At 37.7% G+C, this 144,179-nt stretch overlaps 2 long non-coding RNA genes and 1 pseudogene across 3 annotated transcripts; 2 read left to right on the forward strand and 1 right to left on the reverse strand.

The window, feature by feature from the left end:
* Positions 9,061–15,225, forward strand: Gm8744 (predicted gene 8744; annotated as a pseudogene).
* Gm35822 lies at positions 22,119–96,748 on the forward strand. Of its 2 annotated transcripts, none has more exons than XR_377341.2 (4): positions 22,119–22,236; positions 24,684–24,797; positions 81,725–81,885; positions 96,473–96,748. It is a non-coding gene; the product is annotated as a predicted gene, 35822 (long non-coding RNA). The 2 variants fall into 2 exon arrangements; XR_377342.2 differs by lacking the exon at positions 22,119–22,236 and adding an exon at positions 22,901–22,947.
* A 1,342-nt stretch (positions 96,749–98,090) lies between these two features.
* AA545190 (EST AA545190) lies at positions 98,091–101,001 on the reverse strand. Its single transcript, NR_033776.1, has 3 exons — positions 100,885–101,001; positions 100,120–100,256; positions 98,091–98,871 (listed from the first exon to the last, which is right to left on the reverse strand). It is a non-coding gene; the product is annotated as an EST AA545190 (long non-coding RNA).
* Positions 101,002–144,179: the final 43,178 nt, after the last annotated feature.

Genomic DNA, 144,179 nt, shown 5'->3' on the forward strand with positions numbered 1-144,179 from the left:
GGTCTTGATGGATGATTGTTTTGTGTGTTCTTGGATTTGGTTTGTGAGGATTTTACTGAGTATTTTTGCATCTATATTCATCAGGGAAATTGGTCTCAAGTTCTCCTTCTTTGTTGGATCTTTGTGTGGTTTAGGTATCATAGTAATTGTGGCTTCATAGAATGGATTAGGTAGAGTACCTTCTGTTTCTATTTTGTGGAATAGTTTGAAGAGAATTGTAATTAGGTCTTCTTTGAAGATCTGATAGAACTCTCCACTGAACTCATCTGGTCCTGGGCTTTTTTTGGTTGGGAGTCTATTGATGACTGCTTCTATTTCTTTAGGGAAAATGGGACTGTTTAGATTGTTAATCTGATCCTGATTTAAATTTGCTACCTGTTATCTGTCTAGGAAGTTGCCCATTTCATTCAGGTTTTCTACTTTTGTTGAGTATAGCCGTTTTTAGTAGAATCTGATGATATTTTGGATTTCCTTAGATTCTGTTGTTATGTCTCTGTTTTCACTTTTGATTTTGTTAATTAGGGTACTATCCCTGTGCCCTCTAGATTGTCTGGCTAATGGTTTATTTATCTTGTTGATTTTCTCAAAGGACCAGCTCCTGGTTTGGTTGATTCTTTGAATAGTTCTTTTTCTTTTCCACATGGTTGATTTCAGCCCTGAGTTTGATTATTTTCTGCTGTCTACTCCTCTTGAATGAATTTGCTTCCTTTAGTTCTAGAGCTTCTAGGTGTGCTGCTAATGTATGCTCTCTTTAGTTTCTTTTTGGAGGCACTCAGGGCTATAAGTTTTCCTCTTAGGACTGCCTTCATTGTGTTCCATAAGTTTGGGTATGTTGTGGCTTCGTTTTCACTAAACTCTAAAAATACTTTAATTTCTTTTTTTATTTCACCATTAACCAAGGAATCATTTAGTAGAGTGTTGTTCAGTTTCCATGTGAATGTTGGCTTTCTATTATTTATGTTGCTATTGAAGATCAGCCTTAGTCCATGGTGATCAGATAGGATGCATGGGATAATTTCAATATTTTTGTATCTGTCAACTTTGGAGGAGGTAACATGTGGCACTGAGAAGAAATATATATCCTTTTGTTTTAGGATGAAATGTGCTCTTGATATCTATTAAATCAATTTGTTTCATAACTTCTGGTAGTGTCTATGTGTCTCTGATTAGTTTCTGTTTCCAGGATCTGTTCATTGGTGAGACTGGGGTGTTGAAGTCTCCCACTATAATTGTGTGAGGTGCAATGTGTTCTCTGAACTTTACTAAAGTTTCTTTAATGAAAGTTGCTGCCCTTGTATTTGATATTCAGAATTCAGCATTCATCTTCGTAGATTTTACCTTTGATGAGTATGAAATGCCCCCCCACCCCCTTGTCTTTTTTGATAACTTTGGGTTAAAAGTCATTTTTATTCGATATTAGAATGGCTACTCCAGCTTGCTCTTCAGACCATTTGCTTGGAAAATTGTTTTCCAACAACTCTTTTATCTATCTTTTTCCCTGAGGCGGGTTTCCTGTAAGCAGCAAAATGTTGGGTCCTGTTTGTGTAGCCAGTCTATTAGTATATGTCTTTTTATAGGAATTTGAGTCCATTGATGTTTGAAGAAATTAAAGAAAAGTAATTGTTGCTTCCTGTTATTTTTATTGTTAAAGTTGGGATTCTGTTCTTGTGGCTGTCTTCTTTTAGGTTTGTTGAAGGATTACTTTTTTACTTTTTCTAGGGTGTAGTTTCCATCCTTGTGTTGGTGTTTTCCAATCATTATCCTTTGAAGGTCTGGATTTGTGGAAAGATATTGTGTGAATTTGGTTTTGTCATGGATTACTTTGGTTTCTCAATTCATGGTAATTGAGAGTTTTGCTGAGTATAGTAGCCTGGGCTGGCATTTGTTTTCTCTGAGGGTCTGCATAACACCTGCCCAGTATCTTCTGGCTTTCATAGTCTCCGGTGAGAAATCTGGTGTAATTCTAATAAGCCTGCCTTTATATATTGCTTGATCTTTTTCCCTACTGCTTTTAATATTCTGTCTTTATTTAGTGCATTTTTTGTTCTCATTATTATGTGTTGGGAGGAATATCTTTTCTGATCCAGTCTGGAGTTCTGTAGGTTCTGTATGTTCATGGGCATCTCTTTCTTTAGGTTTGGGAAGTTTTCTTCTATAATTTTGTTGAAGATATTTGCTGGCCTTTTAAGTTGAAAATCTTCATTCTCATCTACTCCTATTATCTCTAGGTTTGGTCTTTTCATTGTGTCCTGGATTTCCTAGATGTTTTGAGTTAGGATCTTTTTGCATTTTGCATTTTCTTTGATTGTTGCGCCCATGTTCTCTATGGAATCTTCTGTACCTGAGATTCTCTCTTCCATCTCTTGTATTCTGTTGCTGATTCTCACATCTATGTTACCTGTTTTCTTTCCTAGATTTTCTATCTCCAGAGGTGTCTCACTTTGAGTTTTCTTTATTGTTTCTACTTCCCTTTTTAGTCTTGAATGATTTTGTTCAATTTCGTCACCTTTTTTGTTATGTTTTCCTGTAGCTCTTTAAGGGATTTTTGTGTTTCCTCTTTAAGGGCTTCTACCTTTTTAGCAGTGTACTCTGGTATTTCTTTAAGTGAGTTATGGCCTTCTTGATGCCCTCTACCAGCATCATGATATATGATTTTAAATCCGAGTCTTGCTTTTTGGATGTGTTGTGGTATCCAGGACTGGTTGAAGTGAGAGTGGTGGGTTCTGTTGGTGATGAGTGGTCTTGGTTTCTGTTTGTAAGATTCTTATGTTTGCCTTTTGCCATTTGGTAATCTCTGGAGTTAATTGTTATAGTTGTCTCTGGTTGGAGCTTATTCCTTCTGTGATTCTGTTAGCCTCTGTCAGCAGTCCTGAGTCTCAGTGGTCAGAGTTCTCTCTGCAGGCAACCTCTCCTCTTGCATCGAGGATGCACAGATATCTGGCATTCAGTCCTGCCTCCTGGCTGAAGATGAATACCCACAACAGGGCCTCTCTCAGAAAATGTGTTACCTGTGCAGTCTGCATTCTCACCTGCACAGACTGGTCTTCAAGGGACATGAGACACAAGATGTCTCTCTCACCTGCTCTGGAGGTCAAAGCCCTCCCAGGCTGACACCTCTCCTCTGGCAGGGAAGGTACCCAGATGTTTGGAGGCTGAAACAGATTCTCTCCCAGAAGCTGTGTCATTTCTGCCTGTCCTAGATGGCTCCCTCACCTGTTCAGGCAGTCAGATCCCTCCTGAGTGGGCACCTCTCCTCTAGCGGGGAAGGTGCCTGGATGTCTGGAGGCCAAAATGGGGTCTGTCCCAGAAGCTGTGTTGCTTCTGCAGTCTGCTTGCTCACCCTTTGTAGTCTGCAAGCTGAACTGCGCAGACTGGTCTCTGAGGGACCCAGGACCTATGATGGCTTCCTCACCTGCTCCGGCATTCAGAGCCCCTATTTATTTATTTTTAATTTAGTTTATTTTGTTATTAGTATCATTTATTATACTATTTTAAAGCATGTTTATATAGTTGAAAAGGAAAAATTTGTTGCATGTTATTTGATTACACTGTAAACCCCAAGATTGTGTTATTACTGAAAGAAACTTGTTTCTAGTTCTGTTGTTGTTTCAGCCTTTAGCACACCCCTTTAATCCAAACAATGGAGGTAAAATTAGTTTCTAGAAGAAAGCACCCATGTTTGAAAGTGAAGTCTAAGTGAGTGCCAAGATGATGAATCAGAGAAAAATCTGACAGAGTAAGGTACTCCTAACTCTTTTGAGAAAAAAAGAGGAGAGAGAACTACTCTAGAGAGAGCAGTGCAGAGAAAGGATGGAGGCAGTTTTATTGGGGAAGTTTTTCAGAGACAGGCAGAAAGAGAACAAGCTAGACACAAGTGAAAACAGAACAAACCAGAGAAAGAGAAGGAGCCAGGAGATTAGAACATATTCAGAAAGTTAGTTTCTGTGCAAGAAGAGCAAAATTTCACAGGCTAAGAGGGTGACTAGATTGAATCAGTTTGGAGAGAAGTTTGAGACAAAGTCTGAATTGAATCAGACAGAGTTCAGAAAGAACTAGAAAGGGTGAGCTTATTCAGCTGCAAGTCGGAGAGGCTAGAACCATTCTAGGTCTAGATACCTAGATTAGATTTTATTAAGGCTAGAGATTCCCGGTCTAGGCCTAGGTTAGCAGACTGAGGCAGTATGCCTCCACGATGACAATTACATCAGGCTAATAAAAGTTATTTTTACAAAAATACTTTAGAAGTGAAGCAGAGTTAGTCGTCATGGAACAGGGCATCCATGAAGGGAGAACACAAAGAATCAGGAAACAGTTTTGTTCTGATCTACTTGACCTGAATGTTTTATGCCTCACTGACCAATTAGATTTGTTCTCTGTCCTACTGGAGTTTAAAATAATGACTGAGAAAATTAGAATGACTCTTAAATTTACTGATAATTTTGGAAACCATTGAAACCTAGTGCATGAACAGCTTAGGCGAGAATGCTTCAGTGATTTTTTAATGTACAATGTACTTTAAAGATTTTTTTCAGATAGAAATTGTCTGCCTTTCTTTTATAGAAAATGTATTCACAATGAAAGATCAAACTCCATGTAATAAATGTCTTGCTTATAAATTTGGATTAAAAGAACACAGCTGAAAGAATTCTTAAAATGTGTTTTTAAATGTAGGTGTAAAATTTTTACCTATACCTCGAAAGAAGTATTGGAGTTTTAAATACATTCACTAAGCTAAGCAATGTGTTAGATAATTAACAAATACTGTTGATTTTTACAGCCTACTTTATTGGACTTCTTATCAGTATTGAACAGATGGTTCATAACTATGAAAAATTATTTTTAAATATGATTACTATGTGTGGGTTATATTTGAAAAATATTGTTCAGTGAAGCATTTACAAATGTGATTTGATGCACAGAGCAAGACCACACAGTTAAAGTATTTTTCTGGTATTAGATAAAATGGTATTTAACTGATATGAAAGAATATTGTACAGTTGTGAGAGAAGGAATATGAGAGTCATAAGAATCAGCTAAAATTAAAGAACTATTTGAGGGGTAAGAAGAAGATCTAATACAGTAGAAGCTTCTTAAATATGTACATATATGAAGGACATCTAAGTTAAATTGTTAAATAATGGAGAAGAGAGAACCACAGCTGGCTATATCTTGTCAGCAAATTAGGTTTCCAGCACTTGAAATGGTTTACATTCAATTTATTAATTGGCCAAAGGGTTCCCATTAGAATCCCCAAAACAACCCAGGCTGAGGTCAATGCTATTATATGTTCTCTCCCCAACTTGGCAGTAAGACACATCACTAAAGACAAAACCTATCCAATTTGTTGAATATGGATAAATCGAGGTGCTGCCTATATAAAACCTGCACCTCTAAATGACAGAAAAGTTTGTACGCTATGAAAAAAGAAACAAAAACACATAAAACTTCTGATATACATTGGTACCCTGACTGCAAGATATGCTAGTGCAATGATAGAAGGAAACTTACAGGGGTACACAACAAATATCTGATGTGACCTAAGGCTCACTCTTTGAGATAATACTTATACCAAACACTTTTTAAGTGACCAAGAACCTGAGAGTAAATAGTCAAAGGAGTTAAGGTAAAACCAAATAATTTTAGAAGCAAGTAAAAATTAAATGACTCTTAATGACTTTATGCTGTACTCACAGATTAAAACCTTGCTCAGTCATCATCAGAGAAGCTTCCTCCTACAGCAGATGGGATAAAAAAGATCCACAGAAAGAAATTATAGAGAAAATGAGAGACCATGAGACACCCATCTTTAAAAGGGATATCACTATCAATTTCCTCTCATTATGACTCAGGGAACTCTGCAGGAGAGAAAGTAGAAAGGATATAAGATTCAGAGAGGATAGAGAGCACCAAGAAAACAAGGCCCTTTATAGCATAAGAATTGATGTACATAAACTCATAGAGAGTAAGACAGCATGCCCAGGGCCTGCATATGTCTGGATGGGGTCCTAGAGCTGAAAGAAGTAAACACATGTTCCGTCCCTGTCCCTGACCAAGAAGCAATCTCCAATTGAAAATCACATGCAAATGGAAACGTTTCTCCTGGGGGAGTCTCACTTAAGAATCTCACTACTCTCGCTCTCTCTCTAAACACCCTATCCAATCCCCTCTCCCTCTACTTCTATGAGGGTGCTACCCCACTAACACTGCATTCCTACTTTACCACCCTGGTACATTGGGGTATCTATGTTCACAGGCCCAAGGGCCTCTCCTCCCATTGAAGCCAGATAAGGCCATTCTCTGCTACATATTCAGCTGGAGCCATGAGTCCCTCCATGTGTACACTTTGGTTGGTTGTTTAGTCCTTCAGAGCTCTGGGGGTAGGGATCTGATTAACTGATGTTCTTCCTATGGGGTTGCAAAGCCCTTCAGTTTCTTCAGTCCTTTCCCTAACTCCTCCATTGGTGTCCCCACATTCAGTCCAATGTTTGGCTGCAAACATCAGCATCTGTATTTTCCAGGGTGTGACTGAGCCTCTCAGGAGACAGCTATATCAGACTCCTGTCAGCAAGCACTTCTTGGCATCAACAATAGTGTCTGGATTTGGTGTCATATATGGATTGATCCCCAGGTGGGACAGTCTCTAGATGGTCTTTCCTTCAGTCTCTGCGCCACATTTTGTCACCATATTTCCTTTAGACAGGAGAAATTTTCATTTAAAAATTTGGAGGTGAATGGGTGGCCCCATCCCTCAACTGGTGACCTTGTCTCACATTTGAACATAGTCTCTACTGGTTCTCCTTCCCCTTAGTTGGTTATTACAGCTAATGTCATCTTGTTGGGTCCTGGGAGCCTCTTGCTTTCCTGGCATCTGGGAATTTCTGGTGGCTACACACATTTTCCCTTCCCCCACTGCTACAAACCTTTGTCCAATATTCTGACCCTTGGTCTATCATCCTCATCTCATACCATCCTTAATTCCCCCCCCCCTTCTTCCTAAGTCGCTCCCATTCTCTACCTCCTGTATTTTGTTCTACTTCTAAGAAGGACTGAAGAATTCATGCTTTGGACTTCCTTCATCTTGAGCTTCATATGGTCTGTGAGTTGTTGTGGGTATTCTGAGCTTTTTGCCTAATATCCACTTATCAGTGAGTACTACGCTCTCCAGTTGAGTCAGCTGGACAATCCGAAAGGCTTAAAAGTCACTCATGAGGCAAAAGAGTTTCAAGGAAGCTCTCCTCCTGGAGTCTAGAGTTCTCTACCCATACATTAATTTACATCCCCACGTTCCATTACCGCGTTAGTCTAGTGTATGGATCCACGTGCTCTCTTTCAGTATTTTCCTATTATAAGTGCTTTTTAAAATTGAATTCTGACATGGCTAAAGCCTTCCGCCAGTGTTCCAACAGTCCTAGACCATCCTTGACCAAGATCAAGGGCTTGGAATTCAGTAAGATTGTAAAAGCTAAGTCACTCCCTTACACAGGAATTTACCATCACTAAGGAAGAAGGACATTTCAGACCAAAGGAGAAACCAGAATAGATACTTAGAACTATAACAGAGTTACACCCATACACACGTATTTACAATGACCTAAGGGGAAGGTGGACTATACAAGAGACTAAAATAGGAACTATGGCAAGGGCACGAAGCCCTTGACCCTGGCTTCTAAGATTAGTGAATCTTAGGTGGAGCCCTTGTTGATCCCAGCTGTTATCAATGTATTCTATCCCAGGTTGTTCCTGTTAGACCTTTTGTGTTTGCATTCCTCGGTTTTATGTAAGATTCCGGTTACCTCAATTGTACCTTGCGAATATATCACCCAACTTCCTTATTGTCCTCTGCATAAAAAGTCTGATGCTCAATTCGAAAATTACACTCAGATTCCACACGACCTCTCCTGTGTGTGTCTGTTTGTCATTCATCCATGCTTTGCCCACCCGAGTTGAGAAACCCCTTCCATGCAGACACAGGGACCCAGAGGGTCTGCGGTAAGTGAGTATATACCATGTGTGTTTTTTTGTGGCTGGGTTATCTCACTCAGGATGGTATTTTTAAGTTCCATCCATTTGCCTAAGAATTTCATGAAGTCATTGTTTTTAATGACTGAGTAGTACTCCATTGTGTAAATGTACCACATTTTCTGCATTCATTCTTCTGTTGAGGGTCATCTGGGTTGTATCCAGCTTCTGGCTATTATAAATAAGACTGCTATAAACATAGTAGAGCACATGTCCTTGTTACATGTTGGACTATATATGCCCATGTGTGATATAGCTGAGTCCTCAGTTAGTACCACGTCCATCCTTCTGAGGAATTGAGAGATTGATATCCAAAGTGGTTGAACCAGCTTGCAGTCCCACCAGCAATGGAGGAGTTGAAATCTCACTGCTCTTAGGGATAGGCTTCTTGCTTAGCAGTAGTTGACCAACAGAAAATAAACTCAGCCATAGCTTTGAAAGTTTCATGTCTCATAATGTTATGTAAGATATTTTACTTTTTTCTTATATTTATATATATTTTATTTTAGTTATATAGTTTTTTATTCTCTCTTTATGTCTTCCAGATTCTTTGTGTATGTATTATTGCTTCCAATGTAATGTTTTAATGAGATTCTTCAGCGTTCAAACAATTGTGTCTCTGCAGCTATGTATGTTTCTTTTGCCTAATCTTGGGCTCTTATTCTTCTGATTGTTTTGTCCAATTATATTGTGTTTAATCTTATTTCATTATATTATAATCTACTAGAAGACTATTTATTTTCTAAAGAGACAGAGAGGTGTAGGTTTAGGATGGGGAAGTGGGAAGAGGGGAGAAACTGAGAGAAGAAGCGGGAGGGGATACTTTAATCGGGGGATATCTAATCTGACTAATAAAATAACCAATAACAATTTATTTTCAATAAAAGAAAAAAATTAGGAGAGCCATGTGCAAGAGGCAGTGGCCCAAGGCAGATCGAGCCAAGTGAGCACTAGAGCCAATTGGGAGACAGTGGCTCTGTGAGACACTGAACCAAGGGGCTAGGCCATGAGCACTGCTGATAAGCAATCAGGAAGACACAGGAAAAAAAAAAGACCAAAGGCAGTACAAAGGATGATACTGATTTGGGAGCCTTGGTTACAGAAATTGAAGGAGCTGGTACTGCCAAGGAACAGGAGCCTCAAAAGTCAAAGGGAAAGAAGAAAACGGAGAATAAGAAGCAAGAATTTGATGAGAATGACATTCTGAGAGCACTGGAGGAGTTGTCTCTAGAAGTCCAAGGCATCAGAGCTGACAGAGATGCAGCCACAGTCAAGCCTAGAGAAGAAATGAAAAAGAATCTGCCTCAAAACAAGATAAAAGGGAAGAACAAAAAGGCAAGAAAACAAGTTTTGATGAGCATGATAGTGAAGAGTTAGAAGATAAAATTTCAAAATCAACAAAGACTGCCAGACTTAACTCCGAGGTACTTCTCTCTGGTAGTGAGGATGCTGATGATTCTAGTAAGGTTTCTAAAACAGGAAAAAAAAAAGCCCAGAAATCAATTATCAAATGGGGTGAGTCAGAAGAGTTGAAGATGATAGCAAAAGAAGTAAAGATGTCCAAGAGTAAACTCCTCCAATGAAAGTGGTGATGAGTCCAATGAATATTTTGCAGTCCAGAAAAGGACAGAAAAAAAAATAAGAAGAAAATGTCAACTCCTACCATAGACAGTGGGAATGAGGACTATGGTTGTTCCTTCAAAATTAAGACAGTGGCCCAGAAGAATGCAGAAAAGAAAGAATGTGACAAGAATGATGAGAAAAAGAGATGAAGAAAACAATGTAGTTGTGGAAGATGAAAGAGAAAGAAGAGCTAGAAAAGAGAAGGAAGGAGCACAGTAAACAGAGAAGCCTCTGAAGAGACCATAGGAGGAGGTATTGATTCTCAGAGGGACACCTGACACAGGAGCTGCCTCAGAAGAGAAAGGAGACACTGCTGAAGCTCTGGAAGATGACAATGAAGGAGACAAAAGGGAAAAAGATGAGAAGAAAAACAAAGCAGAAAAAGAAAATGAGAACAAGAAAGACCCTAACAAATCCACTGTTAAAACTATCCAGGAAGCTTTGGCTAAGTTCAAAGAGAAGAAGAGACAGAAGAGAGGAGGAAGGATTGAGAGGCTCAAAGAACTATAAGCCAAATGAAAAGAAAAGGAACAATTAGAACAAGGAAAAAAAGACAGAGGGAGAAAGGAATAGGCAAAAAGGAAAAGAAAGAAAAGAACAGTTAAAAAAAAAAAGGAGGAAAACTGCTAAGTCCCAATGAGACGCCAGAGCCAAAGCTGAAGTAACCCTTAGACACCCCCGAGCTCAGGGTATTGAAGTGCCATCAAAAGACATGGTGCCAAAGGAAAGGAAATATTAAGATAAAACAAACAAACAAACAAACAAACAAAACACCACAGCAGCTAGAGAGTAAAGAAGTATCTGAAAATTTGGAAATGAGTGCTCCTATGGAAGCTGTGGACCAAAGAGTACTGGAAATATAAGAGACGTCACTTTTGTAGAGCCAGAGAAAGAAGAAGACTGTGAAGATGCTGGATTAGATGGGAAGCAATGGCCAGTGATGAGGAGAGAGATAAAAAGGTAATATGATTCACATAGAAGTAGAAGATAACCCTGAGGAAGAAGAGGAGGAGGAAGAAGAGAGTGAAAATGAGGAACAGGAAGGGGACCGTGAGGGCAACTACAAGCTGTCAGAGGAAAGCTGGAGACACAAAGACCAGCAAAGATGCTAGCTCAGACTCTGAGAACAACTCCAGTGAAAATGGAACAAAAGAAGAGCAGGTATATGACAAAGCAAAATGGAGAATTGAGAAAGGACAACTTGAACATGGTAAAATATAAATACAGAAAAGCTAAGAGCTCCTATCATGAGTGCTTGAACATGTAGACACAGGGAAGATAAGCTAGATTAGCTCTGTCACACATATGTGCAAGACGGCAAACTAGGTGGTATTACTCAGCAGATTGGTGCCAAAAATGTTCGTCTTGAAACTATTAATGAACAAAGTAAGATGATTAAAAATTTTGACAGAGAGAATGTCCACATTCCATGGATGCTAATTATTGATACCCCTGGTAAGAAATCTTTCAATAACCTGAGAAACAGAGGAAGCTCTCTTTGTGACATTGCCATTCTAGTTGTTGACATTTTGCATGGTTTTGAGCCCCAGACAACTGAAGCAATCAACATTCCCAAATCTAAGAAAATGCCCCTTCCTTGTTGCACTTAATAAGATTGATAGGTAACATGATTAGAAGAAGAGCCCTGATTCTAATGTGGCTGTTACTTTTAAAAAGCAGCAGAAGAATACAAAGGGGAAATTTGAGGAGCATGCAAAGACCATTATTGTAGAATTTTCACAGCAGGATTTGAATGTTACTTTGTTTTATGAGAATAAAGATCCCCACACTTTCATGTCCTTGGTACCTACCTCTGCACATACTGGTGATGGCACAAAAAGTCTCATCTACATTCTTGTGGAGTTAATCTATGTTGAAGGAGAGGCTTGCACACAGTGAAGAGCTGAGAGCACAAGTCATGGAGGTAAAAGCTCACCCTGGAATGAGCAACACAACAGATGTCATAGAAATCAAGGGGCATTTGAAAGAAGGGGATACAATCCTTGTCCCTGGAGTAGAAGGGCCCATTGTCACTCAGATTTAAAGCCTCTTTTTTTTAAAAAATTTGATATTTTCTTCATTTATATTTCAAATGCTATTCCCTTTCCTAGTTTCCTCTCCAAAAAATCACCTATACCCTCCCCCTACTTCCTGCTCCCCAACCCACAAACACCCACCTCCTGGCCCTCATATTCTCCTATACAGGGGCATATAATCTTCCACAAGAACAAGGGTCTCTCTTCTCAATGATGGCCAACTAGGCCATTCAATGCTACATATACAACAAGAGACATGAACTCTGGGGGTACTGGTTAGTTCATGTTGTAGTTCTTCCTATAGGGTTGCAGACTCCTTCAGCTACTTGGGTACTTTCTCTAGCTTCCTCACTGGGGACCATGTGCTCCATGCAATAGATGACTATGAGCATCCACTTCTGTATTTGCCAGGCACTGGCATAGCCTCACAGAAGACAGATATATCAGGGTTCTGTCAGCAAAATCTTGGCATATATAATGGTGTCTGTGTTTGGTGGCTGTTTATGGGATGGATCCCCAGGTGGGGCAGTCGCTAGATGGTCCTTCCTTCAGTCTCTGCCATGACCTTTTTCTCTGTAACTGCTTCCATGGGTATTTTGTTCCATATTCTAAAAAGGAATGAAGTATCCACACTTTGGTCTTCATTTTTCTTGAGTTTCATGTGTTTTGCAAATTGAATCTTGGGTATTCTAAGTTTCTGAGCTAATATCCACTAATCAGTGAGTGCATATCATGTGTGTTCTTTTGTGATTGGGTTACCTCACTCAGGATGACATCCTTCAGATCTATCAATTTGCCTAAAAGTTTCATAAAATCATTGTTTTTAATGGCTGAGTAGTACTCCACTGTGTAAATGTACCACATTTTCTGTATCCATTTCTCTGTTGAGGGACATCTGGGTTCCTTTTCAGCTTCTGGCTATTACAAATAAGTCAGCTATGATCATAGTAGAGCATGTGTCTGTATTACAAGTTGGAACATCTTCTGGGTATATGCCCTGGAGAGGTTTTGCTGGATATTCCAGTAGTACTATGTCCAATTTTCTGAGAAACCGCCAAACTGATTTCTAGAGTGTTTGTACCAGTCTGAAATCCTACCAGAAATGGAGGAGTGTTCCTCTTTCTCCACATCCTCGCCAGCATCTGCTGTCACCTGAATTTTTTATCTTAGCCATTCTTACTGGTGTGAGGAGGAATCTCAGAGTTGTTTTGGTTTGCATTTCCCTGGTAATTAAGCATATTGCACATTTTTTCAGGTGCTTCTCAACCATTCGGTGTTCCTCAGTTGAGAATTCTTTGTTTAGGTCTGTACTCCATTTTCTAATAGGGTTATTGGGTTTTCTGGAGTCCAACTTTTTGAGTTCTTTATATATATATTGGATAATAGTCCCCTATCAGATTTAGAATTGGTAAAATCTTTTCCCAATCTCTTGGTGACATTTTTGTCTTATTGACAGTGTCCTTTGCCTTACATAAGCTTTGCAATTTTATGAGGTCCCATTTGTGGATTCTTGACCTTACATCACACACCATTGCTGCTCTGTTCAGGAATTTTTACCTGTGTTCATATCTTTGAGGCTTTTCCCCACTTTCTTCTCTGTAAGTTTCACTGTCTCTGGTTGGTTTTATGTGGAGTTCCTTGATCTACTTAGACTTGAGTTTTGTACAAGGAAATAAGAATGGGTCAATTCGCATTCTTCTACATGATAACCAACAGTTGTGCCACCACCATTTGTTGAAAATGCTGTCTTTTTTCCACTGGATAATTTTAGCTCCCCTGTCAAAGATCAAGTGACCATAGGTATGTGGGTTCATTTCCGGGTCTTCAATTCTATTCCATTGATCTATCCATCTGTTGCTGTACCAGTACCATGCAATTTTTATCATAATTGCTTTGTAGTATAGCTTGAGGTCAGGGATGATGATTCTACCAGAGGTTCTTTTATTGTTGAGAATACTTTTTGCTATCCTAGGTTTTTTGTTATTCCAGATGAATTTGTAAATTGCCTTTTCTAACTCAGTAAAGAATCGAATTGCAATTTTGATGGGGATTTCATTGAATCTGTAGATCGCTTTAGGCAGTATAGCCATATTTACAATATTAATCCTGCAAATTCATGAGCATGAGAGATCTTTTCATCTTCTGAGGTTTTCTTCGATTTCTTTCTTCAGAGACCTGAAGTTCTTATTATACAGACCTTTAACTTCCTTGGGTAGAGGCACACCAAGATATTTTATATTATTTGTGACTATTGTGAAATAATCACAGGTGTATTTCCCTATTTCTTTTCCTCAGCCTGTTTATCCTTTAAGTAGAGAAAGGCCACTGATTTGCTTAAGTTAATTTTATAAACTGCACTGAAGTTGTTTATCAGGTTTAGGAGTTCTCTGGTTGAATTTTTAGGGCCACTTATATATACTATCATATCATCTGCAAATAGTGATATTTTGACTTCTTCCTTTCCAATTTGTATCCCCTTGATCTCCTTTTTTTGCTTAATTGCTCTGGCTAGAACTTCAGGTACTATAAATGAATAGGTAGGGAGAAAGTGAGCAGCTTTGTGTAGTCCCTGATTTTAGTGGGAATGTTGAATCCTCCATTTACCTCTTCCTGTGAAGGAATTATGTGTGAACAACCAATATAAAAAGCACAAAGTCGTGGGAGCATCCGGGGAGTAAAGATTGTAGGGAAAGACCTTGAGAAAACATTGGCTGGTTTATCTCATAATGGCCTAAAAGGGTGTTGAAATTTCAGTTCTCAAAGACGAATTGATCCACGAGTTAAAGCAGAAACTAAATGTTTTCAAACTAGAAGAAAAAGAAGTTTATGCCCAGGTTTCTACAGTGGGCTCTTTGGAAACTTTTCTTGAATTTCTGAAAATAGCAGAGGTGCTATATGCAGGATTTAAAATTGGTGCAGTCCATAAAAAAGCAAATAATGAAGGCTTCAGTGATGTTGGAACATGATCCCCAGTATGCAATAATTTGGGCCTTTTTTATGAAAATTTGGGCCTTTTGTATGAATTGAATGAACCCAAGAGATGATTGATAGTTTGTGAGTTAGAATGTTTAGTGCAGAAATATTTATTTATTTGATGCCTTTACAAAATACAGACAAGACTACAAGAAACAAAAACTAGAATTTAAGCACATAGCAGTATTTCCCTGCCAGATGAAAATCCTCCCTCAGTACATCTTCAATTCTCCAGATCCAATAGTAATAGGGGTCACTGTGGAAGCTGGTCAAGTGAAAAGGAGCTCCTATGTGCATTCTAAGCAAAAATGTTGTTGACTTTGGGATAGTAAAAAGCATTGAAATAAACTACAAGCAGATGGATGTTGCAGAAAAAGGACAAGAGGCCTATGTCAAAATAGAACCTGTCCCTGGGGCATCTCCCATAATGTTTGGGAGACAATTCAAAGCTACATGCATACTTGTCAGCAAGATCAGCAGGCAGTCCATCGATGCACTCAAAGACTGGTTCAGAAATGAAATGCAGAAGAGGGACTGGCAGCTTATTGTGGAGCTGAGGAAAGCATTTGAAATTTTCTAATTTTCTCACATGGGACAGCATTTGTAGTAAATGTAATATTATTATGTTGTGATATTACCAATGGAACAGACATTTGGACGCTGGTGAATTTAAGTATATAAAATGTTTTCCATGAGAAACCAAGCAACTTACACTGGTTTGCCAGTGGTCAGGTCCCAGCCCCACTGTTCAGCCTGCCTGTACTTACCAACCCTTCCTTCAAGACTTGGCTGCTGTTTTCAAGTTTGCCCTTCCTCAAATTTGGATTTTTGTTACAAATCTAAATCTTTCAATTTTATACTGAATAAATCAGTCCTGCAGTATTTGATTAAAAAAAAAGAAAAAAGAAAGAAAGAAAAGAAAAAAATAAATATGAAAACCCCTTGTGTAGAATGATTTAGTATTCAAATGTCATTTAGAAATAATTTGTTTAATTTGTTGCTGACATTTAGCATGTAAAAACCCACTGTCATTGTCTTTTAATAGAATTCTGAATCCTTTTCTAAATTGTACTTGAAATTTTTTAATACATTAGACATTTATATAATTGAAATAACATTTTCACAATGAGAGCTACTGTTTTATAGGTATTAGGCTGCAGTAAGAGTGTATACACGTGCACTGATTAAGCATTTAGAGACCTTAGAATCCAGATTGAAAATGTGAGGAAATCAGTAATTTTACATTTTTCATAAGTGAATATATTAATAAATCATATTTACATTTGACCACTTGTTTATGAGATAAATGTCTTTAAATTAATGATTTTTACTGTGAAAGTCATGTTTAGCAAGTGGTCTAAGACTAGGCTGTTGGGGAATAAATAAAATCACAGACCATTGGCGACACATACTGCCAACTTATCCCATCTTGAGAGATACATATCCTCTAAGAAACCAGTGAAAGTCACCATCCAATGCGTAATGTTTAGTGGAATGATTATCTACAAGCTATGTAAGCCAGGCCAGTGGAACAGAGGAACAGCCAGACACAGGAGTAAAAGTAAGTTTACTTTTACAGAACAGAAGTTGTGTTCCACTCACCAGTGGTCCTAAGAATGCATGGAGAGTCCTCTAGGGACCTTGGGGGTGTCTGCCAACTCCACGCCCAAGGTGACCCGGTGCTCCGAAATTTGCGTTATATATCACAGAAGAGAATATTAGTATAAAAACGATTGAAATATATGGATAGAAGTCAGCAAAACCTTGACGACCATTTTTCCATAGTCAAACATAAGAACAAATTTGAGCTACATGTAAGAGACGTAAATTAGAGTCTTCTTAAGGTTTTCCAAGATTGCTGATCCACATGAGGTGTGTAGATAAATATTTGCTTTTAAGATTGAGAAATTTTAAGTAATTTCCTAAATATAAAATAATAAATCTATCAAAGTATACATTTAGCCCTTAGATTGAAATATCTAATATGTCATATTATAAGTGTTAATAAAAAAATAGCCAGCATGCCAGATTGTTTTTATAATTCAGGCAAAAAATTAGATATATGCAAATAATATGAAGCAATCCATATATCATTAACTAATTGAATTAATGAAATGGTGTTAAAGCCCAAGAACAGGGCTATTTTTGACAGAACTCTTCCTAAAGTTTAAAAAAATATATACAAGTTATTTTCTGTGCTTGATAGACTGGTTAGAACAAATGAAGACTTTCAGTACCAGGATGAAACATTTACCAACATATGAGGTAGGAACTGACAGGGAAGAAAAATCTAATATGTCTAAATATGTAGGAGCTTATCTAGTAAACTAAAGAAATAAACCTATGGGACATACATAATAGATTAATATTAATATTCCCAATATAGGATAAATAATATAGCTTAAGGCATGATATTTTGCTCTAAATATTTGTATATGGTTTTACAAAATAGAAGTATTTTGTAATCATTATTTTCTAGCTTCAAATATAATATTCCTTCTGCTAAATCATTTTTTTCTTGATTGACTTAGATTTTACTTGACTAACAATCAGAAAAAAATGTTTTATACCCATAGTTAATCATGCTCATCATAATTTATTATGCTTGTACTATTTATTCATTTTAACATGTGGTTTGATGCACAAATTTCACAGAAAAAGAAGTCACAGAGCAATAAGATAAGCAGACATTTTTTAATATAAAAATGGTACATTTAAAATGCTGAGCAACGATATCAAGGAGGTAGGATATAATCAAACTCAGGGATGAAATCAACCAAAATAGAAACAAAAAAACTACACAAAGAATCAACAAAACCAGGAGTTGGTTTTTGAGATAATAAACAAGATAGATAACCCCATTCTCAAACTAACCAAAGAGCACAGAGACAATATCCAAATTAACAAAATCAGAAATGAAAAGGGAGACATAACAACAGACACTGAAGAAATTCAAAAAATTATCACATCCTACTACAAAAGTTTATACTCAACAAAACTGGGAGATCTAGATAAAATGGATGATTTTCTAGACAAATACCAGATACCAAAATTAAATCAAGTACAGATAGACTATCTAAACAATCCTTTATCCCCTAAGTAAAGAGAAGTCATTAAAAACCTCCCAACCAAAAAAAAAAAAAGTCTAGGGAAAGATGGATTTAATGCAGAATTCTTCCATACCTTCAAAGAACACCTAATACCAACACTCCTCAAATTATTCCATGAAATAGAAACAGAAGGAACACTATTTATTCCATTCTATTAAGCCATGATTACCCTGATACCTAAGCCACACAAAGACCCAACAAAGAAAGTGTCAGACAAGTTTTGCTTATGAATATCCTTGTAAAAATACGCAATAAAATTCTAGTAAACCAAATCCATGAATACATCAAAACCATCATTTACCAGGATCAAGTAGGATTCATGCCAGGGATGCAAGTTTGGTTCGATATGTAAAAATCCTTTAATGTAATTCACTATATAAACAAGATCAAAGAAAAAAAACACATTAGATGCTGAAAAAGCCTTTGACACAATACAACACCCCTTCATGTTAAAAGCATTGGTGAGATCATGGATTCAAGGCCCAAGCCTATACATAATAAAAGAAATACACAGCAAGTCAACAGCCAATATCAAGTGAAATGGGGAGATACTTGAATTCCACTAAAATCAGGTACAAGACCAGGCTGCCCACTCTCCCCATGTCTACTCAATATAGTAATGTAATTTCTAGCTAGAGCAATAAGACTACAAATGATGATCAAATTGGATACAAATTGGCAAAGAAAAAAGTCAAGTTATCACTATTTGCAGATGATATGATAGCATAAGTATTCTACCAGAGAACTTCTATAGCTGATAAACCACCTCAGCAATGTGGCTAGGTCTAAAATTAACTCAAATAAATCAGTAGCTTTCTTTATACAAATAACAAATGGGCCAAGAAGTGAATTAGGGAAACAACTCCCTTTACAATAGTTATAAATAATATAAAATCTCTAGGTGTAACTCTAACCAAACAAGTGGAAGTTCTGTATGACAAAATTTCAAGTCTCTCAGAAAGAAATCAAAAAAAGATCTCAGAAAACAGAGAAGTCTCCCAAGCTCATGGATTGGTAGGATTAACAGTAAAAATGGCCATCCTACCAAAAACAATCTACAGATTCATGCAATCCCCATCAAAATTACAAAATATATTCTCATAGACATGGAAAGAGCAATTGTCAATTTTATATGGAAAACCAAAAAACCCAGGATAGCAAGATCAGTTCTTAGCAGTAAAAGAACTATAGGAATCACTATCCTTGACCTCAAGATGTACCACAGAGCAATAGTGATAAAACCTGCATGGTACAGAGACAGAAAGGCCTATTAATGGAAAAGAACTGAAGACCCACAAGTAAACCCACATATTTATGGACACTTGATCTTTGACAAAGAAACCAAAAATTCACAATTGAAAAAAAGAAAACATCTTCAGCAAATAGTGCTGGTCTAACAGAAAGTCTGTATGTAGAAAAATGAAAATAAATCCATATTTATTTTTACAAAGCTCAAGTTCAAGTGGATCAGGACCTCAACATAAAACCAGATATACTAAATCTAAAAGAAGAGAAAGTGAGAATGAGCCTTGAAGTTATTGGCATGGTGGGTTGGTGGGGTTCCTAAACTAAACTCCAATGGCTCAGGCTGTAAAATCAAGAATTGATAAATTAGTCCTAATGAAGCTGTAAAGCTACTGTAATGCAAAGGACAATTGTCAATTGGACAAATAGGCAACATAGAGATTGGAAAAAAAATTACTTCACTAACCCCATATCAGTTAGAGGGATAATATTCAAAATATATAAAGAACTCAAGAAACTAATGTTCAAAAAAAAATCCAATCACCCAATTAAAAATGGAGTATAGGCCTAAACAGGGAGTTCACAACAGAGGTATCTCAAATGGCCGAGAAGCACTTAAAGAAATGTTCAAAGTCCGTTGTCATCAGGGAAATACAAATTGAACAGACATGAAATTCCACATTACACCAATCAGAATGGCTAAGATCAAAAACTTGGGTAACAGAACATATTGGTGAGAATGTGGAGAAAAATGAACACTGCTCCACTGTTGGTTGGATTGCAATATTGTACAACTATTTGGGAAGTTAATCTGGAATTTTCTCAGTAAATTGAGGATAGTTCTACCTGAAGTCCCAGCTATACTGCTCCTGGACAAATACCCAAATGATTGCCCACTATATCACAGGGATATAGCACTCTTACTTATAATAGCCAGAAACTGGAAACAACCCAGATGACCTTCAATGAAGAAATGGTACAGAAAACATGGTTCATTTACACAATGGAATATTATTCAGCAATTAAAAATGAGGATATCATGAATTTTGCATATAAGTAGATGGAAGGAGAAAACATCATTATGAGTGAGATAACTCAGACACAGTAGGACATGCATAGTATATACTCACTGGCAAGTGAATATGAGCCATAATATATAGAACACCTATGATATAACACATAGAAGCAAAGAAGTTAAACAAGAAGGAAGAAAGATCTGAGTGAGGATGGTTGAATCCCACTTATAAGCAGAGCAAAATAGTCATGGAAAGCAGAGGGACCAAAGGACTTGGGTGGGAAATGGAAGGCGAATGTGGGAGCGTGGGACATGATCAGGTGTGGAAAGAGACATAAGAGAGACCATGAAGGCCAGGTGAGTCTATCTTCAGTTATGGGGAGCAGGGAGGGACAGTTCTCTAGGAAGTCCCAGAGACCTGGGATGATGGAGACTTCAGGAGTCAGTGTGGGTAACCTTTGCCCAGACGCCCAACAGAGGGAACATGGAAACTAAATAGACTACTACTGTAGCCAGGCAGTACCCCCAGTGTTGTGATAAGAATACTAACACACCCACAAATTTTAGACCCAAAATATGTTCTGACTAAAAGAAATTCAGGGACATAAATGGAGTAGAGACTGAAGGAAAGGCTAACCAATAACCAACCCAACTTTAAACCCATCCCATGAGCAAGCACCAATCCCTGATATTATGAATAATATGCAGTTATGTCTAGCATAACTGTCCTCTTAAAGTCTCTTTCTAGCAACTGACTGAAACACATGTAGATACCCACAGCCTTACATTGGACAGAGGTATGGAAGAGTTGGGGGAAGCATTGAAGGCCCTGAAGAGAATAGGAAACCCACAAGTAGACCAACAGTGTTAACTAATCTGGACAACTGTGAGCTCTTAGAGACTTCTTCACCAACCAAAGAGCATATAGAGTCTGCAACAAGGCCCTGGCACATATGTAGCAGAGGGCTACCTTTGTCCTGCATCAGTGGGAGAGAATGTGTATAATTCTGAAGAGACTTGATGTGCCAGAGGATGGCCAAGGTGGCCTAATCCTCAGAGTAATGAGAAGGTGGGAGTGCGGGGAAACTCTGTTATGGGGGGATCCTGAGGGGGAGAGTTTAGGATAAAAATAAATAAATAAATTCTTTAAAGGTTAAACTGAAAACACTGTGATTTCACTGAAGGTATTGAATTCCAGTTGAATCAGAGGAATTAAGCTTTGTTTAGCTTTTCAATTTGGTAAATTGGTACCAACTTCCTAGAAGTCTAGTGAAGATGAACATAGTGCTATGTTTGGGTTTAGAGAGATACACTGTGTTGAATACTGGGTAATGTCTGTCATTGAAATAATGGTAGGAGGAAATATGGGTGGCAATTGAGCAGCTATTTGCTGTAGAAAAATGTCATATCAGAGATAAAGCATACATCAAAAATTAACCACCAGGAATACATTTGAATGTTTTAAGCATTTTAAATGTGAAGATTAAATACTATAAAATGTTCTAGAAGAATAAGATCTAATTGTACTGACATATTGAAAAAACATATTTAAATATTAGAACATTTATATCTCAAATGTTTTAATGTTGTATTATTCAAAATATGTTTCCATAAACTTTATTTTACTGTCTTATTTTGTGAGATTATTTTCAGGATGCAATCATAGATCATCTAATCAGTATGTGTTGCATTTTGTGTTTAATACTTCATTCTCAGTAATAACATACTTATAAATTATAAATTAAGTACAAATAGCTCCCAGATTATGGAATAATTTAATCAAGTACTATGATTGATCATTTTATAGAATTTTTTTCTTACAGTTACGTTTCCTACTGTTTAGCAAGTATTTTGACACATTCTATTCATGCAGAAAAAACCCGATTCTTATTTTAGAAACGGACCAGTTTCCAAAACCCAAAGTAATTTGACTTGAAATTATAATAAAATCTTTTATCACATGAGATCATTTATGGATATAATAATAATTACAATGTCTTTATGTAAAACAATGGTGTATTTATATACATCAGAAAAATAATAAGTAACATAGGAACATTTATAATGGAATAAAAATTATCAAATTCCTAGGAATGGATCTAACAATGCCATGGACTCTACACTGAAATATCTAACATGAGTAAAAGAAGCAAAGAAGGTGAATGGGGAATCAGCCCATAAGGATGAACTGAAAACGCAGCTGTTTTTCAAAAAAGTAAGTTGCTCTCCCCCCCCCTTTTTGTCTGTATGGAGGATGCGTGCATTTTGCTGCAAAATCTCAAATGCTTGTGTTGAAGTCCTCTTATGAGTGGCATCATAATGGGTCCAAAACAGCCTCATTGTCTTCTAAAATTTAAATGTTCAAGACTGTGAATCATATATCCGAAGAAGCAGAGAATTTAGCCATAGCAGACTTAGATTATGAGGAGTCATATATTCTATCAGGAACCTTTCCTTAAAGAAATCTGATTCTCTTTCTTTCAATTCCTCATTTAGTGGCAAGTCCTTTAAGATTTCCCCATCTGTTTTGCTATCTCAATATGCCGGTCTTGGTTGGCCATATTGTTGAGATTGTATGGGTGCAACTTCTCTGTCATATATTGAAGTCACTTTATCTTGCAGCAGTTATCCTGGTCCTTGACTTTTATAAGTAAGTGGAGGTACCATTCCCAAGGGAAGTAAGAAACCATCTTTTATTGGAGATGGGGAAACCACTTCCACTGAGGAGGAAATCTCCACTAGAAATGGGGTCAAAGCCAGTTAGACTCACTTACATAATTTAGAATGTGAGAGATTGTCATTATATAGTGAAAAATCAGCAATGTCCTTGTGGAAGATGAAAACTCCCTTGATCTTCTCCCTACAGCTTGAAGCAGGAACAAAGTAATGTATCACAGTGTAACATCAAACCTCAAGGATGAGTGAGGTCAGTTGTTTCTGTAAAGGGATAACTGATGACTGTTTCAACCCAGCCAATTGTAGAAGGGGTGTAGTCTTTCTCTGCTTGCTTACTCTGTTTATATACTTAGAACCTGAGCATATGTTTAATTGCTTTGGGGAGAAATGTGTGTTTTATTGAACTTGCCAATTTAAAAAGTCAGTTTACCTGGAAACACCCCCATAGATTTATCCATTATTTTTCAGATAAATACATGAGTATCCTGCAATTATGTAAAAAACAATTATCTTCACAGTCCCTTTTCTTAGGTAATAACAGTAACAGCATGGAAATAAGCTGGTAGGAATTTTCCAAAAGAAAAGAAGAACATATAATAAAGATAGAATAGATGATAAATAACAAAAAAATGTATGAAAACTAAAATTAAGTAAGGGATGCTATCTTTATCCAGGTAGAAATTCTTGCAAACAGTAAGAGAAACATGAATACTCAATACAAGAATAGGCAAAGATAACAAATTACTAATTAGTGAATACAGAGATGGAGATCATAAAATATATTCATATTTTATAATCATTCAAGAACTTAGAATGACAATATGCATTTTAAATTATAACATTTAAAGATAAAATTAAATACTTGCCTCAGACTTCTACATGATTTCTTGTTAGTATATCTAGATTAACAATATATAATACCATATCAATATATTTCAGATAACTCAGAAAAAATTTTATGAAGATTTATTCTTATGCTTGTTAAAAGAGATATGATAAGGAAATTTGAAAAACAAACAACTCATATACTCACCAAAAAGTACCTTGTTCAATAAATTACTGTCACTCAAAACAGTGTTTAGAAGATTGGTTACATAGGCAATAGTTTGAGAATTTACAATAAATGAATAAGAGGAGACTATACTAAAATTTAATGAAAGGAGTTTTAGACAAGCTTTTAATATCAAATATACATCCATGAGAAAGTGTGGATATTCCTTAATTGCAGGTAATGGTATCTTACCACATGGGTCATTTTGTCAAGACAATGTCTGGTTACACATGGGAATGTTTTATCTTGATAAGTAGTAAATTTTAGAGCATAAGGTACTTATTTTGAGATTGGTCCTTTGTTAAGTCATGCTGGACATGTAGGGGCCTAACATATGATAAACTTTACTACAGAATTTTAATTAGCTACTATAAACAATTGCATTGGTATCCTAGATAAGTTATCAGGGCCATAGTAAAACACCAATGATGGCAATATGACCCTATTTTTGTAATACTGAGTTAATGTCCCTAGATATTAAAATATGCTAACAGTTTATTTTTGAAATAGGTGACAATAGGTGCTTTCTTTACACAGACACACACACACACACACACACACACACACCTGTGTGTGATATGTGATATGGTTTATTAAATATATTTATTTCATACACTTGATATTTGAAAATGTTAATAGTATATAGGAATGTGAAGGTTCTTTTTAAACTTCCTCATTAAGGATAAACCATCTACATTACATGCAAAGTAGAACAAACTCTCTGAAGCAAGTTTGAAAGTTCTAAATTCATAGTGATAGAGCTCACTAGAAAACCTAGTTCTTAGAAGTTACTTCAGTTATTCCACTGACAAGAACAATATCAGCCACCTCCATCTCTGAAAAGAGAACCATTACTTTTTCTCAGAAACCAGTTTATCTCTTTTAAAAATCCAATCTCTCTTCATTACTGACACCTGAACATGTTGTCTATTTAGCCAATTTTCTAGGCCAAGAAAAACAGCGGTTCCACAGTGCACTCTAAATCTCCAGACCCCAGAAGATTATATCAACTCGATGAGGTCCAGAATTGAGGCTTTCCAGGGAGTACTGTAAGAGCCATTTCGCCTGGAAGGTGTCTCTGCTTTTAGAGCTAAGTGATGTGAATTTCCCTGAAATGCTTTGTTACTGAAGATTAGGGAGATCCATTCTCTCTTGAGGCTATGATTGCTTTTATTTGGGAAGAAGATCATAATTCAAGCTTGACAATTTATTACTATTATTACCTTCAATGACTACAGTGAAGCTTTAAAATTTGAACATTCCGTTTTTATTGCCTGAGTATAAGTAATGGCAGTAATTATAGAATGTCAAACTTTAGTCAACATTTTCACCAAAGAAGACCTAGATAGACAGCTGACAGGTAAATGTAGACTTTCAATGGTACTTTTGATCCTTGTCTTGAATGATGAACACTTTAGCTCTGCTTTTATTTTCTATAAGTTCTTTTAAGCACTTCAAGAGTTTAAAACAAGCCTGACTGTCCCTCAGAGATATTTTAACAATCAACTTTTAGGTAAAGGCTGCCTGTTCTAAATCTAAGATTTAAAATGTGTTTCATTGGTATAAACTTCCCTAGAAATTAAGTTGTATTTCTAATCTTGAAACATCTAAAGGATACACAATTTTACTAATATATATATATATATATATATATTTGCCTTAGTATCAAACAGGAGCTGTAATGTTTTATAACAAAAAACTTTAAAAAAAATGAAAGTTCATTTTAGTCATATGTATATATGTATGAAGTTAAAGTTATTGTTTTATTTCTAGTAATGATATTGTAAAAGAAGAAGAAAATAAACTGCCAATCTGTACAGTATTTTACCAATACTAGCTTTTTCATATTATTTCATATACAGGTCAATATTATTCATTATATATCCTACATACACCTAGATGCTACACTTTTCATAGTTAAAAAGATAAGCTTTATACAGATTCTACTAATGATTTCAGGACACAAAATATTGTGCAGTAAATCTAGTCTAAACTTATTCTTTTTGTACCTAAGCACTTTTGAAATTGTGTTCATTATATTTAGAAAATGATTATTTTAATTGGTAACACTCAAAGGCCCTTTTCTACACTTCCATGATGCTAATAATTAGAATAATTAATGCATAATATGTTCAAATTTATTTTATTTTAAGATGCTACTCAGATTTGTGTCACATATGCTACTTAATTCTGAAACTGTTTTCTATTCAGTGAGTTGACACATAAAAAGTAACAAAGTGTCAGAGCATAGGCTTTAAAATTAAATGTATTCTATTATAGTATATAGGAATATGAATTTTGCATATATTTACAATATACAGACTATATATTTATATAGCATACATATATTTATAAGTATACATTGCGTTTGCTGTAACATATATATTATATTTCTTGTGTCTTAAGAATCAGCTACTAGTTTTACTCACTGTCTCACATTATACCATTTGCTTCAATATTTGTCGGCTTTGGATTCTTTGCTGGCAACGTAGATATTCTGCTTATACAACATTTTGACATTTTCTAAGTTTTGTGTCATTTTCCATTTTTCTTTGTGGCACATGAATCGCCACTCAGCAGGTTCCTTGGAGGCCAAGGTACCCAGAAGCATTTCGTAAAGATAACTTCCTTTCTCTGCTTCCTTTTACAAAGAAAACAGTTGAGACAGAACTCTACTCCTCTCCTGCACCTAACAATAGCCTAAAGGGATCCTGTGTGCATGGACAAAACAGAGGCAGATGATAGGATATTCTACCTAAAAGCAGATATTCTACAAAAGCAGAAAGCAAGCTCACTGTCCATACTGATCACAGCAAAGCGGTTGGACAAGAATAGTAAGCACAAAACTGGGACGTAATCTTGTATCTAATTCCTACAACTTAAACTCAAAAATACTTTAAATTTCTGTGCATTTGTTCCAGTCTTGTGATTCCCTCTCTCTCTCTCTCTCTCTCTCTCTCTCTCTCTCTCTCTCTCTCTCTCTCTCTCTCTCATTTCACTCATTTATTTAAGAGTTTGTCATAGGTTCTAGTCCTATGGCTAAAAGTCAGTTAAGGAGGTAAGACACAACCTGCCTATTGGTGTTGGTACAGCAGACTCACTATAAGGTAATGGCTTTAACTAAACTGATTCCAATATGGAGCTTTCTGTTAATTTAAACATTTTCATATAAATGCTAACTTTGGACTAAAGATGAATTTTAATGCAAGAAGTCATTCATTCATGAACTGTTTAAGAAACCCAAGCAATGTATCTTCAACTCTAGTAAATTCAAGGCATTTTTTTAATAAAATTTTAACATTTTCTTTCTTTTGCTTTGCACCATAAATATTTATCTTAATACCCTGTGGACAGTTAATAAGAACTTTAAAATAATGCAAAGGATAAAAAAAACTGTAATTCAGTCCAGATGCAGCTTCAAATTTGTCTTTCCCTAACTGTAATACTTTTGACTGGGTGGACTAACTTGACATGTCCTCACCTACAAAATTTGGAAGATTTTGTTGGTATTTTCCATTTTCTACATATATTTCCTACTATATTTTTAAAGTCTCCGTAACACTTGTGAGTCTTAACAGTCACTGATACTTTTAATGGTAGTACAAATGCCCAGAAGTTTTTAACCAATACAAAATGAACTCAGGATTTTTTGTGGGCCCTTATCTCTTAATGTTAAGGCCAGCTTCTTATTATTTAAAACAAATTTTAAATTTAAATATATTTTGGTCATATTCCTCCCATATCCTAAGAGAAAGATGAAAGTGAATAAAATAAACAGGAATGGAATGTGAAGTTATTATTTGCCACACCCACTCCAGTAAAGACTTCGTGACAGGCCTGGAGGCTTGGACACAGCCCTGAGGCAGAGTTTCATGGAAACTCAGTCTCCTGGAACCTTGGCACGAATGCTTCAAACCTGTCCCTGCGTTAGTCAGTGTATGGATCTGTGTGCTTTCTTTCAGTATTGTTTTATTATAGATGCCTCCAAGAAATGATTTTACTAATATCTAAATCAAATTGAACTCTACTTCCTGGCCTTGACCGATGTCCTAGGCAGTCATTGAGCTGACCCTGGGCTTGGAGTTTTGTAAGAATGTTATTCATCCAGATGAAATGCCCCAGTGTTGGCAGTTAGTAATCAGGCATTTCAGTTTGCCAGATAGGAGCTAGCATTCTCAGGGATAGTTCAAAATAGTAAACTTAGAATTCTCATTACAGACATGGATTTCTACATTACATAATAGTAGAAAGAAGGTGGGTTGTGGTTTTAGGAGGAACAGAAGTGTTGTATTATTCATGAAAGGGTCAGTAGAACAGAATTCCCCCGGCCCAGAGGAATAGCATAATTAGGTATTTACTAAGGAACCCCTGGTTGTGGGTTTAACAATAGACTAGCATTGCATCAGACATTTCACCTAGCTCCTGTGAATAGCTGATTTTAGATAGGTCTGTACCTATCTCAGTTGTAAACACTGCCTGGCTCCTGCTAGCTTTTTATGTATGCATTTTCTTTGTTGTGTGTAACGAACCATTATGCATCTCGATGTATCTTGGCTGTTGTATCACCTAACTTTCTTGTTTTTATTCTGTATTATAAATCTGGTGCTCACTTTGAGAAATTACATTTAGGTACAACACTCCCTTGTGTCTGTGTCTGTTTGTCACTTTTTGCCGACTCCCTGCCCAATTGTACTGGGACCCTGATTCTCCCATGATTTGAGGGACCAACTGAGGCCAGTCCATGGAAATTATTATATATTTTGTAATCCAGATTTAATTTGAATACATGTGCTTTGCTTATTTAAATAGCAATACATTAAAATTGAAAAACAGGTAAAATACTTAAAGTAATTATGACAATTAACCATTTGGTACTCTTATCGATATACCCTGTTACTTAGATATGCAAATCTAATAAATTGCAAAATAGAGAAAAATAGGCAATTTATTAACTATTTTTTGGTAATGGTGTTGGTAATTTTTACTTCCCCTCTAGAGCTGGGATTTTAAGAGAGCAATGTAGTATATGAGCTCTGCAATATTCTTTGAAACCCCATCACATTGAACTTTATTTTATCTTTTAAATATGTGCACATCAGTAATGGGAATTCTGGTCTCTTTAAAAACACAGAAATATTATGTAAATATGGTTTTGCTTTAATCCCAGGTATGGGATATGGGGCTGCTTCAAAGTGTCCAGAGCAGCTATTATTTGTCTTATGCTCTGGCAAAGGCATGATTTTGCCAGCTGTTGATAGTTTACATTTGAAATCCTTAATTCTTGCCTTTAGGTAATATCCACTAACACTTTTTAAATGCATTTATAAAATGTATATTTACTTGTGAGGACATTTGATGCAAAGACATTCTCTAAATTATATCAGCATATTTTAATATTTAAATTGTGAGAAAGAAGGAAACCACAGAAGAATATTTTTATCAAAAGTCAAAACTTACAATCTATAGAATTCTATATGAGAAAAATATTTCTGTATTTGACAGCAACAGTCAATTTTTTAAAAAGGATGATGCATGTAAAAACTGAATTTAAAAAGACATAAAAGACAGAAAAACCAATAATAAATAAAGTAATTCTTGTGAATATACAATAAATAGAATATACAGGGAAATTCTTGAGTTTTAGGTATATGGAAATAAGTGATTATCTTGCGCTGAATCTAGGCATAAAAACAATAAGTAGTTGTGAACATAAAAGACTAAAGGTGGGATAAAATTGTATTGCGTATTTTGGTAAAGGATACAGAAAGATTTACCATATTTGTAATGAACATTTATGTATTTAACTACTAATATTGAAGCACTAAACGTAAGTAGTTTTGTATTTTTGTATTTTTACATATGGTTTTAAACATTTAGCTTAGATTTTAAATTATTTGCAATCTACTTATATAAAAATTCATATACATCCTACATGTGGCACGTGCATAATCTCTCTATTTTATGACAGTCCAGGGCCACATTCTTTTTGGCTTTATAAAATTGGTTAATAATATAAAGCATAATTCCAGGACAAGACATGAAACTAAAAAACTACATTATAGGCAAAAGGGGAACTTGAATAACAATTTTAAGAGTCACTCGCCAGAAAAGGAGAGTTCGCTATGTTCCAGGAGTGAAATGCAACAGCTCTACATCATATAACTATGCTTCTGATATTTGTAATGACAACGCTAATGAAATAAGTTAGTAGAGATCACACATACTTTGGAATTCTACATTCTAGTTTTAATTGCATCCAGGTTCTAACTTGTTTCCTCTGAACCTTCACATTGTGCATTAGAACATAAACTAAATAATAGTAATAATCACCATGAGATGCAGAGCTCAATGAATAAGCTTCGGAGACAGATAAATTGATTAAATATTGTGAACGATAGAGAGAAATTGTGAATATTCAGAAAACACATTTAGTTTCCTAATTTCAATTCTCCACTCATATAAGTTGTTGATGATAGAAATGTACGTATCATATGACACTTGTCATACAATCAATGCACTAGAGTTAATAGTAGTTCTCATTGTTTTGGAATTAGGATTTTTCTGAAAGAAAAAAAAAACCCTATCTTTTGGCACAAAATGGTCTAAAAAATAAATTTAAATTGTTAAGAATTAAGTTTTGTGTGTACTCTAGAGATGTGTTTTGGATATCTTAGCTAAGATTCCTGAATGAGCATTTGGTCCTCTCTTAGCAACGTTGTGGTGATAACGGTGGTGTAAACACTGGTCATAAGATGTTAGGTTATATTAACTACCATCTTTATATGTAGCAGTAAAAACAGCTCTTATTTTAGAATGTGGTTTCTTACACCCTGTCGTATTTAACTTTGGGGTGTCTGTTAAATATCAAAAATAAGAAAAAAATGAATTTCAACACATTAAATTTTGAAATTACAGATGATTTCTGTACATCTTGATATGTTGTTTTGATAAATAAATGAATAAAGGAAGGGTGGCTGAACCGAAGCCTGTTGACCTCCGTTGACCGGAATCTGATCCCCAGGAATCATTTGATGAAGCAACTTGACCTCTGACTGAGACCCATATGTCCACTATGTCCACACATTTATGCAAAGTATAATGAAAAAAACATAATTACTGTATTGAGTCATTTGCATTCATTTCATTTCAAAGCCACAGATAGGAAAAATAGATTAACTTACATGATATATGAATCAAATGGTCTCACAGATTCAGTTTTTACCTTTGGAAAGTGCACTCAAATGTTATGTTCAGTCTTGAGTGAAAATAGATGTAATGACTTGCCTGGTTAACTGACACATCATCACAATACTTCTATGCTAGTTATTATAATTCAATCTGATTGCCACTCTGTCAGTCTCTGCTCAAAACTAAGCCAAGATCCAAGTTAAAAGTTGTCAAGATACATCATAGATCTGAGTGCATATATCCTGCTGCAACTTTCATTTTCATCTGAAGATGTTTCGCTCATAGTTATACACTACATAGCTGCTGTTTAAAAGATTACCTAAAAGTGAGATGGGACTGCAATGATTCATGAAGAAATATCTATGCCTGGAATTGAAACCAATAATATTAACTTGACTGATAGATTGAATTGAAGCATAGATAATTCAAAGAAAAGAGTAAGGTATTTAGCCTCTCTGAGGTCTGTGGATTGTAACATGATTATCCTTTACTTTGTTAATACCCAGTTATAAGTGAGTACACACCAAGTTTGTCATTCTGGGTGAAGGTTACCTCAATCAGGATTACTTTTTTTCTAGTTCCAATCATTCCCCATGAATTTTATGATGTCATTGTTTTTAAAAGCTGAGTAATACTCCATTGTGAAGATGTGACAGGTTTTCTTGATTCATTCTGTAGTTGCAGGGCATCTAGGTTGAAATTTCTAGGACATCTAGTCATAAATTTCCAATTTCTGGCTATTCCATATGAGGCTGGTTGAACAAGTGTCTTTGTGGAAGAATGGAGCCTGTTATTGGAACTCTTGTCCTCCTACGGGGTTGTATACTCCAGCCTTAGCATGAGGAGTGGTGCTTAATCTTATTTCAACGTAATATGCCATATTTGCTTCATATCCATGGGAGGCCTTTTCTGAAGCAAAACAGAAGAGAGTGAATAGAGGAGAGGGTGATGGTGCATGGGGGTGGGGAGCTAAAAGAAGAGGAAGGAGGGAACATTTTAATTTTTATAACACCTGAGGTGTAATAGATGAAACAATAAATTAGTAAGAAGAAAAACTATGAAAAATACAGTCTCAGGAAAAATTATTTGAAGATAAAGCTTCATGTTCTGTTTGTACAACACCTATGAACTAGAGAGAATAAAAAATTACAGGCTTCAGGAAAGAACTGTTTAACAGAACTTGTATTTGATAAAATTCACAAGGGAATCATATGTACATTCCTTAAGTTTACTTTACTTGAGTAAGGATTACCCATGAAAACAATTTGGAATTATTCAACTTGAAGATTACATATATTCTCTTCCTAACTCTTTTTACACAGTTTTCTTTATGCAATATGGAGTCACAGCTTGTTCTGTAATAACACTAACAGCCATTCATAAAGTCATTTTGCTATAAAACTGGTTGCAGTTTTGGCCATCAGAAATTCTCAATTTCTGTCTTTCATGAATACCCATCATCATGGAGGTATTCATGTGTGGGATCTGTATCTTTCAATTAACTGCTCTGTCTCTGTGATCCACACCCATTAATGTAGCAGTTGATGTGGTGTACTTATGTTGTGTTGGGACTGTTTCAAAGAACTTTACTTTGGGGTAGAATAAAATGTTCTGGCTTCATGTTGTGAAGTGTTAAAATGAACTATTTCCCTAAAGATATCTGCTTTATCAAACAACCATATCAGAAAGCAAGTAGATGCTCTCTTTTGTCCTTATGCTATTGATGTTTTCAAAGTTTTGGAGTTTTTCAGTTGACAAGGAAGACAATGAATTTTTATTACCTAATTGTGCATATTTCACATATCTATAACATTATTTGTTTGCTTCATTCTCTAATACTTTTATTATATAACATAGTTTACACAATATTTTCTATTCATCATGGAATTTCAGGTGCTGTATAGGTATTTCATGATATGGTAAGCATCCATATTTAGATTTCAAATTATAAGATTTTAAAATTAGTGAAATCTTCACTATAAAGATTAGTCACAATAATGTGAGAAGTTCTAAAGCAACTAGGGAAGTAGAAGAATCTGAAGTTGTCAGAATAAAAATCATTGTCAATAACATATTGTCAATAGTTCTTGGCATTTTTTCAATCTAGTTATTGACATAATTGAAAAATTCATATATAAGCTGAATAAATTTATAATATATATATATATACATGTTAACATTTATATTAGTTTGATATGATGTTATAAATTAGAGTAAGTTCCATCTGCATCTGGAGCTGACCCTGTGCCACAGTACTCCAAACCAAATACACTGGAAGAGATCTGGTCACCCAGGAATGCAGACACACCTGTGAGCACAGATAAAACCACCACTTCTGCTCAAATGTCTGGCCCAAGATGGACCAATGGAGCAGCCCAGGACAGAATCCTAGCTTCCAACTTTGCCCAGAGCTATCCCTGTGCCACAGCTCTCTATACCCAAATTACTCCCAGAGGGAACTGGTCTCCCACCAGTACTGACACACAAGTTTGCAGAAGGGACACGCCATAGTCAGAGACAACAAGAGCACCTAACACCAAAGATAACCAGATGGCAAGAGGCAAATGGCAAGAACATAAGCAACAGAAACCAAGGCTTCTTGGCATCATCAGAACCCAGTTTACCCACCACAGCAAGCCCTAAATACCCCCAACACACCAGAAAAGTAAGGATCTGATTTAAAATCACATCTCATGATAATCGTAGAGGGCTTTAAAAAGGACATAAATAACTCCCTTAAAGAAATAGAGGAGAACACAGTTAAACAGTCAGAAACACTAAAAGAGGAAACACAAAAATTCCTTAAAGAATTACAGGAAAGCACAGCCAAACAGGTCAAGAAATTGAACAAAAACATCCAGGATCTAAAAATGGAAATACAAACAATAAAGAAACCACAAAGGGAGACAGAAAACCTAGGAAAGAGATCACGAGTCTTAGATGCATGCATCACTAACAGAATACAAGAGATAGAAGAGAGAATCTCAGGGGTAGAAGATACCTTAAAAAGTATTGACATAACAGTCAAAGAAAATGCAAGATGCAAAAAGTTCCTAACTCAAAATATCCCGGAAATCCAGGACACATGAGTGTGGAGAGCCGGTACGTGCTGCGAGCAATCGCCATTATAAGATGGCGCGGGCCTCCGCTGTGCCTAACTAGTAAACAAGCCTTGTACGCAGGTGCAAGATTGAATTCACTCCTAGTCACTCCCATTCTCGGTGTGTAATAGTGGGGTGATGGGCAAGCAACAAATCAGGAGCTGTCACGCCATATCAGGTGCTGAAACGTCACGCTGCGGGTTATAAAAGCAGCGCTCTTTTCCCGGTTCGGGATCTTCCTGAGAAGCAAGCAATAAAGCTCATGCTGCGGAAGATTCTGGTTTGTTGCATCTTTCTTGCCGGTCGAGCAGGACGCAATACATGAGAAGACCAATTTCAAGGATAACAGGTGTAGAAGAGAGTGAAGATTCCCAACTTAAAGGGCCAGTAAATATCTTCAACAAAATTATAGAAAACTTTCCTAACCTAAAGAAAAAGATGCCCATGAACATACAAGAACTCCAAATATAATGCACCAGCAAGGAAATTCCTCCTGTCACATAATATTCAAAACACCAAATGCACAAAACAAAACAAAAAAAAAGAATATTAAAAGCAGTAAGGGGAAAAGGTCAAGTAATATATAAATTCAGACCTATAAAAATTACACCATACTTCTCACCAGAGACTATGAAAGCTAGGAGATCCTGAGCAGATATCATATAGACCTTAAAAGAAAACAAATGCCAGCCTAGGCTACTATAAACACCAAAACTCTCAATTACCATAGAAGGAAAAACCAAGATATTCCATGACAAACCAAATTTACACAATATCCTTCCACAGATATAGACATACAAAGGATAATAGACAGAAAACTGCAACAAAAGTAGGAAAACTACACCCTAGGAAAAGCAAGAAAGTAACCTGTTTTCAACAAACCTAAAAGAAGATAGCCACACAAACAATTCCACCTTTAACAACAAAACTAATAGGAAGCAATATCCACTATTCCTTAAGTAGCTCATATCATCAAAAGACTCATTTCCCCAGGAAAAAGACATAGACTAACAACACACTGGATACATAAGCGGGACGGATGCAGCATTTGACAGCAAACAGGAAACATACCTCAGTGCCAAAGAGAGACTCTACCTCAGAGTAAAAGGCTGGAAAACATTTTTTTCAAGCCAATGGTCCCAAGAAACAAGCTGGAGTAGCCAAACTAATATCGAATAAAATCAACTTTTAACCAAAAGTTAACAAAAAATATAACGAAGAACACTTCATGCTCATCAAAGGAAAATCTGTCAAGATGAACTCTAAATTCTGAAAGTCTATGCTCCAAATGTAAGGGCACCCATATTCATAAAATAAACTTTATGAAAGCTCAAAGAACATACATTGTACCACATACAGTAGTAGTGGGAGACTTCAACACCCTACTCTTATCAATGGACAGATCATGGAAATGCAAGCTAAAGAGAGACACAGTAAAACAAACAGAAGTTTTGGGACAAATAGATTTAACAGATATCTGTGGAATATTTCGTCCTTAAACAAAAGAATATGCTTTCTTTTCCGCACTACATGGTACCTTCTAAAAAACTGACCATATAATTGGTCACAAAACAGGCCTCAACAAATACCAGAAGATTAAATAATAATCCCTTGCATCAGATCACCACAGAATATGGCTGGTCTTCAATATAAAACGAAAGCCCATGGAAGCTGAACAACGCCCTACTCAATGATAACTTGGTGAAGAAAGAAATAAAGACGTTAAAGACTTTTTTGAGTGTAATGAAAATGAAGACGCAACATACCCAAACTTATAGGACACAATTAAAGCAGTACTAAGAGGAAAACTCTCTGAGTGCCTCCAAAATGAAACTGGAGAGAGCATACACTAGCAGCTTAAGAGCACCCCTGAAAGCTCTAGAACAAAAAGAAGAAAAATACACTGAAGAGGAGTAGACAACATGAAATAATCAAACTCAGGACTGAAATTAACCAAGTAGAAACAAAAAGAACTATACAAAGAAACAACAAAACCAAGAGCTGGTTCTTTGAGAAAATCAACAAGATAGATAAAATCTTAGTCAGAGTAACCAGAGGGTATAGAGACAATATCCAAATTAACAAAATCAGAAATGAAAACGTAGATATAACAACAGAAACTGGGGAAATTCAAAATAATCATCAGATCGTACTACAAAGCCTGATAAAAAATAATGAAACTGGAAAATCTGGATGTAATGGACAATTTTCTAGACAGATACCAAACATCAATTTTAAATTAGTATAAGATAAGCCATCTAAACAGTCCTATAACCCTTAAAGATATCCAAGCAGGCATTAAATGTCTCCCATCAAAAAAAAAAAAAAAAATGCCCAGGGCCAGATGACCTTAGGGCAGCATTCTGTCAGACCTTCAAAGAAGACAATACAATTTAAACTATTCCACAAAAGAGAAACAGAAGGCAGGGATAGGAGGTTTTTTGGAGGGGAAACCCAGAAAGGAAGTAACATTTGAAATGTAAATAAAGAAAATATCTAATTAAAAAAAAAAAAAAAGAAAAACTGAAGGAACACTACAGAATTCCTTCTATGAAGTCACAGTTACACTGATACAAAAACCACACAAAGACCCAGCAAAGAAAGAGAACTTTAGACCAATTTCCCTGATGAATTTCAATGCAAAAATACTCAATAAAATTCTTGAAAACCAAACCAAGAGCACATAAAAATGATCATTTACCAGGACCAAGTAAGGGATGCAGGGATGGTTCAATATACAGAAATATATCAATATAATCCACTACATGAAAAACTAAGAGAAAAAAAACTACATGAATATTACCATAGATGGTGAAAAATCATCGGACAAAATTCAATATCCCTTCATGCTAAAGTTCTTGGAAAGTTCAGAAATTAAAGGCCCATACCTATACATAGTAAAAGCAATATACTGCAAACCAGTAGCCAACATCAAACTGAAAGGAGAGAAACTTGAAGCAATCACACTAAATCAGGTAATAGACAAGGCTGCCCACTATTTCCCTATTAATTCAGTAGAGTACTTGAAGTTCTAGTTAGAGCAATTAGACAACAAAAGGAGGTCAAAGGATACAAATTAGAAAGGAAGAAGTCAAAATATCACTATTTGCAGATGATATAGTATACTTAAGTGACCCCAAAAATTTCACCAGAAAAATCCTAATCCTTATAAACAACTTCAGCAATATGTCCGGATATAAAATTAATTCAAAGAACTCAGTAGACTTCATATACTCAAAAGATAAATGGGTTGAGAAAGAAATTAGGGAAATGACACCTTTCACAATAGTCACAAACAACATAAACTATCTTGGTGTGGCTCTAACCAAACAAGTGAAAGATCTGAATGACAAGAACTTCAAGTCTCTGAAGAAAGAAATAGAAGATCTCAGAAGATGGAGAGATCTCCCATGCTGGTGGATTGGCATGATTAATATAGTAAAAATGGAGATGTTGCAGAAAGCAATCTACAGATTTAATGCAATTTCCATCAATATTCCAACATAATTCTTCATAGAGTTCGACAGAGCAATTCTCAAATTCATTTAGAAAACTCAAGATAGTGAAAACTATTCTCAACAATAAAAGAACATTTTGGAGAATCGCTATCCCTGACATCAAACTGTACTACAAATCAATAGTGATTAAAAACTGTATAATATTGGTACAGAGACAGGCAGGAAGATCAATGGAACAGAATTGAAGATCCAGAAATGAATCCACACATCTATGGTCACTTGATCTTTGATAAAGGAGCTAAACTTTCCAGTGGGGGAAAAAAGACAGCATTGATGCTATTAGCAACAATAACAAATGTTGCTATTTCAACTGGTCATCAACATGTAGAAGAATGGAAATTGATCCATTCATATCTTCCTTTACAAAGCTCAAGTCCAAGTAGATCAATGACCTCTACTTAAAATCAGATATACTGAATCTAATAGAAGAGAAAGTGGGGGAAAGCCTGGAACACTTAGGAATAGGGGAAATTTTCTTGAACAGAACACCAAGGGCTTATGCTTTAAGATCAAGAATCAACAAATTGGACGTGATAAAATTTCAAAGCTTCTGTAAAGCAAAGGACACTGTCAATAGGACAAAACGGCAACCAGAAGATAGGGAAAAGATCTTTAGCAAACCTACATCTGATAGGGGGCCAGTATCCAATAAAACAAAGAACTCAAGAAGTTAGACTCCAGAGAAACAAATAACCATATGTTTTAAAAAATGAGGAATAGAGCTAATCAAAGAATTCTCAACTGAGGAAACTCAAATGGCTGAGAAGCACCTGTAGAAATATTCAACATCCTTAGTTATCAGGGAAATGCAAATCAAAATGGCCTTAATATTTCACTTCACACCAGTCAGAATGTCTAAGTTGTAAATCAAATCTAAAATGAAAGCAAATGCTAGTGAGAATGTGGAGAAAAAGGAATACTCTTCCATTTCTGGATGGTGCGATTTGCAAGCTGGTACAACCACTCTGGAAATCAGTCTGGTGGTTTCTCAGAAAATTGTACATAGTACTATCTGAGTACCCAGCTATACCACTTTTGGGCATATACACAGAAGATGCCCTATCTTGTAAGAATGATACATGCTCCACTATGTTCATAGCAGCTCTATTTATAATACCCAGAATCTAGAAACAACTCAGATGTATCTTAATGGATGAATGGATACAGAAAATGTGATACATTTACCCAGTGGAATCAGCTATTAAAAACAGTGCTTCGTGAAATTCACAGACAAATGGACAGAACTTGAAAATATCATCCTGAGTGAGATAACTCAGTCACAAAAGAACACACCCAGTATGTACTCACTGATAAGTAGGTAGTAGCCCCAAAATTCAGAATACCCCATATACAATTCAGAGACCAAAGGGTGGATGATTCTGTGCTTCTTAGAAGGGGAAGCAAAATACTCACAGGAGGAAATATGGAGACAAAATGTGGATAAGAGATTTAAGGAAAGGCCATCTAGAAACTGTCCCATCTGGGGATCTATCCAATATTCTGTCACCAACCCCAGATGTTATTGTGGATGCCTGGAAGTGCTTGCTGATTGGAGCCCGGTATGGCTGTCTCCTAAAAGGTTTTGCCAGAGCCTGACAAATACAGAGGCAGATGCTCATAGCTACCATTGGACTCAGTGCAGGGTCCCAGATGGAGGAGTTGGAAAAGTTACTGAAGGAGCTGAGGGGGTTTGCAACCCCATGGGGAGAACAGTAGTGTCAACCAGCCAGACCCCCCGGAGCTCCTGGGGAATGGGACACCAACCAAATAGTACACATGGAGGGACCCATGGCTCCTGTTACACATGTGACAGAGGATGGCCTTGTTGGACATCATTGGGAAGAATGGCCCTTGGGCCTGAGGGTGCCCAATGTCCCAGTGTAGGGGAATGGCAGGGCAAGAAGGCAAGAGTGGGTGGGTGGGTTGGGGAGCACCCTCATAGAGGGAGGGGGAAAGGAGATAGGATAGGAGTTTCTGAAGGGGAGACATGGAAAGGGGAAAACATTTGAAAGGTAAATAAAGAAAATATCCAGTTTAAAAAAAAAGAAATATAGAAACTCTGCACCAGAAAAAAATAAATTAGAGTAAAATATATTTAATTTATATACTTTATAATAAGTAGTACAGACAGGCATTAACTAGTAAAAACACCAATACATACTAGTGTCTATGTGTATGTGTCTCAAATTTCTTCTGCATATCTAATAAAAAGAAATCAGGTTCAGTGTTTAATTGAGATAAGACCTGAGTGTTTAAATGAGATAGGTGAACACCTGAGTCAATAAATATTGTGTTTTGTAAACAAAAATAAAAAAGATTATTTGTTCGCCAAAAATTATTTGATATTTTTACTGAGTTATTTCATACAAGAATACATTGCACTACATTATTAAGTTGAGTTGAGGTTTCTTGAGAAAAAATCAAACTCAGAAATCAAAATGTAGGGTTTTTTTTGTCGTTTTATGTTTTTTGTTTTTTTAATGTTCATAGATTAGCCTTGAGCACAGTAAATATAATACCAATGTAGAATGAGGGTTTTTTTTTTTTTTTGTATCTTTCTTCTTCCCTAATAGCCTGTTATAGAAACCTTGGGGAGCAAGTAATTTTTCATGATAGTTAGTGTAGTAGAGTTTAAAGTGGATGAAAGCCAAGGCCGTGCCAATTTTTTATGTCTAAGACATGGAAAGATAAGGAAGGTAGGAGACAGAGAAAGAGAAGAAAAAAGTAAACATGTGTTAGTTACAACATTCTAGACTTAAGATGTACATGAAGTACCTCAACTTGAAGACTGAAGGCATGACCTTTGCATTCCAGAAGTGTGTGTGTGTGTGTGTGTGTGTGTGTGAGAGAGAGAGAGAGAGAGAGAGAGAGAGAGAGAGAGAGAGAGAGAGAATGTCATAGAAACATATGTTATGTTACTTTAGGTCTGAAATTTGATCAAATATAATTGTTAGTTTCCTTTCTAACATTGCAATACAGTTTTACAGATACATAATGAGGGAACTCAGTAAACTTTAACCTGTATTGCCCCTTACCAATTGGATGCATTTGACAAAATTAATTTTGGTAGGCTTTCTAACATAGTTATGAAGAGATGATCTCTATGTCTCAAGTATTAAAAATTCACATTAATCCTTGTATCAAGAAGTTTGCCTAGCAGAGGGTACAGAATAGTAATAATTTAACATTCTTAGATATTTTATAAAGTCCAACACAAAAAATGAATTTTGACTTATCTCAATTCCTTTAGACAGAAATAAGGATCTAACTAAATTATTTGTCCAGTGTCACATCTTTTATTGATAAGGTCTCTAATGACTAAAAGGAAAAATCCTGCCATTGTATCACCAAAGAGTCTTAGAAGTATAAATGCACATCAAACTTTATTAGATCCTTGGTGGCCCAAGTGTTAAAGGCTTTAGGCCATTGTGATTAGAGCCTTAAATAGATTCAGTGATTCAAGCATGTTTCCCTTCTCTGCTTCATAGCTGCTGGTGCACCACCACATGCTCCTAACATATTATACTTAATCATCACTGCCCCCAAATAATTGGCCTCTTGGACATAATTGAAACTGCCAGAACCATAATCCAAATGTCACCTTTTCTCCTTATAGCTTAATTATTTTCAACATCTTATTAATGTCTCAGAAAGCTGACTAGTATACTACCAGTCTTATTAAATACCTCAGAGTAATGGCTTGTCTAGCCAGACCAACAGTTTATTAAAAAACCAAGCATGGCAAAGTTTACCATTGCTCACTGCCCTCTCTCCAAGTCATAGAAGGTGCCTTGCCTTTAGATTAAGCCGTAGCAAAGGCACCTGGTCCCCTGGACATTTTCAGAAGATCACAACTTTTCTTTTCTTTTCTTTTCTTTTCTTTTCTTTTCTTTTCTTTTCTTTTCTTTTCTTTTCTTTTCTTTTCTTTCCTTTCCTTTCCTTTCCTTTCCTTTCCTTTTCCTTTCCCCTAACCTTCCCTTCCCTTCCCTTCTCCCCTCCCCTCCCCTTCCCTTCTCCCCTCCCCTCCCCTCCCCTTCCCTCCCCTCCCCTCCCCTCCCCTCCCCTCTTCTTTTCTTTTCTTTTCTTTTCTTTTCTTTTCTTTTCTTTTCGTTTCTTTTCTTTTCTCTTTTCCTTTCCTTTCCCTTCCCTTCCCTTCCCTTCCCTTCCTTTCCCTTCCCTTCCCTTCCCTTCCCTTCTCCCCTCCCCTCCCCTCCCCTCCCCTCCTCTTTTCTTTTTTTTTCCATTTTTTATTAGGTATTTAGCTCATTTACATTTCCAATGCTATACCAAAACTCCCCCATACCCAACCACCCCCACTCCCCTACCCACCCACTCCCCCTTTTTGGCCCTGGCGTTACCCTGTACTAGGGCATATAAAGTTGGCATGTCCAATGGGCCTCTCTTTCCAGTGATGACCGACTAGGTCATCTTTTGATACATATGCAGCTAGAGTCAAGAGCTCCGGGATACTGGTTAGTTCATTATGTTGTTCCGCCTATAGGGTTGCAGATCCCTTTAGCTCCTTGGCTACTTTCTCTAGCTCCTCCATTGGGAGCCCTGTGATCCATCCATTAGCTGACTGTGAGCATCCACTTCTGTGTTTGCTAGGCCCCGGCATAGTCTCACAAGAGACAGCTACTTCTGGGTCCTTTCGATAAAATCTTGCTAGTGAATGCAATGGTGTCAGCGTTTGGATGCTGATTATGGGGTGGATCCCGGGATATGGCAGTCTCTACATGGACCATCCTTTCATCTCAGCTCCAAACTTTGTCTCTGTAACTCCTTCTGTGGGTGTTTTGTTCCCACTTCTAAGGAGGGGCATAGTGTCCACACTTAAGTCTTCATTTTTCTTGAGTTTCATGTGTTTAGGAAATTGTATCTTATATCTTGGGTATCCTAGGTTTTGGGCTAATATCCACTTATCAGTGAGTACATATTGTGTGAGTTCCTTTGTGAATGTGTTACCTTACTCAGGATGATGCCCTCCAGGTCCATCCATTTGCCTAGGAATTTCATAAATTCATTCTTTTTAATAGCTGAGTAGTACTCCATTGTGTAGATGTACCACATTTTCTGTATCCATTCCTCTGTTGAGGGGCATCTGGGTTCTTTCCAGCTTCTGGCTATTATAAATAAGGCTGCTATGAACATAGTGGAGCATGTATCCTTCTTACCAGTTGGGGCATCTTCTGGATATATGCCCAGGAGAGGTATTGCTGGATCCTCCTGTAGTACTATGTCCAATTTTCTGAGGAACCGCCAGACTGATTTCCAGAGTCATTGAACAAGCCTGCAATCCCACCAACAATGGAGGAGTGTTCCTCTTTCTCCACATCCTCGCCAGCATCTGCTGTCACCTGAATTTTTCATCTTAGCCATTCTGACTGGTGTGAGGTGGAATCTCAGGGTTGTTTTGATTTGCATTTCCCTGATGATTAAGGATGTTGAACATTTTTTCAGGTGCTTCTCTGCCATTCGGTATTCCTCAGGTGAGAATTCTTAGTTCAGTTCTGAGCCCCATTTTTTAATGGGGTTATTTGATTTTCTGAAGTCCACCTTCTTGAGTTCTTTATATATGTTGGATATTAGTCCCCTATCTGATTTAAGATAGGTAAAGATCCTTTCCCAATCTGTTGGTGGTCTTTTTGTCTTATTGACGGTGTCTTTTGCCTTGCAGAAACTTTGGAGTTTCATTAGGTCCCATTTGTCAATTCTCGATCTTACAGCACAAGCCATTGCTGTTCTGTTCAGGAATTTTTCCCCTGTGCCCATATCTTCAAGGCTTTTCCCCACTTTCTCCTCTATAAGTTTCAGTGTCTCTGGTTTTATGTGAAGTTCCTTGATCCACTTAGATTTGACCTTAGTACAAGGAGATAAGTATGGATCGATTCGCATTCTTCTACACGATAACAACCAGTTGTGCCAGCACCAATTGTTGAAAATGCTGTCTTTCTTCCACTGGATGGTTTTAGCTCCCTTGTCGAAGATCAAGTGACCATAGGTTTGTGGGTTCATTTCTGGATCTTCAATTCTATTCCATTGGTCTACTGGTCTGGCTCTATACCAGTAGCATGCAGTTTTTATCACAATTGCTCTGTAGTAAAGCTTTAGATCAGGCATGGTGATTCCACCAGAGGTTCTTTTATCCTTGAGAAGACGTTTTGCTATCCTAGGTTTTTTGTTATTCCAGATGAATTTGCAAATTGCTCCTTCTAATTCGTTGAAGAAATGAGTTGGAATTTTGATGGGGATTGCATTGAATCTGTAGATTGCTTTTGACAAGATAGCCATTTTTACAATGTTGATCCTACCAATCCATGAGCATGGGAGATCTTTCCATCTTCTGAGATCTTCTTTAATTTCTTTCTTCAGAGACTTGAAGTTTTTATCATACAGATCTTTCACCTCCTTAGTTAGAGTCACGCCGAGATGTTTTATATTATTTGTGACTATTGAGAAGGGTGTTGTTTCCCTAATTCCTTTCTCAGCCTGTTTATTCTTTGTATAGAGAAAGGCCATTGACTTGTTTGAGTTAATTTTATATCCAGCTACTTCACTGAAGCTGTTTATCAGGTTTAGGAGTTCTCTGGTAGAATTTTTAGGGTCACTTATATATACTATCATATCATCTGCAAAAAGTGATATTTTGACTTCCTCTTTTCAAATTTGTATCCCCTTGATCTCCTTTTGTTGTCGAATTGCTCTGGCTAATACTTCAAGTACTATGTTGAAAAGGTAGGGAGAAAGTGGGCAGCCTTGTCTAGTCCCTGATTTTAGTGGGATTGCTTCCAGCTTCTCTCCATTTACTTTGATGTTGGCTACTGGTTTGCTGTAGATTGCTTTTATCATGTTAAGGTATGGGCCTTGAATTCCTGATCTTTCCAACACTTTTATCATGAATGGGTGTTGGATCTTGTCAAATGCTTTTTCTGCATCTAACAATATGATCATGTGGTTTTTGTCTTTGAGTTTGTTTATATAAATGATTACATTTGATGGATTTTCGTATATTAAATCATCCCTGCATCCCTGGAATAAAACCTACTTGGTCAGGATGAATGATTGCTTTAATGTGTTCTTGGATTCGGTTAGCGAGAATTTTATTGAGGATTTTTGCATCGATATTCATAAGAGAAATTGGTCTGAAGTTCTCTATCTTTGTTGGATCTTTCTGTGGTTTAGGTATCAGAGTAATAGTGGCTTCATAAAATGAGTTGGGTAGAGTACCTTCTACTTCTATTTTGTGAAATAGTTTGTGTAGAACTGGAATTAGATCTTCTTTGAAGGTCTGATAGAACTCTGCACTAAACCTGTCTGGTCCTGGGCTTTTTTTGGCTGGGAGACTATTGATAACTGCTTCTATTTCTTTAGGTGATATGGGACTGTTTAGATGGTCAACTTGATCCTGATTCAACTTTGGTACCTGGTATCTGTCCAGAAATTTGTCCATTTCGTCCAGGTTTTCCAGTTTTGTTGAGTATAGCCTTTTGTAGAAGGATCGGATGGTGTTTTGGATTTCTTCAGGATCTGTTGTTATGTCTCCCTTTTCATTTCTGATTTTGTTAATTAGGATTTTGTCCCTGTGCTCTTTAGTGAGTCTAGCTAAGGGTTTATCTATCTTGTTGATTTTTTTCAAAGAACCAACTCCTCGTTTGGTTAATTCTTTGAATAGTTCTTCTTGTTTCCACTTGGTTGATTTCACCCCTGAGTTTGATTATTTCCTGCCGTCTACTCCTCTTGGGTGAATTTGCTTCCTTATTTTCTAGAGCTTTTAGATGTGTTGTCAAGCTGCTAGTATGGCTCTCTCCCGTTTCTTCTTGGAGGCACTCAGAGCTATGAATTTCCCTCTTAGAAAAGCTTTCATTGTGTCCCATAGGTTTGGGTATGTTGTGGCTTCATTTTCATTAAACTCTAAAAAGTCTTTAATTTCTTTCTTTATTCCTTCCTTAACCAAGGTATCATTGAGAAGAGAGTTGTTCAGTTTCCACGTGAATGTTGGCTTTCCGTTATTTATGTTGTTATTGAAGATCAGTCTTAGGCCATGGTGGTCTGATAGGATACATGGGACAATTTCAATATTTTTGTATCTGTTGAGGCCTGTTTTGTGACCAATTATATGGTCAATTTTGGAGAAGGTCCCGTGAGGTGCTGAGAAGAAGGTATATCCTTTTGTTTTAGGATAAAATGTTCTGTAGATATCTGTCAAGTCCATTTGTTTCATAACTTCTGTTAGTTTCACTGTGCCCCTTTTTAGTTTCTGTTTCCACGATCTGTCCATTGATGAAAGTGGTGTGTTGAAGTCTCCCACTATTATTGTGTGAGGTGCAACGTGTGCTTTGAGCTTTACTAAAGTGTCTTTAATGAATGTGGCTGCCCTTGCATTTGTAGCATAGATATTCAGAATTGAGAGTTCCTCTTGGAGGATTTTACCTTTGATGAGAACGAAGTGCCCCTCCTTGTCTTTTTTAATAACTTTGGGTTGGAAGTCGATTTTATCCGATATTAAAATGGCTACTCCAGCTTGTTTCTTCATACCATTTGCTTGGAAAATTGTTTTCCAGCCTTTTACTCTGAGGTAGTGTCTGTCTTTTTCCCTGAGATGGGTTTCCTGTAAGCAGCAGAATGTTGGGTCCTGTTTGTGTAGCCAGTCTGTTAGTCTATGTCTTTTTATTGGGGAGTTGAGACCATTGATATTAAGAGATATTAAGGAAAAGTAATTGTTGCTTCCTGTTGTTTTTGTTGTTAAAGTTGGCATTCTGTTCTTGTGGCTGTCTTCTTTTAGTTTTGTTGAGGGATTATCTTCTTGTTTTTTCTAGGGCGTGGTTCCCGTCCTTGTATTGGTTTTTTTCTGTTATTATCCTTTGAAGGGCTGGATTCGTGGAGAGATAATGGGTGAATTTAGTTTTGCTGTGGAATACTTTGGTTTCTCCATCTATCGTGATTGAGAGTTTGGGTGGGTATAGTAGCCTGGGCTGGAATTTGTGTTCTCTTAGTGTCTGTATAACATCTGTCCAGGCTCTTCTGGCTTTCATAGTCTCTGGTGTAAAATCTGGTGTAATTCTGATAGGCTTGCCTTTATATGTTACTTGACCCTTTTCCCTTACTGCTTTTAGTATTCTATTGAAGAATAAAGATAAAAAATTACTGAACTCTTCCTCACCCCAGAGCCCGACCCCTCCCATCTAGAGATTGTTCCCAGAACACTCCTGAACTCTTCACCCCAGAATGCATTCCTGAACTCCTCACCCTAGAGTTCGAACCCTCCCAACTAAAGACTGTCCCAAGAACATTTTTGAGATAAGGGCCTCCTGGAACAACCTCAGAATGAACCGGGTACATTGCCAAATAATAGGACATGACCCCTTAGTTACATAGAATTCCCTTGGCAGAACCCCTTGTCCCTTGGCAGAACCCCTTAGTTATGCAAACTTGTACTTTCCCTGCCCCGCTCTCCCCCCTTGAGTTTTTCCTATATAAGCCTGTGAAAAATTTGGCTTGAGGTCGATTCTCCTTTACACCATACTAGGTGTATGAGTTTCGACCCCAGAGCTCTGGTCTATGTGCTTTCTTGCTGTTACTTTATTAAATCTTGCCCACTACATTTTGAGTTCGGTCTCAGTGTCTTCCTGGGTCCGCGGCTGTCCCGAGGCTTGAGTGAGGGTCTCCCTTCGGGGGTCTATCATTTGGGAGCTTGTCCGGGATCAGCGCGACCACCCAGTGGTCCTAGACCCACTTTAAGGTAAGATTCTTTGACCTGTCTTGGTCTGGTGTCTGTGTTCTGTTTCTAAGTTTGGTGCTATCGCAGTTTCGGTTTTGCGGACGCTCAGTTAGACTGCGCTCCGAGAGGGAACGCGGGGTGGATAAGGATAGACCTGTCCAGGTGTCCACCGTCCGTTCGCCCTGGGAGACGTCCCAGGAGGAACAGGGGAGGACCATGGACGCCTAGTGGACCCCTTTGGAGGCCAAGAGATCATCTGGGGTTGCGAGATCATGGGTTCGAGTCCCACCTCGTGCCTTGTTGCGAGGTCGTGGGTTCGAGTCCCACCTCGTGTTTTGTTGCGAGATCGTGGGTTCGAGTCCCACCTCGCGCCTTGTTGCGAGACCGTGGGTTCGAGTCCTACCTCGTGTTTTGTTACGGGATCGTGGGTTCGAGTCCCACCTCGTGCAGAGTGTCTCAATCGGCCGGCCTTAGAAAGGCCATCTGATTCTTTGAGTTGCTTGTGGTCGACGCGAAGTCGCCGCCGTTTTTGGTTTCTTTTTTGTCTTAGTCTTGTGTTCGCTCTTGTTGTGTCTACTATTATTCTAGAAATGGGACAATCTGTGTCCACTCCCCTTTCTGTAACTCTGGAGCATTGGAAGGAGGTGCAGGTCAGAGCCCACAACCAGTCGGTGGAGGTCAGAAAGGGTCCGTGGCAGACCTTTTGCGCCTCCGAGTGGCCGACGTTTGGAGTGGGCTGGCCACCAGAAGGTGCTTTTGACTTGTCACTAATCGCCTCTGTCAGGCGAATTGTTTTTCAGGAGGAAGGGGGTCACCCTGATCAGATCCCCTACATTGTGACCTGGCAGAATCTCGTCCAATTCCCACCTCCGTGGGTCAAGCCTTGGACCCCAAATTCTTCGAAACTGACGGTCGCGGTTGCCCAGTCTGATGCAGCCGGAAAGTCCGGCCCGTCAGCACCCCCCAAGATTTATCCAGAGATTGACGACCTCCTCTGGATGGACTCCCAACCTCCCCCTTACCCCCTGCCCCAGCAGCCACCTGCAGCCGCCCCACCACAGGGACCAATAGCGAGAGGGGCTCAGGGACCGGCGGGGGTGGGGGGACTCGGACCCGCCGAGGCCGAAGCCCCGGGGAGGAAGTGGGGCCGGATTCAACAGTTTCCTTGCCACTTAGAGCACATGTGGGAGGGCCAGCGCCAGGACCTAATGATCTCATTCCTTTACAGTACTGGCCTTTTTCCTCTTCTGATTTATATAATTGGAAAACTAACCACCCTCCCTCCTCAGAGAACCCCTCTGGGCTTACTGGGCTCCTTGAGTTACTTATGTTCTCCCATCAACCCACTTGGGATGATTGTCAGCAGCTTTTGCAGGTTCTTTTCACCACAGAAGAAAGAGAAAGAATCCTGATGGAGGCGAGAAAAAATGTTCTAGGAGAGGACGGCACACCCACTGCCCTCCCTAACCTCGTGGACGAGGCTTTCCCCTTGAACCGCCCCAACTGGGATTACAACACCGCGGAAGGTAGGGGACGCCTCCTTGTCTATCGCCGGACTCTAGTGGCAGGTCTCAGAGGGGCTGCTAGACAGCCCACCAATTTGGCTAAGGTAAGAGAGGTCTTGCAGGGGCAGACTGAACCACCCTCAGTCTTCCTTGAGCGTCTCATGGAGGCATATAGGAGGTACACCCCTTTTGACCCCTCGTCAGAGGGGCAGAAAGCCGCTGTAGCCATGGCCTTCATTGGTCAGTCCACTCCCGACCTTAAGAAAAAGCTGCAAAGGCTGGAGGGGCTCCAAGATCATACGCTCCAAGATTTAGTAAAAGAAGCAGAGAAAGTCTATCATAAGAGGGAAACAGAAGAAGAGAGGCAGGAGAGAGAGAAGAAAGAAATGGAGGAGAGAGAAAATAGACGGGATCACCGTCAGGAGAGAAATTTGAGTAAAATTTTGGCCGCAGTTGTAAATGATAGACAGTCAGGAAAAGGTAAAACAGGGCTCCTGGGCAACAGGGCAGTGAAACCGCCAGGTGGCAGAAAGATACCACTGGAAAAAGACCAATGCGCCTATTGCAAAGAGAAAGGACACTGGGCTAGAGACTGCCCTAAAAACCGGGAGCGATCCAAGGTCCTCACCCTAGAAGATGATTAGGGAAGTCGGGGCTCAGACCCCCTCCCTGAGCCTAGGGTAACTTTGTCCGTGGAGGGGACCCCCGTCAACTTCCTGATAGACACCGGAGCAGAGCATTCAGTACTCACTAGCCCCCTAGGCAAGCTAGGCTCTAAAAAGACCATGGTGATTGGAGCCACTGGTAGTAAATTTTACCCCTGGACGACCGAACGAGCCCTACAGATAAACAAGAACATAGTGACCCACTCCTTCCTGGTGATACCTGAGTGTCCTGCTCCCCTCTTGGGGCGCGATCTGCTAACCAAACTAAAGGCTCAAGTCCAATTTACTTCAGAAGGCCCACAAGTAAGCTGGGGAAAAGCCCCCGTTGCCTGCCTAGTCCTCAACACAGAGGAAGAGTACCGGTTGCATGAAGAGCAACCCAAAAATGCAGTCTCTTCAGGCTGGCTAACTGCGTTCCCCAATGTCTGGGCAGAACAAGCAGGAATGGGGTTGGCTAAACAAGTGCCTCCGGTTGTGGTAGAACTTAAAGCTGATGCCACCCCCATCTCGGTAAGACAATACCCCATGAGCAAGGAAGCTAGGGAGGGCATCCGGCCTCATATCCAGAGGTTGCTAGACCAAGGAGTTTTAGTGGCCTGTCAGTCCCCCTGGAATACACCACTTCTGCCAGTTCAAAAACCAGGGACCAATGACTATCGCCCGGTGCAAGACCTCCGGGAAGTTAACAAAAGGGTCCTGGACATTCACCCCACAGTCCCGAACCCGTACAATTTATTAAGCTCTCTCCCACCCGAGAGAACATGGTATACAGTCCTGGACTTAAAAGATGCCTTATTTTGCCTGCGCTTGCACCCTAAGAGTCACCTCCTGTTTGCCTTTGAATGGAGGGACCCAGAGGGCAGACAGACTGGTCAACTAACCTGGACTAGGCTACCACAGGGGTTCAAAAATTCCCCCACCCTGTTTGACGAGGCCCTCCATCGGGATCTCATGCCTTTTCGTGCTCGAAACCCTCAGCTTACCCTACTACAGTATGTGGATGATCTCTTGGTCGCGGCGGCCTCGAAGGAGCTGTGTCACCAGGGAACTGAGAGGCTCCTCACAGAACTGAGTGACTTGGAGTATCGAGTTTCGGCTAAAAAGGCACAAATCTGTCAAACTGAGGTAACCTACCTGGGGTATACCCTCCGAGGGGGTAAAAGATGGCTCACAGAAGCCCGGAAGAAGACTGTTATGATGATCCCATCGCCAACCACCCCACGGCAAGTACGTGAGTTTCTGGGGACTGCTGGCTTTTGTAGACTCTGGATTCCAGGCTTTGCAACCCTAGCGGCACCTCTATATCCTTTGACTAAAGAAGGGGTTCCTTTTGAGTGGAAAGAAGAGCACCAAAGAGCTTTTGAGGCTATCAAGTCGTCTCTAATGACTGCCCCCGCGCTAGCATTACCAGACTTGACTAAGCCTTTCGTCCTATATGTGGACGAGAGAGCGGGGGTAACCAGGGGAGTGTTGACACAAGCACTGGGACCCTGGAAGAGACCTGTAGCCTATCTGTCAAAAAAATTAGATCCCGTTGCTAGTGGATGGCCCACATGTCTGAAAGCTATTGCAGCAGTAGCCCTGCTGATCAAAGATGCTGACAAATTGACAATGGGACAGCAGGTGACTGTTGTATCCCCTCATGCCCTGGAAAGTATCGTGCGGCAGCCACCTGACAGATGGATGACAAATGCCCGAATGACACACTATCAGAGCCTGCTGCTAAATGAGCGTGTAACCTTTGCGCCCCCTGCCATCCTCAACCCAGCTACCCTTCTCCCTCTAACAAATGATTCCGTCCCAGTACATCAATGTACAGACATCCTCGCTGAAGAAACTGGGACCAGAAGTGACCTGACTGACCAACCCTGGCCTGGAGCTCCCAGTTAGTATACGGACGGCAGCAGTTTCCTGATAGAGGGGAAGCGAAAGGCTGGAGCTGCGGTGGTGGATGGGAAAAAGGTAATTTGGGCAAGCGCTTTGCCTTAAGGAACATTGGCACAAAAGGCTGAATTTATAGCGCTTATACAAGCCCTCCGAGAGGCTAAAGGTAAGATCGTTAACATCTACACTGACAGCCGATATGCTTTTGCTACCGCACACATCCATGGGGCCATCTACAGGCAGCGAGGGCTATTGACTTTGGCTGGTAAAGACATTAAAAACAAAGAAGAAATTCTGGCCCTGTTGGAAGCCATACATGCACCTAAGAAGGTAGCCATCATCCACTGCCCCGGCCACCAAAGAGGAGAAGACTTGGTGGCCAAGGGCAACCAAATGGCAGACTCAGTGGCAAAACAAGTTGCTCAAGGGGACATGATCTTAACTGAAAAAGGTGATCCGCCCAAAAGCCCTGAGGATGAGAGGTATAACATAAAAGAGCTATTGTGGACCAGTGATTCCCTCCCATACTTTTTTGAAGGGAAAATTGAATTGACTCCCGAAGAAGAAATAAAATTTGTGAAAGGACTATACCAATTCACCCACCTGGGAGTTGAAAAAATGATGAGACTAATTAAAAATTCCCGATACCAAGTCCCCAACCTGAAGTCAGTGGCTCAAAAGATTATAGACTCCTGCAAACCATGTGCATTCACTAATGCGACTAGAGCCTACAAAGAACCTGGAAAGAGACAACGGGGAGACCGTCCTGGAGTGTATTGGGAGGTTAGATTTTACTGAAGTTAAACCTGGAATGTATGGTAACAAGTATCTGTTAGTATTTGTAGACACCTTTTCAGGATGGGTTGAGGCGTTTCCCACTAAAACTGAGACTGCCCTGATTGTGGCCAAGAAGATCCTTGAAGAAATCCTGCCAAGATTTGGAATCCCTAAGGTAATTGGGTCCAACAATGGACCAGCCTTTGTTGCCCAGGTAAGTCAGGGCTTGGCCACTCAGTTGGGCATCGATTGGAAATTACACTGTGCTTACCGCCCTCAAAGCTCAGGACAGGTAGAGAGGATGAATAGGACCTTAAAAGAGACCTTGACTAAATTAGCCATTGAGACCGGCAGGAAAGACTGGGTGGCTCTCCTCCCTGTTGTGCTCTTCCGAGCCCGAAACACCCCTGGACGTTTCGGGCTCACTCCTTTTGAAGTTCTGTATGGAGGACCTCCCCCCTTAATGGAAGCTGGTGGAACATTGGTTTCCGACTCTGACCCTGTCTTACCCTCCTCTTTGCTTATTCATTTAAAGGCCCTAGAAGTGATTAGGACCCAAATTTGGGACCAACTGAAGGCAGCCCATACCCCAGGGACAACCGCAGTACCCCATGGGTTCCAAGTTGGAGACAAAGTCTTGGTCAGACGGCATCGAACCGGCAGCCTCCAGCCACGGTGGAAGGGACCCTATTTGGTGTTACTGACAACCCCTACTGCGGTAAAAGTTGACGGGATTGCCTCCTGGATCCACGCCTCCCACATCAAGAGGGCCGCCAGTCAAGAAGAAGAAAACCACGACGACAATTGGACAGTGGCAGCCACTGACAATCCTCTTAAGCTTCGTTTGCGCCGCAGGCGCCACCCTGAGCCTAGGGAACCACAACCCTCATGCTCCAATTCAACAGTCCTGGGAAGTGCTTAATGAGGAGGGAAACATTGTATGGGCAACCACTGCAGTCCATCCCCTCTGGACTTGGTGGCCTGATCTCACACCTAACATCTGTAAGTTAGCGGCAGGATCCCCCAATTGGGACCTCCCCAATCATACTGATCTTAGCAACCCACCCTCTGAACAGCAGTGTGTCCCCGGCGGGATAGGGAACTCATATGGATGTTCGGGGCAGTTCTACCTAGCTAATCTTAGAGCTGCACAATTTTATGTTTGCCCTGGTCAGGGTCGGAGCAAAAGGCTTCAACAAGAATGCGGGGGGGCATCAGATTACTTTTGTGGTAAATGGACATGTGAAACGACAGGGGAAGCTTACTGGAAGCCCTCCTCTGACTGGGACCTAATCACGGTAAAACGAGGTAGTGGCTATGATAAGTCAAACCAAGGAGAAAGAAACCCCTATAAATATCCAGAGAATGGGTGCGCTTTTAAAAACAGCCCCCCAGGATCATGCAAAGGTAAATACTGCAACCCCCTACTTATAAAGTTCACCGAGAAAGGGAAACAACACCGTCTGAGTTGGCTTAAAGGAAATAGGTGGGGTTGGCGAGTATACATTCCACTAAGAGATCCTGGGTTCATTTTCAGGATCAGACTGACAGTGAGAGACCCGGCGGTGACACTCCTAGGGCCCAACAAGGTCCTTATAGAACAGAGGCCCCCAGTCGTACCAGCTCCCCCAAAGGTCCCGGCCGTACCAGCTCCACCAACTCCACAGCCCAACACGGTGGTACCCTTCCTAGGGACTAATACTCCCCTCATAAAGCCTACCTTGGCTTCCCCACCGCCCCTAGATGCAGAGAGCCATCTGGTCAGTCTAGTCCAGGGAGCTTTTTTAGCTTTAAATAGGACTAACCCTAATATGACTCAATCATGCTGGTTATGCTATGCCTCTAGCCCCCCTTATTATGAAGGAATAGCTCAGATCAGGACTTATAATATTACTTCAGATCATTCTCAATGCCTTTGGGGAGAAAACAGAAAGTTGACTCTAGCAGCAGTTTCAGGAAGAGGGCTTTGTCTGAGCCAGGTACCTCAGGATAAAGGGCACCTCTGTAATCAGACCCAGAACATCCAGTCTAGTCAAAGTGGTCAGTATCTAGTGCCCCCCCTAGACACAGTGTGGGCTTGCAATACCGGTCTCACTCCTTGTGTGTCTATGTCTGTTTTTAATAGTTCCAAAGATTTCTGCATTTTGGTTCAGCTTATTCCTAGACTCCTGTATCATGATGATAGCTCCTTTTTAGACAAATTTGAGCATTGGGTCCGCTGGAGAAGAGAACCCGTTACCTTAACTTTGGCAGTTCTTTTAGGATTGGGAGTAGCGGCTGGAGTAGGTACAGGAACCGCTGCCTTAATTAAGACCCCCCAATACTATGAAGAACTACATGCAGCTATGGATGTTGATCTTAGAACTATAGAACAGTCTATAACCAAATTAGAAGAATCTTTAACTTCCCTGTCCGAAGTGGTGCTACAGAATAGAAGGGGATTAGACTTATTATTCCTTAAAGAAGGAGGACTCTGTGCTGCCCTAAAAGAAGAATGTTGTTTTTATGTTGACCATTCAGGAGTAATCAAAGATTCTATGGCCAAACTTAGAGAACGCCTAGATATACGTAAAAGAGAAAGAGAAAGCCAACAAGGATGGTTCGAAAGCTGGTTTAATAAGTCCCCTTGGCTCACCAATCTCCTCTCCACCATAGCAGGACCTTTAATTACACTTATGCTTTTGCTTACTTTTGGCCCCTGCATCCTTAATAAGTTGGTAGCTTTTATTAGAGAAAGGATAAATGCAGTACAAGTTATGGTACTAAGGCAACAATATCGGGTCCTCCAAGAGGTTGAAAACTTGCTCTAAGATTAGAGCTATTTTCTAAAAGGAGTGGGGAATGAAGAATAAAGATAAAAAATTACTGAACTCTTCCTCACCCCAGACCCGACCCCTCCCATCTAGAGATTGTTCCCAGAACACTCCTGAACTCTTCACCCCAGAATGCATTCCTGAACTCCTCACCCTAGAGTTCGAACCCTCCCAACTAAAGACTGTTCCAAGAACATTTTTGAGATAAGGGCTTCCTGGAACAACCTCAGAATGAACCGGGTACATTGCCAAATAATAGGACATGACCCCTTAGTTACGTAGAATTCCCTTGGCAGAACCCCTTGTCCCTTGGCAGAACCCATTAGTTATGCAAACTTGTACTTTCCCTGCCCCGCTCTCCCCCCTTGAGTTTTTCCTATATAAGCCTGTGAAAAATTTGGCTCGAGGTCGATTCTCCTCTACACCATACTAGGTGTATGAGTTTCGACCCCAGAGCTCTGGTCTATGTGCTTTCTTGCTGTTACTTTATTAAATCTTGCCCACTACATTTTGAGTTCGGTCTCAGTGTCTTCTTGGGTCCGAGGCTGTCCCGAGGCTTGAGTGAGGGTCTCCCTTCGGGGGTCTTTCACTATCTTTATTTAGTGCATTTGTTGTTCTGATTATTATGTGTCGGGAGGAATTTCTTTTCTGGTCCAGTCTATTTGGAGTTCTGTAGGCTTCTTGTATGTTCATGGGTATCTCTTTCTTTAGATTTGGGAAGTTTTCTTCAATAATCTTGTTGAAGATGTTTGCTGGTCCTTTGAGTTGAAAATCTTCATTCTTATCCACTCCTATTATCCGTAGGTTCGGTCTTCTCATTGTGTCCTGGATTTCCTGGATGTTTTGAGTTAGGATCTTTTTGCATTTTCCATTTTCTTTGATTGTTGTGCCGATGTTCTCTATGGAATCTTCTGCACCTGAGATTCTCTCTTCCATTTCTTATATTCTGTTGCTGATGCTCGCATCTATGGTTCCAGATTTCTTTCCTAGTGTTTCTATCTCCACTGTTGCCTCACTTTGGGTTTTCTTTATTGTGTCTACTTCCCTTTTTAGGTCTTGGATGGTTTTATTCAATTCCATCACCTGTTTGGTTGTGTTTTCCTGCAATTCTTTAAGGGATTTTTGTGTTTCCACTTTAATGTCTTCTACCTGTTTGGTTATGTTTTCCTGTAATTCTTTAAGGGATTTTTGTGTTTCCTCTTTAATGTCTTCTACTTGTTTAGCAGTGTTCTCCTGTATTTCTTTAAGTGAGTTATTTAAGTCCTTCTTGATGTCCTCTACCATCATCATGAGATATGCTTTTAAATCCAGGTCTAGCTTCTCAGGTGTGTTAGGGTGCCCTGGACTGGGCGAAGTGGGAGTGCTGGCTTCTGATGATGGTGAGTAGTCCTGGTTTCTGTTAGTAAGATTCTTAAGTTTACCTTTCGCCATCTGGTAATCTCTGGAGTTAGTTGTTATTGTTGTCTCTGTTTAGAGATTGTTCCTCTGGTGATTTTGTTACACTATATCAGCAGACCAGGGAGACTAGCTCTCTTCCCTGAGTTTCAGTGGTCAGAGCAGTCTCTGCAGGCAAGCTCTCCTCTTTCAGGGAGGTGCACAGTTAGCTGGTGTTTGGACCTCCTCCTGGCTGAAGATGAAGGCCCAAAACAGGATCTTTCCCAGAAGCTGTGTTGCTTTGGCCTGCAGATTGCCCGCTGCGGAGTCCCAGAATCAAGGTGGCCCCCGCGGAACGTGAGGCAGAAGCCTCCCGGGCTGTGTGAACACCTGTGCTCTGACCAGGAAGGTGGCCAGTTGTCTGGAGCCGGAAATGGCGCCGCCTCAGAGGCTCTGTGGCTCTTGCCCGTTCCAGAAGCTGCTGGCCTCTGTGTTCCACACTCTCACCCGCAGACCTCCGGCCGCGGGGTCTTGGAACCAAGTTGGCCCCCACGGAACGTGAGGCAGAAGCCTCTCGGGCCGAGTGGACCCCTGTGCTCTCACCAGGAAGGTGGCCGGTTGTCTGGAGCCAGAAATGGCGCCGCCTCAGACTTCTTTTCTTTTCTTTTCTTTTCTTTTCTTTTCTTTTCTTTTCTTTTCTTTTCTTTTTTCTTTTCTCTTTCCTTTTCTTTCAAATGACCTTTATATAAAATGGTATAGGAAAAAAATTGTATTTAAAAAAATAATGTCAAGTCTAATATCATACCAATAGTATGATAAAAGCAAGATTTTATTTTGGCTGGTTAACAATGTCTTGGTAACCAATAAATCATAAAGTTCAACTGCTTGAAGAAATGATACTAAGTTTGTACAGATAGGAACTTTCTTCCTACATATATTTAGTAATTGTAAAAAAATTTACTTGAGCCAACATTCAAGTGTATTATCACAAAAGTTAGTGTTGACCATTATTAGTTTTAGGATAAATTATCTCATGAATTAAAATACCCCAGTCATTTGGACTATCAATGTAAAATGCAATAGTATAGTTTGATGATGTTAATATACTTAACTTACAGAACATAGGGTGAAGGACTAAATTTCTTTAGAATGTTTATACTCTATCCTTATACAACAATTATATAAGTATAAGAACCAGAGTTGTGAATGAATAACTGATTCTAAGACAAATGTTTGTTTACCTAGTAAATGTAAGCTTGCTCTAACAAAGATGGTGATATCTAACAAAGTGCTGTAGCTGTTGAATTGCATATTCACAATGCAGTAGAATAACTAGACTAAATTACATATCAGCAAGAAATATCAAATTAAGATCTATTGGATATGAAATATATAACTTGTATAACATGTTTGTATATCTTTGACATATTTATTACTTTATGGATATTAAATACATTTTCTTCTTTCTATACCTTATTAATATTAAACTTAATCAAACTTTTCAACTATATATAAGAGATTCCTTAAAACTTTTATATTTAATCCACCACATTTGTTTTATTTTTAAGGTTAATAATATTCTGAAAAGTGAAGAAATGCATATAGTAGTAGTCTTTGATTATCATCTTATATAAGCCTATTACCACAGCATGCGTACACAGAGTAATCTCCATTTTAATTCCTAAAGGTCCTTACCATAAGGGCACTAAATGAATGTCATTCAATAGAAGGGATTTTTCCACAGTCGACATAGTGATTATGATATATTTGAAGGGTGTATAACACATGGCTAGGACATGATTGATAAAGTGTATGAAAGAAAAGAAACACTAAGCCAAACTCCACAGGACTGTTTTAATTTCTAAACAAATTGTTTTCTTTTGCTCAAGGCAATTTTATCCATCTAACTGGAGTATAAAATAAATATTAATAACAACACAAACAGTAAAAACAAAGCTTTATTCAGAATACATTGAACTAAGTTGGAGAAATAGAATAATATTCACTTAAATTAGAAACACATGTGGGTTATATGACTCATCTTCTGGGGATTTCATACACGTGCATTTCTTATAAGCACATGCCAAAAATGTTTAAATTTTTATAGATCTGCATGTTATATATAGAATTAGTTTTCCCTTTTGCATATTGACAGGGTTTCCATATCAATGAGCTATTATCAAATCAAATTCTAATAATTAAATTTAAATTTAAAAAAGTCTCGAAAGAAAAAAAAAGCAAAAAAAAAAAAAAAAAAGTTCTTACCTTGCCAGGTTTTTGTTGTTGTTGTTGTTAAATAATATTGCTGATGGAAACATGTTTAAGTATCAGCTGTGGTATACTTGGGCATCCTTGCAGTCTTCAGTTGCAATAATCCATGGTGTCCATCTGAGCTGTTTCTCTAAGTTGCAGCATAAGCTTCCCACATCACTTCTACTAAATACAGAGGGGAGACCCATCTTAACAGGAGCCTTTCAAGCATAAACTTTAATCGCACTTTAAACAGCCTCAAAATGGAATGTTTCCTTAATTAAGATGTTGCTTTGTACATCATAATTGAAATACATCAAAAAGTTCCCTGTTAAAGCTCAAGATATATTATGAAGCCATTCCATAGTGAAGCTGCAGGGCCTTGCTAATTGGAAAACAACAGATCAAATTTGAGAGAAAGTTATGGCAGGCAAATTTCAGTGATGAACAGCTTATTTAAATGAGCCACAGAAGACAATTTGGAAAGGATGCTAAACCATGCTATTTTGTTAAACTGCAGTCCAAGGTCAGATTATGAATTATCAATGCATAATTGGCTTTTAAAAGTATACAAGTCTATTTTAGTGCACAAAGATAAATTTAATTCTTGAAATTTAATGTCCCCAAAATATATACTTTTCAAGAAACCTATAAGACTCCTCTTGGACAAAAAGAATAGACATTTAGATACACATCACAATTTATCATTTTGAATTTGAAACGAGACACTTACCTTGATGTAATGTGTGAGAGACACAGTATTTTTATTCCAGTTCCAAATTATCATTTGTTTTGCAATTTAGATTTTCAAGTAGGAACCCTTTTGTATTCTTTGATTAAAATGTGTATTCAGATGTCCAGTTATTCACACTTGTATGCACAACAAAGTGGTAGTGCACACTGCACATTTCTCTCCCCATTATGCTCTACCTGAACCTGATCTTTACAAATCTTCCTCTCTAAACCTAGACATTTTCAAACCTTAGAGAGAACATCCCTTATATCTGGTGCAAAACTTATCTTCCTCTATACTCCCTCTCTTTTTTTAAAATTTTGTTTTCTCATCACTCTTTGTGACAGAAGAGACTATGGTACCCTTGTCTTCAGAGGACTACTTCTTCCTTAGATTCCCTTCACCTTCTATAAATACTGACAGAAGAATCATTCTTTCTCTGCCAGTGCCTGACAAATAAAGAGGTGGAGGCTCATAGCCATTCACTTCGTCCATTGAATAAAGCACAGGGTCCCCAATGTAGGAGTTAGAGAAAGGACCCAAGGAGCTGAAGGGGTTTGTAGTCCCATAGGAGGAACAATATGAACCAACCAGTACCGCCAGAGCTACTAGGGACTAAACCACCAACCAAAGAGTATACAAGTAGGGACTCAAGGTTTCATCCATTATGTAGCAGAGGATGGCCTTGTGGGACATCAATGAGAGGAGAGGCCCTTGGCCTTGTGAAGGCTCAATGTACCCAGTGTAGGGGAATGCCAGGACAAGAAAGCAAGAGTGGGTGGGTTGGTGAGCAGGGGAAGTGGGATGGGATGGGGGGATTAGGAGGGGAAATGAGGAAAAGGGATAAAATTTGGAATGTAATAAAGAAAATATCTAATAAAAAATAAAAGAATCATCCCTTCTCATCCTCCATCATCTATTATCTTTGTATTCCACTCTTTTAATTAACTACTTATTCTCAATTACATCTGCCCATTACCATTTAAACATGTTTAATAGTCTGCCCCTTTTTAAGAGAATGGAAGAAAAATTGTTTTTGCCCTCTTCAGTTACTGCCAGATCCATAATTTCCATATCAATAGTAACGCTTCTAAGAGGAATTCCCTGTTCTCATGGTCCCTATCTGCTTTCCTCCTTCTCATTCTTCTTCTCCAATTGTCTTCTATTGTCACCAGCATCACTAATCCCATATACTACTATTTGTTTTCATTTAGCTACTTGCCTTCTCAAAGAAGAAACTTTCACTACATTTGTTCATCCGTCATCCATTCTTCCTTGAGGAATATAATATGTGCTAACCTATAGGTATAAGTACTACTGCAGTGAGTGCAAGTTATAAATACTGTAATACATGGAGCAAAGAAAACTGACAATGAACACAACAAATAAAGAAACAAAAAGCTAGAAGAGATTTTACTATAGAGTTAATGTCCTTGTCAACTGTAAGGATCTGAGTTTGATACTCAGGACCCAGAGAGTGGAAGAAAAGGAGCTCTCGATTCTTATGTACATGCACATACACTCAGGCAGGCATGTGCACTCATCAATTTATAGACATAAACACAATAAATAAATAAGTGCTTTCCAATAGATAAATAAGTATTTTTTTTACAAAAATGTAGAAAAGTTCTAATTAAAGATCTTCGATGAAAGCAAAGGACAAAGAAGAACTATAGTGATTTAACTTTTCATCTTTAATTTGGGGAGTTAATCCAAATTCAAACAAAATTAAGAGTTTTGTTGAAATTATGAGCATAGTTTTGCAGCAAGCATCTTGTAAACCATGGGGTGACATTTACGAAGGAGAGCTGTAATTTAAAATTCAGAGTCAGAGTTTGTGAAGAGCTCTCTCCCTCTGCATGACATAGAGTCTTGGTTAGCCTAACACATTTCTCTTTGTTTTCATGCTTAGTCTTATAAGACCATCATTAAATTGTCAAAATCTTTGTCACTTTTATATTTAAAAAAAATAAACAGGCTATTTTACAAAGATATGGAAATACACATCCAAGAATATGGATAACTCTAGTTCAAAATCTATGATTTGAATTTATAGTTTCCAAATTGCCACCTAACATTGCACCATGAGTGTGTCAAACATGCCTGAAATTCAATATGTCCAAACCTTACCTTGAATTAAGACAAAGGTCATCTCTCTCATTCTGTTCTTTATTTTGTAAGTGATACCACCTTTCTTTGGACTTCTGCACAATCTGCCAGATATCATCAGTAACTCATATCTTCACCATACTAGTCTAACAATCTTCATTTTTTTTTAATTTTATACCTTAAATATGTATTTATTCAATTTTTATTCTCTCATATTCCATTTTCTTCTCTCTAGTGAAAGGACCCATCTTCTCTCATCTATAACACTGAAACATTCCTTAAACATTCCTTTAAAAATCTTCATAGTGCAGCCATATTGATCATATATTCATTGATCTTTGAAGAGTTTTCCATATTCTTATTGCTTTTAGGATAAAATTGCAAATGCAGAACACCATGTCCAGAGCACCACAACATGCCCTCTAGCCCTATCTGACCAAATTGGCATCTATCTATCTATCTATCTATCTATCTATCTATCTATCTATCTGTTTATTTATTTAATTTATTTTCTGTGCTCCACACAAAGTGAAGCCCCATGGCTTCCTCTCTCATGAGCTTCTCCGTAAGGATTTTGAACATTCTTGCCTATTTTAATCTGGTCTTATTCTACTCAACTTTGACTATCTAATCTATAGTTATTCATCTTTCACAAGCTTTTTCTGAGGCTAATTTCTGTTGTTATTCACAGTGAAGAAAATGCCTTTGAATCTCCAGCATAAGTTTCCATACACCATGTTCCTTTTGCTTTTAAAAATATTACCTCAGATGACTATCCTCTACATGAACTATGGCATAGATGAGTTCTGCCTTCTACAGATTCATTGTCTATACACTTCATATACATCCATATGTACAATGACGAAATGGGGCAAAAAATGAACTGGCAAGTCTTAAACATGGTTTTGTTAGCTTGTGCTACAAATGTGAGTCTGCAGCTTATATTTTCCCGTGTACTAAATATATGCCATTTGGAAGTTGTACTGCATCTTTCACCAACAGTATTGTCATCAATAATTTAAAAATAAACGTGTTTTCTTACATCATGAAATAAAAAGGTAAGTACCTAAGTATTTATAAAGTATGCTTTTGTATAGTAAGCTTTCAACAAACAATAGCTTCTGTTGCTTACTTTAAATGTCTGATGCCAATAAGTCAGATTATAAATTCTTGCTCATATTCTTTTTTGGGTTTTTTGTTTGTTTGTTTGTTTGTTTGTTTGTTTTGGGTTTTTTTTTTTTTTTTTTGGTTTGGTTTTTGGTTTATGTTTTTCCGAGACAGGGTTTCTCTGTGTAGCCTCAGCTGTCCTGGAACTCACTCTGTAGACCAGGCTGGCCGTAAACTCAGAGATCTGCCTGTATCTGCCTCTCAAGTGCTGGGATTAAAGGTGTGCACTACCATGCCCTGTGCTTGCTCATATCCTTGATTAGCTTAGTAGTTAGTACTTCATAGAAAGTGTGATCCCAGGAGATTAGGATAATGTCTGAACTGCAATCATCATATTGAACTTCAGTATAGGTTTTTATTATAGAGTTTTAATTATTTCCTAAACATGAGGGGTGTGGAGGTTATTGATGTTCCTATAATTTATCCTTACCAGAAGATTTATTTTGCCCTAAGGGAAGAAATCAGTTAATTAACAACACCAGAGCAATGCAACCAGCTTTAGGTAGATCTTAGACTAACAAATGCTCATCTGATACAAAATAAAGACAAAATATATAAAACTATTAAATACAGCATTTTTTGTAACCAAATATCTCATTACTTCAATATGACTTTGTCATTGACAGCTCCTTCCTTTGTCTCTGTCATTTATTCCACACATTGCTTGAGGCATTGTGCAGGATGGGTGAGAGCAGATAGTCTAGTTCCCTAGCATGGCAATCACTATAGGCTTTCTATTTCACATAATGGTCCTCCTCACATTCTCTTTCTCTTCTTAGGAACATTTCACACAGACATTGACCTTCTTCTATGTACTTGAACATCCCCAGTCTTCCATGAGTATGACACAGCATATAGCCTCTTTTATTTTACAGATCTACAAAAATAAGACTAAGGTTACATTGATAAATTATGTCACCAATTTAAAAAACAGGCAAAACCCTTTGGCCATAGTTGTATTAGTCTCTTGTCTACTTAATGTGCTGAATCCAAAGAACCCTTACATGGAGGCTGAACTTTCAAGGCCTCTCTAGTCTAGGTAGGTGCCAATGCAATCTTTGTTCTGTAAAATGTCATGAGTCAAATCTCTTCTGCATATATTTATATCAGTATCCCTGTCTCATAAATCCCTATCAGTATTGCCTTTAAGCTCTGCTTACATTTCTATGAGTTATTTTTTCAATTTCTCTAAACTCTTTGAACCATGTACCTCAAACCAGTGTAAAACACTTCTGGATCACATTATGATGATCAAGTCATAGCATTGACCTCACTTTTTGGGGTAACATTCTTTATGCTAATTAGACTTATAATTATGCTAAATCTGTCTGACACAGACAACTTTAAAGAACAAAGGTTTATTTTAGATCACAGGTTCCCAGCATTTAGTCCATAGCAGAGGTAAATGTGTGGTGGCAATATGAAAGCGACAGTGGGTCAGGGAAAGAAAAGAAGAAAGCTTTTTATTCTTCAACATTTTTAGCCCATAAGTGATTCAAACATTCAAGGTAGCCCTTCCCTTTTCAGTTAACTCTTTCTCCAAATGTCCTTTTTATTGTATCAAGACATATGCTGAATATATAGACATATGTTAATTAACCCAATTAATTTAGCAATCAACATTGACCAGCACAAGTGTGCACAATCTTTGCTTATTTTTAGTTTGTTATTCTTATTGATAATATTTCAGCGTAGTCTTCTCTGTGTTCAGGAATTTGTGACATATGGGATTCTGGCATGCTTTGTTCCATTACGACTTTTTTTCATTTTTTAGCAGTGCTGTCAAAAATTAAATACACTTATAATATTTATTCAATAATTTATTAGGCAACAAAAATTAAGCTTTAAGAAATGTAAATATTCGGCCGGGCGTGGTGGCACACGCCTTTAATCCCAGCACTCGGGAGGCAGAGGCAGGCGGATTTCTGAGTTCGAGGCCAGCCTGGTCTACAAAGTGAGTTCCAGGACAGCCAGGGCTATAAAGAGAAACCCTGTCTCGAAAAACCAAAAAAAAAAAATATTTTAGAATAATTAAATCTAGTATTACATTTCAAATTATTATTTACTTGTTCTTCATAAGAATTTTATTTAAAGATTAATTTTTTACTTTATTTTATGTGTATGTGCATTTGATTATTTATGTCCTTGGAGGCCAGAGGCTTTAGGGTGCTGATTTTTCTGGAGCAGGACTACAGTCAGCTGTGAGATGCCCAACATGGGTATTTGGAACTGAATTAGGGCCCTCTGCAAGACCAGTATGCACTCTTAACCACTGAGCCATCACTTCAGCCCCAAGTATTTCTATTTTAAAGGATAAAAATACTAAAGTCTATTTGATTTAAATGATTTACATATATGTTTAATATACTATTTTGTTCAAGTTTATTCAAAGGCTTTTGTTTGTTTTCTTTTTTAAGATCAACTTAACAATGCAGAATATTTACTCACAAGATTCCCAAAACTTTGATAGTGCTGGAGAGATTAGGGTTTACTCAAGTGAGATATTCAGTCAGATTCAATTAAAAACAGTATCAGTGAGGGGCAAGATGGCCCAGTGGATAAAGGTACTTGCTGCCAAGAATAAAGTGAAGAATAAAAATTTTTACTGAACTCTTCACCCCAGAATGCATTCCTGAACTCCTCATCCTAGAGTTCGAACCCTCCCAACTAAAAACTGTTCCAAGAACATTTTTGAGATAAGGGCCTCCTGGAACAACCTCAAAATGAACCAGGTACATTGCCAAATGATAGGACATGACCCCTTAGTTACGTAGATTCCCTTGGCAGAACCCCTTGTCCCTTGGCAGAACCCCCTAGTGATGTAAACTTGTACTTTCCCTGCCCAGCTCTCCCCCCTTGAGTTTTACTATATAAGCCTGTGAAAAATTTGGCTGGTCTTCGATTCTCCTCTACACCACTAGGTGCATGAGTTTCGACCCCAGAGCTCTGGTCTATGTTCCATGTGCTTTCTTGCTGTTGTTCTATTAAATCTTGCCTTCTACATTTTGAGTTCGGTCTCAGTGTCTTCTTGGGTCCGCGGCTGTCCCGGGGCTTGAGTGCTTGAGTGAGGGTCTCCCTTCGGGGGTCTTTCAAAAGGCCTAAATTTCATTCTCAAAATGTACTTAGAATGAAAGTACCAGTCAGGAATAATATCCTCTGACCTCCACAATGCCCATGGTACAAATAACCTGAAATACGTGTAAAAAGCAAACAAGTGAAATTACATAAATATTTAAGAAATTTTTTTAATCTCATGACATACATATTTGCATTGCAATGTAATTCCTGGGGGAGACCTGTGGAAGGAAGCTACTTCATGAAGTCTGTGTTTTGACATGCACCTTATTTTATTGTAGACACTCACAGAACTGTTTAGAAGAAGATGGCCTATCCGGCCATCATGGGGAGGAGAGGCCCTTGGTCTTGAGAAGATCATATGCCCCACTACAGGGGAATGCCAGGGCCAAGAGGCAGGAGTGTGTGGGTTGGGGAGCAGGGCGGGGGGAGGGTATAGAGGCTTTTCATGATAGCATTTGACATGTAAATGAAGAAAATATTTAATAATAAAAATAAGAAGTTAATTTAAACAGGTTCTCTTGCTTCCCTGTGATAGAATAATAGTTGAAATAAAAGGAGTAAGATTCAAAGAGATGGCATAACAGCTGATATAAATGATTTAAAAGAGTGAAGATTTATGTCAGCTTACTGCTTCTCGCGTATCACTATACAATGGGGGAAGGATTTGCCAGAGTAAAGCAGCTTATATCACAGTGCCTGTAGGAGTGGCTTTTACCCTTTCTTTGTTGATATTCAGTATTTCTCTCAGCCTGTGGGGTGGTGATACACCTATTCATGGCTATTATTTTGCCCAATAATTCCTGGAAATTTCTTCATACGTATCAAAAGAGGTGGGCTTCATGAGTCTTTGAGGTATCTAATCAATTTGGCAATTATAATTAACCTATAGGCCTCCAAGGGCATGAGAACAGGAGAGCTGAGCCTGCCTCCTGCCAATGAAGGGCAGTGTTGGGTGCCATAGACAGAGCAGTACTAGAGATCTCACCCTGGTGGTACAGAAAAGGGAGCTGTTCTCTGACCAGCTGTCACCGAGGTTCAAATCCACTGAGTTGGCCTACCCAAAATCTAAATCATCTGCCACTCCTGCTAATCCAAAACTGTAGGATTTCCTTGACACATGGCAATCCCAGAGTAACCAGAAGGAGTCCCGATGAGGATTCAATGCTGATTATATCACAGAAGCAAGAGATCTTAAACCAAACTAATGACTCACTCATCAGAATGCACTCTTCAGAGTGAATATCTGTGGACAGAGGGATATACTGTGGGGCACACTGTGAGCTACTATCTTCCAGGATGAGATGTTCTCTATGCTTTTTGTTGTTGTTGTTGTTGATGATGATGATGATGTCGATGGTGGTGGTGGTGGTGGTGGTGATGATGATGATGGTGATGATGGTGGTGGTGTGGGTGATGATGATGAGATATCTTTTGGTTTATTTGTGAATGTTTATATTTTGGTGTAGAGAATACAAGAGCAAAAGGTAGATATGAGGCATGTGTGAGTAGGACTAGAGTACATGATGTGAAACTCACAAAGAAACAATATAAGTTTTTTTTTAAAGGCCATTTTAGATGATAAAATTAAGTTTAAAATAATCATTGTACTTAAGGTTATTTTATTTGTATGTTTTTAAATTCAAGTTCAGTCACTTTAAAGTAGGAAACTAATATTTCCTCTGGATATATATGCAAGTGTAAACTAATTTAAAAAGAGTGAACTGATACATGAAAAAGAATAAAATTACTTAAATATGCATGACACCATCTAATGATGCAATGTGTAGTCAGCCTTGTCAAGGCAACCATATTAAAAATGGTTCATGTTCAGGATTCATTCACCTTCTCTCAATTCTAACCTGATTTCAAGGGGCATTGTGAGGATTATACATATAGCTATATAAATGATATATAGATATATAAACAGACACAGAGATACAGATATATAAATATGATTATAGGTATAGATGACATACAGATATAAATAAGATATAGATATATAGAGATAGATACATGGATAAATAGATACATAGATAAATAGTTTGATGGATAGATAGATAGATAGATAGATAGATAGATAGATAGATAGATAGATGAATCGAGGGAGGGAGTGAGGGAGGGAGGGAGGGAGAGAGAGAGAGAGTGAGAGAGAGAGAAAGAGAGAGAAATCTGCAAAAATTTGGGACACATCAAAGGACCATCCTGCTGATTCAAAGCCAGAGGATCTCAATGACACAACAATGTGTTTGTGTGTGTGTGTGTGTGTGTGTGTGTGTGTGTGTGTGTGTGTGTGTGATCTGAAACTGTAAATGAAGAATTTCATAATCATTATAGCACAAAATAAACCTATGATATTATCTGTTTGTATGATATTGACTATAGAGTTTAATGACACCTACTTTTGAACATGAAACTCTTCCTGAATGTCCTTGCTAAGACAAGAAATTAAAAGAAAAGGCATGCAGAATAGAGGGAGTAATTGTTGAATATACAGTATTGCTATTGCCCTCTACAGAACAGAGAAGCTACTTAACTTCAATTTGTCTTAGTGCTATTAAACTATGGTACATTCATTATTCTTCACAACAACAAAATCCCCTTGTAATCAGGTTAGAGTTGAGAGACTGCGGATGAATCCTGAACGTGAACGTTTTTAATATGGTTGCCTTGGCAAGGCTGACTACACATTGCATCACTAGATGTTGTCATGCATATTTAAGTATCCTTTTATTTTTCATGTATCAGTTCACTCTTTTCTAATTAATTTACATTTACAGCATCTGACTGATCACAGGAGACAAATTTCTAATTAATTCAGGCCACTCATAGAAGCAAGTATTTTCAATTAAAAAGAAACACTGGTGATTTTCTCAGAAATTTCAATGGTCCCAGTTCTGCCATTTTATACTTGCTTTGTTCAAGGTCACTAGTGACCACGTTGATACTCAATCCAGCATCAGCATATTCATGAACCAAAAATTGTATTTGTCTTCTCAACAGTGATTTATAGTGCATCTCCTTTTGAACATTGCTAGTCATTTATTTCAATACATTCTGCCTTGCTGTACTGCTTTGCACTTCTTCTAATATCTGTTTTCTATTTGTCCATTTATAGATTAATATTGTTATTTTTAAATGCTTCTGATACCAGTTATCTTTTAAACTCACTTTCTTTAACTTATCTTATGCTAGCTTCTTTATCACGTATGCAAAAAGAATATTGAAATATACAAGTATAAGAGGAAATCTGAAGAAATAAACAATAGTAGATCAGAAGATAAGATCATACTTTCAAAGTGGAAACACACTATAGCAAGTAAGGCTGGATATTTCCATAATGGCAAGGAGCCTTCTAAAAAATAAGACACTGCTTTCCTAATTTTGTGAGATTAAGAAAATGGGATCACAGACATGAAAGCAGTAAGCATGGGGATTGCAAGGGTCTGCACCAAGTCCTTTGTATTTATGATATGATCTCGGCTGTAGTGCTGAGCTTGGTGTTTTTGAGGGACTCTAACAGTGGGAGTAGGTGTGTCTCTGACTCTATGGCTTGCTCTTGGAACTTTTCTTCCTACTGGGTTGCCTTGTCCAGCCTTAATATGAGAGCTTTGGACTTTTATCTTATATCTTGTTTTCTTCTGCTTGGCTGTCATCATTTGCAGGACCGTACTTTTCTGAAGGGAAGCAAAAGTGGAGTGGATCTATGAGAAAGGAGATGTTGGGGTAGGGGACTGGCAGCAAAAAAAGTGGAGAAATTTTGATTAGGATATATTGTATAGAAAAAAACCTATTTTTCATTTAAAAATTAGAACTTTTAGTTCGATATTACTATTCTACATAACAGCCAATGATTTAATGTTGTAAAGTAATTCCTTATGAGTCTATGGGCAGTAAAGGCAAGAGGTCCATGTCTAAATCATGGTGAGTATCTCTTTCACACATGTATTATTAGTTGGTCTCACATGGCATTCAGCTCTTCTGGAATAGATAGATATACATGTTACAAACCAAGTTGTCTGCACATGTTTATGAGTTTACTCCTGTTCCCACACTCCCATACCTGATCGGGTCCCCCTTTTCCCCTCCCTACCTCCTCTCCAACCTAAGCTGTCCTTCTACAGGGGCGTCTCCCTTTGTGTTTCCTTTATTGTTTCTATTTCCATTTTTCATTCTTGGACTGTTTTGTTCAATTTCTTCACCTGCTGGACTGTATTTTCCCATATTTAAGGGATTTATTTGTTTCCCTTTTAAGAACTTCTACACGTTTGCTTGTGTTTTCCTGTATTTCTTTAAGGGAGTTCTTTATATCCTCATTAAATGCCTCTATCATCTTCATGAAATAGGATTTTAGGTCATTATCTTGCTTTTCAGGCATGTGCTGTTGTCCAGGGCTTGCTATAGTGGAAGAACTGGGTTCTGGTGATGCCAAATTGCACTGGGTTCTGTTGCTCATGATCTTGAGCTTGCCTCTGGCCATCTGTTTTCTCTGGCATTAACTGGTCTGGGTGTCTCTAACTAGATCTGGCCTCCTTGGAGGCAGGTGGAGCCAGTCTTCTTGTAGGCAGGCAGTGCTGTCTCTGGTTATGATGGGCCTCTCTTGTCTATGGTTAGAGTAGGCTTCCTGTGTCCCTGGTTACTGTGGAACTTCTAGGAAGCAAGCAGGTTCTCTGCCTGGTTACTTCAGGCCTCCTGGGAATCAAACAGGCTGTGGTTTGTGGGAGGGTATTGGCCAACTGATCTGGCCTGGTTGGAGAACCAGACCAGAAGGAAGTTGACACTTGGCAGGGTGAGTGGGCCCCCAAGTCAGCCAGGAACTGTGTCTTTGGTTCTATTATCCCATTAGCCCATACAAATCGTGTACAAGAGTACATTGCCTCTTTACTTATGGAAGCTCAAAATGGTATCTTGGAAATATAACCCCATGTAAAAGGCAAGAGAGATTTTGAGGTCATTTCTCCTAGACTCTACAGTCCTAACATTTTCTAACATGATATGGGTCTACTTATTTTTCCCATTTTATATAGTGAACAGAGGATTTTATCAAACTCCTTTACCTTTCTTCATCAAATCTTATCTGTTTCAGTAATTTGACTTTGCAGTTTTAGAAGTCAGCACACACTCTATACTGTGGGCTCTGTGTCTGCTCAGGGCTTGGGCTGGGGACACAAGAAGTTTTTGCCTGCACGTGTTGGGCAGTGGGAAACCACAGAACCCCAGGAGTGGGAAAGCTCTGTCTGAGGTCCCCATGGACTGCGGGAGTTGGCTCAGGGGTTCCAGTCCTGCACAAAGGACATCAGGTTCTCGGACTCTTGGACACCCTAGGTGCCACTGGATGCTGTGGAAGAGCTGAGAACAGAGTGGGGATCCCCGAGGGCAGGATCTAGCCCAGGGCCAAAGGGAAAAGGGCAAGGGTGGGAGGAAAGCTCCACTGGATCCCTTGGGGATGCAGGTGGCTTGGCTTGGTGAAGTCCATGGCTGGGAGTCCAGACAGGTCTCCTGCAAGAGATTAGGCATGACTCTTTAGAGTTCTATTGTTCTGCAAGAGATTAGGCATGACTCTTTAGAGTTCTATTGTTCCTTATGGTGGATTCTGATGAGAAGAGGCACTCCATGGTTTGAAAGCATTTATTGTCATGGAAAAGAATTGTGATGAGTGAAACTGTACCCCACTTTCTCAGGGAAGGACTGAGGTTAAATACCTTTTATATGGAGGAGTGCCTGGGAAGGGGAGTTTAATTGGCTAAGCCCTTCATACTGTAGGTGCCTCATTAAAATGGAGATCTGTCTGGAGACTATATGATCTGTGGACACATCACTACCTGTGGAGGAGCTTGAGGATTTGCCTGTATGTGACTGATGGCCACAGACCTATGGAGTGGAGAGTTATAGCCTCCTGTCAGAAGCCTGGTGTCCAGGAGCATGTCAAACAACCTATTGTCCCTTGCAGAGTTCTTTCCGGGTTTGTTTATTTATTTAGATATTTTCTTCATTTACATTTCAAATGCTATCCCCTTTCCTAGTTTCCTTTCCGAAAGTCCCCTGTACCTTCCCTCCATACTGTTCCTCAACGTACCCACTCCTGCTTCCTGGCCCTGGGCCTCTCCTCCCATTGATGGCTGACTAGGCCATCCTTTGCTACATACGCAGCTAAAGACACAAACTCTGGAGGTATTGATTAGTTCATATTGCTGTTCCTCCTATACGGTTGCAGACCCTTCAGCTCTTGGGTACTTTCTCTAGCTCCTTCATTGGGGACCCTGTGTTCCACCCAATAGATGACTGTGAGCATCCACTTCTGTATTTGCCAGGCAACGCATTTACACAGTGGAGTACTACTCAGCTATTTAAAACAATGAATTTTTTAAAATTCTTAGGTAAATGGATATATCTGGAAGATATAATCCTGAGTGAGGTAACCCAATCACAAGAGAACATACATGATATACACTCACTGACAAGTGGATATTAGCCCAGAATGTTAGAATACCCAAGATACAATTTGCAAAACACATGAAACTCAAGAAGAAGGAAGACAAAATTGTGGATACTTCACTCCTTCTTAGAAGGGGGAACAAAATACCCATGGAAGGAGATACAGAGACAGAGGTCAGAGCTGAGACGGAAGGAAGGACCATTCAAAGACTGCTCTACGCAGGGATCCATCCCATAAACAACCACCAAACCCAGACACTATTCCATATGCCAACAAGATTTTGCCGACAGGACCCTGATATAACTATCTCTTTTTGAGGCTATGCTAGTATCTCCGTTTTTCAACCTAGCTCAATCAGACACCTGGCTGCCTTTAATGGTCCTGTACTATACCATGAATAGAGCTGAAACAACTCCCTAAATCCCACATTTGGATTTTATAATGCTTTATTAGTTGCCATTGTGTTGTTAGTTTTTGTTTTATTTTGTTTTTAAAATGCCCAACAGAAGATACTTAAGCAAGAAGAGCTTTGTTGCTCTCAAGTACTAAAGATGCAATCCAATATTTTGGGAAAGCCAGTAAGCATGATTATGAAGTCACTGATTATATCACATGTGCAGCCAAGAAACAGTTGAATGCTTGCATTCTACTGGATTCTTGTTTTTAGCTTGGGTCTTGAAACCCATACTTATAGTGAGCCTTCCCTCCTCATGATAATCTTTCTCTAAACACCCTGATAGACAGGGCTATTAGTGTGTCTCCATGATGATTCAAAATCAGACTGGTTGGAAATGAAAAGGAAGCCTCAAAACTACATTCAAAAAACATTTAAGTTTGTTCTATGTTTTTCCTCATTCATCTCACAGTCTCACCAATATTATCATCTTCTAACTGAAACCCAGAGAAACACCATTTGTTTGCACTTCTAAATCAATGCTGGGCTAGCATTAGTTCAGTCACACAGGGGATTTTTAAGTTGCTTTCTGTCTGAGAACGGATCCCCTGCAGTGTAGTTATCAGCTTTGCCATTAAGCAGCTTGGTGCTTTCAATTACACCTGAAGCTAAGGAAATTCTATCACCTGTGTAAGTTTTCAGTAGCCCAGGGCACACTGAATCAATGAGCCATACATTAATAATTTCTTCAGGAAAACCTGAACTGTATAGATTACTACAGTGACAACTGCCACACCTGTTTCCTTCTTACTTCTTTTAGTTATCATAGAACCAGACACCCTTAAAAAATTGTTTAATGTGAGATAAATAATTCTATTTTAAGAATGTAAGAGCCATGTTAGAGGTATACAGAAAAACAGAGAACTTATATTTAGAACCAATAACATGCCCTCCATATATTATTTACTTATTTCCTAATACTCTAAAATAACATTTTTTTCTTCCTTGACATAGCATTCAATGGGGTCTTCAAACAATTAAATAGCTGGACCAATATGACATAACTAGTAAACCTTAGATGTGAGAAAGTAATTCGTCTTTGTTTTATTCCTCCCATGGTTATGTGATCTGGATTTACAACATATTCTTTAATAGTGATCATATTTCTCCTGTATTCAAAAGTTGATACACAAATACAGCAGAGAAAACTCATACAGTCATTAGATGTGCATTGTAAACCAGGTATAGTCAGAGATGTTTGGGAGCCAGGTGTAAAGAAAGCATGGCTTTGCTCCCCACAGCTGACAGACCACCTGCATGTCAGTTTAAATAAGCTTACCTTAGGATAATGCAAATGTTACTATTATGCACAATCAAATGAAATATGTGACCATTATAACTCTGTGACTGCCACTGAAATAGCAAGCAGAAAAGTATTAGGACAAAGAAAATAGGAATAAACCTGAAGTCCCAAACTGTGTCTGCCCACACTTAGGTGTTTCTATATTTCTGCTTGCTAACTGTGGAGGTTTTAAGCTACATTTCATTTCTCCTACCTGAGACCACACTTCTTCCCTTGGATCTACTTTAGGAAGTGACTCCATGGAAATCTGATCTGATCTCTGTGGGGAATCAACTTAAATCTTTATGGGGGCAGCCATTACAGCAGAGAACAACAAAACCAACCAGTCAGCTTTGGGGGCTTCTTGTCACTGATTTTTAAATAGATGAATTAGGTAGAAAAACAATTTCATTTAATGAAAGCCAGACCAGCTTCAAAACTCTAAATAGAATACAGGGGATACAGAATACTTCAAACAAATATGGAAGAGAGCAAAACAGAACCATCAACAGTAGAGAACAAAGGTCTGCCTCCATATGCCGATTATATGGCATTTTCTACATTCTGCCTGTGGACAGAGTGGAAGGACTGCAAAGTATGATGCTTATAAACCTTTTTAGAAAATGTTTTCTTAAAGAATGTAAAAAAAAAATGTTTTCCAAAACAGAAGTCTGGCATTTTTAAAAATTTATTTACTCACTATACATCACAATATCAGCCCCCCTCTACTCCCAGTTTCCATCTCCTCATACATTTCCTCGTCCCCATTCTTGCCTGCCCTTCTCAGATTAGCCCCCATTGGATATCACCCTCTACCCCTCCCTCAACCCAAGAACATCAAGGGGTTGGGCTTATCTTCTCCCATTGGGAGAGACAAGGCAGCACAGTCGAGGGGACAGGGTCTGACATTATTTAAAGAAACTAAAAACATAGATAGCTGTTATGAAAAATGCAGCTTTATTGTACATTCTCTTTCACTCTTTATATAGCCTCCCATTTGGCAAGCTATTTCTTTTTCAGAAACTTAGTCATGACCACCACTAGACCAAGGAACTACTGTAAGAAAAAGTAATCCCTCGATATAATCTTACCAAGACCATTTTTTTTTTGGAGTTTACATAATTGCTTTTTATTGGATATTTTCTTCATTTACATTTCAAATGCTATCCCAAAAGTCCCCTATAACCTCCCCCCCACCCTGCTTCCCTACCCACTCACTCCCACTTCTTGGCCCTGGCTTTCCCCTGTACTGGGGCATATAAAGTTTGCTAGACCAAGACCATTTTTTAAAAAAAAATCTTTGAAGCTTTATAATTTCATTAACAAAAGTTATCCTGTTCAGCAACTCTAACATAGAAATCCAATGTTTAAATGACATATTAAGGCTGAGAAGATGGCTCAGATAGTAGATGATTTTCTGCGGAAACTTGAAAACCTGTGTTTGGGTTGCCAGCACTAATGTTCACAGCTGTGCGAGGCAGCCTGAGTCTGTAATCGCATCAGAGTTAGAGGAGGTGTGGGTAGGCTAGACACAAGCTGAACCAACTCAGTGATCTCAGGGGTTAATTTGCTTCTCTTTCTAACAAAAGAAAAAAGAAAATAATAAAAAAAAGCCAATGTGAAAAAGAACTGAAGAAAACACTTAGCATCAACTCCTGGCCTCTTCATGTTAAGCATACATGTATACAATAATATGCACACATGCACATATTCATAAAACACATATACATCTACCACACCTAAAACACATAACAAATAAATACTCACACAAGCACATATGAAGACATTATTGATAATTATTATACTACAAAATAATTATTTATTGTGGAAAATAATTCCCTATTTGAGTAATTTAAGTGATTAAAATTAAACATATTTGAAAATGATTGATAGAAAATTGATTTAAAAACTGAAGAAGGAGATTCTTAATTTTATGGCAGAGTTGGCACATCCATCTCTCAGTAAATATTTTATTAACAGTTAAGCTAGGGTGTATAGTTTACTCATTCATTCCTTCCTATTTGAAAACCCATCTGTTAGAATGATTTGTCCAGCTAGAACTTGTGGAACAGGAGGGACAGCACAAGGATGGCAAGTTTAAAGACCTCTGTAGCTACAAAGTTACTTTAAGGACTCTCTGAGACCCTGTGTCAAAATGGAAAAGTAAAATTAAGAAAATTGGGCTATAGCAGAGAGGTAGAACACTTGTCTAGCACCATCGAGGGACTGGGTTCCAACCCTAATAATTCAAAACAGTCAGCTGGATTCATCTTTTGAAGGGTTTGATAACAAGCTAGGGGTAGAGAGGCTTTGAGAGGTCATGCTAAGGATTGGAGATAATAAGTTTTCAACAGGAAACATGTAAGAGAGACAAGCTCCTGCATAAGCTGTATGGTCCCATGCGGTCAACCCCAGATACATGTACAAAATAATAAAATTACACTGACTTAGGAGGTTGTAAATACATGTCAGCATATATGCTCATACACACATATACACATATGCACATGTATGTAACAATAGTATTTAATAAAATACATCATGAATTTTGGAGAAAATTCTGGGACAAGGAAGAAATTTGAAGGTAACAGGTAGGCAAGAATAATTAGATACAGTGGTCAAGTGTGAATCTCACACAAAATGACATTAAAACAAACACCCAAGAATAAAAATAAATTTTAAAAGAAGAAAACCTAGGGACCCAGCTCAGCTGACAACCTTCAGCAAACCCATGAGGTCCTAAGCTCAGATCCTCAGCATCCGTATGAATATCAGGGTGTGGTGAAGTACACCTACATCCACAAAGGCAGGAACGTTCCAGTGACTCAATGGAGGGCTTGTTTAGATAATCATTGAATTCCAGATTCAGTGAGAAAGTTTATCTTAAAAATTAAGAGATAATCAATAAATGATAACTTACTCAACATCAACCTGTTGTCTCCATATTCATATTCCAATGTGCACACAACATTTGCCACCCACATGTGCACATACACACATATAATGTACACACACTCCTAAGTGAAAAGAAAAACTTTATTTTCATTTATATTGGTTATTTTACTTATATTTTACTTATTTACATTTCAAATGTTATCTTCCTTCCCAGTTTCCCCTCTGCAAGTCCCCTATTATCTCATCCCCCTGCATCTATGAGGGTGCTCTCCCACCTGCCCACCCACTCCTGCTTCAGCAACTTAATATTCCCCTATCCTGGGTCATCAAACTGCCACAGAACCAAGGAACTCCCCTCCCAGTGATGCCAGAAAAGGAAATTCAATGTTATATATCCAGCTGGAGCCATGGGTACCTCCTGAGTACTCTTTGGTTGGTGTTTTAGTTCTTGGTAGCTTTGGGGGTTCTGATTGGTTGATACTGTTGTTCTTCCTATGAGATTGCAAACCCCTTCTGCTCCTACAATTCTTGCCCTAACTTTCCCATTGGGGTATCCACTCTCAGTCCAATGTTCTGCTGTGTACATCTGCATCTGTATTGGTCCAGTTCTGGCAGAGCCTCTCAAGGGACAGTCATACTGGCTGCTCCACTCTTTGTCCCTGCATTTTCTTTGGACAGGAGGAATTCTGAATGGGGGTGACTCCATCCCTCAACTGGGGACCGTGCCTATCCACTGGATATGGTCTCTACAGTATTTTCAACAAATGGTGCTGGTTCAACTGGGTCAGCATGTAGAAAAATGCAAATTGGCCTTTTCTTATCTCCTTGTACAAAGCTCAATTCCAAGTGGATCAAGGACCTCCACATAAAACCAAATGAATCTAATAGAAGGGGAAGTGGGAAATAGCCTTGACCATATTAGCACATAGGGGAAATCTCCTGAACAGAACACCAATGACTTATGCTTTAAGATCAAGAATCAACAAATGGGACCTCATAAAATGGCAAAGATTCAGTGAGTGAGGCAAAGGACACTGTCAATAAGACAATACAGCAATCCACAGATTGGGAAAAGTTTCTTACCAATCCTACATCCAAAGGGTGCTAATATCCAAAATATACAAAGAAATCAAGAAGTTAGACTCCAGAGAATCAAATATGTTAATTTAAAAATGAAGTACAGACTTAATCAGAGCTAATTCTCAACTGAGGAATCTCAGCACTTAAAGAAATTTTCAACATCCTTAGTCATCAGTGAAATGCAAACCAAACAACCTTGAGATTCCACCTCACACCAGTCAGAATGACTAAGATCAAAAACTTAGGTGACAACAGATGCTGGCAAAGATATGGAGAAAGAGGAGCACTCCTCCATTGCTGGTGGGATTGCAAGCTGGTACAACCACTCTGGAAATCAGTCTGGTGGTTTCAAAGAAAATTGAAAGTAGTTCTACCTGAGGACACAGCTATACCACTCCTGGGCATATACCCAAAATATGCCCTGATATATAACAAGGATACATGCTCCACAATGTTCATAGTAGCCTTATTTATAATAGCCAGAAGCTGGAAAGAACCCAGAAGTCCCTCAACAGAGGAATGTATACAGAAAATGTTGTACATTTACACAATGGAGTACTACTCAGCTATTAAAAACAATGATTTCATGAAATTCACAGGCAAATGGATGGAACTTGAAAATATTCTCCTGAGTTAGTTAACCCAGTCACAAAAGAACACACATGGTATGTACTCAATGATAAGAGTACATACAAAAAGAAGCTCAGAATACCTACTCTACAACTCAGAGATCTTATGAAACCCAAGAAGAAGATCACACCAAAGGGTGGATGCTACAGTCCTATTCAGTAGGGGGAAGAGAATAACCTCTGGGAAGTAGAGGGAGAGAGGAATCTGGAAAGGATAGAGGAGGGGGAGGGAAAAGGGGGGCAGTTCAGATATGGGAGGAGATGGTGGAGAAATACAGAGGAAAATCTTGTTCAGGTATTAAAGGTGTTTGTCAAAGAAGAGGGAATTCTGTGAGCTTGCAGGACTCTCACTATATCATCCTGTGCAACCATAATGAGGACAAGATGGACACTCAAGGTCAAAGATAAGATGTAGCTCAGAAAACCTAGCAAAATTAGATCAAAACAAGTTTATTATCTTTCAGAACAGTATTCTGTACTACAACAAGCTTAGTTTCTCCACATTCCATCTCTAGGGCACATACTGCAAATAAATGAGGAACATTTACTAGATCCTCTAAAGTGTATATGACCACATAGGATTTAAATACTTTCTATATAACATATTTGAACTGCTATACTATTCATGATCAGACAAACAAGATGTAGGAATTTGAACAACTTTCTTGGATTATGTTGACATTTCTTTTCCCTCTGTTGTAGTTATGAATTGCAAGACATCCATCAGTATAGTTGAACCTATAGAGTCATCTAAGAAACTATACTTTCTGGCTTCATGTAATCCTTGCTACATTATCTACCTTCTAATGGTAGATGCATGAGTGAAAATGGTTCCTTTTTAAAGGTTTTAACCTCTCATTCAATTTCTGGCGTAAGTTAAGTACATCTTTTTAGTCTACTCATGCATACAAAATATGATACCCTGACTTGTCAATGAGTTCTTCTCACAAAGAAAGTGCGAGAGAGCCCATTGATTACTTTTGAAGAAAAAAAATATCGATAAATTCTTTAAGCAGAATTTATCAGCCATACTTTCTATATAGAGCACAAGTTTAAGCAAAAGTAAAGAGGTAGGGAATAGCGACAAGGTACATTTATGCTACTAGAAATGATTTGGGTATTTCTTCTACTCTTCTGATCCTCAGCACCCATCTAAACATGCTGAGTGCAGCAGTGTGCACCTATAATCCCAGAGTTGGGAAAGCAGAAGTAGGAATCCTGCAGCTTGCTGGCTAGCTGCTTTAGCCCAATTAGTGAATTTCAGATTCTGTGAGAGACCGCTTTTCCAAACTCCAATGGAGAGTGATTGGGGAATATACTCATTTCTGACATCAGGCTTCCACATACATAAATGTACTCACACACACACACACACACACACACACACACACTTTAAATTTTCTCTCACATTCTCTGGGACTTTTTCTGCTTGAGCTATTACATGGGCTTGTTGACATAGATAGCTTCAGAGAACAATCAAATAACAAGATATATGATCATTGCCAAAGTGCTCTAAAAAATATAAACAGTCTTTTTTAATGAACATTAAGTAAAATGTCAAATGATCAATACACACAAAATGACCACTTCATTTGCTATTTTGTCTGTTAGAGAAGAAGACGATTAATAAACTAGACAACTAAACTCAGTAATTTAAATAATTATACAGTGATAGTCAGAAGGCATCCAAGAGGAAGAGCATATTGAACATAATGACTTTTGTCAGGCTTCCATGCAATGTCCTCATGTTGAATCAAGTAGAAGTTATCATTGCTTTGCAGTATTTATAAAGATAATTAAACTCTAGATGAATTCCTGACAACATGATTATAATGTTCATTGCAAGACCAAGCCCCTATTGTTTGCAATATTCTTTTCTTACATTTTTATAATAAAATGTTCTCAGTTTTCCTTTATGTCACCAGAGACTTTGTCCTCCTTTAGCTGACTTTCTTTCCTTTAAGTACATAAGTTCCCAAGTTCATACACTTACACAACTTAGTATCCACTTTGAAAAAAAATTTAAAATCTTTCAATCTTAACATTTAAAGCCTTTAGTTTGTTTTCTTCTTCAACTACATGTCTCATCTCCCCGAGCACTCTGTCTCATTGCCCCAGTGTTTGCTGGGTAATACAAAGTCCCTCTAATCAATGGATCCAAAATTGGAAAGCCAAACAGGTGTTGTGCATTGTTCTTTCTCTCTTTAAAGCCTAGAACAATTCAGCCCACTCACAAAGAAGGCTGTGCTCTGTTTCATACCTTCTCCTCATTCCAGTGTGTTGGGAATATTAATCACAAGTTCACTTGGCTTCACTTCTTGAGTGTATATTATTATCATAAATCACACACAAAAATCCCTGGACAGGTAATATGTCTAGAATGTTGATTCAGAGAACATCTTTACAAATAAAATTCAGATGGAGAGATGCTCTTACTTAATTTTAAAGACATATCAAAACCTGTGCTGAGGTACTTCTCATGCTAGAAACAGTGAATTCAAAGTGTCGTGATCATATTTTGGCATCTTTCTACAGTCACACCCACATTCTGTCAGGGCTTTTGCTTGAGAAGGGAACTGCAGACCATTCTGTATGCTGGCACCATCACTTTTAGAAAATAGTGAAATTCTTGGTTTGACCCACATATTTTGTCAGTGTTCTCCCACCATTCTGCTATCGCTTTTCTGATCTACGTGCCATTTCTTTTGTTTCAGCCATACCAACTTTGATTCAATGACTTTAAGAGCCCACATTCCTTTCCACTACAGTAACTCCAAATCCCCTTGGCACTGTTTGAATTACACTTTTATCATAAAGACTTTCATGATTAGCATGTGTAGATTCTTTTTCAATACGTGCATGTCACTCTACAATAATATGGTTTCTTTATAGACTTCATAACTTCTAATTATAAATTTGAGTGATCATGCCTTTTCGGAACCATGTCACGTCCTTTGTACAGTGAATAAAAGGAGTAAGGAGTTTCATGGTGACCATGAATGGATGAATTGTAAATATTTTGGGGGTAGATATTGAAATAAATTTCTAGTATTAAATTGAAATAGCATGTTATTGACATAAAAGTGGGAGAACCAAAGCAGTATAAAGAAATACTCTGTTCAAATACTAGTACCATAAATATAGGAATGTTTGGAGTAAAACAGTTGGTTGTTTGGGGAGGGGGTATGTGGGAGGAGTTAGAAGATGAATGTGAGGAGGACATGCTGTTTGAAACTTTACAAACATTAAAGAAAGAGAAAGTGGTGTATATTTTTAAAATAATTATTACTTAAATATTGTGTGTCTGTCTGTCTGTCTTGCAGCTTGGGTTCTGGAACTCATCAGGGAAGAGGACCTGAGTTTGGTGCCAAGCACTCACATAGCAGGTCACACACATTCATAGCTCCAGGTCCAGAGAATCTGAGGGCCTCTGCTGGTCTTCTAGGACACCAGACACACAAGTGGCACAGAATCAATCGTACATGTAAGTAAACACCCATACAAAGAAAAATAAAAATGTTAATAAGCCATTTTGTAGATATCTTCTCCCACATATGTCAGTAATATTATAACAAAACATGGAATTCAGTTGGGCTCAGTTTGTGACCTTTATAAAATTCAGAATTAACATAATTCTTGATATTTTGATCCATCAAATATATTTTAGTTTCAGTTTGTCAATACTCACCAGATTATTGCTGAGATTATGGTGAGTTCACACTGAATCTATAGACTAACTTAATGATAATTTGTATCTTGACAATAATAACTATTCATGTCTAGAATATAGTTATCTATTTCCTTGATTGTGATTTTATAGTTTTTTTTCCATTTAAATAGTATATACATCTTATTGTATCTACATGGTGATACTTTATTTAGGTATTATAAGTAGTAATATTCATAGCTTAAAGTTACAAATTTTTATTATTCCTATACCCAAACAATGCTTTCAGTATATTAACCTTGTAATATGAGCCTTGTTATTTGAGAAAAACCTTCTTTTCCTGAATATTTTCATGAAATACCATTAGAAATGATATTAGCTTTGTGATTTTTATACATGTTCTTCATTAAATTGAAGAAGTTGCTTCTGTTTCTAATTGTCTATGTATCTTCTTTGTAATAGGTAATGATTGGGTTTTTCTGACGAGTTTCTACTGTGACTGGTTGACCATGTGATTATTTTTCTTTAACTGGATGAAATATTCTGCTCTAATTGGTTCTAAAAACTTGAACCATCCTCCATACTTGACACAAATGACAGCCTCCCATAGTTTATAATATTATTTGACATGTTGGATTCACTTTCCTATTGTTTGCTGCAAACTTTTGATTTTATGGCCAAGATATATACATATAATTTTTTCATTCTTTTAATTCTATTACTTGATTTGAGTATATGGGTTATAGTGTCCTGAAACTGGATTAGAAAGTGTTCAATCTTTTCAGTCTTTCTACTTTCCTGGAAACCATTTGCTGAAACATTCACATAGCACATAGTGTAAAAAGGACTTGCAGAAAATAAGACTTTGTTATACAGATCTAAGATGCACAGAGGGAGGGCTTCCCATGGTCCTATGATTTGGTTTAATGTTGTTGGGGAGTCTGATCCTCTAGACTGTGAATTTTGCCAGTATTTCCTAGTGCTGTGCTTCCACAAAATGAGTAATGGTGGCTGGAATTCTTTGAGAATGCAGGATTTCCTAACTCTTGTATTTGATTGAAAAATTAGGTAATAATCTGGTTTTATTGATATGAATTCCAACGAAATAAGAGAACTTCCATGCCTTTCTCAGAGAAACGAGATATTGTAGATAATCCTAAAATTAAATTATATATGTTGTAACTCTCTTTTATATTCTGCCCAAATCATTAATTTAAGGGAATTGCTTTACTTTATATCAAGTAGAAAATAATCTAACAAGAGACAGTATGGCAATTTCCACTAGGTAATGAAATATCTATGTGGGGCCATTTATCATAATTTATATATGATATTACTAACAGTTAAATGTATTGAGAGTAATATCAAAAGTTCCTTACATGAATTATGACAATTAATATATCTACAGCTATAAAACTTAGATACCTTTATTAATGAAAACACTGAGCCACACAAAGGAATTATATAACTTATATTATATGAGAAACTGGCTCCAAAATGGATATCTACAATAAATGGAGGTATTCAGCTTTTCCAAATAAACATCAGTGTTTCATTTATAATTTCTTCATGAGTGGTGGGCTGATAGATAACAACATTCTATTGAAATGTACACATATTCTTCATGTCATTCCTCCCCCAGGTGCCAAAATGGGCACTGGCAACATCTTTCCTGACTCCTGGGTGTATCCTTTATCCACCAGGGCTGAAAAGCTATAGAAGCTCTCCTGCAGATGAAGACAAATCCTGCCACAGTGCACAGCTGGTCCTCGAAAATATTACTGTTGACTAGATATTTTTAGTCATTTAATTTTTGCTCTGTAAGCTGAATTTCAGCATGCTTTACTGATTGACACATCATATTCTTCCCATCTTTTCACTCTGCCCATGATTTTCTTTGGATATACACTACAGGAAATATGTATTGTTTTAAATTACATATCATATACACAAAGGAAACAGAGGGAATAAAGGGGAGGTTTAGCTCACAAATATACTGCTCCATTTAATACAAGCTAAAGTTTGCCAGCTCTCAGCTTCAATACTGAAATCACATTGTACATATGTGCTATCATAGTATCAATGTAGGATAAATCACATTAGCACAATAGTAGGCTAAGTTAGGAAGGAACTCTCTTCAAATTGTCTCCCTGGGGTCTCCCAAATTGTCTCCACAGGTCAAAGTCAGAGTTAGGAGCTTTACTGAGAGGGGTAAATCATGATTTTGATTGAGAAATAATGTTTACATTATCACAAGATTAACACACAAAAAGGAGTAATTTCAATTTCCTGGCCTTAAACTTATTTCACAACATACTATAAGAATAACATATTCTCAGAGCTGATATGATGTAAGAAATTCAAATAAACTACATAAATTTAGTCTCTTTGATCTAAATCTTAGTTTTTATTGCATATTTTCAAATATAGTTAGGCAGAGAATAACATTCAGTACATCTTTAGAAGACATTAATTACAAGGAATATTTTTTAACCTAATCTCCTTAATTTTCACTTGCAATCTCAAAGTATTTTTGAGATAAAAGATAATCTTTCTGCACAGTCACATTATACATATAGAAATGAAAACTGTAAAGTTATATCATAAATAAAAACATTTCACGTATTATGAGATATAATATATTGGGTGTATTTTTGTTTTCATATATACGCAAAAGTGTATTTTATAATGTATGTTAGATACTTAACTAAGGTTTTATATTCATTTGTCATATCAACCATCATCATAATAACAAAACCCCTACCAATTTGAATCTGTTCATTCAACAGTTAGCAATTAACCGATACATAAATACATTTTATTTTCCTGTGTGAGGTGGAGTATGTGTACATGTGTGTGCATTCTAATATTTTTGAATGGATGTACTCTTGCCAAGGCACATGTGTGGACAATCTTATGAGTCAGTTGTTTAATGTCTCACACTAAATCTTCCAGACAAGGTTTCTTTGCTGTTCTCTCCTGTCGGTACTAGGCTAGCTTGTCTATGAGCCCACGAAAAGTCTCCTCTCTGCTTCTCACCTTGCCTTAGCAGAAATAGAGAAGCAGATATGCAGTGCCAAACTAAGCTTTTAAGCTTTTACCTCTAAAAGCTAACTCAAGTAGATCCTCATGCTTCGATGGCAAGTGCTTTGTGTACTGAACCTTCTCCCAAGGCTGAAGTAATTGTTTCTACAGGGAAGATTAGTAGCAATTTAAATGATGGTCCATCTGCTCAAAGGACAGGAACTCAAGACAAACGTTACTAATTATTGGCAACATAACTTCAAGCAAATGTGCTGACTCCCCTGACATACAGATTCTTCTTTTTATAAAAAGTAAATAATAACACTTATCATATAGACATAGATAAAAGTTAAATTTAATACATTTAAAATTCTCAGAACTTTCTCTGGAACATAATGAGGACTCCATATATATCATTGAATATTATATCCCATCTTGATTTATGAAATTTGCTACTTCATATTTGAATAAATGTAATGATATCCAATGTTTTCAAATATGTATATAGAGTTACTTTTCATTTTCCAAAATCCCTTTTGTTGGATATATTTTTTATTATGTTGCAAGCTGGTGCAGCAAATCAAACTATGCATTTGTATGTCCATAGAAAGCTTCTTGTAGTTGAGTCAGTATGCCAGTGTTATACAAAGTTCTTGAGTTTAATGTCTAAATCAACAACCATAACATTTTTTTTAATTTGAAACTAACATTTACAAACTAAAGTACTGACATAACTTGTGCTCTTTTCTGTAGTGATAATTTCTTCATGTTCCTACTGCTTTCATATTTATTCATTCATTTTTTTCTTTAATGAAAGAAGATTAATTTTCTAGATTTATTTTCCACATAAGTTGCTATAATGGAGAAAACTAGTTGTCATTCACTGAAATCAAAATAGCCTGGATTAGTTGAGATATTTATTTATTGTATAGAATAAGGCGGAGTGATTGACAAGCTTCATTTTAAGGAGAACATTCATAGAGTTCTATCAAATTACAACTCTATGTGTGTGTGTTTGTTGTGGGTGTTGTGTGTGTGCATACGTGTGCGCGAGTGCACGCATGCACACACACACAAGTACAAGTGTGCAAGTACATGCGAGCATGTGTGTGAGTGTAATGAGCAGAGGCGTAAGTATACCATTAATAATTTCATAAAGCACCAGTATAAGGCCCATTTCTGATTCTGAAGTTTTACTTGATCAGTGATTCTAAAACCAGAGATTTAGAAATTCCCTGAGCATACTGCTCCTTTGTTGTTTCATTGACAATCTCTTTCCCACCCTATCTTCAACTCATAAGCTAACATTTGGTCTCATCTCAAAAACTGCAGACAACTTTTATTCTCCTGACATTCTCTTCTCATGTGCCTACCACTTCTTTTTGTTGTTGTTGTTCACTTAATACACATTTCTTTCTAATTTAAGGACATAAGATAAGGGCATAAGCCAAATTTTAATCTTGAGGGAGTTTAAACACAAGTGATGAAATCTTAATATTAATATGCATTAATCAAAACTATTAGTTTGAAGTATGAAAAAGAATAGAAGTGACCTCTTCCTTGGATGTAGCTCAGTTGGTTGAGTGCTTGCCTAATGTGCATGACACCCTGAGTTTAATACCCAGCTCTATAAACCCAGCTTGTAATCCCAGCCAGAGCTCCGGAGGGTGATATAGGAGAATCAGAAGGGCAGGAACTTCTTGAATTGTCTGTATCCTGTCCAAATCAAATGAAATGATTAAGAATAGATTCCTTGTAAACATTTTATGATACTACAGTAAAAGCCCATCCCTGTGGCCTGTAAGGGCTTTCAGATCATACTTTGAGGAAAGTTCCAAGACTTTGCTGAGCTTTGAACCTTGATCACTTTCCAGGTGTAAGATAATGAACGTAAGACATTATCCTGTGCTATTAAAATTCCCCTGAACTGGACATAATAGAATATAATTTTCTTCCAAATCTCAATTATAAATCCCAAAATATCCTCAATAATCAGCTCAGGGCAAGATAAGGAAATGCTAAGAACATTTATCTCATAAATTTGAGCTTCAAAGTGTTATCTTGAACTCTCTCACTCTCACAGAAGTATCGAAGCAAAGGCCGGGCTCTCATTAAAGCTTATCTGAGGCCAGAGTTATGTGCTATGGCTTATTGCCTCAAGTACCAATTAATATGGAATTAAAGAAATGAAAACCCAGTGATTCATACCTTTGCTGGCAAGTCTTCACATGTCAGCATAATGCTAAAACATCAATTGTCATTTTAGTCATGGAGTACTTTATTGGGCACCTAACACTGCAGGTTTTGTCAGTGGATATATAGCATTTATTTTTAACAAAATGCGGAGGAGATTTGGTGAACATTTGCTTAAAAGCTAATAAAGTAAAATAGGAGAGGTATTTTCAAATTGGTAAGTTAAACATGAATATCAATTATAAATGAGGTGAAAATGCTTAATACTTGGAGACTGGAAAGAGCATATAAAATATGACTAAGGATCACCATATTATCAAGGTTGAGTTGTCATCTTAGAGGTCTATAAAACAGAAGCAAAGAATAATTAGACAGCAGTGTCAATGGATGCTGTATTTAGGGCTATTGATGATGGAAGACAGGGTAACAATGGGTTAACAGAGGATTGGCTCTGTGTTTTGTTGTGGTAATTTTTGTTGTTGGTGCTGTTTTGTTGTTGTTGTTGTTGTTGTTATTGTTGTTGTATGTAACTGAGAAGTATTTCATAAACCTCATGGCAGTTAAATGCAAACTGAATGTTACCCAGTGTCTCCTTCAGATACTCAGGCAGTTTGCATGTATATCAGTTTGGGTATCAACATAGTTTGTCTACCTGAATGAAGTCTTAGCTAGTACCATATCTGGAGGTAAAACTGCTATTGTGTTTCTTCCCAGAGATTTCTAAAACAGAGAGCATGTAGACCTGTCGCTATACAATGAAAACCACACTTACAGAAATCTAAGCACACATACCAACTGAACACACCACTAAACATAAGAAAACTTCAAAAAACTAACAAGGATGGAGCTGTCATCAGCAAGCAGGCAAGGCTTTAGCAAGATGTCCCCTTGCTAAAGAGACTTCTTGCGATGTGCACAGATAAACATGTGTTCTTATGTTATTGAAGACATTTAAGAGACAGATGGAGCCTAAGCCTCTAATATTTGTGACTGAAAAGCCACTGCCCACTTTTGGATTCCTGCTTTAGAAGCATCTTTGCAGTAGCACTAGCTGAAAACTGTGTCTTTGCTATGTCAGAAAGGGACAGAGATAAAAGTCAGTGGGTTCTGCCCATTGCTGTACACAAAGGAAAATTTTAAAAAGGGCCACAATGATTTATTGGCCTGCATGGCTGGACTGCTCAACTGCTTCTTGAGTAAGCTTTAAGTCTGGACTTTCCCATCACCCTTTTCATAAGGGAACACAATCAATGCACCTTGGGCTAAAAAGGAGGTAAATAAGGTTACCTAAAAAGAATCTAACATCTTTTCTGTAGAGATTAACAAACTAATTTCCTTAGCTTTCAGACCACATATTTTGTCTGAAAAATGCTCAGTAGTTCAACTTTACTGTTACCAACTTCATATAACCTTTGAAATTAAAAGTATACATATCAAAATATTTTATGAAAAAGTACATATAGCATAAAACAAGTAAAACCAATAAAATGAATATTGCTTATATCCAGGGATATGCCTATATGCATATAAGCAATTTTCTGGGAAAAAATGCAAAAGTTTATTTATATCATTTGACTATTTCATAGTCAAGAAATATGGTATAGATATCTAGCATAAACACAAAATGTCTAAGACTGAAATGGAAATTGTAAAGAATACTACATGCTCATCAGAAATAATATTCTTTCTCTGTCTTTACAGATAAAATGGGAATACTAATATTTGCCCACTGTGCTATTTGGTTGTTACTGCAACTGTGATAAAATCTAGAAGTAGGAAGCAAGCCGGGCAGTGGTGGTGCACGCCTTTGATCCCAGCTCTTGGGAGGCAGAGGCAGGTGGATTTCTGAGTTCAAGGACAGCCTGGTCTACAGAGTGAGTTCCAGGACAGCCAAGGATACACAAAGAAACCCTGTCTTGAAAAGACAAGAAAAGAAGGAGGAGGAAGAGGAGGAAGAGGAGGAGGAGGAGGAGGAAGCAAATCTGAGGGAGTGTTTAATTAGATTGGTCTGTGAACATGTCTTCTTGATTGTTGATTTTGATATAGGAAGAGCCACTGTGGGTGGCACCACCCCTATGCAAGCACTTCTGAGCTATATAAGAAGGTTAGCTAAGAATGAGCTAGTGAGTTATCCAGAGAGCAAGCCAGCAAGCAACATCCTTCCTTGATTTTCCTCAGAGTTCCTGCTGAGACTCCTAATTGGATGTCACTCAATGTTATATTGTGGCCTAGGAATGTAAGTCAAATAAATCTATTCCTTCTCAGATTGATTTCAGTCAGAGTATTTTATCATAGCAAAAGAATACCAAATGAGTACTTCAACAATCAGAACTATTAGGATAATGTTAAGGCTTTTTAAAAGTAGTGATGATATCCTGAGTTAAGTCCATGCTTACCTAGAATCTTGCCTGAAAAATAATACTTATTGCAATTCTTTTGCTTTTTATGATTCTATTAATCAATACACATCTTTGTTTGTTTGTTTGTTTGTGAGAGTATTTATCACATTACTTTGTGTGAAGAGGATGAATGTCATCTAATTCATCTACAATGATCATCCGCAGGCTATAAGAACAAATAAAACAGAAGTGGCCCAGTCCAAAAGGTGGAATTCTCAGAGTAATACTGACAAAGGCAGACTTTGACTAAAGACCTAAAGCTAACTGGATCATTACTGGTATAAGGGCACACTAAAACATCACAGACTTGGGGCTGGAGAGACAGCTCAGAGATTAAATAAGCACGGACTGATCTTTCAGAGACCCTGAGTTCAATTGCCAGCAACCACAAGGTGGATCACAACCATTTGCAATGGAATCCAATGGCCTCTTCTGGTGTGTCTGAAGACAGTGACAATGTACTCATATACAGCAGATGCTGGCGAGGATGTAGAGAAAGAGGAACACTCCTCCATTGATGGTGGGATTACAAGCTTGTACAACCACTTTGGAAATCAGTCTGGCGGTTCCTCAGAAAATTGAACATAGTACTACCGGAGGATCCTGCAATACCTCTCCTGAGCATATATCCAGAAGATGCCCCAACCGGTAAGAAGGACACATGCTCCACTATGTTCATAGCAGCCTCATTTATAATAGCCAGAAGCTGGAAAGAACCCAGATGCCCCTCAACAGAGGAATGGATACAGAAAATGTGGTACATTTACACAATGGAGTACTACTCAGCTATTAAAAAGAATGAATTTATGAAATTCCTAGGCAAATGGATGGACCTGGAGGGCATCATCCTGAGTGAGGTAACACATTCACAAAGGAACTCATACAATATGTACTCACTGATAAGTGGATATTAGCCCAGAAACTTAGAATACCCAAGATATAAGATACAATTTGCTAAACACATGAAACTCAAGAAGAATGAAGACCAAAGTGTGGACACTTTGCCCCTTCTTAGAATTGAGAACAAAACACCCATGGAAGGAGTTACAGAGACACAGTTTGGATCTGAGACGAAAGGATGGACCATATAGAGACTGCCATATCCGAGGATCCATCCCATAATCAGCCTCCAAACGCTGACACCTTTGCATACACTAGCAAGATTTTGCTGAAAGGACCCAGATAGAGCTGTCTCTTGTGAGACTATGCCGGGGCCTAGCAAACACAGAAGTGGATGCTCACAGTCAGCTATTGGATGGATCACAGGGCCCCCAAAGGAGGAGCTAGAGAAAGTACCCAAGGAGCTAAAGGGGTCTGCAACCCTATAGGTGGAACAACAATATGAACTAACCAGTACCACAGAGCTCTTGACTCTAGCTGCATATGAATCAGAAGATGGCCTAGTCGGACATCAGTGGAAAGAGAGGCCCATTCATCATGCAAACTTTATCTGCTTCAGTACAGGGGAACACCAGGGCCAAGAAGTGGGAGTGGGTGGGTGGGGGAGTAGGTGGGGGAACATGTGGGTGACTTTTGGGATAGCATTGAAAATGTAAATGAAATAAATACCTAATTAAAAAAACAAAATAAAAAAAAAAAACAAAAAGAAAATCACAGACTCTGGAATATGACGGGAAATAACTTCTTCACAGATTAAGACTAATTACTAATAAATTATTATAAAATCATTGTGATTCATATTGATATTTATGGCCCTTCCCCCTGACTGATGCTGACTTTCCCTATTGACCTTCACTTTCTGTTGTCTTTCTAGCTCAAAAGTTCCCCTATGTTCCCAAACACAGTTCTCTTTCCATCAGTTTCATTGCTATGCTCCTATCATTACAACGTTCAGAATCTCCCATCTTGTGAATGTATCAATATCTCAGTCTAGTTCAACTGTGGGCTTATGTGCTATGAAGACTGAAGAGCTCTGCAGTTCTTCTCTCAGCCAGGCATCCTCCTGTAGCAAACTACTCCCATGCTTCGCTGTCACAGAAAAGCACTACTAGAGAATTTGCTGCAAGATCTTAGCTCAACATTTCTTAACACCTTGACTTACATTTTGGACACAAATAGGATTACTTTTGGTTTAATGATCTTACAAATTTGGGTACCTCAGTTACTTACCATTTCTTTAAATTTGCCTGACAGTATTGCATTGGCTCCTTATAATCCAATAGTTAATCAAATATAATTATTCTAAAATTTTCTTCCACTTCTTTTCAGTAAAATTTCCTATATACTCTCTGTCCTGAGTTTACAAAGAACATCAGATTTGAAATGTACTTTCAGTCTCCTTCACAGTAACTATGTATTACTCTGTTTTATCATCTTTGTAACCAAATGTCTGAGAGAAGTAACTCATGGGAAAAAGAATTTAATTCAGCCCACAGTATCTATCAATCAGTCCATTATATCAGGAGTTACACAGGAGAACCGTTCACAGTATGTTTGACAGGACACAGAGTGAAGCAGCAACAGAGTGGAGTCAGCCTAACACAGCTTCCAAGAACATCTTCCAACTCATCTGCTCCCTCCAATCAGGCCCTGCCTCCCTAAGTTCCCTTGCATCCAGCAGTCTGTTCAAACTGAATCCATCAATGCATGATCATCCACTAGCCTAGTGAATTTATCATCTAACTGGGGGGGTTGGGCAGCATGTTTAATATGTAAGAATTAGTAAAGAGGAAAATTAATTAGGTAGATAAATACATTTTTGACTTACAGTTACTAATTATAACCTTTTATCAAAATATTGTGTAGGCATAAAACCATCTCTTGCTTAAAATACTGGCTTATTTGAGCACAAATAGAATGACATTTAGTTTAATTCTAGAACACAGCATAAATAAATTGATTTTAGGTATGGGGACATAATAATAGCTGAGAGGTTGTATCAGAACTCAGGATGAAAGAGAAAATTTTTCTTTAGGGGATAGTTTACATCAAGACTCAGAATGAAGAGTCGGAGGCAAAGAGAACAGGAGCCTTTATTAGAGATGGTTACTAAAGAAGTTGTCAAGTGTACACCTCTTAGGTTGCCAGATGATGTGGCAGATGCTGCTCAACAAATTATTTACAGCTTCTTCATATAACACTTAGTGATGATAAATTATTCATTGACTGTTTTAATGATTTTAATATCCTCTGCTTTCTACTTATTGGAACAGTAAAATTGCACTTTGTTGGAAAAGTTTTGGAAACTTTACTCCAAATTCTGATTCAATTCTTTGCATAGAAACTGTGCTAGTTATTTGATGTATTACCTTGACGAAAATATCTGGGAAAAGCAATTTAAGGAAGAAAGGGATCAGGGTTTGTTCCCAGTCTGAGGGTACAGTCTATCACAGCAGCAGGAGCATGGGCTCGCTGGTCACTTGGCCAATGCATCCACAGGTGAAGCAGAGGGAGCTAAGTACTGGTCCTCTACTCATTTTACCCCTTCTCCCTTTGTGTTTGGTCTAGCACTCCATTCCTAGGGATGGCACTGTCCTCATACAGAGTGAGTATTCCCTAAGCAGTTAAATCCCCTGGAAACCCCATTAGGGAAACCCTCAAGAATATCTCCCAGATGATTCTATGTCAGTAAAGTTGACAATGAGAATTAGCCATCACAATAACTAAGTATGATTCCAGATGTATCATAGATTTTTTTTATCATAGTTATTGCGTAGTTGCAGTATTTACTTGTCTTATTGCTCTTATGAAATACCTGGCAAGAGCAACTTCTGAAAGGAAAGTGTTTATTTTGAACACAGTTTCAGCATACAGTACTAAATGGCAGGACTGGCATAGATATACTAACATGAGGCAACTGATCACAGTACACAGATTGTCCAGAAGCAGAGATAGAGAACTTATGCTCAACTCCTTTTCTTCAACCTGAGGTCTCAGTCCAAAGATTGTCACCACCCACATTTAGAATAGGTAGTCTTACATAAATTAACTGGTCTATGAGTAAATCCCTCATAAAGGTGCCTAGAAATTGATGTCTATGCTGATTCTAAACCCAGTCAAGTTGACCACCAAACTAAGCATCATAACAATAGTAGTACTAAATCAGTTACCATTTGTTAGCTATCTACAACAGTAGTTCTGTGTTTCCTATGCACTATCTGCAAAGTCCTCCCTAAAATCCTATTTTAAAGTTGTTCATAAACACCTAAGAATGCTCCTTTTGAAATGAACACAAAGATATAAGATACAATTTGCTAAACACATGAAACTCAAGAAGAATGAAGACTGAAGTGTGGACACTATGCCCCTCCTTAGAATTGGGAACAAATCACCCATGGAAGGAGTTACGGAGACAAAGTTTGGAGCTGAGACGAAAGGATGGACCATGTAGAGACTGCCATATCCAGGGATCCATCCCATAATGAGCTTCCAAACGCTGACACCATTGCATACACTAGCAAGATTTTATCGAAAGGACCCAGATGTAGCTGTCTCTTGTGAGACTATGCCGGGGCCTAGCAAACACAGAAGTGGATGCTCACAGTCAGCTATTGAATGGATCACAGGGCTCCCAATGGAGGAGCTAGAGAAAGTACCCAAGGAGCTAAAGGGATCTGCAACCTTATAGGTGGAACAACATTATGAACTAACCAGTGCCCCGGAGGTCTTGACTCTAGCTGCATATGTATCTAAAGATGGCCTAGTCAACCATCACTGGAAAGAGAGGCCCATTAGACACGCAAACTGTATATGCCCCAGTACAGGGGAACGCCAGGGCCAAAAAAAAAAAAAAAATGGGAATGAGTGGGTAGGGAAGTGGGGGGGAGGGTATGGGGGACTTTTGGGATAGCATTGGAAATGTAATTGAGGAAAATATGTAATAAAAAAAATAAAAAAAAAAAAAATAAAAAATAAAAGGTTATTCTGGATCGATAACCACAGTCGGCCTTTGGAGGTGTTGTCTCAAAGTGCATGTGAGCTAGTAGGTGTTCTGTACTCTAATCCTGATGTCACTTCAATATATTGATTGGACAGCTCAATCTTATGATTGTCACAATATTTCTGCGATTATTTGTTTAGCATTTCTAGACTAAAATGTCAGTTTTAGTAACTAAGATTTTTGTTCATAAATTCTATGTATGGAAATTCTGATCACTATTCCAGGTTTATCTTAAGTATCAATTCCTTCGTCGAAACATTCTAAAATTAAACTAGCAGAAATTAATAGCATTTTCTTGATGTTTACTGCATAGAAATTATATCTCATTATTTTAAAAAGTGTGTTCTATCTTGGTAGATACTTTTAATATGTCTCATAGCCCATAACAAATATTTGATACTCAACATACTCAGTAAATGTTGATTGAGCAAAAGTTAAATGATTGCTTTTAAAATTAGGTACCTAGTGTTGTTCTAAAAGCCACAGCTGTTATCTTAAAGGGAATAAGCTATAGTTTATTCTGGAGACATTTTGCATCACCATGGCCCAGGGATACAGATATAGGTTACTGTAAATTCTACTTGCCAACTTAAAGCAGTTTCATGAAGTGTTTTTTTTTGTTTGTTTGTTTTTTTGTTTTTTTGTTTTTCTTTTTTTTTTTTTTAGTTATATACAACACAGAAAGTCATAAATCAAGGCAAACTTAAGATATATTCGTGGATACATCAGAGAGGCAGGCTAACAAAATAGGATCATTTATTCTATAGGCTCAAAATGCTAACTGGTGACATTATTGAATTTTTGGTTGGTGATCACTAGTGGTCTGCGAAATTAGTAAGTTTGAAAGGGTTTCTATTTAGTTAGGAGGTGTTAGTTCTAACTCAGAGATGTAGTAGTGGGTAAGGAAATGGCTGTTTCTGAGGGCCAGAACCAACCTAAAATATGATAATCAGCATCTATACCTGAAACATTCCAATCTTTCTAAAGTACTGAAATTCTAATCAGCCAATGAGTCTCGTAGACATTGTTTCTTTTCAAGAGTTTTAGCTCAGGGCCTGACAGTGCCTCCTTTCAGGGGTTTTTATTCAGATTAATAAGAAAAAGATGTCTAATATGGGATTATTAGCTCATTTTTTATTAATTAACATAGAATGTAGACTTATGGGCCCTACCTGGAATGCTAATTCTTAGGTTCCTTTCCACAGCAATCATAATTCTGTATTCCATGATTCAACCACATGGTAGGACAATTCACACAGGTACTTTTCTGGAACCCATGGAAGGAAAGCTGAAGGACTTGTCTGTTATCCTCCTTTTCCTGGCCATGAGAACCCTTGAGTTAATCAAGTCTCTAGGAAGCTAGCAGCTGGCCCCAGAGTTGAGCTTCTTCTGGAATCTACCTATCTATGTAGATTTCCTTGGGGTTGGCAATGTCAAACATGCTGTCTATTCAGACCCAGTTCTAATTCATCACTCAGGGAGTAACAATGGTGCGGAACTCACGTTTTCAATTATTGGAGGAAACAGGGAGACTTTAAATTGTCAAAATTCACTAATAAACTCAAAGCTTTTAACAGCTATTTCCTTTGCCTCTGAGCCTATGTGGCAGCAGCGTTTCCTCAGTACAAACCTCTGTGTTTTGAAATCTATGGGAATGGAAAATCATAACCACAGCCACAAGTAAAAGCACCTTTCTCCCTAAGTGACACAATTGTGCGACAAATGACACCATACTAAGAAGTATTTCCCCCGCAGGAGGTTAAACTAATCACTGCTCATTATTTTATTATCCCGCGAAATAGTCTGAAATCTGTGCCTTTCAATAGGAAATAAGAGGGTAATTTAAAAATGTACTAATGGAGTTCCTGCCATTTCTCTTCCTCCACAGGAAGAAAGCCACATGGAAATCTTTGCCAACTCTTGCTCTCCTGAAATGCTGCTGGAAGGAAGGCAAATGAGAGCTCTCCCCGAAACAGAAGCACAGCTGCAAGTGAGGTGTCTGGCCAAGCCCTGGTCCTTTCTCTGGCTGCTTCCTGAATTCAGCTTTCTTCTTCTGAATAGTGTTGATGAATTAGCATGGGGAGAGCATGTGCTGGACTCTGGGCTTGTGCCTCCAGGGCTTGGAGCCATAGCCTTCAGGAGCCATGCTGTGTGGGCCATTAAACAAATGACAAAGAAAGAAGAAAACACTCCTTAGCATAAATATCCAATGATTGATGGCAGGCTCTTTTATTTATCCCTAGTCGAACGTTTTCAATTCTATTCAAAAGTGTCAGACCCTGCTATCATACAAATCACCGGGAAAATGTTTCCTAGTTCACATAGCAGCCATTTTTTTTTTTTTTTCTGGTTTATGTCCTTCTTCTCTCTTGTGTCCAAAACACTATTATCCTCACCACGCCCAGCTTTGCCCTTGGCTCCTTTGCATGGTTGGACTGATTCAAGCTATTAATCCACAATCTCCACTTTCTCTCGATTTCTAAATAGTTTAATAAATTTAACTAGTGGCATGATTTAGTACTCTTAAAGAAAGGCTTATCCGTTTAAATTTTTATGACAGCATCTTAATACTTTGAGGAAGGTAAAGTATGCAGATTAAATTGATGGGAGAAGTTCAGTAAGCATGGGATTTCTCATTTTTAAAAAAGGGGGGCCTTTCTACAAGCAGTACTAGTCTGTTCCGTGTAGAGGTGTCCCCCACAGAACATAGTAGCAGCGGAATTGTGTGGTTGATCCCTTATTCTCTAATTCCCAGCACATTCGGTGGATTACATACTGTTTATGCATCCGGCAGCCTCCCTGAGCCCTGTTTCTTTACAGTACTTACTCCTGCTGCTAAAAGGAAAATAGGCTCTGACAATCCTCTTTGCCTGCCAGAGCCGCTGCCTCTGAAAGAACACATCCTGCTTCCAGGAGTCAAGCTGATCTCTGTGATCCTGGAATCCAACCGGAGTTCAAAAGCTTTCTGTGCGCCTCAAAGGGCAAAAATTGCTATTCGTTTAGGATTTACAGCAGCGCCCAAGCCTCCTCCCGTAAGAGCTGATGCTATCCTTCCTGACTCCAAGGCCTCTGCTGAACCAGCTCAAAGTGCAGATGAACCGGAAGGCCCCAATCTGCCTCTGGCTCAGACTCTTCAGCCTGACACAGTTCAGTTCAGGCACAATAATGAGGCCATTGAATTTCCCACTGCAGCTGGAAGCCGCTGGTAAATGCTAAAGCTAAGTTGTTGAAATGACTGTGCAGGGGAACTAACAAATGAAAAAGCGTAACCCAAATTTACCCTGTATTCCTACTGAATGGTTTAAAACATTTAGGCAAAGTGCTGCTATGATTCACTGTAAATCATCCCTAGAACACCTTGGCGGAGGTAACTGACAACTGAAAGAACACCTCAGGGGAAAAACTGGTAACGATGTATTTCCTAAAGTATTTTATAGAGCTCAATATCGTGTCTGTAAGAGAGAAGTAGAAAGTATCTTTCATTAAAATAGTAATAAGATAATTATTTCTCTTCATAAATATTTATTTTACCCAATTCTTTTATAAATACAAACAGAAGAAAATATTCTACTCAGAGCATATAACACAGGAACATTAGTTTTTAGATTATTAATCTGTTTATTTGAACAGGGAGACTAGGAACAAAGGTTAAAGATATTCTAAATTGATTTGAAAGACCTACCAAAATTACATATTTATCCTGATACATTAAAATATTTCCATGGATATATAGTTGAGCTAGAAATGCATCAAGTGCTTTGGATTATAATTACTTTAGAATTAGATATTTAGTGATTTTTATACATTCTCTGTGATATATTAATTGTAGTAGGTGATGATAACATACAGAAAGTATATGATATGTAAAATTTCTGAGAGAGTAAATACTTGACTGTGGCTGATAGCATCTCTTGCGACAGTTCTAACACACAGGATTGGTGGAGAACAGGGTGTATGAGAGCCCAGTTCCTCCCTGTTACAACTGAAAGACAGCCTTGTAGTCACAGGCAGTACCTGACTCCTCTATTCTGCTTGTCACATAATATCAGCCAGATGAAATAATGAGGTATGGAAATTCTCACCACTCCCTGAAAACCTATAAAAGTTAGAAATTCCTTTTGAGAGGGTTCTCTGAAGCTTTTGGGGGTGCAGAGCATCATGCTGTATAGAACAAGTATCCTTCATGGTCAGTCACTTCCAGCACTCCCTACTGTCTTGTTCTTGCATCTTACAAAGCTCTCCATCGTCAGGCCTGATCATGGGTTCTGATGGTTTTGAGACTCTCTCCTGAATAAACAAACAAATAAATAAATAATTTTGAAGGGTTGTTGGTCTCCACTTCATTTTCAAGGAACTAACATATTGTGATTTATAAGAAGTAAGTTCCAGAAAAAAAAAGACAGGTGAGAACTACAAGATTCAATTACTATTGCCCTAGTAGAAAGGGGGTTTGTGTAACTTATTTTTTATATTTCAGTAACAAAGTAACATTTTTGCCTCAAAAATGTAGGCAAAAGTTCCTAAATTTTAATACATTGTACATGAAAAAAAAAAAAACCACACACACACAAAATTTCATCTGTTGGGGGTGACATTTGGCAAATGATAATAAATGAAATAAAAACCACCTGGATATAAAACCCTGGAGGGTGAGAAGACACACTCAAGCTATGATTTCAGTTAGCAACATCTCTTACTCAGAAGTCAGAAGGAAGGTTTAATTGCACAGCTTTGAGGAAAGACTTCGATTCTACTCTGTGTTGTATAGTCATGAAGAGCATCATATCTGACTATGTCATTGACACAACCAAGGCAAACGAAGGTCTTTCTCTTGTTTAATATACCACGATCTTCAAAAGTCATGTCGTGTCCATTCATTCATTCTTCCTCTTGTTGCCACAGTTCTGAAAATCAACTGGTTCCCATATGGTCTCTATATAATGGACTACTGCAAGAAGCTCCTGCTTGTTACTGTTTAAAATTAGAATTTTTATACAATATCATTTTTGTAATTTGAATGAGTGTACTCTATTCGAAACAGAAACTGACTTCTAACATAGTGCATGAAGTGGGATGTGAGAGAGGTGGGTACGTATTTTCAACTCCTTTGTTCATTTTTCTACTTTCTTCCTAGAAATTGTTTCTGTCAATTTTAATTCTCACCAAGGTGAGCGAAAAAGGATGTAAAGAGACAGTTGCCTCCAAGTGCAAATAGCAATCAAAGATTAGTCTTTTTTCCGGCAATTCCAGGTTTCATTGGACCTGTCTTAAACAGTGTGTGGCCTTCCTAAAAAATCAGCAAAAAAGATAGGATGATATTTTAAATTCACGAGTTGAATGGTAATTTGGAAAAGACTTCAAAATTACAGTACAGAAGAAGAACAAAAGAACTGTCATAAATGAAATAATATAAAACTGCCTACCACAAGAATGTGCTAAGACAGTAGCATATATATATATATATATATATATGTATATATATATATATGCATATGCATGCATATTTAATACAGTGTGCCAGGGCTTCAGAGATACCTTTGAATGTTTTCACTGCTTTGGCACACAGTGCCAGGGACACCAATGCTCCTCCTCCTGGATCCCTAATCTCAGGCAGTGGAGAACTAATCTTTTGCTTTGAAGCTCCCTTCCTTGCTTTAGATATCATCCTCAATCTGCAATTAGAGCAAAACAAAACATCGACATGATCATAGCACCAAAGAGCCCTGAAATATAATGTCTTAAAAGACACATGCAGCCATGATAAGGAAGGAGCTATAAACAAATCCCTTTTGAATAAAATAGATTGTTTATAGGAAACATATACCTTTAAGAAGCCATAAGTTCTATGTCAACTTCCATTAGTTCTATAGGCCCTGACACATGTGAACTTCGAATCAGCTAAAGTCACTTAGTGTTAGTAGAACATAATTTTTTGCTAGTGGGCTTGTAAACACACTTGAAAATTGGATTTTCAAAACCTATGTCATGGCCCATTTGCAGTAGATCTGAGCACTGCTTATGTTCAAGTGGCACAGAAAAACTTAGCAATGTGCCTATGAAAAGGTGCTCTAATGCCATTGCCATTGCTAGGATGCTGTCTGAGGAGGTTGAATATGAAATAAAAATTTAAACCATAGTTTCTCTTTTTCTTAAAAAAAAAAAAAGGAAAATGTATTCAATGGCTTTGATTCAATTTATTCAAGATTTTTGTTATCCACTAATATTAATATAGATTTTAGTGAAAACATTCTATCATCTGTAAATGGAAATAAACTACTAGGACAACACTAGAAAACATACTTCAAGTACAAGTAAGCATGAGACACAGTGCTACTAGACAGCCTGTGAGATGTAGGCTCCTCTGAAGTTCCCGAAGCAGTGTTGGAAGCTGTATAACACCAGCAATAGAAAAGACCTCTGTATTGATAGATGAGGTGACCCCTGTAGAAGAAATGTTACTGTCACCAAAAGAATTAAAATATTTTGACCACTGAATGTATTTTGCAAACAAAACCCTAAAGTAGAGGGAACAATGACTAGAACGTATTGGTTGTACAGAAAGACCATTGGCAAGATGCCTGAGCAGTGAATGGCAAGCAATCTTCAGTCATACAAAAAAACCCCAACATTGTCCTATGGTGTTTACAGAATTAAAATGTGTGTGTTCAGACATATAAGTTAAAATATGATTATGTAAATATTTTTACATTAAACTTAATAGAGACAGAATTTAGGTCAAACATACATGCTCTTCAGAAACAGTAGTCCTGCCTTGGCTAGGAAAACTAACAAAAAATGAATAATTATTAAAAATGTAATAAAATGCTTTATTTCATGTTTTTTCCTAAAACCAGAAGATATTTACAGAACATATTATAATTATTCTGACTGATAAGTTATGTCTAATTTAAACAAAGCACTCATAGTAAGGCATTCTGAAATTGTGATCTCAAGCTACAATAATAAATGTGTTCTTCATATAGCAAAGGCCGTCTCAGTTCTCCTAAAATAAATATTTTTCTGCCGACAAAACTTCTAGAACACTTAAAACGTGCTTTCAAATCAAACCACAACTATTAATACGAAAAAAAACCATAAAATTTAAATGTTTTCTTAGTTATAAATCAAACTAAAATATTTTGATTTGGATTTGCAATAAATTGTGGAATATCTGTAGAACAAAGGTGTCTGGGAGCTTAAAACACTGAGAAACCTTAGATATGCGATTAAATATTTGAGATATTCCGTAAGCTCAAAATATGGCCGAGTTCATCCATCCCTAAAAAGTAATTAAGAGATAGTTTTAATCCTGTTATTTGAATTAATATCCTCTTGAGTTTGAGCTGTTTTGCCTTTCTCAGAAAAATATATAAAACTCCTGTGACTGCTAATGAAATACAGAGTGCTTGTTCTTCCTGGTTTCTTTCTCCTCGCCAGCCATGGGTTCCACTTCCGGGGGTCTTTGCTGGCATGGGAAGCACTGGTCCGTTGCTCTACTCAGCCTAGCAGAACATTGAGTTTTAAACAAGGAGACTGAAAAAAATTCAATATTTTACTAGAGAGTGAATACTAGCAGTTCCACGGTGGGAGACAGTCTTCACTACATTTTAATGTAAATTCATGAAGGAAGGGCATTTTCTATTCCCAAGTGTATCCCCAGTGGGTGTGTTTTAGGGGAGACTACCAGAGGAATCCTTGATTTGTAGAGCAAAGGGAAATACAGGGTAGAAAGAAATCAAAGGAAGGTAGATGATAGAAGGAAAAGTAGCTACCTGACATTAAAGTTTGCTATCGTCATTGTAGTTTTAATTTAGAAATCTTGGTAGTCTGTTTCCCACATGAAGGCAGCCTAGGCTGGAAGCTTATCTCAGCTTCACACTTTCTGACTATCCAATTTAGGCAAGTTAACTTAAAGGGAGTTTTTCATGCCGTATCTATAGGAATGTCTTCAGAACAGGTGACACCAAAAAGAATATTTCCTGGAATCTCCCCACTGTTGAGACTTAGACTTGGGAAATACAAAATTAAAGATATGGACAAAGTATTATCAAGAAATTTGGTGATCTGAGATCTATAAAGTAGTGAAGTGAGCTTCCATTGTTCTTTTTAAACTATGCTTGATTACCTTCAACACTCATTTCTCCCCAGTTCTATTAATTCTACTCATATATTTGTAAGTGACTGTTTTTCTACTCTCTAACAACAATGATGGTGAAGCTGTAGAAGAAAGAAACCCTAGCATGCACTACTGGTAGTTATGCAAACAGTCCTAGCTATGGTAATCACTGTGGACATTTACTAAAAGTTACAAAAAGCATTTTTGCATGACCCAGCTATGCTATTTTGGATACTGGTTTATAGGATTCCAAGTTGACATCAAGAGACACTTGAACATCAATGTTTCTTGCAGCAGTATTTACAATAGTTATTTATGGAACCAATTCAGGAATCCAGCAACAGAGGCATGTGAAGAGAAAGTGGGACACAACAGACCATTCTCTGGCCATAATAAAGACATTTTGTTGTTTGCTAGAATATATACACAGCTGAATGCAGCCAGTCTTAGAAAGTAAACACCTGTGTTATCTCTCATCTGCTATCACTTAAGTTTAGCATTGTCACATAAAAGTATGTGTATATCTAGGATGGAAAAGTAGAAGTAAAACTGTCTGGAACAGAAAAGGGAACTCTAGGAGAAGAAAAACATGGAAGGCAATGAGTGGAAATATATACAACAAACAATATAACTGTAGAAGACCTTAGAAACCAAAGTTACAAAGTTGAAGAGTTGAGACAGACTATAAGAAGTAGTACCTCTCAATTTCTTTAGACCTCTATTTTCTATTTCATAAAAACAATAGCATTAGATTATAAGCTCAAGATTCACCAGATTTTGTTAGGACTCTCTATTATTCCTCTGGCCCCCAACATAGTACTTATGACCTGCCAAAACACCACCGAGGTGGTCAATGTCTATATGGTGTTCAGAACATGGACTTGAGAGTTGCCTCACTTTAGGTTCAATAAACAAAATTATAATGTTTTATTCATTATAGACTTGGTTGACATTCTATAATGATTTCTATCTCATAAAACAAATTGTTCCCTGTCTGGAGATATAATAGTGCCTACCTCCAGTGCTGGTACTTGGGTGGCACCTCATCACTCCAGCACTACATGATATTAAGTCAGTGGAAACAGGTTGGTTCACATCATTCTTGAAGATCTGGCTAAGTATTTTGACTATAAATTTTCATTTAATTTAATATAGCTTTTCTATTAAACCTTAATACTCTTGGAAAATATTTGTCTTCAGTAACTTTTATATATAGCAACAATATAGGCATACTGATTTCTCATCATTGCTAAAATCTATTTCTTTTCATTATTCTTCAGCCCTTTGATTCTGAATATTCCTAGCACCCTCTATACTAAAGAACTGAAAGAACATGCAAATAAAAATATTTTAATTGATTTAACAGTCTAAAGTCAGTTAAGCTTTGTATGCATGTTGAGCCACTGTCAAAGAGGAGGCATTCTGCCTAGTAATATTAACTCAGAACTTAAATTTATACTTTCATAAAACATCTCCGATTATGGATACAGCTTCTCTGCTTCAGAAAAATTAAAAGATCTATAAAAAATGATGTTGAGTGCCTAGGTTAGCATTGAATATTCTAAATATATAATAAACTGAATTCTAATATTTTATTTAAAATATGTGAATAATTTTTGTGATAGAAATGTTAATACTATTACCATAAAATACTGTAACTATCTCTGGGTGGGGTCAACTCAGCATCTGAGGCAAGAGAACACTGAGCTATAGTACAACCTGGGCTACCGATGAAAACATGACAAAATGGAAAAGGGATGAACATAATTAGCAAACACCTACCTATAGGAATGCGTACAATCTCACTTCAGATCATATTGAGCATTTCCCTGCATAATACAAAAGTGGAATCAGACAGATATAGAATACCTATAACAAGAATATTCAGACAGTGCAGGTAGCAACTGGCATGCTAAAACCTGAGAAGTGACATCAATAAGCAGAATCTCAAATTTTTACTCAGGCTATACAGACTTTAACTCATGATTAAAGATGCACATCAGTGAGTAGATACCATTTCAGATCTCTCTTTGCAATTTAATATGTTCTACTCATTTCAGATATCTTAGGATTTGCTACCAGGCTACTTCGGAATTCTGCTCTCCAACAGGTGCAGGTTCTTATCACAAAGTGAACTCATTTGCACCTGCTAAAGGCTCTGCCAGGAGTACAGTAGCCCTGTCAGTACTGCTCTGCCTTATCCAATTTGCATTTCAAAGTGGCTAAATTGTCTTGTAAGTTTATGCCTAATGTGGAATTCCTTGTCTTCTTTCCTTGATATAAAATGTCCACACACACACACACACACACACACACACACACACACACACACACACAAACACACACACACAAACACACACACACACACACATATATATATAGGGGGGGAAGAGAGAGAGAAGACAGAAAAACAACCTTAGATTGCTGCAAGACAGGAAGAGTTTACAAATAATTCTTTATACAGATACATATGGCTTAAATCAGCATTGATGTTTAAAATAATACTGAAGTCAATGTTAAAGATTGAAAGAATTTTAGATAACATCTGTTGTGGGTAAGAGAGGGACTGGGAGGAGGGGAGACTGAAGGCATAGAAGAAATCCAGATAGTTGAAGTGAATGGAAAAAGTTGAGCAAAATAGCAAATTATTTGAGTCAGCTGTGGCTCGTGTTCAGTAACATTTGAGATGTGACACCTTCTCTATCTCCTAGGGACTCAATAAAATGACTTCAACAGATAATTGATTAAACTCATGAAAAGATTCCAGTGAAACAGACAGATTTTGCCCATCAGTTTCTCCTGGAATGCTGACTAGTAGTGTCTGATGGCAGTTTCAATGTGTTATTCTGAGAGGGAGAAAATGGCTCAGACAGTATGATTTTCTTTCTGTCCCACTAGATCAAATTCAAACACAGATTGTTCACAAATACAGTCATTTTGTTTATATTTGGAAAGTGAACCATGTTTTTAGGTTAACGTGTTGAAGGATGCATGTGGCTATTTCGCCATTTTGAGAGAGCCTTTGTTTTATAGAAACAAAAGTTCTCTCTCTCTTTTTAAAAATATTTATTGTATCTATATGAGTACACTGTAGCTGTCTTCAGACATACCAGAAGAGAGCATCAGATCCCATTACAGATGGTTGTGAGCCACCATGTAGTTGCTCAGAATTGAACTCAGGACCTCTATAAGAGCAGTCAGTGCTGTTAACCTCTGAGCCATCTCCCCAACCCCTCATGTCTTTTTTTTTAATTAATTTATTTTTTACACTCTGTATTCCATTCCCACCCCCCATCCATCCTCCGACTGCTCCACACCCCCACACCTCCTCCCCAACCCCCTAACTCCACATGGATGTCCCCACCCCCCACCCCACCTGACCTCAAAATTCGCTGGGGTCTCCAGTCTCTTGAGGGTTAGATACATCATTTCTGACTGAACACAGACCGGGAAGTCCTCTACTGTATGTGTGTTGGGGTCCTCATATCAGCTGGCATATGAGGTCTGTTTGGTGGTCCAGTGTTTGAGAGATCTCACAGATTAACTGAGACTGCTGGTCCTCCTGCAGCATCGCCCTTCTCCTCAGCTTCTTTCAGCCTTTCCTAATTCAACAACAGGGGTCAGCTGCTTCTGACCATTGATTGGGTGTATATATCTGCATCTGACTCTTTCAGCTGCTTGTTGGTTGTTGGGGCTTTCTTGGGACCTCCCCTTGAGTGGGTATCACTTTGGGCCTTTCGCTGGACCTTCTTTTCCTCAGGCTCCTCTCCATTTCTTTTTGTATGAATTGCTTAAGAAGACCTGATAGAAGGCTTTCCTTCCTTCTTAATTCATTAGACAAAACATATCTGATTTCAGTAAAACATGTGCCATTTTGAATCTATTGTGATAATAAAAATTGTGAATTAAATTTTTTCACTTATTTTGCCAAAGTTCCTAAAATTTCAATGAATGGACTCATTTTGACTCAGACAATGCTCCCAAAAGACACAAGTAGTTCTTTATATGATCAAATACATGGTAAGAGGTGCAAACTGCACATGATAAGTCTTAGGAGAAAATTAAAATGTTTGTGTCCAGAATAGGATAGACAATGGACCAATGGCACTAAGATGTGAGAGGACATTTTACTATTCTTTCTTTCTTTCTTTCTTTCTTTCTTTCTTTCTTTATTTCTTTCTTTTGTTCTGTCTGTCTTTCCTTGTTCTTTTTAAATCTTTATTAAATTATTTTATTCATTTACATTCTGAAACTTGCCTCCCTTCCCGGTAAACCCCCTCTTAGAGTACTTTACACCATCCTCCACTCTCCCACCTCTGAGATGGTGATATCTCCCCACCTCACTCCCACCAACATCTCTCTTTCCTTGTGCATCAAGTTTCCACAGAATTAATTGCATCCTCTCCCACAGAGGCTAAACAAGGCAATATTCTGCTACACAGGTACCTGAGGGCCACTTACCAGCCCATGTATGCTCCTTGGTTTTTGGCTTAGTCTTTGGGAGCTCTGAGTAGTCTGAGTTAGTTAACACTGTTGTTCTTCCTCTGAGGTTGCAATCCCCTTCAGCTCCTTCAGTCCTTACTCTAACTTTTTCATATTGGTCCCTGACCTCAATCCAATGAATGACTGTAATTTATCTCAGTCATTTGCTGGTAGAGCCTCTCCAAAGACAGCCATGCCAGGCCGCACACACAATATGGCCTCAGTAATAGTGTCAGGATTTAGTGTGCTCTCATTGCGTGTATCCCAAGTTGGGCCTGTCATTGTGTGGCATTTCTTAAAGTCTCTGTTCCTTTCAATGATGTGTTTCCCCTCAATACTAGAGGTAAAATCCTGGCCTCAGACTTGTCATTCTGAGCTTTGGAATCTTCTGAGGATGCTCAGGTGATGAGACATACAAAAGATTCATCAAAGAGATTTGCATTCATACGAATGACTCCCGGGAGACACTCTTTACTCCCTCTATCATGAAAAACAAACAAACAAAAAACCCAAAGACTATGTTCTCTGAACGATAACCTGGGCTTCATGTTGAGCATTAAGCCCACCGTGTTGCCACATGGGTCACAGTCTTCTAGTTTCCAAACTGCAAGAAATACATTTCAATTTTCTTGTAAACCAGTTAGCAGTAATTTATAATAGCAACATGACAAATGAAGGCAGACAGCAAAGACTCAAACTGTGCTACATCTAACGAAAATCTAGAGTGGAAGAGTAGATGATAGACATCAGAAAGCTGTTTGGAGCATTGCTCTTGACTGGCCAGATGAGCATAATTGTGAGGTAAGCTCCAGCTTCTTACAGAGAAAACAGCAAGTACAGTTGCTAAACATCATCCAAGTTCTGCTCTGGAACAGAAAGACAAGAGAGCATAGGGAAAAGAATGCAAGAGTTGGGAAAGAGGTTGTCCTAACCTAGTAGCTCTGTACCCTATGGGGAGACGATTTATAAGAGACAAGTTTCCTCGACGTGCTCAATGTGAATTATATGCTCACACTGTAGGCTGAGACTCGAGATCTAAATTTATGTTATCATCCTTTCCCTCACCATGTCAGGCAAAGCTTTGTATTTAGCCCATTTTTTATATGTAACATTTTCCCCAATCTATTATTTTCTATTTTGTCCTTGACCAGTCAATTTATCTACTTATATCCCAGGTTGACAGGTTCTTAACTGTGATATCAATTACCACATTTCCATATTTCCCAAATATAAAACATAAAACTGCTGTTCTTTTTATGGCAATTTCAATCCAATACTTCTTAAGTTAATAACAAGATTTTTAACTTGGGAATTTATAGTACTCTCATAAATAATAGTCCAGTTTCCTTCCTTAAAAAGAAGTTGGAGCATTTCTCAAATTTCCTTCTTAAGATTTTTAAAGACATATTTCATTAAGGTATTGTAAAAATGCTCTACAGTTAAGATCAATACATGATGGCAATTGGAGGGTTGATAAAAATAATTTCAGATAATAATACCTTAAGAGAAAGTGCATTCCTGACTCATTTGAAATACATGGTGAGAGGCAAATGCCTTTAACCCAGGCTCTGAGGAAAGCAGTAGGTGAGAATCAGGCCAACCTAAACTATGACACCAGGACAATCAGGGTTATATAGAGACCTAGTCTGAGAGAAATTGAGAGAGAGAGAGAGAGAGAGAGAAAGAGAGAGAGAGAGAGAGAGAGAGAGAGAGAGAGAGAGAGAGAGAGAGAGAGAAGTAAAAGAGATTATAGCAAAGTGAGTATGTAAAATTAAGGCACATTTTCATAATCAAAAAATGTTTAAATAGTGACAGCAGTTTTAGTTCCACTTGGAAATATGGAGATGGTTGCAAAATTTATGTTGAATCTCTTGCTCCAGTATGATTATATTAGGAAATGATGCTTGGAAGGTGGCTAGGTGTAGAAGAGTTCATGGAGAATTGTCTTATGATAGAATTAGTTTTCCTACAGAACCAGAAAAATATCACTCTAGTTATCTCTCAGTGCATTCATGCTGAGAAATGGCCACATGAGCAGATAAGAGGAATAGAGCAGCCTCCAGGCAAGGAAGTATTCTCCAGAATTTTGACAAATATTTATTGTGATGGGCATATTAAGTTGGGTTTCCCAAACTTTTGTTAGGTCTCTGAACTTTCTCCTGGACCTATCAATATACTTTGTTAAGTCTACTTTTAACAAAATTAAGTTTTTACTATACCCTCTTTGCTGAGCCTTTCTATGCTTAATTCCTGAACATTTTTAATATCTGATTACCTCACATTACCCCCTGAGTGATGTCTAGCCATCCTAGCCTTTGCTCAGCAGGAATCCTGTCTGCTTAGTGGTATTTCCTGAGTAATTTTCCATTCTTTGTAACACCCCCATCCACACACCACCTCATTTATTGGCTATGAATTCTCATTTGTCCATCCCATACTCACAGATGAGTCAAAACTTATCACTTTCTATCAAACCCCAATGTAGCAGTGACTGAACATATTGTGACAGTTCTGAATAAGTCTGTTTCCCGCATTTGTAATAATGCCATGAAATATGTCTTTCTTTAATAGTATACTCTGCCATACTTTCTTTCAGCAGCCTGAACGTAGACATAGTTCAAGACAAAATCTAAATTGGAAAACTATAGTGAATAAATTGCTTAAAAGAAAAGAAAATATGAAGTAAACACTAACATAGTTCCTTGGGGTGCATTTCACATTCATTCTGGTGAAAAAATTGCTTGGATGCCAACTAGAGGCTATAATGTTCATGATAATCTCAAAATCTTGGATTTTTTTTAAACATATACACTAAAATACTGAAAAATATCAGCAAAGTTTATTAAATCATGCACTGACCACAGTCAATTGTCATAGCAAAATTTTGTCTAATAAAGCTTAATTAAAAAGATAAAAGTGGAAACAGAAGAGGTAGTTCAGTGCTTACAAGCATGCACTCCTCTAGAAGAGGACCTGAGTTCAGTTCTCAGCACCCACACTTGGCAGATCACAACTCACTGCAACTACAGCTCCAGGTGCATCCCTGGCTTCTGTAAGCATCTGCCTTTGTGTGCGGATACCAAGATATATACATATAATTAAAATAAATAAATAAAAATTTTAAATACTGTAAAAGTATCTAAAACTATTGGAAAGTCAAAATACTAGAAAAAAGTAGAATTATCATTTCTCCAATTACTAGTTTTCAAACAAAAAATTTATTAGGAACAAGCAAGGTTATCACCTACTTAATTATTAGTATTATTTTTAAAAGCATATGAGAGTAAATATTTTCAAAGGGACTTCCATATTTGAGTGCATTTTATTCAAATGAGTTTGACAATATTTTTTTAAATCAAGAATAATCTAAGACATTCAGGGACATCCCACTGTATACATGGAGTAAGGTCCTTCTTGGGAACAGTCCAGAAGAAAACATTTTTGCTCTAGCCAAGAAACTGAGTGTTAAAATGGACAAGAATCATGTTCTGACCCTCCTACCCTCTCTCCTCTTTTAACTTTTTCAAGACCTGCTTATGTTATCTTTCAAGTGACTATGCATCTGAGAGAAGGAAGACATGATTAATTACTAGAAGCATCACAAAAAACAAGGAGGCTCTAATAAGATTAGTAAGGCTTGGAGACTTGTCAAACTTCAAACCATTTCCTCTCTGAGTATTAACCATTTGTTCACTAATATATACATTTTTACGATCCATACTTATGTTATGGTTAAGGGCCAGGTTACTGATTTTCACCAATAAAAAGTATAGGATATACCACTAGTTTTTAATTTAACTTAGTTACAGTTCTCAAATAAAGGTGATTTTTACTTCATAAGAGTGATATTTTCTTATAAGCTACTGAATTAACTTTTCATAGATTTTTTATGAATTTAATAATCTCCAGACCTGAACAATCGCATCAGGTTCATCCCAGGACTCTGTATATCCAAGTGCCTACTTTCCTGGTAACCAGTTCTTTGTGTATATTTGCAAACTGAGCATTAGAAACATTGGTACTTCATATAGAAATAATTATAATTCTCAATGCAAAGCATTGATATGCGGATTGCTTTTGTGAACAGAGATAAGCAAGCAGTGTGCTACATTAATTTTTAAGTCTCTGCATATTAATGTCCTTAAAAATTGCATCTCTCATGCTTGCCTTAGTTTTGAACAGGTTGTGATAGGGGATCTTTATTTAATAATATTTGATCATGCAAAATTAAACACATTTAGTTTTAAATTTTCCTGGTAATAGACTAATACCCTCTCTAAGATTTTTTTCCTTCAAGCCCTAGAGGACATCACTCCCGCAAACTTATTAAAATTCTATAACCCAGAGGGAAATATCTCAAATATTGCTGAATCAAGTTACTTTCTCAATTTGAAACTTTATTGATCCATTCTGGGATGCTTTCTTAAAACTTCAGGGTTCTGAGCAGAAATAATATTCATTGAACTATTTAAGGCTGAAAAAGGGTAGAGTTTATGCCAGGTTTTTTAAAAAGTTTATTATCTTTTAAATTGTAAGGGAGAGAGAAAGGCAGACACACAAAAAAGAACAAGCTGAATGTACACTAAAGAAAACAATCACATATGTAAGTACAATAGAAAGAAATGCTCATTTTCTTCTTGTTTAATTAACATACAATTTTAAGGGTATTTATTATTATGCCTTTTCTTCTTCTTTACTTGCCTTTCCTATGGTCCATGTCAGTCAAACTGTTTGGAATGTCTTTAGACCTAAAACCATTTTTCTTCTAAATGTCTTGGTATAGGACATCCCTTCTAAACAGAACAGGTTCTATTTCTCACATTTTTTTCAGTGTAAATGATCTATTCTTCAAGGCTCTAATCAAAGAATTGCCTTCTCAAGGAAGCATTTTCAGATATGTCCAGTTGTTCTAAAAGTATTCATGCTAATTTGATTGATGACATCCATATTTACTAGTGTGGAAAACGCATAGATTTTACTATCCAGAATTTACTTTAAGTAACAGTTTCAAGGTATCATCCCATCATGGAAGAAAAGCATGGAAGGATAGAGCATTTCATATACTGGCCAGAACTCAATGAACACAGTGAACACAGAGCAAGATATAGTCTGAAGATAATAGCCCCAGTGTGTCTATTTATACCAAATTCACAAATATATATATATTCCAATAATGTCATCATGTTATTAATCCATGGATTAGCCCAGAGCCCTCTACTCACAGTGCCTTTTGAAAACCCCAACAGAGGTCACCAGAGGTATGCTACACAAATCTTCTAGGTGTTTCTAAATACAATCAAATTAACAATATTTAACTATCTCAGTCTCTGCACATTCTATCTTTTTCTCTGAAGTGCAATCTACATAACAAACTTGGACTTGGGAATACTGCAAGATACGATACAAATCAACCAAACCATTAGGAAAGTTGTTTTAAAGCTAGAAAAGCAATTACTTCTCTAAGTTTTGGTACATGAAATATTTTGAAGCCACATTGATGTTTTAATTTTTTGTGTGTAGGCTGATTAGTTATAACTGTAAACTTGATACAACACAGAACTACCTGAGAAGAAAATCCCTGCACATTCCACATTTCCTCACTGCAAGTTGTTTCTGATGTGCTTTGATCATATTCACCTCCTTCCCCTACTTGTCCCAGATCTATGTCCCCTCACACCCAACTAGCTATATATCTTCTCTTTTCCTTAAACACCTCAAGAATGATTTGAGTTACTCACACTTTTGTATGTGTCCCTCACTAGAGAATGTTCTATATAACACAGGCTGCAACACTACCTATCCCCCCTGAAAAAATAAAACAGAAAAAAATCATCTCTCTATTTCCTAGCAACTAACAATTACCAAAAATAGTTCCTTATCTAGCAGTGGGACTGCATGCCCATCTTCCCTCTGCTTGTTAGAACTTAAGAATTAGCATTCTGCAGTTTTTTGTTCTCTGCCTTTTATCAGTCAAGGATCTCAGTGTTAAGTGCTAACTACTATTACAAAGAAGCCTCTTTGGTGACGTTTGACCAGTACATTAATCAATGGATGCAATGATAAGATATTATGACTTGGTTTAATGTAATGTTCACTTAGCAGAATGGTAGTACTGACTTCACCACTCAGGACTATTTAGTTAGCAACTATTTCTTGGTCTGGATAGCAGCAATATCTATTGGTAAACTTCTAGAGTAGGCTTTAAATTCAATCAGAAATTATTTCTTGGTAAGGGAATGGGGAATTAATGAGAAATTGTGTAGATTTGATTGTCCATTGGGTATGACTGGGTTTGTTGTCTTGGTTATAAATTGAAGTTGGAAGAACTACCATGAATGTAAGCAAAGCTAGTTGAGTAGAGCAAGGTAGCATAGACAACTGAGTTAGTTATTCCCTGTTCTTGGCTGTGACTCCTGCATGGTCAGCTTGCCCAACCTTCTGTCTCTGCAGTAATAAACTCCAGTTTGAAGTGATGGGGTAAAATAAACTTTTCATACTTTGCTGGTTTTGGTTCAGATATTTTATAACACCTAGATCAATGAAATGAGAATACCCTGTAATTGTGTAACTCCCACATCTTTATAGTAAATATCAATTTCCATAATTTCCTAGCTTCCTGTTAAGTAACTTATTTCTTTAATAATAATCTTACTCTCATATGAGAAAAAGTAAAGATAGGGCCTTAGCAGATATAACTAGTTCAAAGACTGACACATAGTAAAGTCAAGAATTACACGTCAACTTTTGTTTTGGTCTTTCCTCTTTTGGTCTTCTCAAGGATAAACCTACTTTCATCCCATTTACAGAAATGTTCTCAGGATGGGAGAAAACAATTTTCCTTCTATATAAACAATGCTTGTAAGAGAAAATGTTTGTAATTACCACTGGAACTTTTATCTTGCTTGCTTCTCTTTGGGTCATCTATACATCCTTGCTATTTCCCTTCCTTTCTCTATGATCCTTCCTTTATTCTCTAGTTTTTGTTTTTCTACCCCTCTATGCATATAAGAAGAACTGAATCAATATAAAACATTAAATTAACTGTTCATCCTCATAAATCCTTTTCAGTTGAGATTTTTTTTTCAATCTGAAAACACACAATGATTTTTTATCTTTGTGACTGTGTAAATTATTTTCCCAACTTGCCTTTTTATAGATCATGGTAAATAAAACTCACCAACAACTATTGAAAATGTTCTATGTTCTCTCATCAATTGTGTACTTAAAGCTGAATCTTTACAAGTTTGTTGTTTTTTCTTTTTCTTTTGCAGTTTGACTCTGTAAAACGTTATGTTATATAATTAGTTTAATTTTGCACAGACAAAACAACCATTTGATTGCTGAGTCTCTCAATATTTTAGCTCATTGTTTGAACATTAGGTGGGCAGACATCAATGGAGGTAGATATAAATGGAGTTTTTTCCACTAGAGCAGTTTCTAAAATGAGGCATTTTTCTCAGCACTTGTAGAGATTACAGCTGCTACAGTAGACTTTTAAGGTATTCGACAAGTATTTGGTGGAGAAGTCTTAATAAACACTAATTAAGTCAGCTACGAAGAAACCCTTGGGGGAAGATCAATATTATTAAGTGTTTAAACTAGCTTTCCACGTTTAAAAAACCTCTATGCAGTTGGGCAAGCTACAGTTCCCATTTCAGTTTTCTCCTCCTCTATTACTTAAACTGATGTTGAATCCCAGACCACGTGCCTTGCATATCATCTTATGTTGTCTAAAAAGTATATTAAAGTAGATACACACATTTAAAATGTTGGCTAACTGTGCCTTAATCTGATTTATTGAACTTGGTCAATATGTTAGGCTTATGGATCTATTAAAATTCAAAATGTATATGAGAAAGGAAAATACTTGAAAGAATTCCCATTTTTCTCCTTCGAGGATACACCTTTGTAAAACTGTATTTGAGTAAGAGAAGACGTAAACAACTCATTATATTAAGACTACCTTCTGTGATCTAGAGCTAAATGATTGGTTTTCTTTAATTTTTGTTATTATCTGTGAATTTCACATTCTGCACCTTAATCCCGCTCCACATCTACCTGCCCCTCCATATCTACCTTTGCAACCTCCCACACTAAATAGAATAAAACATCTCACAAAAGTTGAAGTGTGTCACTGTGTGTCATTTAATGAATTCTTTTTTTTTCCAATCATCAGCTTCACGTGCAAAAGTTCCTTATAATGAATCATTGGTCTGGTTAAAGATCTCTGGCTTCTGCCACACTTTACATACTGGGGCCTCACTGGGGTTCTGTCAGATACTCTGTTCTTGCCTTGAATCATGGAGATTCTGCAGCTTTAGTTCTATAGGACTGGACCCTTTCATGTGCTCCAGCAATTCATAGATGGTGTAGATGTTGGGGTAGGATAACATAAAGTACTGTATCCACCCTTTCCTCGGAAGCATCAGAGAGGTATAACCCCACCCCAACCCCTCCACAACTGCAACACTCAGGAGAGCTACCCTGTACCTTGTCTGGGCAGTACAGTAGAGCTGACCCTGATGTCAGGGGTCCTAGTGATTAATCTCACAACATTGAGCATGGAAGAGCAAGCTTCACTACTCACCAGGAAAATTCAGGAGACCTGGCAGGAAAAACAACTTTCCTATCACCCAGGCTGAATGATTCTATTTTAAGTATTTTTATTAGATATTTTATTTGTTTACATTTCAAATGTTATCACCTTTCCAACTTTCCCCTCTGCAAACTCCCTAGCCCATTACCCTTACCCTGCTTCTATGAGGGAGCTCTCCTACCTGTTGGGGCTGGCCTGCAGCTCTCATGTCTGGGTTCGAGCCTGGGAGGCATCTTGGAGCTGAAAGAAAAGGAATCTAGGTGGAAGAGAGAGAGAAATGAAACCAAGACAGGATTCTTTCCCCCCTTTAAATAATATTAAACAAAACTGGACTGAGGCATAAAATTTGTTTATGCTCTATAGTCCTACCTGGGAGTTATGGTGGCTGGCGGCCGTACCTGCCTTAGAATCTCAGATCTTCTGGAATCATCCTTATCTGTCATAGGAGTGTACATACAGCTTGTTTGTATTTATTTTACACAAAACATGGCTCTGTGGTGTATTATCAATAGCCACAGCCTCTTGGCATGTACTCCTGTCTTAGATTGGTATGATTCCATGATCTGGTTGCCCGTTATTGACTAACCGGCCCTCATAGCACACCATATTCCCAATTCAGACCCAAGCCACAATATGTGATAGAATGCTTCTTGATGAAGAATAATAACTGCCACCTGCACTGTTGGATGCAAGGAGAGCTTCTTTAGGCACCGTTTGCAAGACAAAAGAAAGTCACACAAACCTCACTGAGGCTGTTCCGAGCTTAGTTCCTCCTGCCATGAGGACAGATTTTAGAATTACTAAGTTTCTTTTGCAACATTAGACCATAACTATAACTTTGGGAAAGCAAAACCCAATTTCAAAACAATTTATCATCTTTAGAATCAATATTAGAAGCATTACTCTCATGTTACGAAGTTTGGCTGCCAATTTATACCTATGAATCTATGAATACAAGACAGTGCAATCTTTAAATCTTATCTTTAAATTTACTTTCTAGGATAAGAATCACATTTATATATTATCTCAGCTAGAAGTATCTTAGGAGGCCCAGGTTTTTTGGCCTGCTTATGCCACCTGTTTGAAAAACTCCTGAGTTGCCAATTTAAGGCTAACCTTCTGTTACCAATGTAACAATCATTTAATCCTAACCAATAACTTATGAGCTGATTGTGAAGACACGCAGAGCACATTACCATTAAAAAAAAATGAAGCAGCTACACTTAGACCAATCAGAGAATATTAATTTTTCTAGGTATAAATATAAAATAAAAAGCACTTTGTCATTAGCTAAATGCAATGATCATGAATGCAGAGAATTTTCTTAGGAAAAAAATCTGTCAGCTTTTTTGCCCCAATACCATGAAGCTACAGACTCCCTTTTTTTAAAAAAAATTTTCCAGCAGGGGCCCTCCTGCTGTGCCTGATTCTGGCTAAAGCGTATGGCCACTCTCGGCTTTGCTATACCAGCCATCTTTTGTTTTCTAACATGAACACAGAACATTGAGTCATTCAGACGACTAGACATGAACACACATGAATTGAACACTTGGACAGACCGGTGCACCAGATATTAGAGAAGACCTTAGACAAAAACACAAAGAGGGCAGAGAACTTCTGCTGTAAAGCCCAGAAAGAACAAAGCAGGGCATCCCCGAATCTCTCTGTCTCTGGGACATTTTCCTCCCACCTGATGCAGTTTCCGATTGTGGCCAATCTGCCTGATTATTAAATCCAAACTCTTTTATCCGTCCTAAAAAGCAACTTCTGGAAGCTGCAGCCATCTGCCTGTTACGTTTCTAGATACTGATATCACTGATGCACCTAAGCGAATCCAGCGCACGTTTTTAGCGGTGTTCCAGCTTAGACCGTATCACACCTTTTGCCTGTTGCTTCTCAGGTACAGATTTTCTTTAATTCTTTTCTTCTTCCATGGAGCTCCAAACCAGCAGCGCTTCTTCCAGTGTCCTCTGCCTTTCCCGGGCCCCGCGTGGGATGCCAATTTGTTGGAGCCAGCCTGTGGCTCTCATGTCCGGGTTCGAGCCTGGGAGGCATCTTGGAGCTGAAAGAAAAGGAATCTAGGTGGAAGAGAGAGAGAAATGGAACCAAGGCAGGATTCTGATCAAGGCTCAACTTTAATGGCGGCGGACATATCCTTTATAAAGGCCCATTCCCAGTCACTCCAAGTTTCTTGTGAAGTTGTCAGAATTGCCTTTTAGCAGGAACTCGCGAAATTCACAGTTCGCAGCTAACTCCAGAAGATCTTGGAGAACCAGTTCAGTCTCAGGCAGGTAACATCAAAGGAGAGTAATGAGAAGCAACATAGCAGGTGGCTACACCTCAGTGGCAGACTGTCTTAACCAGCCTGTCTAGGCTGAAGGAGGTTACACCTACCCACCCATCCACTCTTGCCTACTACCCTAGCATTCATCTACAATGGCACATGAAACCTTCACAGGACCAAGGGCTTCCCCTCCCATTGATGCCAGATAAGGCCCCTTCAGCTCCTTTAGTCCTTCCCCTAACTCCTCCATTGGCGTCCCTGTGCTCAGTCTGATGGTTGGCTGTGAGCTTGCACATCTGTATTGGTCAAGATCTGCCAAAGCCTTTCAGGAGCCAGCTGAATCAAGCTCCTGTCAGCAAGCACTTCATGACATCACCAATAGTGTCTGGGTTTGGTGTCTGCATGTAGGATGGATCCGCAGCAAAACTCTCAATTACCATAGAGGGAGAAATCAAGATATTTCATGACAAAACCAAATTTACATAATATCTCTCCACAAATCCAGCCCTACAAAGGACAATAGGTAGAAAACTCCAACACAAGGAGGGAAACTACACCCTAGAAAAAGCAAGAAAGCAATCTTTTTTCAACAAACCCAAAAGAAGATAGCCACACAAACATAATTCTACCTCTAACAAGAAAAATGAGAAGGAGCAACAATCATTATTCCTTAAAATCTCTTAACATCTATGGACTCAGTTCCCCAATAAAAAAAGACATAGACTAACAGACTAGATATATAAACAGGACCCAGAATTTTCTGCACACAAGATAGCAACCAACAGATTGGGAAAAGATCTTTACCAACCCTACATCCAATAGAGGGCTAGTATACAATATATACAAAGAACTCAAGAAGTTAGACTCAGAGAACCAAATATCAAAAAATAGGGAACAGAGTAAAACAGAATTCTCAACTGAAGAAACTTAAATGGCCAAGAAGCATGTAAAGAAATGCTCAACATCCTTATTTTATGTTCAACATCAGGGAAATGCTGATTAAAATGACCTTGAGATTCTACCTCACGCCATTCTGAATGGCTAAGATTAAAAACTCAGGTGACAGCAGACACTGGCAAGGATATGGAGAAAGAGGAACACTCCTCCATTGCTGGTGGGACTGCAAGCTGGTACAATCACTCTGGAAATCAGTCTGGCAGTTCTTCAGAAAATTAGACATAATACTACCGGAGGATCCAGCTATACCACTCCTGGGCATATATCCAGAATATGCTAACATGTAATAAAGACACACGCTCCACTATATTCATAGCAGCCAATTTTTCTTTTTTCTTTCTTTTTGTTTTTTGTTTTCTTTTCTTGTTGTCTTATTTTTTTTTCTTTTTTCCATGTTATTCAATATTTTCCTTATTTACAATTCAAATGTTTTCCCTTTTCCAGGTCTCCCTTTCAGAAACCCCCTATCCCACCCCATCTCCCCCCTGCCTCTATGTGGGTGCTTCCCACCCACGCGCCGATGCCTGTCTTCTCTGCTCTGGAATTACTCTACACTAGGGCATCAAACACCCTCAGACTCAAGGGCCTTTCCTCCCACTGATGTCCAACAAGGCCATCCTTTGCTACACATGTGGCCAGAACCATGGGTCCCCCTATGTGTATTCTTTGTTTGGTGGTCCAGTCCCCAGGAGCTCCAGGGGTCTCGCCAGTTGACACTATGGCTCCCTCCATGGGGCTGCAAACCCCATCAGCTCCTTTAGTAACTTCTCCAACTTCCCCACTGGGGATCCCAGCACTCAGTCCAATGGTTGGCTGAAGCATCTGCCTCTGTATTTGTCAGGCTTTGGCAGAGCCTCTCAGGAGACAGTCATATCAGGCTCCTTTGCTGGCATCCACAATAGCTCCCAGGTTTGATGACTGTATATGGGATGGCTAACATCCACTCATCAGTGAGTTTATACTATGTGTGTTCTTTTGTGACTGAGTTACTTCACTAGGGATGATATTTTCAAGTTCTATCCATTTGCCTGTGAATTTCATAAAGTTATTGAGCAGTCATATTTATAATAGCCAGGAGCTGGAAACAACCCAGATGTCACTCAACAGAGTAATGGATACAGAAAATGTGGTACATTTACACAATGGAGTACTACTCAGCTATTAAAAACAATGACTTCAGGAAACTGGCAGGCAAATGGGCAGAACTTGAAAACATTATCCTGAGTGAGGCAACTCAGTCACAAAAGAACACATATGGTATGTATTCACTGATAAGTGGATATTAGGCAAAGATCACGGATTACACATGATACAACTCATGGACTACCTTAAGTTCAAGAGGAGGAAATCTCAAAGAGTGGATGCATCAGTCCTACTTAGAAGGGGGAAACAATATAAATGATTCTTAAATCGCCACTATCAAAGAAAAAACCATCAGCTGTATGAGATCTGAACTACATTCTTCCACCAAATTTTGGTCAAAGTGTCCTTAGTTTAGTGGTCACAAAATGCATTTTATAACGGAATATTGATTATTATGTGGTAAGTATTAACTTTTACATTTTATTCTTTTGTTTGTTTGAGATAGAGATCACTATGGCTCCATTTTTTTTTAAAGGAAATAACATGAAGGTCAGAGACGTCAGCAGTTGCTACATCTTACAGAACTAGTAGATGTTAGTGTCTGAACTTAGACAATAGGGTGTCTTTGTGAAGCCACTGGCTCACACAGTGGTTCTCAACCTGTGGGTCATGACTCCTTTGAGTGGGTCAAACAGTATTTTCACAGGCATCATATAACAGATGTACTCTATATCGTGTATTTACTTACATTATGATTCATAACACTAGCAATGTTACTGTTATTAAGTAGAAAAAATTTTTCATGGTTGGGGTGCACCACATGAGCTATATTTAAGGATCATAGCATGAAACCACTGCTTTAACACAATTTCCTGTTTTCTGAATTCTACAGAACAGCCAAGGACTAGAGAGGCTATCTACAATGCGCCAAATTGAATAAGTTGCATATTTAAAAATTAGTAATTATCTACTTGTGAGGATAAAAATAAGAAATAGTGTGTTTAAGCAAGGCATAATCACTAAAGTTATCAGAGAAAACAATCAGAGACTAAGACATCAGCAATTTCTTTTTATAAAACTATCTATGATTTTATATAAAATGAAGATTCCAAATTATTTATGTAGTTGGCAACTGGTATTGCCATCTGCAGAGGCTTAGATAATTTCCAACAATAATCAAACACTGAAAGTAAAGAGATCTTATACTTACTAGATATTTAGTTGGAGCCAGACGCCGAAAAAAAGTTAATTGAGAACATTGGTTAATAGTTATTCCTTGAAATTCTATGAAATTGTTTTGTTTATTTAAAAAATTGGACAGTTGAACTTAGGAACTTCACCTCATGTGTCATGATACCAAAAATTAAGACAGAAATAAAAAATGCTAATTCAAAATTCCTGCATAAGAATCTGAATAACAGGAGTAGAAAGATACATAAGTATAACTGTTAACATGGATTCAGAACTATGATAAAGGAAACTTAATGCATCGTTTGAGTGTACTGACTGGCTCAGCAACTCTCAAAATCATAATGGCTGACCCAGAAATTGTTATATATATATGCCTCAAAGATGTGCATCATAAAATTCTACATAGATATTAATTAAGCATATTTCTGCTAATAAAAACTAGAGATATAAATAAAAAAAAAAAGCTAAATCGGCAAAACATAGTAGAAGGCCATACTGGGATGACTTGCAAGACTTAGAGATTATAGTATATTCAAATGCTTTCACTGGTACATCATAAAATAATACAGAGTGCATTAAAAGTCTAATAGTCATATCTAATGAAATTATAGTCAGAATGCATAACTCATATCACAATCATAACAAAATCACTCTAGTTAAAATTAATGAAAATTGCATGTGTGTGATTATTTGGGTATTTGTGAGTAATGTGTGTGTGTGTGTGTGTGTGTGTGTGTGTGTGTGTGTGTGTGTGTGTAATCCTTCAAGGCAGATATATAAATGGTTATAAGGACATGAAGAGTTGCTGAATAAGGTTACTCATTAGGGAAACATAAATGCAAGCTACTATTCTACAATTGGATGCTACATTGCTCCCACCAGACTGCACATAATAAAGAAACCAGAAATTCAGACACATTAAAACATATGTGGAAAATATTAAATTCTTATCCATATTTTTATTGGAAATTGAACTTTTTAATAGGTTTATAATCTGATCTTGGTCCCCACATGCTCCTTCCTGATGTTCCCAGTTCTCCTCTCTGTCTGCTCCCATCCAGATCCACTAGCATCTAATATACCACTAGAAAACACATCTATCTATAGATAATGACAAAAAATGGGGTAAATAAAAAAGGCAAACATATAAGAACAAAACAAAACATCTAAACATGAAAAAGAGTCAAAGAAAAAGCACAGTTAATGCACAGATACACTCATACTCACATAGGAATACCATAGAACCCCAAACTAGAGCAATTATATATGTACAAAGGACCTATAAAATAGAAAAAAAAATACTCTGACTTAACATTATGAGGTCAAATTTCTCCAAATACACCTTTAGTTTGTTTTGTGTTGGTCACTACTGCTGGGCATGAGGTCTATCCTTAAGAATGGTTTGTTTTCTCAATAAGAATTTCTTGGAGAAAATGATTTTTTTATTTGGAAATAGTTAACACTTGGATATAACTTCTGGATTAAGAAGGGACTATTGCATTTCTTCTTGCTCTAGGACCCTACCTTGTGCAGATCCACGTTGGTCTTCTGCATCCTGCTACAGTCTGTGTGAGTTCATATGTGTATAAGCCTAGTTGCATCTAGAAGGCCTTGATTCCTTCGTGCCCTTCCATAACCTGTGGCTACTACACTCTCCTCTCTACTTTCTGCATAGTTCCCTGAGGTCTAAGGGGAGACATTTGATGGAGAAATCCCTTTTAGGGCTGAGTGTTCCAACGTCTCACATCCACTGCATATTGTGTCTGTGGCTCTTGGTATGTGTTCCCATCTGCTGGAGAAAGAAACTTCTCTGATGATAGCTGAATAAGGTGTGAATACTGTGAAGGGTCATTAGGAATGAGTTCATTGCTACATTCCTTTAATGAAGAGTGGTATTTGGTTTTACACTCTGTCCCTAACCTATTTAGTCTCAGCTTCTTGGCCATCTGAGCAGTGTTGGGGATGGGTCCCATTTCATTCAGGGGGTCTTTAATCCAATCATATTTTGGGTGCTTACTCCTACAAGCTTCATGCCACTATTGCAGGAGCATGTCTGAGAAGAAGATCACCATCATAGAATGAAAACTGTGTAGCTGTGTTAGTGTTTTTTTTTTCCTTTTGTAGCATACAAAGTACCCTCCAGTACCAGAAATAATAGTACGTATAGATGAAAGCTCTAGATAGAAAGCAGCACAAAATCTCCATGATCAATGAATAGTGTCAGTGCTCTTTGCACAATAGAGCCTTACCACCAGTTTGTAGAGAACCACCAACAGCTTAAAGATAGCCTATATAGCCTAGACTATGATGGTTATCCTTTGGTCAACTGCTCAATTAGTTGTAACCAATTCTTAGTACTGGAAGCATCATTTGGTGGCAAGAGATAAATAATTATGGCTCTGTCTCACCCACTGTTGGGCAATTTTATTTAGTTCATCTTGATATATGTATATATTATTAGAAAAATATCTACTATATTAGTTTCAATACTTCCCCTTAAAAGTCTCTTAGCTTTTGTGGGCTGTCCCCATATTCCTTCCCTTACCTCTCTCTTCTCTACTCCTCCCTATATGATCCTCCAATTCCATTTCGTTTGCCCCATCCATGAATAGTTATCTAATTCTATTTCTCTTTTTCAGGACCATCCATCCCTCCATTCTAGTGTACTACTTTCTTCCTAACCTCTGTAGTTATGCATATTTTAGCTTGCTTAACAATTACTTCATACCTAATATACAAATATTAGTAGATATATACCACACTTGTACTTTTTAGTTTGAGTTACTTCATCTTATGTTGATTTTTCTAGTTCTATCCAGTTACATGTGATGTTTATGATTTTATATATTTATTTGTTTATTTATATGACTTTATTTTTTTTTACAGTCTAGTCATTATCCTCTTCCTGGTCTGCCGTCAGAGAGTTCCTCATCCCATTCCTCCTCCCTCTGTCTCCAAGCAGATGTTCCCATCCCCCAATCACACCAACCCACCAAGCCTCTCCACTCCCTAGGGCCTTAAGTCTCTGGAGAGTTAGGTGCAATTTCTCTTACTTAGGCCAGACCAGGCAGTCCTTTGCTGGATATGTGTCGGAGGCCTCACATCATCTGGTGTACATTGTCTGGTTGGTGGCTCAGTGTCTGAGTGATCTCGGTTCCAGGTTAGTTGAGACTGCTGATGTTCCTATGAGGTCACCCTCCTCCTCAACTTCTTCCAGCCTTCTCCTAAATTCAACCACTGGGTTCTCAACTTCAGTCTGTTGGTTGTGTGTAAGTATCTGCATCTGTCTCAATCAGCTGATTGTCAGCCTCTCCAAGGGAAGCTCATGAATGCAAATACACCATAGCATCAGTAATAGTGTCAGGCCTTTTGAGGAGGATGACAAGTTGAGCTAGTCATTGGACCTCCTTTCCTTCAGTGTTTTCTCCATTTTTGACCCTGCAGTTCTTTTCGACAGGAACAATTCTGGGTCAGAGGTTTTGACTGAGGGATGGCAACCATATCCCTCCACTTGATGCCCTATCTTTCCACTAGAGGTGGACTCTACAAATGTCCTCTCTCAACTGTTGGACATTTTATCTAAGATCCCTCCCTTTGAGTCCTGAGAATCTCTCACCTTCTAGATCTCTGGTACATTCTAGAGCCACCATCCTACCCCCCCCAACTTCCTGAAGTTTCATATTTCCATTCATTTTGCTGGCCTTCAGGGTTTCACTCCAGTTCCCCCCAATACTTGATCATGTTCCCCCTTTCCCATTTTCCACCAGTCTCCTACTCAGGACCCTCTTCTACCCCTTCCCTCATGATTGCTTTCTTCTCCTTCCCAAGTGGGACTGAAGCTTTCCTAGTTGGGTCCTTTATCTTGTCAACTTTCTTGATGATTTCATTTTTTTTTTATTTATTTCTATTATATACACATACATTTTCTTTATCCACTCATCCATAGTCATACATTTAAGTTGTTTCCAATTTCTGAGTATTGCAAATAGAGTAACAGTGCTCATCGTTTAGCAAGTAACTTTATAGCAGAATGAAGTATCATGTAACTCATGCCTGAGAATAGTATAGTGAGACCTTGAGGTGGGTTGATTACCATCTTCTGATGAACCATCAAACTGCTTTCTACAGTGTTAATATAAATTTTCACTCTCAGATGCAATGCATGAGAATTCCTCTTTCTTTTCCTCATCTGCATCATGAGCTATTACTTGTTTAATTGGTCTTGACCATTCTGACTAGTGTTAGATGAAATCTCAAAATATTTTCATTTATATCTCCCTTGGGGCTAAGGATATTTAATGTCTCTTTAAGTGTTTCTCAGTCGTTTGAGTTTTCTCTTTTGGGAATTGTCTCTTTATGTCTGACTCTATTTTTGAGTTTTTTTTTTTCCTCAAGACTTAGTTTTTTGAGTTCTTTATGTACTATAGATACTAGTCTTCTTTTGCATATATAGCTGGTAAATTCTTTTTCCCTTATATACCCTGCTGCTTTGTTTGAAAGCTGATGTTCTTTGTTATACAAAAGTTTTTCTATTTAATTGGTTCCCATTTATTAGTTGCTGATCTTAGTGCCAATACATTTGGTGGTCTATTTAAAAATAATTTTCTTGTGCCAAGAATATTCTCCATTTTCTCTTCTATCAGGTCCAGTATTTCTGGTTTTATGTTGAGATCTTTGATACATTTAGAATTGAGATTTTGCAGGGTGTGAATCTTTTTGTATTCTATATGCAGACATTCAGTGTGACCAGCACCATTTGCTGAAGATGCTGTCTAGTTTCCACTGTGTATTTATGGCTTCATATTTAAAAAAATATCAGATGTACATAGGTGTGTATGGACTCATTTATGGGTCTTTACTTCTATTAATCGAACAATTATTGTTTTCTTTTTCCATTTTCATATTCTTAAAAATACTATATTCCTGTAGTACAACTTTAAATAGAATATGCTGGTACCTCCAGCATGTTTGTCAATCAGGAGAATCTTAGGCACCTTCTTTTTGTTGATGTTTTTTTCTGAACAGGTTTACATAGGAAACTGAAAAATTTTCAGTTCTGTGAAAAATTGTGTTGGGATTTTATTAGGGATTACATTGAATCATTAGATTGCTTTTAGTTAAATTGGCATTTTTACTATGTTATTCAACCAATCCATGAACATGGGAGATCTTTTAATCTTTGAATATTGTATTCACTTTCTTTTTTCTAAGTCTTAAAGTTTCTATGGTACAGGTTTTTCACTTCATTTCTTAGAGTTACCTCAAGATATTTTATACTATTTGAGTTTATTGTGAGAAGTGTTAACTTCTTGATTTCTTTTTTTAGTCTGCTTGCCATTTGTATAGAAAGATAGATGGAGAAAATATGAAACTTTTATACATTTTTTTAGGTTATGAAATGTTGTGGGAAAATTTGAAAACAACTTATTGTTTCCATAAAATGTTAAAAACAGAGTTACATAAGATCCCATAATTCTAAAACTTAGAGCGTACCATAGATAGCTAATTATATATGCCTATATGTGCATAAATATTTGCAGCAGCATTAACTACAATAGGCAAAGATTATATCAAGGAAGAACAACATAGTAGTAATCATTTCATTGCTATGTGCCTTTAGCAGACTAATAGCTATATACATAGCTCAGAGCATGCTTAACTCTTATCAGAAAAGCTTCTTTTGGCAGTATGTGGGAATTAATATGAAGACACAACCAGGTAATGAGCACTAAGACATTGGAACATTCAATACTGATTGGGATATGTTTATGAAACCCTTTCCTTAAGGCTCAGGAATTGATGTAGAAGACAAGGCAGAAAGATTATCAGCATTAGAGGTTTTTGGTGACTCTAAGGAAACAGTGTCTTCAGACATAATAAGCTGATCTATATGAACTCACAGAGACTGTGGCAGTATGCACAGGATTGTACAGGTTCAAGCCAGACAAAATCCCTGCATAGAAAAGAGGAAGACTCCACAGAATACCACCCATAACCAAGAAACTATTAGCCACTGATACCTGTAAAGAAAGGAAAAATCAATTTTCTCTAATGAATTGTCACTGAGTATATCAATCATACTGAAAGGCAGGTTCATGCCTAGATGTAGTTGGTCAAAACAGACTCCATGTTTTGGGGGGACTTTTATTTTGTTCTGTTATGGTATTTTGTTTTCTAATTGTTTTTTGTTTAGTTTTGTTTTGACTTTTGTTATTGTTTCTTGGATGGGTGCAATATACAATTAGTTGCTGAACAAGCCAAGGAATTAAGATCTCAGCGACCATAGGAAACAAGGAATACTGTGCTTTCAAATATTTGGGATGACATTCTACAAATAGGCAGACCATTATCTTCTTCAATGATTCAAACTAAACGTAAAATAATGGCAACTAGAGAATGGGGTGACTCTGACATCAAAAATTACTACAATAGAATGTGTAAACATTTAGTTTTAACACAAATTTTATAAAACCTACAGATGGTCCACTAAATGTAGAGGATCCATCGAAGGTATAGGAATGGACTGTGAGACAAGTATCTCTCCCACTACTAGTGTTCAGACTTTGTGCAGTCTTTTCTTTGCCTCTTTCTAGGGATGCACACGTTACATATAACATGTTAAATAAATGTGTAAGCTTTCTCTCTGTAAGGTTTTCAGAAATAAAATTTATCCCAAGGCCCAATATAAGATGCTAAGAGAGCTGCCTGTAAATATTTGCCTTCCTTGGAGTAGGAAATAAATTGGTTCAGTTTAGACTTTAAATGTGATTGATGATGTCTTATTGGAAAGAAATAGGACTGACCAAGTAAGAGTAACTTCTTTTAAAAATGTACTTAAAGGCACCTGGTTTTAAGAGGTTCAGACTAAAAGATACAATGAACTTCATTTTGTCTTCATTGTAATTTTCATTAAAATTGGATCTGAGCTGGCCAAGATAGTGCAAGCCTGTGCAAAGAAGCGCAAGTATCATCATAAATTGTGGGTCAGCTTGGTCTACATAGGACCAAGGGCTAGCCAGGACTACATATTGAGAAACTGTCTTTAACTCAAAACAATACAATTGAGGTAGTCCAATGGACGAAGTCAGGTTTGAGCAACTTGATGACCAGAATTAAATCCTGAAACATATGACGGATAGAGAGAAATTGATCTGTTACGGGTTGACCTCTGACCTCCCTATGAGGTTCCCCATGGCACTCACAAGCCTACATGTTTATGCATACATGAACATTTTTGTACACATACACATCTAAAATGAACATGTTTTTAAAAAATTCCTAGACCAAATAAAACAAATCCCCCAAATCATCCGAAAGTATTGTTTCTGGTTTTAGAGTTTTTATATTTATACCTATCCATCTGTCTCCTACAAATGATCCTGTACTTTCCCTATTGGGGCATTTTTAATGTACACAAAGCAGGCAAAAATCAGGTAGCTTTATTCCCTCACATCACCTCTACCAGCACACAATAGTCATTCATTTGAAAATGAAACACTATAGAAAGTAAAATGAATGAATGAAAACTGGAAAGTATGAGGGTACTATGAGACAGAACCTGGGTAAGAAAAATCGGTCATTAACAACCATACCTTCAGTCACCAAAAGCATATTTCATGGGATCCTGAAAATTGTGCTCTGTGTTTGTTAAATTGCCTAAATATTATGCCACAAAATACAGATGTACAATATTAAACATGATTCTAGACAAAAATAGGACAGCTTTTGCTCTTAACAATGCAAGATTGAATTGAATTTTGTATTTATACCTTACTCCTTTCTAACTACAGTGAAGATTGTGCAGTGCTTGTGGGATTTGGAGTTGTTCCGACTGAATTCTAATGAAATTTCATCAAGAGTCAGTCACTCTGTTAGCAAGAGGACTTGTCTTTCTGTCATTTTTCCCCTAGAGACCAAACTTGAAAGTGTCTAAGACAAGACACTCACTACGTAGAACAGCAGTGTTCATACTTATTTCAATCTCTTTAACACAATATCCATTAGAGATGGCACGTTATGACTGCCAGAGTAGTCATTTGATTTTAAGGCCATTTAAAGGTCCATGTTACATACCTCAATGCATTTATTTTTACATTAATATTAACATGAATTACCAGATGCTTCCTAAATAAGCTTTATAAATCTAGTATATTTTTAATAAGTTTAAATTAGCCTTCTATTGTTAAACGTTTATTGTAAAACAGTAAATTACAGAATTATCATCAATAATAATGAATTATGACTGGCATGAACACTTAACATAACATGATTGAAATGACACCCCTGTGTACTTTCTTCACAATTTATGTTACCTTAGAGAAATTATACGATGCAGAACAGACAAATAGCGATATGACAAACTACAAATACTGTTCTAGCAGTGATAAGACCATCGAGGACAATAAAAAAAAATGCAAAGGAAGTATAAGGAACTACTTATTCAAGCAACACTGAGTAAAACACTTAAATGTAGTTTAGCACTCTTTTTTTTTGTTGTTTTGTTTTCCTTTTCTTGTTTGTTTTGTTTTTGTATTTCAGGCCAGGGTTTCTCTGTATAGTCCTGGCTGTCCTTGAACTCACTTTGTAGACCAGACTAGCCTCAAACTCAGAAATCTGCCTGACTCTGCCTCCCAAGTGCTGGGATTAATGACGTGTGTCACCACGCCCAGCTAGTTTAGCAATTTATTATATTTATTTATTTATTTATATGTTTGTTTGTTTATTTGGTATTTTCTTCATGTACATTTCCAATGCTATCCCAAAAAACCCCATACCCCCCCCCATTCCCCTACTCACCTACTCCCACTTCTTGGCCCTCGCGTTCCCCTGTACTGAGGCATTTAAGGTTTGCAAGACCAAGGGGCCTCTCTTTCCAATGATGGCCAACTAGGCCATATTCTGACACATGTGCAGCTTGAGACACAAGCTACGGGGGGTACTGGTTAGTTCATATTGTTGTTCCACCTATAGGGTTGCGGATAACCTTTAACACCTTGGGTACTTTCTCTAGCTCCTCCATTGGGGGCCCTGTGATCCATCCAATAGCTAACAGTGAGCATCCACTTCTGTGTTTGCTAGGCCCCGGCATAGTCTCACAAGAGACAGCTATATCAGGGTCCTTTCAGCAAAATCTTGCTAGTGTATGCAATGGTGACAGCATTTGGAGGCTGATTATAAGATGGATCACAGGGTATGGCAGTCTAGATGGTTCATCCTTTACTTGCAGCTCCAAACTTTGTCTCTGTAACAGCTTCCATGGGTGTTTTGTTCCCAATTCAAAGAAGGGGCAAAGTGTCCACACTTTGGTCTTCGTTCTTCTTGAGTTTCACGTGTTTTGCAAGTTGTATCTTATATCTTGGGTATTGTAAGTTTCTGGGCTAATATCCACTTATCAGTGAGTACATATCATGTGAGTTCTTTTGAAATTGGGGTACCTCACTCAGGATGATGCCCTCCAGGTCCATCCATTTGCCTAGGAATTTCATAAACTCATCCTTTTTAATAGCTGAGTAATATTCCATTGTGTAAATGTACCACATCTTCTGTATCCATTCCTCTGTTCAGGGGCATCTGGGTTCTTTCCAGCTTCTGGCTGTTATAAGTAAGGCTGCTATGAACATAGTGGAGAATGTGTTCTTCTTACCAGGTGGAACATCTTCTGGATATATGCCCAGGAGAGGTATTGCAGGATCCTCTGGTAGTACTATGTCCAATTTTCTGAGGAACCGCCTGACTGATTTCCAGAGTGGTTGTACAAGCTTGCAATCCCACTAACAATGGAGGAGTGTTTCTCTTTCTCCACATTTTCACCAGTATCTGCTGTCACCTGAATTTTTGATATTAGCCATTCTGACTGGTGTGAGGTGGAATCTCAGGGTTGTTTTGATTTGCATTTTCCTGAATATTAAGGATGCTGAACATTTTTAAATGTGCTTCTCAGCCATTTGGTATTCCTCATGTAAGAATTCTTTGTTTAGCGCCGAGCCCCATTTTTTAATGGGGTTATTTGATTTTCTGGAGTCCACCTTCTTGAGTTCTATATATATATTGGATATTAGTCCCCTCTCTGACTTAGGATAGGTAAAGATCCTTTCCCAATCTATTGGTGGCTTTTTTGCCTTAATGACAGTGTCTTTTGACTTACAGAAGCTTTGCAATTTTATGAGGTCCCATTTGTCAATTCTTGATCTTTCAGCACAAGCCATTGCTGTTCTGCTCAGGAATTTTTCTGCTGTGCCCATATCTTCAAGGCTTTTCCCCACTTTCTCCTCTATAAGTTTCACTGTCTCTGGTTTTATGTGGAGTTCTTTGATCCACTTAGATTTGACCTTAGTACAAGGAGATAGGAAAGGATCAATTCACATTCCTCTACATGATAACCACCAGTTGTGCTAGCACCATTTGTTGAAAATGCTGTCTGTTTTTCCACTGGATGGTTTTAGCTCCCTTGTCAAAGATCAAGTGACCATAGGTATGTGGGTGTTCGATTCTATTCCATTGGTCTACTTGTCTTTCACTATACTAGTACCATGCAGCTTTTATTACAATTACTCTGTAGTACAGCTTTAGGTCAAGCATGGTGATTCCACCAGAGGTTCTTTTATCATTGAGAAGAGTTTTTGCTATCCTAGTTTTTTTGTTATTCCAGATGAATTTCCAAATTGCCCTTTCTAATTCGTTGAAGAATTGAATTGGAATTTTGATGGGGATTGCATTGAATTTCTACATTTCTTTTGGCAACATAACCATTTTTATTCTATTGATCCTACCAATCCATGAGCATGATTTAACTTTGGTACCGGGTATCTGTCTAGAAGCTTGACCATTTCATCCAGGTTCTCCAGTTTTGTTGAGTATAGCCTTTTGTAGAAGTATCTGATGGTTATTTTTGGATTTCTTTGGGATCTGTTGTTATGTCTCCCTTTTCATTTCTAATTTTGTTAATTAAGATGCTGTCCCTGTGCCCTCTAGTGAGTCTGGCTAAGGGTTTATCTATCTTCTTTATTTTCTCAAAGAACCAGCTGCTCGTTTGGTTGATTCTTTGAATAGTTCTTCTTGTTTCTACTTTGTTGATTTTGCCCCTGAGTTTGATTACTTCCTGCAGCCTACTACTCTTGGGTGAATTTGCTTCCTTTTGTTTAGAGCTTTTAGGTGTGTTGTCAAGCTGCTAATGTGTGCTCTCTCTAGTTACTTTTTGGAGGCACTCAGAGCTATGAGTTTCCCTCTTAGAAATGCTTTCATTGTGTCCCATAGTTTTGGGTATGTTGTGGATTCATTTTCATTAAACTCTAAAAAGTCTTTAATTTCCTTCTTAATTCCTTCCTTGACCAAGGTATCACTGAGTAGAGTGTTGTTCAGTTTCCACGTGAATGTTGGCTTTCTATCATTTATGTTGTTATTGAAGATCTGCCTTAGTCCATGGTGATCTGATAGGATGCATCGGTCAATTTCAATATTTTTGTATCTCTTGAGGTCTGTTTTGTGACCAATTATATGGTCAATTTTGGAAGGTACGATGAGGTGCTAAGAAGAAGGTATATCCTTCTGTTTTAGGATAAAATGTCTGTAGATATCTGTTAAATCCATTTGTTTCATAACTTCTATTAGTTTCACTGTGTCACTCTTTAGTTTCTGTTTCCATGATCTGTCTATTGATGAAAGTGGTATGTTGAAGTCTCCCACTATTATTGTGTGAGGTGCAATGTATGCTTTGAGCTTTACTAAAGTCTCTTTAATGAATGTGGCTGCCCTTGTATTTGGAGCATAGATATTCAGAATTGAGAGTTCCTCTTGGAGGATTTTACCTTTAATGAGTATGAAGTGTCCCTCCTTTTCTTTTTTGATAACTTTGGGTTGGAAGTCAATTTTATTCGATATTAGAATGGCTACTTCAGCTTGATTCTTCAGACTATTTCCTTGGAAAATTGTTTTCCAGCCTTTTATTCTGAGATAGTGTCTGTCTTTTCCCCTGAGATGGGTTTCCTGTAAGCAGCCAAATGTTTGTTCCTGTTTGTCTATCCAGTCTGTTAGTCTATGTCTTTTTATTGGGTAGTTGAGTGCATTGATTATTAAGAGATATTAAGGAAAAGTAATTGTTGCTTCCTATTATTTTTGTTGTTAGAGTTGGCATTCTGTTCTTGTGCCTATCTTCTTTTAGGTTTTTTGAAGGATTACTCTCTTGTTTTTTATAGGGCGTGGTTTCCATTCTTGTATTTTTTTTTTCTGTTATTAACGTTTGAATGGCTGGATTCGTGGAAAGATAATGTGTGAATTTGGTTTTGTCATGGAATACTTTGGATTCTCCATCTATGGTAATTGAAAGTTTGGCTGGGTATAATAGCCTGGGCTGGCATTTGTGTTCTCTTAGTGTCTGTATAACATCTGTCGAGGCTCTTCTGTCTTTCATAGTCTCTGGTGGGAAGTCTGATATAATTCTGATAGGCCTGCCTTTATATGTTACTTGACCTTTTCCCCTTACAGCTTTTAATAGTCTATCTTTATTTTGTGCATTTCTTGTTCTTCTTATTATGTGTCGGGTGGAATTTCTTTTCTGGTCCAGTCTATTTGGAGTTCTGTAGGCTTCTTGTATGTTCATGGGCATCTGTTTCTTTAGGTTTGGGAAGTTTTCTTCTATAATTTTGTCGAAGATATTTCCTGGCCCTTTATGTTGACAATCTTCATTCTTATCTACTCCTATTATCCATAGGTTTGGTCTTCTCATTGTGTCCTGCATTTCCTGGATGTTTTGAGTTAGGATCTTTTGGCATTTTCTTTGATCGTTGTGTTGATGTTTTCTATGGAATCTTCTGAACCTGAGATTCCCTCTTCCATCTCTTGTATTCGATTTCTGATGCTCGCATCTATGGTTTCAGATTTCTTTCCTAGGGTTTCTATCTCCAGCGTTGCCTCACTTTGAGTTTTCTTTTTGTGTCTACTTCCCTTTTTAGGTCTTGGATGGTTTTGTTCAATTCTATCACCTATTTGGTTGTGTATTTCTGTTTTTCTTTAAGGACTTCTACCTGTTTGTGTTTTCCTGTTTTTCTTTAAGGACTTGTATCTCTTTAGCAGTGTTCTTCTGTATTTCTTTAAGTGAGTTATAAAAGTGCTTCTTGATGTCCTCTAACATCATCATGAGATATGTTTTTAAATCTTGGTCTAGCTTTTCAGGTGTGATGGGTTGCCCAGGACTGGTGAGGTGGGAGTGCTGGGTTTTGATGAAGGTGAGTGGTCTTGGTTTCTGTGAGTAAGATTCTTATATTTGCCTTTTGCCATCTGGTAATCTCTGCAGTTAGTTGTTATAGTTGTCTCTGGTTAGAGCTTGTTCCTCTTGTGATTCTGTTAGCCTATATCAGCAGTCCTGGAGACTAGCTCTCTCCTGAGTTTCAGTGGTCAGTGTACTCTCTGCAGGCAAGCTCTCCTCTTGCAAGGAAGTTGCACAGATATCTGGCATTCAAACCTGTCTCATGGCAGAAGATGAAGACCTGAAACTGGGCCTGTCCCAGAAGCTCTTAGCTTCTGTAGTCCACACTCTGACCTGCACAGACTAGTCTCGGAGGGATCCTGGAACCAAGATGGCTCACCCAGGTGCTTCGGCAAGGCCCTCCAGGGCAAGGTGGACACCTCTCCTCTGGCAGGGAAGGTGTTTGGATGTCTGGAGCCCAAAATGGGGTCTGCCTCAGGAGCTGTTAGCTTCTGTAGACCACATTCTCACCTGTGCAGACTAGACTTGGAGCGATCCAGGAACCTAGTTTAGCACTCTTAATGAAGTCTTGCAATATAAAAGATCATTAAGTTAATAAGTGTTACAGTTGAAAAAGTAGGTACTTTTATGATAGTATATCAATATTGAGTTTTACTTGAAATCAATGAACCATATAACCATATATAACTGTGTTTATAATATCTATTTTTCAATGTGTAGTGAAGGACACAATTTTGAGAGCTCCAGATCATATTAACAAATTTTCTGTGAATATGATTGTACTATAAGGTAAAATTTTATATATGAGGGTAAACTTTAGAAGTTTCTATAGATCATACAACTCTTTAAACTTGAATAAAATGTTTTAATGTGAAATATCTCCCAGAACTGCAAATATGCATTAAAATAAAATTTCAATATAAGTCCTTAAGTTCTTATTAGAGAAAAAAATTAAAAGAGGTTAAGAGGAGCGATGTATAAAACTTCAAAAATCTACCAAAAAATAATAATTCTATTTTCATTACTATTGGATCTTAGTTTTCTACTTTACTTAATTAAAATACAATTTTAATGAATTAAAATTAGTTTTAAAGTGTTTAATCCATGGGCTAATTATCTTTCTTGCATTTGTTTTGAGTTGATTTATTGTATATTTCCATGTCTAAGTACATAAATTAGTTCTCTGGGTAATGTATTTCAGCCTTTCTACATTTTTACTCTAAGTGTCTGAATATAATTTTCCTCAAAGTAACATTTTTGTTGCTGCCAAAAATGTTTGTGAACTCTTCATCAATTACCTTTAGTGAGATTGTTTTTAGTGTAAACTCCTTTACAACTCTAAAATTTTATCAATAATTACCCCTAAAAGTAATAGTAAATCTGGTCATAGGATAATTTGATAAATACACAAAATTATACATTTGAATACACTTTGAATTTTATACTGTTAATATGTAGTCTTATATACCAATGTATTTAAGAAACTAGTCGTCTATTATATGTCTGAGATGATAATGGCATTCAAAAGCACACCCACCCACCCACATACACACATGCACATGTACAGGCACACATAAGAAATTATAATCAATCAATAATGTGTAGGGCAGAGCAAATATATTTATTAGGTATTGAAGAAAATGGTCATCAGGTGTACTATATAAACTATCCAACAATTCAGAAATTGTATCTAGAGCTGATTTCAAAGTCTATAATTGTTTCTAGTGTTATGTCATCTACTCTCTCACACACATGTACTCCTTTATTTATTTATTTATTTATTTATTTATTTATTTATTTGTTTGTTTGTTTATTTCTCCATTGATGAACTAAAGCACTATCCTGAATTCTACATATAGATAGGAGCACACTGGGTCACTCACTAGCCTTCACCTTCTAATGCAGAAGTATTGCTAATTCATGTATAAGTACTCTTCTAGGAGTGCAAGGGAGTTAATTCAACTCCATGAAGTGTCAGCTGAGCTACTACTGGTGATATAAAACAGAAAAATAATGTGAGTCTGAGACATTGAGACACTGTACTGGGTGCTCTGAAGATTTCTCAGGTACAAATTATTTAAGCCCAGCTTTCAGTGAATGCTTTGTAGTATTTTTCTGGAGGAAGTCAAATAAAGAAGTCACTAAAAATATGAATTTCATGCTGCATTCTTCCTCATTTCTTACTAGGAAGCTATGTTTGTATTCAAACTCAGCTGTATTAACAAACCCAAATTCTCTTAAATATACAACTATTCCTAGGAAAATTGTATCACAAAAGAGATATATTTTGTGAGTACTTTAGGATTAACTCATCAATAAAGTAAATTTTAAAAGTTTTTTTTTAAATTTCTTCAACCCAGGGGACAAGAACAAAAATATAACATATTATAAATATACCAAGACAGAAAAATATATTATGAATCGTAGAAAACAACATCTGAAGTGAAGAGTAATTAAAATGTCTCTACTTATTTATATAAGTAATTTATAGAATTTTGATTCCTTAAGAGATGTATTTTATTAGGTATATCTAGGAAAGATATAATTGTACAAATGTTGAGATATATTAGATGTCGATTGTGATAGAACATAGATACAACTCAAGATGGAAGAGAGAGGTTGTTGAAATGAGGAAAGGGAGATTGCAAAGCGTGACATGCCTTCTGGAGCATGTGGCTTGGTACATTTTCATTCACAAACAGGAAGTTGAAATCTAGAGTAGGAAGTAGGGTTACTCCAAAAACCTCCAAAGCTTTCCCCCAGTGTTGTGCTTTATCCAGCAAGAATACACCATCTAAAGGTTTCATAACCTCCCCTAAACTGTGGCATTAACATGAAACCAAGTGTTCAAATGCAGGAGCCTGTGGGGGAGTGTTTTCCTTTAAACCACATTCATCTTTAGATTTTCACCATAATGTATGCCTTAATGTCATATAATATGTTCCCTTTCTTCCTGTGTGTAGATTGAAATATGTACAAATATCTACCGTTGTTGTAAGCTACAGCATGACGTTCATTGTATTTATTGGCCACCCAAAGGATCTAAATTCTTGCATTTGACAAAATTCATATTTCCTCATGACCAAGAAAGAACTTTTAAAGGAAAGGTTTTATTCTAAATATATTAAAATGAATAATTACTGTAACTTATCAAGTTATCTGTTATTTACATGAATGTCACATAGATATATACTAGTATCTATTAAAGTTCACATCTATGTGTACAAATTTAAACATTTTAAGTAGTTTACATATTAATGTGATAGCAGACCATATAGTTGATAAAAATTATAAATTTAAGAAGAATATAAATCCTGAGGTGAGGAATTACATTTTCACTTTGCAAAGCTGAGGCTTTTTTTTTTTTAATCTTTTACTTTGTCATTAAATTACCACAAATTCATAAGAAATGTCACACTAATTGGGATAACTCTCAATTTGGTATAGAAAAAGGTCATGATTAATCAAAATAGACTAGATTATTCACAAAGTATTTTTATAGCTAATGTTATGGAGTGAGACCCTATTTGAAAAGAAAGGTTGAGGAGGAGAATGAGGAGGAAGAGGAGGAAGGGAGAGGAGGAGGACAAGAGGAAAACAAGAAGGAGCAAACAAACAAAAATAAGGAATTCAAGCATAGGGATGCTTACCCATAATCCCACCTCTTGGGAGCTACCTGAAACCAGAGGATTACAAATTGAAGACCAGCTTTGTCTAAATATCAAAGAACAACTAGAGGATTAGAGAAAATAAAAGCAATGTTATTGGATCACAGAGGCCAGATTATAGGATGCCAAGGAAGGCTTTGCACCCACAGAGAGGTAGCCAAGGAACAGAAATGGGGATGGCTATGTCTGTTGGTATTGTGTCAGTGGCCAAAGTACTCTACATCTCCAGGGAGATACTGATGCTATGTAAATCCTGACCCTACCCATGGTGTCCTTCCACCTGTTAACATTTGAAGTTTTCTAAGATTAATTATAATTCACCTCTATATATTGCATATGCAACTCATGACATCATGGTTTTGATGTTTTATAACTCCCTTTACTAGGGGATTTATAGAATTTTAATAAATAAAAACACTTGCATGATGTAGTCTTCAAAGCCATTTTTACTGTTTTCTTTCTTGAAATATTTTAATCATTTGAAATATATAATTATATGGAGTCTGTGAATTAGTTACATGATGTAACTAATTAATTAATTTACTTCATATCCTGTAACTCACCTGTTTCCATTTGTGTTGCTTGCTCTGACTAGTGGGTCTCTGGTGATTTTAATCATTTTGTCTATAGAAAGTTGGTAATGTTTGCAATCATATGTATTATGTTTAAAATTATATCAAGTTATTATGTTATATTATAATTCATTATGTAAATAATGTTATAATAAATAAATGGTGATGTTAAAAATTTAAAATAAAAAATATCTTCAACAAATAAAGTTATTGGTCTGTGTATGTCTTATATTATATGGTTCATTTGCCTGGGCTGAGAAACTCTATGTTTGATAAACAATGATTGTGTCAATCTGAGACTTTGCTGAGAAAATTATTGACTCTAAATTATGTCAGTTCTTAGTTTTTTAACATGGTACATGTTATGTAATTCATCATTTTCTAGTGTTCTCCATTCCCCACCCACTTATCCTTACCTCCTTCCTGCCCTCGGGACATACTTCCATTTTCATATCACATGCAATACATGGACTAATTTTAATAGTGTATATATTACATGATAGATATTATATGAACATCATATACATTGAATGCATAGATCAGAAAGAGGATCAGAATCACATAGGAAGAGTTAGGTTCCTCTAGGAGAGAGTAGACTTCAAATATGTTGGTGAGGTGTTCCTCGTCACCAAAAGGTGATAATGAAGCTAAGCTTTTTATCCACCTCAGATTGTAGGTGGAAATGAACATTCTTTAATTATAAATTAATTAGTTAATTAATTAATTAATTTACTTTATATTCTGATCACATCTTCCCTTCCCTCCTCTCTTCCTAGACCTTCCCTCTTATCTCACCTTTCCTCATCCTGCTTCTTTTCTCATCAGAAATGGGGAGTTCTCTCATTAATATCAATCCACATTACCATATCAAATTGCAGTAGATCTGGTTACATCTTCTCCTTCTGAAGCCAGACAAGGCAGCCTAGTTAGGGGAAACTGGTTCAAAGGCAAGCGACAGAGTCAGAGACAGCCCCTGCTCCTGCTGTTAAGGATCCTATATGAAAACTAAGCTTTTACATATGTATAAGGGACATAGGTATACCCCTGCATGTTCTTTGGTTCATGATTCAGTTTCTGTGAGTCCATGTGGGCCCAATGACTCTGTAAGTTTTCTTGTGGTGACTTTGACTTCTCTGGCTTCTTCAATAATTTCTCCTCCTGTTCCATAGGATTGCCTGAGCTCTGCCTAATGTTTGACAGTGGGTTCCTGCATCTGCTTCCATCACTTGCTGGGTGAAGCTTCTCAGATGACAGTTATGCTAAGTTCCTCTCTGCATGTACAACAGAATATCACTAATAGTGTCAGGGTAGAATCACTCTCATAGCAAGGGACTCAAGTTGAGTCAGTCATTGGTTGGACATTCAATTTCTGCTCAATTTTTAACCCTGTCTTGTAGGCAGGAGATATTGTGGCTGGGTCTAAGTTTTTGTGGCTGTGTTGATGTCAACATCCCTCACCTGGAAGTCTTGACTGGTTAAAGGAGGTGGTTGTTTCAGATGCCATCTTCCTCACTGTTAAGTTTCTTAGCTAGGGTCACCTGCACTGATTGCTCCAAGTTTTCTTTGTGCTAGGTTTCTGGCTCATCCCAGAAATATCACAACCTCTGTAACTGTTTCAAGTTTTCTCTCCAAGTTTTCTTTCCCTCCATGAGCCTGACATTTGACTCCTCCTGTTCCCCTTGTCAACTCCTTCCATACAGAATGCACACCCCACCCCCATGTCTATTCTATTTCCCTTTCTCAGTTGCAGCCTTTCATCCTCCTTGTTATTTAGCTTCTTTGGGTCTGTGGATTGTAACATGGTTATCATTTATTTTATAATTAATATTCACTGATAAGATAGTATATACCATATTTGATTTTCTGGATCTGAGTTATCTCACTCAGGATACTCTTCTCTAGTTTTATACAACTGGCTACAAATTCCATGATAACACTGTTTTTAACAGCTGACTAATATTCTATTGTGAAAATGTACCATATTTGCTTTATCTATTCTTCAGGTGAGGACATTTAGGTTTTTTCAGGATATTATGAATAAAGCTGCTATGAACATATTTGAGCCAAAGACCCTTGTAGTATTGGGAGGCATCTTTTTTATATATGCCCAGGAATAGTATAGTTTAGGTAGAACTATTCTCAAATTTCTAAGAAATTACCAAATTGATTTCCAAAATAGTTACACAAGTTTGCATGCCCACAAGCAATGAAAAAGTGTTCCTGTCTGTGCAGATCAGCTTGTGGACGCGGAGGGGGAGTGAGTGGACTGCAGAAGATACACAACTTCTGGAACACACAGAAGTGGCACAGCTTCTGGGACAGGCCCCCATTTCAGGCTCCAGATCTGGGCACCTTCCCTGCCAGAGGAGAGGTAACCACCAAGGAGGGCTCTGAACCCCAGAGCAGGTGAGGCAGCCATATTGTCTCCCGGGTCCCTCTGAGACCAGTCTGCACAGGTGACAGTACAGACTGCAGAAGTGACACAGCTTCTGGGACAGGCAGAAGCAACGCAGCTAATGGGACAGACTCCCTTTTCGGGCTCCAGACATTTTTCCCTGCCAGAGGAGAGGTGACCACCTGGGAGGGCTCTGACCTCCAAAGCAGGTGAGGGAGCCATCTTGTATCTTGGGTCCCTTAGAGACCAGTCTGTGAAGGTGAGAACTCAGGCTGAAGAGGCAACCCATCTTCTGGGACAGGCTGTGTTTCAGGCCTTCATCTTCTGCCAGGAGGCAGGTCTAAAGCCAGACCTTTGTGCTCCTTCCCTGCAAGAGAAGAGCTTTCGTGAAGAGAGTACTCTGACCACTGAGACTCAGAAGAGAGCTGGATTCCCAGGATCGCTGACAGAGGCTAACAGAATCACAGGAGGAACAGGCTCCAGCCAGAGACAACAATAACAACTAACACCAGAGATTACCAGATGGTGAAAGGCAAATGCAAGAATCCTACCAACAGAAAACAAGACTGCTCACCATCATCAGAACCCAGCACTCCCACCTCAGCCAGTCCTATATACTACAACACACCCAAAAAGCAAGATTCAGATTCAAAATCATATCTCACAGTGCTGTAGAGGACCTTAAGAAGGGCATTAATAACTCACTTGAAATACAGGAGAACACTGCTAAACAGGTAGAAGCACTTAAAGAATCACAGGAAAACACTGCTAAATGGGTAGAAGTCCTTAAAGAGGAAACACAAAAATCCCTTAAAGAATTACAGGAAAACACAACAAAACAGGTGATGGAATTGAACAAAACCATCCAAGACCTAAAAAGGGAAGTAGAAACAATAAAGAAAACACAAAGTGAGACAACTCTAGAGATAAAAATCCTATAAAGAAATCAGGAAGAATAGATGTGAGCATCAGCAACAGGATACAAGAGATGAAAGAGAGAATCTCAGGTGCAGAAGATTCCATAGAGAACATGGGCACAACAATCAAAGAAAATACAAAATGCAAAAAGATCCTAACTCAAAACATCCAGGAAATCCAGGACACAATGAGAAGACCAAACCTATGGATAATAGAAGTAGATGAGAGTGAAGATTTTCAACTTAAAGGGCCAGCAAATATCTTCAACAAAATTATAGAAGAAAGCTTCCCAAACCTAAAGAAAGAGATGCCCATGAACAAATAAGAAGCCTACAGAACTCCAAATAGACTGGACCAGAAAAGAAATTCCTCCCGACACATAATAATCAGAACGACAAATACACTAAATAAAGATAGAATACTAAAAGCAGTAAGGGAAAATGGTCAAGTAACTTATAAAGGCAGGCCTATTAGAATTATACTAGACTACTCACCAGAGACAATGAAAGCCAGAAGATCCTAGACAGATGTAATACAGACCCTAAGAGAACACAAATTCCAGCGCAGGTTACTATACCCAGCAAAACTCTCAATTACCATAGATGGAAAAACCAAAGTATTACATGACAAAACCAAATTTACATGATATTTTTCCATGAATCCAGCCTGTACTGGCTAGTTTTTTGTCAACTTGACACAGCTGGAGTTATCACAGAGAAAGGAGCTTTAGTTGAGGAAATGCCTCCATGAGACCCAACTGTAAGGCATTTTCTCAATTAGTGATCTACTGGGAAAGGCCCCTTGTGGGTGGGACCATCTCTGGGCTGGTTGTCTTGGTTCTATAAGAAAGCAGGCTGAGCATGCCAGGGAAAGCAAATCAGTAATGAATATCCCTCCATGGCCTCTGCATCAGCTCCTGCTTCCTGACCTGCTTGAGTTCCAGTCCTGACTTCCTTGGTGATGAACAGCAGTATGGAAGTGTAAGCCGAATAAACCCTTTCCTCCCCAACTTGCTTCTTGGTCATGATGTTTGTGCAGGAATAGAAACCCAGACTAAGACACAGACCTTCAAAGGATAATAAAGAGAAACACCAACATACGGACAGAAACTAGAAAAAGCAAGAAAGTAATTGTCCAACAAGCCTAAAAGAAGACAGCCACAAGAACCAAATCCCAACTTTACCAACAAAAATAACAATTACTTTTCTTTAATTTCTCTTAACATCAATGGACTCAATTCCCCAATAAAAAGACTGAGACTAATAGACTGGCTACACAAACACGACCCAACCTTTTGTTGCTTACAGGAAACCCACCTCATGGAAAAAGAGAGACACTACCTCAGAGTGAAAGGCTGGAAAATAATTTTCTGAGCAAATGGTCCCGAAGAAACAAGCTGTAGTAGCCATTCTAATATTGAATAAAATTGACTTTCAACCCAAAGTTGTCAAAAAGACAAGGAGGGGCACTTCATACTCAGCAAAGGTAAAATCTACCAAGATGAACTCTCAATTCTGAAAATCTAAACTCCAAATGCAAGAGCAGCCACATTCATTAAAGAAACTTTAGTAAAGCTCAAAGCACACATTGCACCTCACACAATAACAGCTGGAGATTTCAACACCCCACTCTCACCAATGGACAGATCCTGGAAACAAAAACTAAACAGAGCGAAATGGACACTAATAGAACTTATGAAACAAATGGATTTAATAGGTATCTACAGAACATTTTTTCCTAAAACAAAAGAATTTACCTTCTTCTGACCACCACACGGTACCTCCTTCAAAATTGACCGTATAATTGGTCACAAAACAGGCCTCAACAGACACAAAAATATTGAAATTATCCTATGCATCCTATCAGATCACCACAGACTAAGGCTGATCTTCAAAAACAACATAAATATTAGAAAGCCAACATTCATGCGGAAACTAAACAACACTCCCCTCAATGATACCTTGGTCAAGGAAGGAATACAGAAAGAAATTAAAGACTTTTTTAGAGTTTAATGAAAATGAAGCCACAACATACCCAAAGTTATGGAACACAATGAAGGCAGTCATAAGAGTAAAACTTATACCCCTAAGTGCCTCACAAAAGAAACTAGAGAGAGCATACACTACCAGCCT

This window comes from Mus musculus, chromosome 6, assembly GCF_000001635.26.
Source record: "Mus musculus strain C57BL/6J chromosome 6, GRCm38.p6 C57BL/6J".
NCBI classification, from domain to species: domain Eukaryota; kingdom Metazoa; phylum Chordata; class Mammalia; order Rodentia; family Muridae; genus Mus; species Mus musculus.